The sequence below is a fragment of the Phaseolus vulgaris genome, chromosome 2 (genome assembly GCF_000499845.2).
Source record: "Phaseolus vulgaris cultivar G19833 chromosome 2, P. vulgaris v2.0, whole genome shotgun sequence".
NCBI classification, from domain to species: domain Eukaryota; kingdom Viridiplantae; phylum Streptophyta; class Magnoliopsida; order Fabales; family Fabaceae; genus Phaseolus; species Phaseolus vulgaris.
The window spans coordinates 31,712,870-31,857,048 of NC_023758.2; the positions used below are offsets into that span (position 1 = coordinate 31,712,870).

The 144,179-nt window shown below is 30.9% G+C and overlaps 15 protein-coding genes across 22 annotated transcripts in view; 7 read left to right on the forward strand and 8 right to left on the reverse strand.

Moving 5' to 3' along the window:
- Positions 1-6,756: 6,756 nt before the first annotated feature.
- On the forward strand, positions 6,757-8,712 carry LOC137811467 (ethylene-responsive transcription factor CRF1-like). The gene has a single exon (XM_068613239.1). The coding sequence runs from the start codon at positions 7,529-7,531 to the stop codon at positions 8,468-8,470; it is 942 nt and encodes a 313-aa protein (XP_068469340.1). The 5' UTR covers positions 6,757-7,528; the 3' UTR covers positions 8,471-8,712.
- Positions 8,713-22,354: 13,642 nt separating this feature from the next.
- On the forward strand, positions 22,355-26,755 carry LOC137811468 (uncharacterized). Of its 2 annotated transcripts, XM_068613241.1 has the most exons (3): positions 22,355-22,781; positions 23,132-25,119; positions 25,437-26,755. In XM_068613241.1, exons 2-3 carry the CDS (start codon positions 23,157-23,159, stop codon positions 26,066-26,068), a joined length of 2,595 nt encoding a protein of 864 aa, XP_068469342.1. In that variant the 5' UTR covers positions 22,355-22,781; positions 23,132-23,156; the 3' UTR covers positions 26,069-26,755. The 2 variants fall into 2 exon arrangements, with proteins under 2 accessions (XP_068469342.1, XP_068469341.1); XM_068613240.1 differs by having other exon boundaries at positions 22,370-25,119.
- Positions 26,756-27,383: 628 nt separating this feature from the next.
- On the reverse strand, positions 27,384-37,731 carry LOC137811469 (protein SPA1-RELATED 2-like). 2 transcript variants are annotated; one of them, XM_068613242.1, is made up of 8 exons: positions 37,489-37,731; positions 35,341-37,088; positions 34,754-34,911; positions 32,728-33,565; positions 31,238-31,384; positions 29,077-29,394; positions 28,722-28,781; positions 27,384-28,365 (listed from the first exon to the last, which is right to left on the reverse strand). In XM_068613242.1, exons 2-8 carry the CDS (start codon positions 37,042-37,044, stop codon positions 28,174-28,176), a joined length of 3,417 nt encoding a protein of 1,138 aa, XP_068469343.1. In that variant the 5' UTR covers positions 37,045-37,088; positions 37,489-37,731; the 3' UTR covers positions 27,384-28,173. The 2 variants fall into 2 exon arrangements, with proteins under 2 accessions (XP_068469343.1, XP_068469344.1); XM_068613243.1 differs by having other exon boundaries at positions 35,341-37,143; positions 37,489-37,629.
- Positions 37,732-48,853: 11,122 nt separating this feature from the next.
- On the forward strand, positions 48,854-55,484 carry LOC137811471 (uncharacterized). 2 transcript variants are annotated; one of them, XM_068613244.1, is made up of 7 exons: positions 48,854-50,195; positions 50,295-50,360; positions 51,289-51,433; positions 51,516-51,734; positions 54,633-54,825; positions 54,942-55,137; positions 55,251-55,484. In XM_068613244.1, the coding sequence occupies exons 1-7, from the start codon at positions 49,039-49,041 to the stop codon at positions 55,360-55,362; spliced, it is 2,088 nt and encodes a 695-aa protein (XP_068469345.1). In that variant the 5' UTR covers positions 48,854-49,038; the 3' UTR covers positions 55,363-55,484. The 2 variants fall into 2 exon arrangements, with proteins under 2 accessions (XP_068469345.1, XP_068469346.1); XM_068613245.1 differs by lacking the exons at positions 54,633-54,825; positions 54,942-55,137; positions 55,251-55,484 and adding an exon at positions 52,599-53,758 and having other exon boundaries at positions 48,874-50,195; positions 51,516-51,864.
- A 4,384-nt stretch (positions 55,485-59,868) lies between these two features.
- On the forward strand, positions 59,869-61,541 carry LOC137809700 (COP1-interactive protein 1-like). Its single transcript, XM_068610794.1, has one exon. It carries the CDS (start codon positions 59,869-59,871, stop codon positions 61,531-61,533), a length of 1,665 nt encoding a protein of 554 aa, XP_068466895.1. The 3' UTR covers positions 61,534-61,541.
- A 1,228-nt stretch (positions 61,542-62,769) lies between these two features.
- LOC137811472 (mitochondrial adenine nucleotide transporter ADNT1-like) lies at positions 62,770-66,768 on the reverse strand. Of its 2 annotated transcripts, none has more exons than XM_068613248.1 (8): positions 66,546-66,768; positions 65,536-65,584; positions 65,282-65,445; positions 65,141-65,178; positions 63,811-63,920; positions 63,599-63,712; positions 63,181-63,519; positions 62,770-63,063 (listed from the first exon to the last, which is right to left on the reverse strand). In XM_068613248.1, the coding sequence occupies exons 1-8, from the start codon at positions 66,647-66,649 to the stop codon at positions 62,980-62,982; spliced, it is 1,002 nt and encodes a 333-aa protein (XP_068469349.1). In that variant the 5' UTR covers positions 66,650-66,768; the 3' UTR covers positions 62,770-62,979. The 2 variants fall into 2 exon arrangements, with proteins under 2 accessions (XP_068469349.1, XP_068469347.1); XM_068613246.1 differs by having other exon boundaries at positions 63,811-63,923.
- A 5,063-nt stretch (positions 66,769-71,831) lies between these two features.
- Positions 71,832-76,657, reverse strand: LOC137809368 (uncharacterized). Its single transcript, XM_068610491.1, has 7 exons — positions 75,473-76,657; positions 75,022-75,421; positions 74,520-74,662; positions 73,681-74,076; positions 72,385-72,480; positions 72,094-72,294; positions 71,832-71,867 (listed from the first exon to the last, which is right to left on the reverse strand). Exons 1-7 carry the CDS (start codon positions 76,655-76,657, stop codon positions 71,832-71,834), a joined length of 2,457 nt encoding a protein of 818 aa, XP_068466592.1.
- A 3,427-nt stretch (positions 76,658-80,084) lies between these two features.
- LOC137809369 (uncharacterized) lies at positions 80,085-80,489 on the forward strand. Its single transcript, XM_068610492.1, has one exon. It carries the CDS (start codon positions 80,085-80,087, stop codon positions 80,487-80,489), a length of 405 nt encoding a protein of 134 aa, XP_068466593.1.
- Positions 80,490-83,717: 3,228 nt separating this feature from the next.
- LOC137811473 (protein SEH1) lies at positions 83,718-86,589 on the forward strand. Of its 2 annotated transcripts, XM_068613250.1 has the most exons (9): positions 83,725-83,969; positions 84,222-84,333; positions 84,641-84,741; positions 84,924-85,001; positions 85,099-85,254; positions 85,506-85,618; positions 85,889-86,015; positions 86,143-86,313; positions 86,350-86,589. In XM_068613250.1, exons 1-8 carry the CDS (start codon positions 83,808-83,810, stop codon positions 86,272-86,274), a joined length of 981 nt encoding a protein of 326 aa, XP_068469351.1. In that variant the 5' UTR covers positions 83,725-83,807; the 3' UTR covers positions 86,275-86,313; positions 86,350-86,589. The 2 variants fall into 2 exon arrangements, with proteins under 2 accessions (XP_068469350.1, XP_068469351.1); XM_068613249.1 differs by having other exon boundaries at positions 83,718-83,969; positions 86,143-86,589.
- Positions 86,590-89,034: 2,445 nt separating this feature from the next.
- On the reverse strand, positions 89,035-90,740 carry LOC137809370 (probable WRKY transcription factor 41). Its single transcript, XM_068610493.1, has 3 exons — positions 90,288-90,740; positions 90,049-90,177; positions 89,035-89,650 (listed from the first exon to the last, which is right to left on the reverse strand). The coding sequence occupies exons 1-3, from the start codon at positions 90,581-90,583 to the stop codon at positions 89,035-89,037; spliced, it is 1,041 nt and encodes a 346-aa protein (XP_068466594.1). The 5' UTR covers positions 90,584-90,740.
- Positions 90,741-98,214: 7,474 nt separating this feature from the next.
- Positions 98,215-100,678, reverse strand: LOC137809701 (MYB-like transcription factor ETC3). 2 transcript variants are annotated; one of them, XM_068610795.1, is made up of 3 exons: positions 100,566-100,678; positions 100,327-100,414; positions 98,215-98,783 (listed from the first exon to the last, which is right to left on the reverse strand). In XM_068610795.1, exons 1-3 carry the CDS (start codon positions 100,597-100,599, stop codon positions 98,660-98,662), a joined length of 246 nt encoding a protein of 81 aa, XP_068466896.1. In that variant the 5' UTR covers positions 100,600-100,678; the 3' UTR covers positions 98,215-98,659. The 2 variants fall into 2 exon arrangements, with proteins under 2 accessions (XP_068466896.1, XP_068466897.1); XM_068610796.1 differs by having other exon boundaries at positions 100,327-100,411; positions 100,566-100,665.
- Positions 100,679-114,938: 14,260 nt separating this feature from the next.
- On the forward strand, positions 114,939-115,891 carry LOC137809703 (uncharacterized). Its single transcript, XM_068610798.1, has 2 exons — positions 114,939-115,664; positions 115,753-115,891. Exon 1 carries the CDS (start codon positions 115,063-115,065, stop codon positions 115,582-115,584), a length of 522 nt encoding a protein of 173 aa, XP_068466899.1. The 5' UTR covers positions 114,939-115,062; the 3' UTR covers positions 115,585-115,664; positions 115,753-115,891.
- Positions 115,892-119,078: 3,187 nt separating this feature from the next.
- On the reverse strand, positions 119,079-120,821 carry LOC137811474 (ethylene-responsive transcription factor ERF061). The gene has a single exon (XM_068613251.1). The coding sequence runs from the start codon at positions 120,416-120,418 to the stop codon at positions 119,450-119,452; it is 969 nt and encodes a 322-aa protein (XP_068469352.1). The 5' UTR covers positions 120,419-120,821; the 3' UTR covers positions 119,079-119,449.
- Positions 120,822-133,826: 13,005 nt separating this feature from the next.
- LOC137811475 (probable protein phosphatase 2C 8) lies at positions 133,827-137,692 on the reverse strand. Of its 2 annotated transcripts, none has more exons than XM_068613253.1 (3): positions 136,946-137,692; positions 136,698-136,803; positions 133,827-134,741 (listed from the first exon to the last, which is right to left on the reverse strand). In XM_068613253.1, exons 1-3 carry the CDS (start codon positions 137,579-137,581, stop codon positions 134,632-134,634), a joined length of 852 nt encoding a protein of 283 aa, XP_068469354.1. In that variant the 5' UTR covers positions 137,582-137,692; the 3' UTR covers positions 133,827-134,631. The 2 variants fall into 2 exon arrangements, with proteins under 2 accessions (XP_068469354.1, XP_068469353.1); XM_068613252.1 differs by lacking the exon at positions 133,827-134,741 and adding an exon at positions 135,995-136,463.
- A 1,179-nt stretch (positions 137,693-138,871) lies between these two features.
- The window catches only part of LOC137811486 (long chain acyl-CoA synthetase 4-like), a 9,729-nt gene continuing 4,421 nt past the window's right edge, over positions 138,872-144,179 (reverse strand). Inside the window, exons 8-19 of the mRNA XM_068613268.1 lie at positions 144,078-144,172; positions 143,529-143,696; positions 143,294-143,404; positions 143,108-143,195; positions 142,821-142,887; positions 142,478-142,553; positions 142,275-142,392; positions 141,424-141,669; positions 141,185-141,324; positions 140,379-140,561; positions 139,934-140,053; positions 138,872-139,142 (exon numbers count right to left, since the gene is read on the reverse strand). Of these exons, the coding sequence (XP_068469369.1) occupies positions 139,107-139,142; positions 139,934-140,053; positions 140,379-140,561; positions 141,185-141,324; positions 141,424-141,669; positions 142,275-142,392; positions 142,478-142,553; positions 142,821-142,887; positions 143,108-143,195; positions 143,294-143,404; positions 143,529-143,696; positions 144,078-144,172 (1,448 nt within the window). The 3' untranslated portion in view covers positions 138,872-139,106. The remainder of the gene's footprint in view (positions 139,143-139,933; positions 140,054-140,378; positions 140,562-141,184; positions 141,325-141,423; positions 141,670-142,274; positions 142,393-142,477; positions 142,554-142,820; positions 142,888-143,107; positions 143,196-143,293; positions 143,405-143,528; positions 143,697-144,077; positions 144,173-144,179) is intronic.

Genomic DNA, 144,179 nt, shown 5'->3' on the forward strand with positions numbered 1-144,179 from the left:
GTCTAGTACATGAACATATGTTTTTAATATTTGACAGTGGCATGAAAAGAAAAAGGAAGAAGGAATTTAATAAGTAAGATCTTGTCCATTAATAGAGCAACAAGAAAATAATAATTAAAGAACTAAGTTGAAAGTTCCAACCTTGGGTCTGAAATAACTTTGAAGTAAAATAGTACAAAGAAACACTAAAATTATTGTGGTGAGGTGGAGACAAAGTGAGAGGCGGTGAGAACGAGTGGCATTCAAAAACATTGTAACCGATTCGCCACATGTTCCTCAGATTGCTACACAACAATGTGTGCTCTCGCATGCATTTAGGTGAATTTCAATTTCATTAAAAAAAACTAGTTTCAAATATGAATTATAAAAGTACATTAATTTTAGGCCAAATTCTTCCTTCACTTTACAATTTTGTTTCGCATCTCTTTATCTTTTTTAATTTCAACAACGTCCTTTCATGAAAGAGAAGTTTATTTTCAACTGGTAAGATTATTGTAGTGACTTCTATTATTAATAATATGGTTAAAGTAAGTTTTATGATATTTTTAATTATATTTTTGTTTTTATTATATCATTTCAAAGTCATAAAATTTAAGAAAAAAAAAACTAAAGATATGCAAAAGTAGAATTTAAAACAAAAAAAAAAATATCTTCACATGAACTACAACAGTAACTATTTTCTTCTGCAATGTTTTACATGAAGTAAAACTTTTAACTATAAAAGAGCCAAATCATTATGTAAATATGAATTTATTTTATAAAAGAAATTAAAGTATATGAAATAATGTAATTGTTTTCTCGAATATTGCAATTGTGAATTATAAAAGAAAAATGTATGAGGTGCCGAATGTATCTAAAATTATTTTTAAAAAAATTATTTTGTAAAATTATTATTAAAACTGACTTTTTACCATTAATACAAATTCATATAAAAGTGCCAAAAAAAGGAAGAAGATATTAAAGTGGAAGGAGAATTTGCCCTTTAGTGCCAACTTTTGTACACATACATAACTAAATGGACCAATTTACTCGTATACCTATTAAACTAAGCATTTTTTTATTATTATTACTGATAAAAAATAAATAATTAATATTTGATTGGTCTTAAAATCATATAATTTTTATTTATTTATTTAGTTCAAGACTTGTCGGTTTTTGTACTATTTCTTACTCTATAGTAAATGTGAGACCCTCGGTTCTAGACCCATTTCTTTTCAATTCCTTCATATTTCTTATTCTGATTCTGATCGATTTCCAAAAACGCAAAACTTTGCACACGTGTTCCCTTTATTTCTCTCTAACTCTGTCTTCTCCCCCCAAATCTGTTTTTTTTCTTATCAATCAAATCATATCCGTTAGAAGGTAGAGAATTATGTAAAGGATCTTTCATATATGAAACTTTAAATAAGTAAGCTCGTTTTTGCTTTATAATATATTTGATTTTCAAACTTTTCTTAAATTGTAAAAACTTTGATGTAAATTGCTTAATTTTTCACATGTGTTTTGATTTAAAAAGTTTGTAAATGTTTAGTGTACTTGTACTAAATATATGAAGAAGAGTGTATTTAGTTCACTTCGTTTTTTCTGGTTCCTTCTTTTCTCTGTTTGTCTCTTTTCTCTCTGTTACTTGTGTTTTGTAATAATTTTTCAGTCTCTTAGTATGTGAGGTAGTACCTGCAGGAACATTCTGAAGATTAAGTCAGTATTTGTGTTAATTTACTCATAGAAAAGCTAAAAAATTAAACTAAACATTCTATCTATTTATATTACTTCTAATGGATCTATTGTGTTTGTCATATTATTTTAATCTTTTTGCTTATATCTTATTAATTGACTTTTATAGTTAATTTTTCTTTAATGCATGTTCCTTATTAATATTGACACTTGTGTTCTTTTTGACGTAATATTTCTACTAACTTTCACACTCATCTTTATCTTCTTTCGATCTCTCAACCTCTCGACATACATACTTTCTATCTGACCAACTTTAACTTTTTAGTCTCTTTCTTTTTCTTTAAATTGAATTAATTTAAGGTAAGACTCCACGTGAAAATCGTATCACACTAATATAATTTTAATAATTTCGCTAAACAAAAATTATATCACACATTAACAATTTTTAAAAATTAATTTTAAGGTGAAGTCATATATATAGTATAAAATAATACGATTGAAGTAATATTTTTTTTGTAAAAAAAAAACTCCTTTTACCTAAAATGATAATTTGTGGGGGAAAATTAGACTAGTAAAAAACCAGAGTTTTATATGTAAGTTAAAAATGGAAAGAATGAGTGAGTATATATAATATTGGAAAATGGGTGAATGGGAGTGGTTGCATTAGAATAGGGAGTGAGAAAGATGAAGTTATGATGGTGTAATGATAATAAGTAAAAAGAAAGCACATATTGGCCACAGTGCCCATATGAGTGTGGTTAAACTCCAAAATGACAACAAGTACCAAAGCTTCTCTGCATTTTGTGGCTCAATGCATGCATCAAACTATCAACTTCCTAGGGCTATGAGCTCAACCCACTGCCTATCTCTAACGGTAATACGTACTCATTTCATTTCCCAACCACCATTGCTGCTAACACAAACTCCACCAATAAAATACTCATTCTAACTTTTCACACTATTTGGGACTAATAATATTAATTACTCACCAGTTTTTGTTTTCACTTGTCTTATAAATTAAGATAATCAAAAACAAAAACACTTTTTTCCATTTGTTTAACAACTGCACACACATATTAATGTTACGTCTTTCCATCATTTTTATCTCAACAGTTCTCATACAGTGGCTATGGAAGTAGCTATCAAATCACAAACTCATCTAGCAATATACTTCTTTTCGTTTCAACTCAATATATTGCTTAATCTTTTCTTAATCAGATTCAAATATTTACAACTTTTAAAATATATCTTTATTATTATACTAATCTTTTTTTTCTTTTTTTTTCTCAAATAACACGGTTTTAATTCTCCAATCAACACTTTTTTTAATATCTATCACTTTTTTTTCATGTTGAGAAATAAAAAAAAAGTGTTAAATAGAAAAGTAAAAAGAAAATATTATAACTAGGGAATTAAAAGTGGAAAACGTGTTATTTGAAGAAAACAAATCCCTCCTTTATAAGGTTAAATATTTTTGAAAAATCACGTCACTTCAAAAATAATTTCATAATTATTCACGTATTGAATTGAGAAAAAATATTATATTTTTAAATGATTTTCATATCTTAATTTGATAATCTAGATAGTTGGGAATGTCACCTGTAAAAATAAAAAGTGAATATTTAAAGTAATAATTTTTATGGAAAATATATATTTGATTATATAATAATCATTTATACAGTCTCATGCATTAATAAATTTTATCGTAAAGAAATAATTAGAGATTTAATATCGAAATGATAAAAACTTTTATAATATATATAAATGAATTTTAAAATTATTTTAGTTTTTTTATTATAAATTTAAGTTAAATTTTAAAGTTTATTTCTTAATATATTTTTAAAAAATTATATATTATTTTTTTAATTTTTTTTTACCTATTCTTCTTAAGAGTAAAACTCAAAGACATGTGTTTCATACTCTTTATTCATGTAATCACGCAACTACAAATTAGCATTCTGGCATTCCATCTCCAAGTAGATTTTTTATGCGTAAAAAAACTTCTCAAAAGCTTTTTTTATCATGTATTAATATTAACTTTTTTTTATTAATTCTTCCTTATTTGATGAGGGTATTCTTCATTTAAGTCAGATTTTCTTTTTAATAGAATTCTTTTATATCTATATTTTGTGATGTTAGGAAACATATATCGATAAATATTAGTTTTTTACTTTTAGAGTCCACCTAATTGTCATTCCTAATATACACATAATTACCAATATATTAATTAAAAAAATTGTTAAGTATATATTAATTATGTCAAAATTTATTAATCTATTATAAATTAAATATGAAAACTTGTGAAATTAATTTTATTGTCTATTTTAAATCATTTAAACCCGTCAATGCTGTCTTTAACAGCGTTTGATCTCGTCTATAATATAGTTTATTATTTCAATTTTTCATTATTTTGATTATTTGTTTAGTAGATTCGCAAGAAAATATGTAATACATAAGAAAAACAAGATATATTAAATATTTAATTTAAGCTTTAAAAAATTATATGGTTTATTTGGATTGCTGACTAATCCGCGGCTTTTGCAAATTTAATTAATTTAACCTCTAAGACATTAAAACCTGAAAATAAAAAACATCTATAATAAAATTTCAAAGTTAAAAGTTCATATTGGCATAGAGTTATAAAGTACTCCACATCTTAAAATCCAAATATTCACCTCTAACAACTATTAGATAGTTTATGGCAAAGACGTAAAGAACAAGATTATGAGGTTAAACACAAATGACCCAGGTCTTGGTTTGATAACCTTTTTTAATAACATTGTTGGAGTACGGTTATAAGTTTATGTGTTCTCTACTTAGATTTAATATAGCATTTTTTATTTTTTTTTATGATAAATTGAAAGGACATGATTTAAGTTTAGATGGTTAGATGTATTATTGAAGTGTTTTTCATGCGGATATAGTTATGTTACCATTCACATTTGGTACGAGTGATTGACGTTGAAATGAGAGGAAAGAAATAAGAGGGGGTGGGGAAGAAACACCCATCTAAAACGAGAAGAAAAACATTACATGCATGGTGGATTTACACTTTTGTACTTCCGAGGTTATGGTCAGTGTACGTTCATGATAAAAAATTTGGTTTCCTGAAAGTGAAGAATGCATAGTGTAAGGCTTCAACATTGCTAGTAACATATTCTAGTGGGACTATAGTCGACTATGCATGAGGGGGCATAATCGATTATGCCCGAGCATGTAATCAGTTATACATGCAAGCCTAATTGATTACTTGTTGAACCATAATCGATTATGCTCTCATACATAATTGGTTATAACCCATTTGACACATGTTATCTTGATAACAAAGGCCAGGTGCGTAGACTCTATAGAGTCTTGGTCACAAGAGGAGTTGTAGAATCTATAGTAGAATTAGATGTAAAAAATGATCCTTGAAAGAATAGTGTGAATGTTGGTCTAGTAGGTGTTATCAGGGGCATAATCTTCACATTTTGTGATGCAAACAATGTATGGATATTTTGGCTTTGTATTAGCTTGAGACGTGAGAGTAAAAAGTAGAAAAAGGAAGGAAATATTTTTGAGAGAGATCATGATTTAATGAGATGTTGTGATGTTATAATGTTGATGTGTGGTTCATTTGCATTCATCGTCATTAAAGTGAACTTGACATCCATTTTAATGTTTAACTAGATTGTGATGATAACATCTTCTAAAACTTTGATAATAATAATTTATAATTGACTGAAATTAAAAAACAATTATATTGAAAGTTTATTTTTTATTATCAAGGTATATTTATGAACATTAAATAAGTATTTTTCCTCATTTAAAATTTAATATTCTAAGATAATTAAAATTTTAAGAGTAAAACGATAGGTAGCCTTTTATTACAAGGGGTAAATATATATTAAAAAAATATATATAAGGTGATCGAATATTGAAGTTCAATTTTCTTATAATCATTGACAAAATGTTTTCTTGAATTTTTAATATTATTTTTAACTTTTCAAAATTCCAAAGTAAATAATATATTTTTATACACATCATAATTTTGGGACTTCTTCCATAAATATATTGATAAAAAGTTCGATTTACTTTTTAATATTATTTTTCACTTTTAAAAAATAAGTTAAGAATACATTATCATGTTTATTTTCATATTTTCATGTTTATTATAAATAGAAATATATAACATTAACAATTTTAAAACAAGGATGTTTTCGTAAATCACTAAATTATATAATTAAATCCTATTTATATTTCACATCATCTACAATTTTATTTATTTATTTTCACTTATTTTTCTACATTCAAATTATTTTTTATTCTTTTTCTCCCTGTTTCCTTACTTTTCAACTTTACTTTTATCAGCACAAAGTCTAATGTTCGGTTTGAATAAAAGGATGATATCACCAAGATATTTGATCTTTCCTTCAAATTAATGTGGCTTTTTTTTTTCCCATTAATGTGAGCAGGGATATAAAATCCAGTCATATACGCAAGTTTCTCTCTGTAATTTTTCTGAATAAAAAATACTAAAAACCGTAATTCTTAAAATTTTAAAAAAATCTAACCATTTTAATAATAAACGTGGAAAATTACTTTAGTTTGAAAAAAAAAACACTTAAAATATTATACAGTGCATTAAAATAGTATGATAAGTCGCTGCTCCTTATTTTATGTCCGTCAAAGGGGGACTGGCAAGGTTTCAAAGTGTCTCATCTCACGTGATTGGACTGCCTTTTGTCCTGCTCCACGTGTCCTTTTTAAATTGCCTCAGTCGTATCTCAAACAGTTACAGTACACAAAACCACTTCTTTTTAAATGCTAATTATTTTTTTCAATTAAGGTTACCTCTAATGACTTTTTTTTATGTTTTGCTTTTGGTTTTCACGATTTCGAGGTACGGTGATTTTTTTTTTTTAATAAACAGATTTTGATAATAAGTTAGTTCGAGTACAGGTGAATAGAGAGAAAAAAATTATCAAATTATCTATGGCACTTGGATTCTTCTGTACCTTTCGGATAAGTCTTCCTATGGATTCATCTAATTGTATCTTAACCACTATTTATAAAATTATGTATATTTGAGTGAATAGGTATTGGATGCTATAAAATAGGTTTGGGTAAGAAAAAGGAGAGTACTTAGAGAGGTTATCCTTGTATGGAGTACTGGTGTTTTTCTTTCCTTTCATTTCCCTGATTTCATTATTTCATCTTTGTGTACAAGAGTACAGAACTTGGTGTGATTTTGCTGCAACCATCAGGGTTCCGTTAGTTTACTATTTGAAACCCATACAACACAAGGTACGCCAACCACAGGGACATGCTGAACAGAGCAGAGCAGAGCCGTGCAGAGCATAAGTCGCAATTCGGGCAACTGCAACACAGCGCCGCCTGCACCCGCCCTTTTTGTTTTCCGGAGAAGACAGTGTTTAAGATTTAAAATGAAGCTTTATTTTTAATGTTTATGTTTTTGTTTAGCCCCACACTGTTCACAGCCTCATATGCCTCCTCCACCTTTTTCGTACCTTCTGTCTCCTTCCCTCACCTCACCTCCTTCACCCAACTTCTTCTGCATAAACCTCTTTCTTAATTTCACTCTTTTTTAACGTAACATTTCCTTCAAATTACTACACTCCCCCTTCAATTACTCTCTCTCAACCATATCTATTCAACCATTAATTCACCTACATTTCTCATTCACTCTTCCAAAACTTTTTTCTCTCTTCTTTCCCTTTATTTATTCTCTTCTCCCTCCTAGTGTCAAAGGAATATCTCTTCTCTCTTCCCTTTTTCCCTTTTTCCCTTTCTCCTCTCTCCATTTTCCACCGTCAATGCTTTGCTACCCCCAACAATCTACCACTTCCCCACCATGACTACGCCACCCACCAAGTACACACACCACACCAAACTACTCACACTCTCACACCACCCTCCCCAAAACCCATATCCCAGACTCGTCAGAATAACCGTCACGGACGCCGACGCCACCGACTCCTCCAGCGACGAAGAACAAACCTTCCACTCCTCCAAGCGCCTCCGACAACGCCACAGGAAATTCATCAACGAGATTTCCATCGAGCCCTGCGCCGGTAACAACAATGGCGTCTTTTCCAGGAAGAGAGTTCGAAGCAGGAGCGTGGTGGGGAAAGACAGAGTTGCAGAGACGCCGCGCGCGTCGACGGTTAAGAAATTCCGCGGAGTGAGACAAAGGCCGTGGGGAAAATGGGCGGCGGAGATACGCGACCCGTCGCGACGCGTGAGGCTATGGTTGGGTACCTACGACACTGCCGAGGAAGCCGCCTTAGTGTACGACAACGCGGCTATTAAGCTGCGTGGACCCGACGCGCTCACCAATTTCATAACGCCACCCGCCACGTGGCACAACGAAGACCCGACGCCGGCGCCCAACGGTTACGCCTCCGCCGAGGAAACTCAGAACAAAACCCTGTTTTCTCCCACTTCCGTTCTTCACTCTTGCTCTTTGTCTGAGGAAGCTGAATCCATAGCAGGCAAAGACGATGACTACTCCTCCGTGCCCGAGAGTTCCAAGGCCAAAGCTGAGTCACTGTTTCCGATTCCGAGCGAACTGAAATTTGACTTCCAAGACTGTTTGGCGGCGCCGGAGATGTTCGGCGAGTTGGACAGCGCTGCGGCGGCTGAGAGCGTGTTGTTCTCCGACGACGATTGGCCTGGTGTGTTTCTCACTGCTTGTGAGGATTTGGGTTTGAAAAGTTGGCATACAGACAGAAATCAGGAGTTTTTCCAAGATATCGACGATTTATTTGTCTCCGATCCTCTTCTTGCTCTCTGATTTCATCACTTTTATAACACACTGATTCTCCTCCTTCTCTTGCCCCCCAAATCGGCAAATTTTGTAACGGCGGAAAATCGTAGCAATGTAATCACTAATAGTTTTTTTTTTCTCACTTTTTTTCTGTTATTCTCCTTGTCTCCCTTTTCTGAATCTGTAACAGTGATGTAGTAGTGACTGTGTTCCATCATTCAAAGGTTGGAGCTTTTCAGTTTATTATATTAATTAATTAATTTTAACTATCAGTTTTTTTAATTTTTAGAGGATTTTTATTTTAATTTAATCTTTAATTATGAAGAAAAGTAAGTTAGAAATGATATTGTTTTTATTTATAAGAGAGGTTTAAAATAGTTTGAAAAGAAGGTGACAGAGTGAGTATTAGTTGTTTTATGGTTTTCTATTATTGGAGTAATCCCCACGTGAGCCCCGACCACAAGTTGCACAAATAATTTAATTCTAATTTCCCTTCCTACAAATATCTAACTACAGGTGTATCTGTAAGTACCAAAACTATTTTCAGTAAATGTTATTTATTAATAAAACATTATTTTAGTATAAATTTTCAAATATTTTTCAAAACCAATTCAAGTGATTTACATAATTTTTCAAAAATTTTAAAATTCCTTGTTTGCGGAACTTATATTAAAATTATGTATTTATTGATATTTTCTTTAATAAATTATTATTTTCCTAAATTCCCATCAGTGTCTTTGTTTGTTTAAATAAATGAATTTGACTGAGGATAAGGGAATAAGTGAGAAAAGCGATATTATTTGAATTAAAATAAAGATAAGTATAAAAAATAGGAGAAAGTTTTTGAACGATTTAATTGATGTTATAGTTAAAAATTATTTTTTCAATTCATGAATTTGTAATTCTATTATTTTATCCTTGTGTTGCCCTACTACCTACGTTTAATAGGGTGAACTTGGATGAAAAGAAAATTATGAATTATCTAATACTAACAAAACACCTCAAATGTATAAAAAAACTTAATGGTTTTATTATTATTATTTATGATTTTCTAATTAGTATTATTTATGATTTTTTAATTAGTATTATTATTATCTTGAAAATTTATTTTGATTATTATTACTATTATTAATAAACAAATTATTATTACTCTTTTCTTTTTATAGCTTTACACAATTTAAAATTAATATAAAATAATTAACTTAAATATGCTTTAAATATATATATATATATATATATATAAATATTATTAAGTATTCTATTATTTTAATATGTCTAAATATTTTTGTTATTCTTTACATATTTAACATTTTTTTTGGTTAGTTTTTATGTTTAACTATGATCAATTTAGTAAAAGAATTTCAAGATATTAATTAAAATAATTATATCACTTTGAAATGCATGTTTCAATGAGGTAGTATGCTCGATATTTTTATAAATAAAATATAATTTCATTTTTAATAAATTATCAACCTTATTATTATATTTTTTTAAAGAAGTGATTTAATTTTTATTTACAAAATATTAGTAAAATTAAAATATTATACATAATTTTACTTTATAATTATAAGTTTACCATTTTATACATTTAGGATGATTAGATAAAAAAATCAATATATAACGAAAAAAATTATTTTATATTATATTTAAATTATAAAAAGAAAAAAATTATGATTTTTTTTAATGTTACATACAGTTTTAATATATTTTCTTGGTAAACTTTAAACGTATATTGCTACATTTATATTTAGAGATAACCTTGTTATCATATATTAGAAAATATGTGATTTTGATAATTTAAAATAAAAAACTTAGAAGTAAATTATAATTATTTTAACAAAAAATTATTGATTGAAAACTTAAAATTACATAAATAGTTATCTCATTTATATGAAATAATTTTTTTACTCGATTAAATTATTTATTGAAAAAATAAAAATATATTTGATTTAATGATATTAACTAATAATTTTCATTTTTAGGTTTAAACTAATAGAAAATGAGTACATAAAGGGGTTTGGTTATGTTAGGAATTGAAGATTTACAAATATTAAAAGCAGATGAAACTTATTAAAACTATTATTTCTTTAGCCAACGTGCGGTGAAGCCAATTCTGCATTGCTTTCAGAACTTACAAGAAAATGTTGAGTGGATTAATTGATTTCAAAGACCACTCTAAATTTTACCATTTTCATTTTCAATGTTTTTATTTTTAATATTTTTGTTTTTTAAAAAATGGTAAGTTTATATCGGTAAATAATTAGACATATCGGAGAGGAACTGAATTATTACCTGTTGGGCTCGCATCAAAACTTTCTTCTATTATTACGTGGATTCACACTAATGGATGAAAAATACAAATATTATGATAAACTATTAAATCTGTTAAATGAAAACCCAAAAATCAATGTAAAGTATCACTTCCTGATATTTTTATAATTTTTTTTCATAAATATTACATCAATTATCCTTGTAATCGATATAATATATTTAAAATCATGTCATTATATATTAAACTTATAAACTGTGTTAATTTTGTAATTTATGTAATAGATATTATATCGTTTATACAAATATTATATAATTTTGTAATTTTGTACAACCCATATAATAAGCACATATAATATAATTGGATTATGGAACTAATATTATATTTGTTGTTTTTAAAATTTTAACTTTCGTGTTTTGCGTTAACTTTTCTCTCGTACATTTGTTTTTTTTTTTTTTTTTTTTCATTGCGTTACATACTCTTCACGATTCTTTGTATTTTCATTTTTGTTTGGTTTTTTGGATTTTCAGTTAATGTTGGATGTAATAGTGGGTCGTGTGAGACAATCACCGCTTCTTCTCATTTGTTGCATTGTGTACAGTTCTTAGTTGTCACGTTTTTCATTCTCATTTTTTGGGTTGGGTTCTTTGGAGAACCAGTGATATTGGTCATAGTGGTGGGTAGTGCCAGAGTTTCGTCGTGGTTGGTTGGGGTTTAGTCTTTTTCTTCTTTTGGTGTTTTCTCTCACCGTGTTGCACTATAGTTTATACTGTCGCGTTGTATTTTTTTTTTCATTTGTTGGGTTTAGTTTATTAGATTGAAGGAGACTTGCATTTTCTTTGTCGCTATTGATTACTCTCTCCATTACCTCATTATTTCAGGTTGTCGGTTTACCTTTTTGGATTGTAAAATTCTTTAGTGTAGGATTGTGTTGTTGGGTTTGGTTCCGCTCTCACTTGTAGAGGTGCTTTGGTGTCTAGAATGAGTTGAGTTAATTCTTCATTTTTAATTGTCTCCACCGATTTTTTTTGGGTTGCTTCAACCCCGTGTAAGTTACATTTTTTTTACTCTTATTATTTGTTATATTAATAGCTAATAATTTTGTTGATAATGTATACGTCTAAATATTTATAATTTAATTTTAAATATGTTAGTTTTTAAGATTATTTTTTTTGTTATGTTTCAATTTTAAAAATACTATTTAGATTAAGATAAATACGTTAGGTATTTAGCAAGTGTATATGGAGAGAATTTGTATTTGATTTTTTATAACATTTTTGTTTTATTAAATATATATATATATATATATGATGAATATTAAAATTAAAATTCTTTTTTTATTGATATTATATTTTTATTGATAATATTTCTTGTAATTTGTTACTGTTACTCATATCTAGTATGTTTTTTAAAATTATTGATTAAGAAAATAAATAAATAAAAAACTGAAAAAAATATTACATATTTCATCAGTTAAAATTTCAACTTATATGTAAAAATAAATATATTACATCGGTTCTAAACAAAATATTATTACATCGGTTATAAAATCGATGTAAAATGTAATGAATTTTCTACACATCAACAATCTAATAAGTCTTTTAAAATCAATGCAAAATATATTATGGTTTCAAATAAGAAAGAACAAGAAAAAATAGTATTATATCTAAGTGTTAAATAGATTTTCTTAATTATATAAATACTGAAAATAACTCATTTTATCAACACGGCTAACGCATTGGGTAAAGTTTCTTTTGCTCACACTAGTTGTAATGTGAATCGCTTGTGATTTATTTCTTCTGTTGACCAATGATATATGAATAGTATTATAAATTAGTGCCGAAAAAATTGTGAAATGAATTGAATTGGGTGTGTTTTGTGAGTTTTGCAGAGAAAGAAATTAAGAGAAAAGATGAAGACTTTTGGCCCCGCTGAAAAGGCAAAAACGCAAGTTGGTTTTGTGTTGGGAACTTGCCAATAAAAGCAAAAGAAAAAATAAGAGAGGATCTGTAAGATGCTGAGTGGCACATAAAATGAGAGTTGTGAATGAAGGCAACATGAAAATGCGTTTTGGCCTTTGGATTGAACGCAATATCTGACACAAGCAGAGGGGTGCAAGTGGCACAATACTAATTCCATACTTTTCATGCCACTAAACCTCATATTCTTACCCATTGCATTTGGACCACGTTAGACCAGTACTTCCTCCCAATTTTCATGCTTTTTCCCCTTCTTTTACACAACATTATCCACAATTTTTATTATTTTTAATCACCTTGTTTCGATTTCAAAATCAATAGATAGGATAGTTAAGATTAATCATTTATTTTAGAAGTCAATTATCACAGTTTTGGTTTTAAAAGATTAATTGTACGAGTATATAAATTATTTTTAACTCGATTCTTAAGTGATGTTAGACTATATTAATTATATTAAAATTTATTTACTCCTTTATTTCCGTGAGTATTGATGGGCTTTGTAAGTTCAGCCATATAGCAGAAAGCCAGAAAATGGTAGACCATATTGGAGCATGATGAAGAAGTTAAAACTTAGAAGGAAATGGTTTAAAAGTCAAGGTGACAAACATGCTCTTCATAGTGTTGAAGGAACGTCTCTTTCGTATTTATTTATTAATGTAAGGTTTGATGAATGGTGATGTGCAAAGTTATGATATTATTTAATGAGGGTGTTGAAATAAGTGGGAGGAAGATGTGTGTGAAAGATGGGAGAGGTAATTTAAATTTATATAAAGCATAGACAAAGATAAAGACCGCAATATTTGTCTAGCGTGTTTTATTACGGTTTTATTTTTAAAATATATTTTGGTGAAGTGAAAAAAAAAATAGATATAAATATAAATCGTTATTAACTTCAACTCCTAAATAATATCATATTATATTTATTATATTGAAATATTTAATAATTGCATTTTGAATTATCATTATCATCATATGATTTTGCTGGGGACAAAAGTGATGGGTTATTGATTTGTTTTTAAAAGAAGGAGCAGAAGATAACGTCCAACAAAGCCAAAAGCTCTTCCCCGAATGGAGTCACGATTGAGAATGAGAAAAAACAGAGCGTATCTCCCATGTTATTCTGCGGCCCCTACACCCTCAATCTCAGCCTTACACGTAATCAATCGAACGGCTTTTGGGCTCCTTTTCTGCAACTGCACGTGCATCAGGGGATCATTTGGTCCCTAAGTTGAATGGTCCCCGCATCAGACGTCTCGTCAACTTCAATCACTCTTGTTTCCTCACCACCTCATTCTCTTCTCTACTCATCAATCTTTCTCTACTCAATGCTTCTTATTACTTCAACTATAAATTCAAATCATAAATTCTCCCCTCATGCTTCCTTGCTTCCCATTAGTTAAGCATCTAAGAGGTAGGAGGTACTCTTCTATATATATCACCGACACTGATATGATATAGATACGAAACACTGAGTTATATAATATTTCTAAATTATAGAAAAGAAAAAATATATATAAAAATTTTAAATTGATGAGAGAAAACACGTATATATGGATTATATAACTATGAATTATATACAAAATTGAGAATAAAGATTTATATGCACAAATATCTTTCAATTTTTTTTTTAATAAAAACATGTTTTGTATGGTCGGTTCAAAATGATTTGTTTTTTTATTTTTGTAATCATAATAAAAATTGATACAACAAGTTTGAGTTTTTTAAAAAATAATGTATTTCTTCTTTTTAAAATTGTGTAAAAACCATGTTAGAATTGTTAAAAATTCTTTTTTTTAATTTGATACTTAACCAATATGTGTCATATAAGTATCCTACGAATGTTGGTGTTCAATGCGTGTGTCCGACACCATTTAAGAGACGTGTCTGAACCTCATATTATAAATTAATTTTGAATAATTTTTATACTTTTGTTAATATGATTAAAGTTAATTTCAATTAAACATTTAATATAACAATTTTATTTATTTTTCTTTATTATTATAATAATTAAAATAACGGTAATTAATATTGAATAAATAATTAATATTTAATATTAACAAAAATAGAAAAAACATGATCAAATAAAAAAAAAAAAAAAAGATGGAAAGAAGATGTAAAACATAAAAGGGAGACACATAATTGAAAAAATACATAACAAAAGCTCTCTACATATTTCTGTGTGTTTTTTTTTACTAAAACTTAATATTCTAGTTGAAATCCATTTTTCTTGATTAGAACATAAATAAATGCGAAATTTATTTCAGATGTATTAAAATTAATTTTTTACTTTTTCCCTTAATTTTATCCCTCTCTCTCTCTGACACACACACATTTGAAAGAGGAAGAGGACATCCACTCTCACATTTGAAGTTCTTCCTTCTAGTCTTCTCAAAATTAAAAGAAGACATAAAATAAAGACGAGGCCCAAGCCCAAAGCCCAAGCCCAAGCCCAAGAAGGCCAAAGCCCAAAGAGCCCAAGTCCATCCCATGAGGGGCAAGGCCAAGCTTTGAAATACTCTTGTATAGTTTTAGGAGGTGTGGTTATTAAATAAAGGAGTGTGAAAATGTAAAATAAAGTCACATTACCCATGTGACTTAGGAGAGTGGTGTAGGTGTAGTTTTTGGGAGGTGTCATAGTAGAAAAAGGTCACACCTCCCATGTGACTTGTTTTTGGTGGGAATTTCAAATGAGTTTATTTGAAATTTCCCACCTATTTTTCAGCACCTTAGGCTATAAATAGAGGTGCTTCCTTTGTAAAATTCATATTGGAATTAATCTAAGAAAACTCTACTCAAATTTTGAGTGAACTTTGGAGAGCTTTTGGAGCCTTCTTCTCTAGTCTTATCTTGATGGATCAATGGAGTCCTCAAGTGGCGGCATCACTCTTATCTAGGAGCATTCCACACTTCTAGTGGCGAGATCATCCAACATTCTTCCATCTTCATGAGCACTCTCTTCTCCTTCCTTTCTTCTCTTTCAATTGTTCATGTTGTTTTGTGTTCTTGAGTTTTTTGGTTCGGTTTTTCTGTTTTTCCAACACCTATGTTCTGTTCTTGCCTTTTAATTTCAATTCTGTTCGGTTCCTTTTAGTTTCTCCTCTTTTTTGGTTCAATTTGACTAAAATTGGTTCATCCAAATGAGTTTGGGAATTGGTACTAGTTTTTGGTGAGTTCTTGTCTTAGAACAAATGATCCAACTCTAAGAAAAGTGTCTCTATAATGTCCAACTCAAGGTGATTCCTAAGAAGGTCAAGAACCTTTCTCTATATGGCTAGTGGAATCACATCACACACACATATATATATATATAATTACCATTTTACCATACATTTTATTTCTCATACATATATAAATAAATATATTATCATTTTATCACACACTCATGTACATTATATTTACTGTACTGATAAACATTTTATCAACTTGTCACTGAATCTCTTCACTTAAAATAAAAGTAGATCTTATGTAAATGGTGATAATTGAAAAACCTACAAAATTTGCATAATAATTCCTTACAATTATTTAAGTTTGCAATTGGTCTTGAATGATAGTTAAGGACTGAATATAGAGAATCATAAAAAAATCTTACAAGCATTTCTACCTTTATCAATAAGATAATAAACCAAAATTTCAAATTTTATGGAGTTGCAGTTTGAGAAATGTGGGGGTACAGAAAGCAAGACACTAATCGTTGAAGTTGTTTTTTTTTTGGGCCCTATTCAATTTTTGACGCCTGATTCCCCATCGCCTGCAAAGTCCGTCAACGATGGACCATAGTGTGGGCTTCTATATATCAGGCCTCATTGTTTTTTAATGGATTTAATTTTTGTATTTTGCTATAGTAAATTAATTTATATTTTTCAACTGATTAAAAAATATTTGTATCATTTTAAAGACTGAGTTCACGAGTTTTCTAAATCTTTATAAACTTTCCTCAGTAGAAATCAAACTCAATAATACCCTTTAGATCTTCGCATGAAGCAAATATGAAGTTGGTACACATGCAACTGAGAAAATTGAAAATAAAAAAAAACTAATAAAACCTTAACCAATTGATTGAGATGCACATTTGGAGATGTTCGTGAAATCAATATTTGCTTTGATATTCGTGAAATCTATGTTCTTCACCAGATATTGAATATTTTCCCTCTAAACTTTTCTCATAACACTTTTCTTAAACTGTACTTTTAATCCATTTTTCAACTTATATATGATTGAATAACAATAATAATACAAATTTATAATGGCAATAGCAAAAGGAAATATCTGGAAACGATACTATTTTTTTATCTTAATAATGTAAGAAGGTATATCCTTAATTTGAATTTACAAATTACAATTATATATCAATTAAGTTTTACAAAACTGTATAGATATTTATATTTATACTTGTTTCTCCCTTATCAGGCGGATTATTATAATACTAACAAAAAACACACAAGCTGCAGCACATGTATGTTTACATTTCTTATTAAATTAAAATATATACAATTTTGTAAAAAATAATATTAAAAACTATATAACCATTACTTTTTTAAAAAGAAAATATTTAATTATTTTAAAATAAAAAACTATTCAATTATTTATTTTGTTAAATAAATAAATAATGTTATATTTATTAAAAAATAAAATTATTAATTAAAAAATATACAATTTATGTAGTATAAATAGAGACAGAGACGCCACATGTGTAAAACACATATTTATATGAATTATATAAATTAGTAATAAATATTTATTTTCACAAATATATTTCAGTTTTGATAATAGAAATGTTTCTCAAGACAAATTAATATATTTTTTATTTTTAAAATTACATTATAATCATGATAATATTATCAGAAATTCAACAATATATAAATTTTGAATTAGATATTTCAGATATACATAATTTTTATGGGTTTGCATACTTAATATTTTTCCATGAAGTTAATATTTTTCAGCAATTGAAATGGTTAAAAAAAAGTATTAGCATACATTAAAAAACCTCTTCACATCCAGATTTTAACGAAAGGCCAGTGAAGAGAATCCAGACTGGTAAATCAAACGACCTAATGTCTTCAAAAGGAGATGAACAATGGCAGCACTAGATAAACAGAATATAACACTGAGTAGCAACAAGAAAACACCGATACAGAGAAAACCCTAAAAAAACAAGGTTGAATTGGCGTAGGGGAATTTTTCCCTGTCATAGTCGGTTTGTGAATAACGTTGTCAATTAATCATATCATATCCTAATGTTAATGCTAATAGCTGTATCCATAATAAATATAACAACACCTTGCTTCAGTTGCAGTGAAACACCATTGATGCTTTGGTGGCAAATATTCAGAAGACGGAAGAGGAATGAATGAGATAAGTGAGCGCCAAAGCCAACATCATCAACACATACGCAACCCCTTGATCTATAGACGTCCCTGAACAATGTATGTCAAAAAGCCACAAAAACGAATCGATAAGTAACGCAAGCACATTTTCAGATCCAGCGAAAATAAACAAGTAACTTCTATTGAATTTTGGAAGCAGATCTGAAAAAAAGAACAGTTACCGTCGCTGGTGGGAGGAGGTGCCGGAGGCAGGGATTGCGCATGGGCGGAGAGAGGAACGTAAAGAGTGAAGATGAGAGAGAGAAGCAGAGCCAGCAATCCGAAACCAAACGAAAACCTGAAAATGGCCATGTTTATGGTTTCGGCACACACGCTGTTTCTCTCTCAAGTTTGTAAGGTGCGGTGATGGGAGCAAGAGACGGCGCACGGATTTTAACAGGCTAAGGCCGTTACCTTTCGAAGGGGAGAAAAAAGAATAGCGGAGAGAGGCAACCGGTGAAGCCGGTATAACATAGCAGTGGTGGGGCCCACCCGCATGTTATGAGCTTGCTAAGCCCATGTGATTGCCGATTTCGGTTTGGATTTCAACCAGTCACACCGCTGACACTCTGTTACCTTTTGGCGCCATATGCTTTTTTTTTTCTTCTAACTTTCCTTTTCAAATCCATCGAATTTTATTTTTAGAATCTTAATAATTTGTTAAATCAAAAAAAGTATCTCACTTTATATTATAATTTAATTAAATTCCTTTTTTTTGTAGTATGGGGATATGGTGTTGCCTTAAACGGCTATTTTACCTTATTTATTTATTTTTATCTTTGAATTAGGAATTACTAACGTCCGATAACTTAATATTTTTGTTGACTTTTTTAGTATATAATTTAAATTTTGATTTAAATACAGAGAATAATTAGTATATTTATAACTTTGAAAGACTGTGTAATGAATGACGCGTTTGTTTCAAGAAAAGTTGATAAATTATGAAGGTCCACCTTAGAATTTTGTGCATGGTTATTAGCATCTACAATAATTACTGTAATGATATGAAAATTTAAAGCATTAAACAGTTTACAAATTATACACGAGAAAGGAAATTTATGGATTATCAAAACTGTATCATAGGATTTAACCTTCCATATACATCATTCTTTGGAATAAATGTACATTTTGAGAGAAAAAAAAGTTAGTGTATATTTAAAAGAAATGAAAAAACTATGCTAAGAATGAAATGAATGTTATATGAAATTAGAGTGATGTGTCTGATATAAAAGTATTTCTAATAGAAGAAAATAAAAAAATATACAATGTTGAAAGTTATAATTATGTTATGTATAAATTAATTTTTAATTAGTTGTCTATGTATAATCTAATTTTAATTTATATAAAAATATATTATTATTTTTTAAACGTTTATAAATCATTAATAAAATTTGAAGATTGTATAATATCCCAACAAATTTAGTTAATCACTTTGGCTGATATTTTGAAGGTTTGACTAAATGTAAAAAAATTGTTTCACCTTTTCTTTTTGATGTTTGGTACAATAACTTTCAAGCAGTAATTAAACATAGTCAAACCATTATAAATAGCCAAATAGAAAAGAAAAAAAAAGTGTTACTGTTGTGGTTAAAACTTAAAACGCAAAAATCAAGTGAATACATTTGTTAAACAGTTTACATTTTAAAAAGCTGATCTTAAATATTTAGGAGTCAGTCTAGCTAATTATAAATCACAAAAAAATCTCACATCTATTAGACGATTATATATATAGAAAAATTATCATTTAATATATTATTTTTCCTTATTTTTACTTTACAACTTCTTTTAGTAATAAAATAAATATATTTTTTTTAAAAAGAATATTTTTATTGTTAAACGAAAGTAAGAAAAATTATAGTGTGAAACTATCATTATATATAACAAAATGAAGAAATTGGAGTTAAATTTTACCAAACCATTCCAAACAAAATACTATACAAAAATTATTAAATAATAATTAAATTTAAAATTTAAAATTTTAAAATAATTAGTTATTATATTAACTAAATTAAATATTAATTTAAAAATTAAAAAAAATTATTAGTATGTAAAGTAGTTTGTATTATTAATAAAGATTTATAAAATAATTTTTAAATTAATATCTAAATTAAATTTAAAAGACTAATAGAAATTAATTTAAAATAATAATTAATTAAATTTTAATAATTAAAGTTAAATATTAATTTAAAAATTAATTTATTAAATTTTATTAAAAAAATATTTTATATATTAATAATTATTTTAATTTATAAAAATATTTATAATTTAATTAAATAGTAATTAATTATTTTAGTTTTTAAAATTTGTTTTATTTAATAATTTTTTTTGTGAAACCTTTGTTCTAACAGTTATTTTATTTTAAGAGCATTTTAATGCTCAAGTTAAGAAATAGAAGAAGTAAACAAAAACGTTTCTATATATTTTTTTTTTGAAAGGTAGGCGTTGTTTGTGTGCACTCTCCTTTGAATAAAAACAAGGTGTCAGATTATATTTTTTGGACTGACCCGCGGGTTAAGTTAATATTTTTAATCTCTTACTCTGTTTTCGGTCGTTCTGTTTTTTTTTTAAATTAAAACTTAAAATTAAAATAGTTTACAAAATTAATTATATTATTTAAAAAGATTAAAAAAATATAACATTACTACAAATTAATATTATCAATTATAATAAAGTAATTTAATATATAAAACTTATTATTATTTTTTAATTATGAGTAGTAATTAATAAATTAGAAAATTAAAAAAATATTTATATAATTAAATATTTGAATATATATATGTCATATATTTGTAAGTTTTGCTAAAAATAATTAATATAAATGACTATTTTTATATTCATTATAATTAATCAAAATTGTCATATAGAATAAGAAGTTCGAGATTGAAGCATAATTTATTCATTTACACTTTAAAGTTTTAATCGTTATTTTTTTACTCTAATTAGGAATAAATTAACTGTTGTAAAATTCATTTAATTAAATTTATTTTAATCTTGACGGTTGTATTTGTTAATTTTATATTTTAGTGGTAGTAGATCATTTAATATTTTTCAAAATAGATGGTATCGTTGTAGTATCTAACTAGATAGTTTGATGGAGCAGTTACCGATACGAGTGAGTTGAATCACGTGAAAGTATAAGTTGTTTTTCGGAATCAAAATAAGAAATGAAATTCAAGTAGAAGAATTGTCTTAAAAACATAGCTGAAAGCAAAACCTTTTCAAAATACGAAGAAACAGAGTTAACAGTAGTACTAAAAACAAACAAGAATTTTAAAAAGTTAAAAACTAGAACAATATATAAATAAAAATATTTTTTTTAATATCCGTATAGCAGAACAACTTATAAAAAGAGATAAGTCGTTGACTTGGTTAAAAAAACAAGATTCTAATGGTGTACTTGTCTTTTTTTATTGGGTCCAAAGCCCATCTTCTTGTATTATTATGATAGCAAAATATTGATCGTCAAGTGGTTTGAAAGGTTGGTCTTATGTTCCTTCTGTTTGGTCCGGCAGGTGTGCCTTCTATTTCTTGCTCATGCTTTGGTTTGGTTTTCTTGTTTGAGAGACACATTTCTTCTTTGATGTGGTTTTTTGTTTTGCATGACGCTATTTCGTGAGATTAGGAATTTTTTGTGTTTTATTTTGAAGGTTTGCTTTTATTCAGATTCTTTTTTATATAAGAGTTAGAATACCTTTTATCTTTTGTTTATATTTATATTTATTTATTGTTTATATTTATATTTATTTATTGTTTGCTGATTAAAAAAAACTATAAACATTAAAGATAAATGATCAAATTTTATAGGAACATTTATTAGAGTTTTCTTAATTTTTCTCCTCGTTTACCTTGACATGGAAGACTAAAGTGTGACTAATTTTCTTGTTATTTGATGATGAATTATGACTTTGAATTAGTTAACCAAATACTTTATCCTTCCAAATGAATCTCTTTATATAATTATTGAAAAAAAATAAAAGTATATTGATAGTATTATTTAAAGAGACAATTATTCAATAACGAAGGACTATGAAAAAACATATTTGTCGTGAAATTATAATTTTTCTACATTATTATAGTAAAATTGTTAAGGGGTATAGTTTTATAGGTTGTGAAAATACGAATATTTATAGGGTAATGAAATTTTCACATTCATCCAATAAAAAAACTCACTTCACAGCTCAAAATAATATTTTATTTTTCAATTTAAAATTCTAATATACAATTTCTCTATTATTAAAGTGGATATAATTTTTTTAAGGAGTGTAAAAGGTTTTATTTTCCATATTTATACGATGGTGAAGGTGGGGAAGATAGAATGCAAAAAGAGTGGTGAATGATAATGATGGCCGTTGCAAGACCAAACTCCGCCAACATCGGAGACATGCAGCGCCCATTTGCGTTCTGCGAACATCATAATCAAAATCTTAGGTTATTCAGGAACAACGTTAACGCCACAAAAACACTCCTACTTCAACCCCTCACTGCACCAACATTCATTACTCACATTTCCCGTTTTCAACCTCCCTTGCACATTCCGTTTCTTCTTCTCTTCATCTTCTCCGTTACTTTTTCTTTCTTCTGTTCCCACCTTCAGTATTGCTTAATTCATCAAACCACCACCACCATCATCACACCACCCTGCAAACAAATTCCTAACCTCCTCCCCCCCCAAAAAAAAACCTTCTCTCCCGTGTCAGTGTGCTTGGTTTTGCGCCTTGCCAAGCGTATGATTTTGTCATCTTTTGAATTAGTATTCTACGATTTCGTTATCTCTTTTGTTCATACATAAATCACACTTTTGACCGGATCCTTTACATTGTAAACAATTAGCAGATGCGGCCATAATGGCGGTTGCGGTGACCGTAAAAATTTGTAACGCTGTGGCTGAAACCGCGATCAAACATACCAATTTTCAAAAACATTTTGTCGAAATGATATTGGTTCCCTGTCTGATGGTGTTGTAATTTTCAATTAGGCTATACGAAATCACACTGTGCATGGATTAATTTTTCGCATTACGTTACGTTCTTCCCAATTCCTATTGTTTCAACGTTACGTTACGTTGTTTTTGTAGATTTTGATCAATTGAAGGTGCCGGAATGGAACAGTTCCGGCATATCGGAGAGGTGTTAGGGAGTCTGAAAGCGCTTATGGTTCTGCGCGACGAAATCCAAATCAACCAACGGCAATGCTGTTTGATCCTGGAAATATTCAGTTTGGCGATGGACACGATCGCGGAGGAGATACGGCAGAACCTGAAGCTGGAAGAGAGGAACAGCAAATGGAAGGTTCTGGAATTTCCTCTGAGTGAGTTGTGCAGGGTTTTCAAGGAGGGAGAGCATTACATAAAGCAGTGTTTGGATTCCAAAGGTTGGTTGGGGAAAGCCGTCACCCTCTCTCACCACCGAGACTGCGTGGAGTTCCACATCCACAACCTCCTCTGCTATTTCCCGGCGGTGATCGAGGCCATCGAGATTGCAGGGGAGGTTTCAGGTTTGCACCCGGAGGAGAAGGCAAAGAAGAAGGTGATACTGGATCGGAAGTACGACGTGGAGTGGAACGACCCGGAGCTGTTCCAATGGAGGTTCGGGAAGCAGTACCTGGTCCCGCGCGGCATTTGCAAGAAGTTGGAGAACGCGTGGAGGGAGGACAGGTGGAGGCTCATCGAGGCCATCAGGGACAAGACTCCGAAGGAGGGTGGTTCTGCTGCGTTCAGGAAGAGCGAACGTGGCCTCGCTAATATGCTCCTCAAGAAGCTTCTTAACGGGTCGGAGATCAGCCCGATTGCGGTGCTTGTCGGGTCCAAAGATTACCAGGTGAGACGCCGGTTGGCCCACCTGAGGGACTTCAAGGAAATTCAATGGCTGGGGCAGAGTTTCGCGTTGAGGAACTTTCAAGGGGAGAGAGAAGCGCACCAGGGTGAGGTCTCTTCTCTGCTCTCGCTTTCGCACCCCAACATAGTGCAATACCTTTGCGGGTTTTACGACGAGGTGAAGCAAGAGTTCTCTCTTGTGATGGAGTTGATGAAGAAGGATTTGTGGACTTACATGAGAGAGAATTGTGGTCCCAGGAGGCAGATTCTGTTCTCTGTCCCTGTTGTGGTGGATCTCATGCTTCAGATGGCCAGAGGCATGGAGTACCTTCATTCCCAAAACATTTCTCATGGACAACTTAACCCATTGAATATTCACCTCAAGTCAAGGAACTCCCAAGAGGGTTATTTTCAGGCAAAGGTTGCAGGCTTTGCCTTGTCTTCTGTCAACAATGGTAGTGCTGACACTGGTGCCATTCATGACTTTAGCCCTTTCACTTGGTATGCTCCTGAAGTTCTAACCCGGTTGGAACAAACGCAGAATGTCCTCTGTTCTTCTACAGAGAAAGCCGATGCCTACAGCTTTGGGATGATATGCTTCGAGTTGTTGACAGGGAAAGTGCCTTTTGAAGAAAACCATTTTCAAGGAGACAGAATGGTCCAAAACATCGAAGTCGGTGAGAGACCTTTGTTTCCTTACCATTCCCCGAAATACCTTGTGAGTTTGATCAAGAAGTGCTGGCAAACTGACCCTGCTCAGCGTCCCAGCTTCTCCTCCATCTGTAGGATTTTGCGGTACACCAAAAAGTTCCTTACCATGAACTCAGAGTCCCAAGTCACCAACCCTGAGCTCAACGTTCTTGAGGCTCCTCCTGTTGATTGCTGCGAGATAGAGACAATGTTCCTTAAGAGCTTTTCCACCGAGAGGTCGTCTTGTGTCTCCGCTGTGTCGCAGATACCCTATGAAATGTTTGCTTATAAGGTTGTGGAGAAAGAGAAAATGAATCCCAAAAACAGCGGTACTAAAGATGAGTGCTGCGAGCACCACCGAAAGGATGGGTATAGGAGTGAAAGTGATGAGCCAAGAACACTCTGTGAAGATGATAACGCATTCATAGTGGAAGATCCTCTCCCTCGAACAACCTACCCCACATCAGTTTGTGACGCACGAACTGTTTCCTTTCAAGTGCCCTACAAGAAAACTGTTAGAATAAAGAAGCAAACACATCTAAAGGAAAAAAAGGACCAAGGTCAGTTCACTTATATATATGTATATCGTTTCCAAGGGGTTTTATTCTAAGTGTTCATCACGGTTTCTTTCTAGTGCTCTTGAGAATGAACTTTCATCTTCTTTACGTTAAAAGATCATTCATGCACACCTTGTGTTAAAATATACCAACAAGAGAAAGAAAAGAGAGAAATGTGAATGTGGTAGGTAATATAATACAATATGACAAACACAAAAGAGGCAAAATGAAAGGTGTTCATAGCATGTTTGCTAGCATAATACATATTTTGCTGAATTTGATTGCAAGAAACTAAATGCATATGAAACTGGTTTAAACAGGAACGCCAAAATTGCGGCCGACAAAATCATTACCATCTACATCGAGTCGAGTTTCAAGGACGAGAAAGGTGAATACACCATCACCGGTTCCAAGCAGTTTGAGCCCCAGTAGAAGACGATTTACCCTGGGGTCTGAATCGGATCGCAGCTCTAAAGGGAATCGATCACCATCACCGGCTCAAACGAGGTTGAGCCCCAGTAAAAGACGGCTTACCCTGGGGTCTGAATCGGATCGCAGCTCCAAAGGGAACCGATCACCATCACCATTGCCCATTCCTTCAAGGAAAAAACACGAGGGTAATTTGTCGGATCATAAGGGCAGTTTAAGGTCGAAGAAAGTGGATCAGTCAGCATTAACTAGATATGGTAGGATGACAGATAGTTCAAGGATGAAGTTGAACAAATCTTTGAGCCCGGGAAGAATGAGACGTGCCAACACTGAGACCAATTTGAAGGGGCTCACGCCACCCCGTCCATTGAGCAATGCAGGAACATCCACAAGGAGCAGAAAAAGTGATAATGTCTCAGTTTCGGACAACGGTTCAAGGATGTCAACAGGTAGGTTTTCGCCGTTGGCAGTCACTCCCCCAAGCCCCTTTGAGAAGAAAACAGACAAGCGGTCATCTTTCTGACTCCGAAAGCAGTTTTGTGAAGAAAAGAGGAAGCATGTCACCGTTTGCATCGATCCCTTTGTTATACAACTTGTGGCCATGTCTCAGATTATGGCCCTTTTCACTTTCACGATGACTTGTGGTGGAAGATTCTCACGTGTTTTAGATTATTTGACAAGCCCTTTAGGTAAGGGGTACACTCCCTTAGACGTCGGTTCTTGTTCCTGTTCCATATCACTTAGAAGTGTAGTGAATTTAAAAACTTTCTTCTTATTCAATTTCTGAGAGATGATTTTAAAGATAAAACCGTGACCGAACATCAATACTATCTTTCGAATTTGAGGTAAAACACTCATCAACCTATCTTTCTTAGTTTGCACAGTTCTAGTCCTTTGACTGTTTTGCGTCATTCGAATCTTCCCCACCTTTATATGTTCCTGCTTAAAACGGGCATATCTTATGAGGAAAGTATGGAAGCTCAAAATGTAGCTTGTTAAGGGAAGGTTAGAAGCATAGTTGTATATTGGCAATCTTTTGGAGGTTTCTTGTGTTTTAGGAGAAGAGTTTTTGCATCTCAACTGTTGGTGGAGGGAGATATTTGTATGTATAAATTAGGTTATACTTTCACATCCCTTTAGAAGAAAAATGGTTGGATGTGAAATTATCATGATACTATGAAATTATTGGAGGTTGCCTCTCCAATTCTCTATCCTTTTTATTTCGATCTTCTCAAAATCAAATTAGGATTTCAAATATCTCGATAAAATGATTTATTTTATTAAACAATTTTATTTATAAAATTAGAACAACATTCACTTAAACAAATAAGTATTTATGAAGTTATTATATTAATTCATTTTTAAGCTCTTTGATTTAAGTTTTATTCTATTTATAAAATTGGGACAAACACATGTCTTTATATTTAATCTTATTATTTTTTTGGTTTGACACCATATTTAATCTCTATGAAGGGAAAATTTGTATGAGTTGAATTTTATGTTTAATGCAATTAATATTGAACTTAAAATTATTGGGTTTAATTATTTTGATTTTGTACTGATTTCTTTTTTATAATTATCATATTTTTGGAAGTTTAAGCTTAATCCGATTATGATCTGATGTGGACTTAACCTAAAATATCCTATAAATGATTAAAGATTAAATGTTCTTTTAAATAATAAATAACCTCAATTAAATACGTGTTACGAAATTTTATATAAAAAAAAACATGCAGATTTTGTTTAATTTAAAACTTAATGAATAAATATAAAAGTATTAATGTAGCGTGTTCCCAACTTCCCAATAAAAGTGAAGAAAAAAGAAAGAAAGAAAAGAGTGCATAAACCTGAAGTTATATGCTTTCCATTCATGGCAAAGGATTGATTCATCTTATGATAAACAATCAGTTTTCCTATAAACCCTACAGTTGCTAGTCCTTCATAAATAAATAAAATCTGAAAAGGACAGCAATACAATTTACATTGGCACGGTTAACCTTTGCATAGATACAGGGTACATTCTTCAGCTAATAACCAACTTAGCACCAATGATTTCAACTCTAAAATCTTTAGCCCAATTTAGACAATTTTATGAATAAGTACAGATTCGAATCAAATTTCTACCGAAAGTTAAAATTAAATTACGCACATCAGTTTTAAAAATATTAAATGAGGAAACCGATGCACGTAAATTGATTTTAACTAATAGGAGAAATTTGATTTGTTTTTCTTCTCCAATTAATGTTTGTTGAGAAGTTTCTCTAAAGTGGACCTTAATTAGTATCGAATTCAATCTGCTTCTCGGATTGATCCCAGCGATATTTAAGTATAACAAGCCTTTTCTACATATGACAATGTGAAATTGTGGTTTGGAGTCCGAGTTGCACATGATGATGAATCCAACTACCAAAAAAGATGAGGATTTAGATTGCAGATGTATTTCTCCATTCAATTATGGCTGACATTGAAGCCCTTCTTCTACTTCAAATTATAAAGCCATAGCTGAAGATGTCAAAAGAATTTTTATACGCTCCCAAGGGGTTCATGGGATTGGGCAGAGTGCCTGAGTGACAAGGACAAACTCCAGGAACTCGCAAAACTGTAATTCAGCCATGGGGAGCCTTTTCTTTAAACCATCTGCAACACTTTCACACATCCACTTGAATTGGCTGCAATAAGCATGTCGGATTTCCCTCTCCAGCACACACTTGAAACAAACTGTCCATTGTCATCCTCTGTGTCTTTACCAGAAATGGGATCAATGGACCCAAATTTGTGCGAAGTGATTGGCATGGGAAGCGATCTATAGTAGGAATAAACCTGCAAGAAAACATAATTGTGATGCCTGCACACGCACACAACTTTCTGCTCGATATTTAAAAATTCTGGCCTATTCGCTTTTTTATATTAGTCATTAAATAAATTTTGAATGCAATAAATTACACTGACATTGTAAAATTTCCCGAGGACACAGTTCTTTAGTTTTTCTTTTCTTGCCACTATAGAAACTTCTTTTATCAGAAGACATTATACAATATTTTCAAACATTTAAAAGAGTCCGTGTAATATATACTGTTTTTAAAACAATTAAGGAAGATTAATGTGGGGGTAAGAAAAAAGGAAGGGCGTCATGAGAATTTTGATGAAATCTCAAGGAGAGTTAAGGAAATATATACCTCATTTGTTTCTGAACCACACGCTATATATCCATCAGCCACTGACAGACCCACAAAATTCTGTCAAGAGGGGGGCAGAAGATTTCAGCTAACCAATTTGGAAAACATAAACATGGGCCAGTTCAATGACAAAAACAGATATAATTCCTCAACAGTGAACAAATCATTTTGGTCAAAACCAATATGGATCTCATATAATTGATTTTGATATTCAGATCATCAACCATAATCTAAGTCTCCATTTAACCCCCAAAAAAGTGAAATTTTAAAAGGAATTTGAAAGAGTAACAAACAAGCTTTGCAGACTCTTCATAAACATAGATTCCGCCCAGTGCTATTAAATTTAAAACCAAACCTTTTCGTTGGTGTGTCCTGACAGGGTTAGGCTGCAAGCATTAATGGATGCACCCACAGGAGAGGTTTTATTGAGATCCCAGATCTTCAATGTATTGTCAGTAGAAGCAGAAACAAGTGTTTCAGAGTCCAAGAATTTGACATAGCTAACGGCCTTACGATGGCCAGCCAATACACACCAGGGACTTCTAAGATTGCGAAGATCATAGCAATATGTTGAGTAATCCGCAGATCCAAAGGCCAGTAAATGGGAGGAATGAGAAGAGAATTGAACACAGCAGACATTAGCAACATTCCTGATTGTGCCTAAACAGTTCCTCTGGGAAAAAAAATTATACTGCATAAGCTCTTGATTAATTATTGGGAAGAAATTATCATTCACTCTTTTACAGCATCCTATACTTTTGAAAAGACAATGTGAAGCAAAATGTATCCATTATGAACAACAGGTCTCCACTACAACATTATTTATTTTGAAAAATAAAGATATAAGTGTTGAATATGATTTTAGTCCCAAAAAAAATAACCGCCTCCTTTTGGTCTCTTGTCTATGATAATAAGGGCACATATTACCATATATGATGCACTGATACTTCAATTTGTTTCATGTATCCATATCCGATACTGATACTCTAGTTTACTTCACCAATGCGTATCTATGAAGAACCCAAACCCATGAACAAATATTTTTATGATGATAATGATTTACAGTTTTTTATTTTTATTTTGACAATGTCCAAGAAATGTAATTCGAATTTAAATCTGCACAATTGCAATTATATATTTATTATGTTCTAAATTTTTTTATACATTTTGAACAAAGCATATGTCAAGCAGAACATCCTCTACTTTTAAAATAAGCATATCGTCATATCGCATACGCCTTGCATTGTATCCGATCTGCGTTTCATATTTGTGCATCATAGATTACCATAAATGAGGAACCAAAAAGAAATGATTATATCTAGTTACTAAAATCAAACATAAATGAGGAACCAAAAAGAAATGATTATATCTAGTTACTAAAATCAAACATGGCCTTATTTGTAAGGACTAAAATTACATTTAACACAACATAAAACAATTTAACAGAAACCTTTCTTCATACAAAAAATCTTACATTCATCTTCTTGATACGAGTACAGAAAGCTGTGATCAAGGTCTTTTACTTTAAGGGGGAAATTTGCAGATGTGAGCATGGGTCAGGTTTGAGGAAATTTTGGACCCAAACCAAGGGTATCAAATTAATATTCAGATAAAAATAGTCAGGCTAATTTTTGAATCACGAACCATAATTTATAATAATCAAATAATAGGCTTTGAAGACAATGAAAAATAAATTAAAATATATCATATAGCCAATATATGGAGTTCAATGTAACAACTTAAAATTAAATTAACCATAAAACAAAACAATTAGTTTATCTAAGCTTGTAAAGTCTCTATTTTGAAAGAATGAAAACAAAGAAATGAAACAGACAAAGAGAGTGCGTGCAGTGAATGAATAAGTCGCCGAGGAATTATAAAATAGGATAAGTTCATAAGTACTCTTTCAATTCCTCTTCATTTAACCATTTAAGCTTATATGACTTTACAATTTTTTTCATGAGAATTGGTAAAAGAAAGTATAAAAGAAGAAATAATGAGTTGCTAAATTGTATACTTCTTACTAAATATTGATGAAACGAAATTGCACCAACTCATTCATAGACCATGACATTCAAAGTCATTCGAGATTTATCTTATGATATGAATAGGTAGCTAGCCGAATTGCACATAATCTTACAATTCTAACAACATTGATTCAAACTTTTTTGAAAAGGTTCGGTTCAGGTCAGGTTTGAAATTTCCAAACCTACTACTCAACCCTATTACTACGAGTTTATCTATTTTCAAACGCATGAACCCAACCCTAGCTGAAATTTTTAACACGGGTGGGTCAGCCAGTCCAGGATCAACCCAAATGAACAGTGAATATAAAAAATTACAATATTCATGCTATGTTACAAGAAAAGCTAAAAAAGAAACAAAAATTCAAATACATTGTAACTCTAGTTTCTTTCTTCCTTACCAATTTGAAATCAAGCAAAATCTGCACACCCACATGCTTACATGCATATGTACTGTATATGTGTGTGTTTGCACATGAAAAGGAGGTTTACCTCACTGATGCTCCACAGCTTGACAGTACAATCATCACTTCCACTGGCAAACTTCGTAGGGCATACAACAGAGAAGTCAACAGACCAAGCCCTCTTCTCGTGTTCAGTGAATTGAGAAAATTCTTGGCCTGTACTTGCATCCCATAACTGAAAATGCATCAAATTACAAAATGCCCTGACTAATGCAGGAAGTAAAAGCATGTGCAGCTGTCAAAAAATTGGTTACACTCTCTCAGAACCCAACCCCCCGCCCCCTAAAAAAATCATTTCCCAGTGATAATGGGCCCAGGTGTTTACAATCAAGTGAATGAATGCCATTCTATATTTAAGTAAATGGTGATCACCAGTCTCTATGTAATGCTATATAATATGTTATGCACAAACCACATGTATTTCGGCAAAAGTGCATACATTCCACGTAATGAGTATGATTCAGGTAGTGCTGCAACAGTAGCACAAAGTCGCGGCAGAAAATGACATTATTTGAGAATATCATAGAAGAAAAGATCGAGGACAGCCATCAAGAAAACTATTTATTCTTTCATTTCTTTTTAAAAATCCACAAATGTAAAGTCTTAGTATCTATGTTTTTGCTAGTGCATGAATGAAAACTTTATAAGGATAAAGGTATCAGCATGTGCACAACCACACATGATTTTACCTTCAAATTATAACTTTCTATGAATGCATAGTATTTAATAATAAAACAAAAGTATCCCAAGTATTCTAAATTGTTCTATCCATGTATACGTATTATAAATACTCATCTCTAGATTCCAATTTCACAAGGTAAAACTTTTAGGAGTTATGAACCCAGATCACTTGGAAAAAGACATCCCTAGAAACTTCAGATTTAAATCATAACTGTATATGCAAGTTAAAAAGTCAGGGAAACAGCTATGATAAAATCAAGGCATTAACACGTCACTAATTAAATTGCTAGAGATACAATATGAAGCTGTTCATGTCTTTACCTAACAGATTATGCTTTAAGGACAATTAGTTAATCACAAGGCATTAGAGTCTATATGACAAAGTGGTCTAGAGTCTGATCCTTGTCTCACCGCTTTTTTTAATAAAAATTGAATTTCAGCACAAGGTAGGGGAGCTTGTGCGTTATCTATGATTTAAGCCCAAAGGACTCTGGATAAGTGGGTTTGTTTGAGAAATAAATGTTATATAAAATCATTCATTAGTCTTCTGCTACTAGCACAAACTTTAGGGATAAGTTGTTTTAGTCATGACACAACTGATTAAAAAACTAGATGTTAGATTCCAAACAAGACCACCAATTTGAGAAAATAATTATCTATTGGGCAGAGATTTAGCCAGAATATTCTAGGGGAAAAAGTGAGTAGACCTTCTAAGGCAAACTATTTCAGTTTGAACCAAAAAAAACATCAATTCCGTAGAAGTAATGGATGAATATAGCAAAGAACATCTTCCAATAATCAAATAATGGTTCAAAGAGTGTCTTATGCAAAACATACCTTGACTATACCATCATAATCTGTAGACGCAAGATAGTTTTTAATATAGTTATTCCAGCAAACACAGCTGAGTTTTGATCTGTTTGACATCTCAACCACGGGGTAATGGATATCAACAGAGTCATTGCAAAGTGCACTAAACTCAAATATTTTTATTTTCTTAGATATCCCAGCTGAGGCAAAGTAATCTGCATCCCGATCAAAGCTTAAAGAGCAAATGACATTTGCAGGATTGTTAAAATCAGCATTTCTTAGTACACCCAGCACTTCAAACTTGCAATAACGTGCATACTTGCACAAACCATCAAAGAATGTCCCTAAAGTATCTTTCCTTTTAGGTTGTTCCTCACTTTTTTGGGCCACGTGCCAGTTCTCACGATTTCTTAGTACATCTTTATCAGGGTGACTTGAGGCATCTGTTTCAGAAAGCTGAAGTTTGGATCTCATGGAAAAATAAGCACTTTCAAGATGGCATATATTTCTCATCAATCTCACTTCATTTGACTTAGAGATGGGGGATATTGAGGGCAGCATTTCTAAACTTAAAGAGTCCTTCTTAAGAGGCATAATCTCTTTCTGAGAAGAGTAGTCATTCTGCAAGCCAGAGGACACCAAGGAATTTCTTGAGTCGTGTCTCCTGTCCACCTCTCCTATATCTGATTCCAAGCACTTGATTTCTTCTGCCAATTTGAAAGCACTGTTCTGCTTCTGCTCTTTTAACAAAACAAGGAAATGCAATAACAATTCTGATTCTGCATCTTCTTGGTCAATACTTGATGAAAGTTCCTCACTAAAAAACTCTTGCAATCCATTAATCAATTCAGACTGAAGGATTTCCCTGTTATGCAACAGAAGTTATAACTTTAGGGAATCATATCAATAGAGTATAACTCCGGGTTTGAAGTCCATATTTTAAGAACTAAAAGCATATTAACCAAAACACTAATAAATATGTACTCAAGGACAGAAAGAGAAGAATATCAAATTTAAAAATTCTCTGAATGATTTTGATGAGTACAAAACTAGTCACTCATAAATGCAACATGCATTGAATATTGCAGAGGGCAAAAATTAACAGTGGAACACTGGAATATATCTAAAACACAGAAAAAGAAAATTACTCTAAAAGAAAGAAATTATAGCATCGCTCAGAGAGCTTAGGACACAAACAAGATGCTAAAAATTCCTTCTAGATTATGATTCCCTTACCCTGGTTCCCTTCCTAATAAATCAGAAGTTCCTCTCTCCCTCCTTCACCTCACGCATAACTACCAACCATATACCTTCTCAAAAAACATGTCCCTCTTCCTCCTGCAATAAATTTTCCAAATGCATTTTGTGTGACTAAAATGATCAAAAGATTAGATCATTTATTCCCCTTAGCCTTGTAACATTCAATGCAACCTCCTATGTTTCAAATTTTTCAATGCAGATGCAATTTAAAAACAAACATGTTTATTAAGTTTGTAGTTAGTAATATTGAAGGGATAGAGAAGAAATATCAGAGAACAAATATTTCAAGTCTATCTATAATACTTCAGAGACAATTTTTTATAAATAATATGAGAAAAATGTGGCTGCCATTGCCTAGTCATATGGGAATTATGTTTTTATTATTGAGTTATAAAGTAAGTTTCTTCACGGCTTTCATCTTGTTAGTTAAGTCAAACACTTAGTTAATAAGGCCTATACATAATACAACATCCAAATTAACCCACCGGTGGGGGAGAGGAGATTTGAGCAAAGATCTTATGATGAGTGATAACACAGATAATCACATGAGAGTTGATTCATGAGCCTAACAATGACAAATGTTATGCATATGCTTATACCTCTTTGAACAACAACATAAACGGCATGCCATGGTTTCATTACACAATATACATTCTTCCATCTACAACATTCATCCAAAAAAGCAATGAAAAAAAGTGAGATACGTATATCAGATGTTTGTGAAATCCTTTTTTCATATAATGATTTAATTTAATCAGATATTAACAATGATAGACAATATTTCCAGTACTACCTTGTTGTTGGACGTGAGGACGATTCTGGATGGAGCAGCCAAAGACAAAAGCCAGCTTCCTTAGGGTTTTCTGATAGGAAAATTGGAGGAAGAATCCTATGTCGAAGATCAGACATTGCTGCAATATGTGTTCTTTCAGAGTCAAAATGACCAAGTAACTGAAAAATTGACCCAAGTAAAATCAGCAGCTGAACTTGCTATGCATCAAATTGCTTCCAGTTATACCAATTATTTAATTTTAGTGACCGGAAAGAATTTCACTAAACTCCCGCACTAGTTTTTTATTCAGCCTGAAATGAGGCAGCCACTTTGCAAAGAAATGTACTTTAATATCTGGGTTTGAGCCTTGCTAAGAAGATATCAGTAAAGTGAAGAAAAAAAAAAGAGAGAAAAACTAATAAGTTTCCAAATCAACACTAATACTAAAAAGCCAAGTTGAGCTGATGTATACAGACCAAAGCTTATTTCAATGTGTACTTCACAAGTTCATACCATAGAAACATGTTTCAATTTTGAGGAATAAACACTATAAAAGAATGCATGAAAATTGCATTATAAATGGAAGCATCATGAACTTGTCTACACACCTCAAAAAGGAGGACACCAAGACAGTAGATATTTGATGATGTTGTGTAACCTCCCTCAGGACTTGTGTACCATTTATTTTCAAATTTTTCACATGATGTCAATGGAATTTGACCTGCATTAGATACATGAGGGATGCTAGACATTCTTCCAATGTTATATTTAGAAAATTGGGGATCTTCCTCATATTCATTGTAAAAATCTTGTGGTCCGCTATGAAGTTTCCTATCACTTGCAGTTTCAAGACCCAAGTCACCACCGGTAACTCTCAAATTCTCATTAAGCCGTTGCTTCTTTGACCCTAAATCATGAGAGGGATATGTTACTTGCTCTGACAGTCTTTTTCTAACAACAGAACTATCTACGTGGACAACTTCAGAATTTACAACACCATCCACCATTCGTTTTTGAACAGGTAAACCAAGGTACATGACTTGGTTTGATGGTGACAATTTAATATAAGATGGACACAGGTTATGCAATGCAACTCCCTGAGAGTGAGAGTTGTCCACCAAATCCACAATCTTCCTAAATATATTCAAACTTTCCACTTTGCTAGTTTTGTGGTGCCCATGTTTCAGCCATTCTCTCAAAGTCACACCATTACATTCAGACCTGCCAGATCTAGGCATAGCACCACATTGAGAAGAAAAATTTGTAGTTTTGGAACCATAGCCCACAGATTGATTAGAGTTCAAGTGAGTAACAATACCAGTCTTCATCTGTTTCTGATCAGTACCAGTGTTATTCTTCATCTGATTCTGATCTGTGCCAATGCTAATCTTCATCGGATTCTGATCTGTGCCAATGCCAATCTTCATCTGATTCTGATCTGTGCCAATGCCAATCTTCATCTGATTCTGATCTGTGCCAATGCTGGTCCTAGTTTGATTCTGATCAGTGCCAATGCTGGTCCTCGTCTGATTCTGCAGTGTGCCAATGCTGGTTCTCATCTGATTCTGTTCTGTGGCAATGTTAGTCTTCATCCGGTTTTGCTCTCTAGACTGAACACAGAAGGCATCATACGACGGACCTTTATAGACAATACCCTTACCCTTCAGTGTATTTTTTATGAAAAACTCTGCAAATCCTGATTGGGATATAATTTTTGTCCGTATTCCTTGACGAACATCACCTGCACCCTCTTTATTTTCAGCGGCTGCCAAGTGCTCCATGACATTGCTCTGGCCATCACTGAGAGATTTTCTGGCCAGCATCTCTGGGAAAGATGAGGATCCAATATCCTCCCGAGCACTGGATGTGGCCTGAACACTGTTTCTAGTTCCAATATCACTTAGTGAATTTCCAACTCCTGAATTACTTGCTCCCTGATAAAAATTCTGCCAATGGTTCAGCCGATTAAACATTTGCCCTCGGTTGTTTGATGTACCAATATCCAAACTTGAGCCATTGTAACTTTTTACTGTTAATTCTTCGACCATAGCATCACCATCATCCATAAAAAGGCTTACACCAGGATGCTGTGATGTATCTGCATGGTCAATACCTTCAACTACATTTTTACCATGTAGAACATCATCATATTCCCGAGGTGGTAAGTGCGAGTAGTCCTGCTTAACAGGGATACGGGCTTCTTGGGATTGCAAGATTTTTCGGCATTCCGTGTGAGGTAAATCTTTGTTCTGGCGCTGCGAATCCTCAGCAACCTCCAATTGTGTTGCCTCATCGACCAATTCTTCATCCATGCTGTAGCTTTAAGTTCAACAATCACATATCCACAGCAGCAAATCTATCAATCAAAACAAAACACAAACAAAAACTGCTTACAAACAACATCGACCAATCTGCCAAATAAATTTAAAAAACGCGTCATTAAATATTCATTAATTACCATTTATAGTTACAATCAGAATAGAATAAAAAGAAATACATGCTATGCAATTTGCAGATTCGGAAAGTGAAATTCCAAAAAATAAAGAGAACAATGGACATGATTATTATAACCTCGCAGGTGAATCTCATTTCAATTACAGAAAATAAAAAAGCATAATAAACAATTAAACATGCGAAAACGATGAAGGTGGAAGAGATAAGCATGTAAGTAATGGAATTAAATTGAGGAGCAGAAAAAAGCGCGAGAAAGGAAAAGTTAGGTGGAAGCTAAGGGAGTGGCAGAGAAGAGAACTTACAGAAAAGCGATTCTGTGGTGAGAGGTAAAGTCGGTGATACCAAACTATAGAGGGAAAGAAGAAGGAAATAAAAGTAGAAGTTGTGTTCTGACAATACAGACCCAGTGGTATTGGCTAATAACAATGGAATCATGAAGAATGAATGAACAAGTGAATTCAAGATAACGGTGCAAGCCTTCATTATTGAATCCGCCCGTACTCACTCGACCCGACCCGACCCGACTACCTGTTCATCTTTCCATCGTTATTAAATAATATCATACATAAAATTTAAATATATTTTAACTAATCTCTTGTTATGAATTAAAAAAAATTAATTTTGTATCAAGTATTCAAAGTGAAAGTTATACTGGTTATTTGGTGATTTTAGTTTTAAGTTCAAAATTATAATAATTGATTGTTTTCTAAACAAAACTGTTTATTCTATGTTTTTAATATAATATTAATTCATAAAATTTAAGAATTATTTGGTTTGAGACAAATATTTTCTATTTTTTTAATTCCAAAAATATATACCTTTTGTTTCTTATTTTAAAATTTTCAGAACAAATAGTACAAATATTTTAAAATTTAAAATAAAAAATAACACTCATTTCTCTATTCACTTTTTCTACTTTTTATTTATTTTCTTATTGGTCATATTTATTCCCGTGTCTTTTTTTTTTGTAAGAAAAATTCGCAGTTTATTGAAATAGATATCTCTATAACGATTACACTTTTTTATGTACTATTTAGTTACTTTATTAATCAAAATATCACAATATTATATTTTATTATATTTTCTAATCAGCTTTGGCTACTTGCAATGCTTGCAATAAATTTCCAGAATCCTTATATTTATTCTATCATTGTAAAAAAAAATTACATTAATCAATTAAAAATCACTTTAAATATTATTATTATGACAATTTATAATTGAATACGAGTGTAAAAAAACAGAAGCGCGTTGTAATCAATTTCTCTATATATTATATAAATCAGTTTTATATCGTAACGGTGTAAAATAAACTTGTAATATTATTTTATAATAGCTCTCACTTTATTAGATAAATTTAACAATTAAAAAAATGTTGAATTTCTTTATTACGTAATAAAATGATTCTTACTAAAATTATAATTGAAAAAAAATTATAGCTAATTTTTTTTTTGTCTTTTAATCAATCATTGTTTTTTTTAAGTGTTATTCCTATTTTGAACTCAAATTAAAAAATAGTATTGTTAGGGTCAATCATTTTATTTAAAATATTGTTTGTATTATTTGTTTTAAAAATTGATACACAGTTTATTTTTAAAATGCACATCAATGGATTGGAGAAGATTTGGAGAGGAAAGAGTAATATAAATTATAATTGATTTCGACTTGTAAACAACTAGGTACTAAAAATTATATTTTTTAAATAATATGTTTTTAATATTTTAAAAGACCTTTTTCATAAATACAATTTTCGGTTGATTTGACTATTAAATGAATTATTTATTTCTACAAACAAAATTAGCATAAAATATCAAATCGAATTCACATCTTGATTTTGCGTTCCCCACTTTAGAAAAAAAACGACAAATGGCAATGGATGTTCCACGTAGATTCACTTTAGAGTGCTACAGGCCCAAAACAGAAGGCAAGCATCGTCGTCCACTAATCTGTGATATTTTCTGTTTTAAGGTTCCAATTTTTCTGTCATTGTCAAGAACATGTTTGCAAGGGTTTTCTATAAACGGTAACACCATTGTACGGAAAGTAATAGCACCAACCCAATACCACAGTTAATGTCCACAATACTTTATATTAAAAGTTAAAATGTTCTAGGTTAAGGTTATATTTGTTTGGTTCTTTTTACAGAGTAATTTGTTTCTTTTGGAAAAGGAAACAGGAAGCACGTAAAAATTATATTAAAGCTATTTGATAATGAAAAATTAAAAAATATTTTTTTTTCATATAAATTAGTAAGAAAGAGGTATACCTTTCAGAAAACAAAAAAAATGGATGATTTGTAGTAATGATGTTAAGAAAAAAATTAGTAATTTATAATATGTTATATTGCTGATGTATGTGTTGTTTTTGTAAACATGGATACTTTAAGTGGGGTATTATACTACTAAAATGAGATAAAAATATTTTTTAGTAACTGTAAATATTATCTTATGAATCAATTTTATAAGATGAAATTATACTTAAATTATACTTTTTTAATAGGTACCATAACCATATAGAATTTATTCTATCAAAATTTTGTTGGATTATGTGACTGCTACCAACTCGACTTCTATGTGAGAAACGGGTCAAACGCAAATTTTTGTCAAGGATTTTACCTTACAAGAATGTGGGATTTCATGGAGGGATTAGTGTAGAGTCGGTTAACAAAGGCGACAACGGATATCTTATTGTTCAATTGTTGAATTTATACCAAACTTCTTAAAAATGGTTCAAGTAGCACTTTAGTGACTCGTCTTCCTTCTACTTAATGTTGAAGAGATATTTAATCAGTAATTACTTTTGTTAACAAACAAAAGTCACTTAGAAATGTGTTGAATATATAAATCGATTTTGTAAGATTTTTTAAATTTAAAGTTTTTTCTTACGCTTTTATATAAAAATATTAATTTTAAAATATAAATAAATATAAAATATATTATTATAAGTAATATATATATATATACTCCATTAAAGCAAGAGGTAGGTTAGAAGAAAAAAGTTAATTTAGTTTTTTTTTATTATAACTTCCCTTCCAACCTTTTAAGAAAAAATATTATTATTTTCTCATACAATCACTTTTATTATACAAATCATAGAGAGAAAATTACTGTCTCTGTATTTTTCAAGGTTCATCTTATTTTTTCTCATATGAAAAAAAAATAACAAAAGCACCACCTACAACAATTTTAAGGAGAATTGTTTGATGGGAAGGGATAAGTTTATTGTCAAACAACAAAGGTGGGAAAGTTGTCTACAATCAATATTAATTAGGAAATGTATTTTTATGATTTTTTCTATAGATGAAAAATATTTTTTAAGATAGAATATATATTAATATGTGTGTGTTTCTTTATTTAGACTATCCAGTCTTAAAAAATTCCACTTATGAATATGTTATAATTTTGATATATAAAATACAAATACAATAATTAAACTTGTATAATTTCAACATTAAAATCAAACTCGAAATTAAGTGTGGAAGATAAACAAAAGAAAAATACAAGAAAATAAAATTTTGTAAAGTATATATAGTTTTTTAAAAGTTCATATTTTCTTCAAGCTATATTGTTTTTTAATCTAATGTGTTTTTAACATGGTTTTATTTTACAATAAAAAATATTTATTTATACTATAAGTTTGTTATGCTTCTCAAAATAGTGTGTAATTTGTGTCATTTTAACTTTTTTCTGTTCAAAACAAACTTATTGTTTACAAGTTTTTAATAATTTTGTCTCTTCAAAATCCACTAATGCACCCTTCGACATCCAGACTTTCAAGAAGAGGCGTGTCAATAAATTTGAAACGTACACTCCTTTCAATATTATTGAAATAATAAGTTTTCAATCTCAAGCTAGTCTGAGAGTCCAGCCCACGCCTTGCCCTCTATGCGTTGATCTCATTAAGAGGTGTTAGTGTGGTTTAGGGTTTAGCGTTTATGATTATAAAGGTTTTGAAAGGCGATTGGTGTGGTTTTCTCTAATGCAAGCTCTCCAACCTTTGTAGGAAATTCCTTGTAAAATCAAAGTCTTTTTCCATAATATATGTATGATAAATAGATGAAGTAAGATAAACGAATAACAAAACTTGACACAAAAGATTTTGTAAACCTTACCCATGAATAAGGCACGAGAATCCTCAACTAAAGGCACGTTCAAGTGGCTTTTGCTGCTAATAAGGTGAGGAGGTTCTTAATTATTTTTTATTTATCATTTTTAGGAAAAAAAAGGTACTCGACTATGGACTTAAAATTGTTCGTTCGTTGCCAATATATGGGGATTTTTGGTGTAAAGTTTGGATAAAAGAAAATGTATTTCTGGGTGTCTTGAAGTGAACATTTCAATTTGAAAAAATAAATGTTTTTGAAGAAGGAGCTGTGAATGGTGAATAGAGGACCATGTTGGGCTTTGTTCAACGAAACCCAACGAACCTCTAAATCATGTTTCAACTGATAAAAATACATAAAGATATTTGTGGTATACCTAATGTGAAAATGATGATAAAGTATTTGAAAGACTTTTAGAAAAGCCTAACTATTTGGGTGCAATTGGCTCGGTGCCACATTAATGACGATGAACACTCAATACTTAAACGGTGACAGTGGAAATAACTTGTCAAGTTATTTAAAGAAGAACTTGTATACAAATTTAAAGTGTTCATTGTTCTAAAATGGTTTTGTGAAAACACGATAAGACTTACCACATGGTTTAACCGCTATAAATTCGCCCATAAGTTTCAAGCAAATGATAAATGAGGATACAAACTCCCCGACCTTTTCCCTCGAGGTTAAGTCAGGGGGATAAGAGGCAAATTCATTAAGCACCCATGAGTACTTGGGAACAAAGATAAGAGGAAACTTATCCTCTCTCTTCATCTTGGCTAAACTTAGCCCAAAGGTCTCTGCTTCCATGATAACTTGAGAGGAGACTTTTCATTTTCTCAAAGGAACAACAATGACCTTATTTTTTCCTTGACATGATAGAAACTGACGCGTCAACAATCAGATTGGGAGGAGCAACTTCCTTCACGGAGTCCCCTTCAATTGAAAATGAGTCTATACGACTCTTTGAGTAGTCATTTTCGATGGAAGCAACCTCTTTGCTTACTAGAGAGTTATTCCTTTTAGAGCAATCAAAATGTGAAGACAAAGAAGAAGTCAATAAAGATACGTACTTAGAGAGAATGGAAGCAAAGGAGAAGGACGAATGAAATGCTCGAGCAAGTACCAACAAGAATCAAGGAGCAAAATATGCAAGAAATGAAAATACTTTGACTTTTATACATGTTTGAAGATGTTTCACTTTCTCGCGCAAGGATAAGTCTAGCGCAAAACGCAGTTTTGAAACATCATGTCCTTCTAGGATAACGTGGCAAGATTTGGGTGAAATGCAATCACTTGACTAACGTAATACCTCGAGAGTATAAAAACTCATAATTACATATAAAAATCATCATTAATGCTTTTGGGAATTCATACTGTTTCACAATAATTATTTAATTATACTAAGCTATAACCATCAAGCTATATGTATGGTCACAAAATTCGACCTAATGCTAGTCATGAAAATATTATCACAACTTAAAAATTCAAAATAAAAACTTCGTTTGTTGTAAAACCAGGTTCTTGAGCTTAGAGGCTTTATACTACCCAATACTAGAAATATGTTTGTCAAGTGATAACAATATATACTTAGATCATTGTTATTCTCTTGTTCACCGAGAGTTTGATTGTTAACTAGGTTCTAATTCCTATGAAAGTCATTAGAAGACTAAATAACACTTTGAACAACTTGTTCTTTTGTCACAAACACTTATACATAAGAGGAAGACTTCATGTGATATATTGTAATAATAAAGAACACAAAATTTGCTATATAGAACCACCCAACTTCATTAAGAAGCCTACCATGATCTTTGTGAAGGATATACTTAAATTATTTCGAGAATTTTTGGTAATTGTTAAAGTCCTCATTAGATAGAGAGAAAGTCTAAAGTTATCTTATAGTTTTTATTTTCACACAAACCAAACACATGAATTTGTTTTGTTGATATTTCTCTTTAACTTGTTGTTTTCAATTTGTTATTCGTGCTAGTGAATCTTGATCCCGTTAATATCTTTTAAAACTAAAATAAAATAAAATAAAAAGTGTTTTAAAAGATTATTTTTTTATATTATGTTATTTGATTTGAAGAATGTAAATATAAAACAGTATTATAACTTAAATAATTAATACCTCCAGATCTAAACCTTAAACCTTAACTATAGTTATTAATTATAATAAATTAATTTATATATGTAAAAGTAATAAACAATTTTAATGTATCCAATTAAAAAATTCATATAATTAACTATATTTAAAAAAAAGACACACACGTATATAAATTAAAAAATAAAGTTTGTGGGTTTAGCAAATCTCGAGTACGAAGCTTTCTTAAAAAAATAATGACATTACTTAATAGGAATTTCAATCGACTTAGTGATATTCTTTTTGTTTATATCAAACGTAAATATTTATTAAATATCTAATTTGAATATTTTATATTTTAAATGATATTTTTTGTTTATGCATAATCAGATGTCCTATTACACGTGACATTCTCATTATTGGGTATTCAGATTTTCATTCTTCACTGTAGGACTATATTTTTATATTTAAGTCATTTATCGTATAAGTAAATGATATATTTGTAGGAAGTTAAAATTTTATTATATTTATAATGAGGGTATTGAATATTTACTTGTATAAATAATTAAGTTACATCCATGTAAATCCAGATGTCTTGTTTATTATTTAAGATTTGTTAATTACATTATTAAGACATTGATCTTAAGAATTAATAATCCATCCATGTTCAGAAAAACATTTTAATTGATGTCACAAGACTTCCGCATGTAAATAATACTTTGAAAAGTATTATGGCTAAAATAGATTAAAACATATTTTGTTAAAAAACAATAATAAAAAAACATATATTGTTTTAGTACGAACAATGAATATTTGTCTTTTAATATAATTTCGTACATATTTAAAATAACGTTATAAACAATTAGACGGTGAACTGTTAAAAGATATAAATGGCTACAACATGTCCACCAATTATGTATAAAAACATATTTATATGTTAGTTTAATTTATATATTTTTAATCAATATTGAGTCACATTATTATTTTTTAAATATTCTTTCCAGAATAAAATGGTTAAAGGTTACATTGTTGAAAAATATATTTAAAAACATTTATAGTTTTTAACACATATTTTTCTCTTTATATGATTTATTCCATATGTTTAATTTATATTATATTATACTAGCAGCAGGTAGCAGTTACACAGGTGCAACTGCATTGTTCTCTTTTATTTAACTTTGTACATATAGAAATAATTTTAGAATGAGTTGAAATTAAAAAGAAAAAATAACGTGTAAAAGAAAAATAATGAATTGATAAATAATTTTTTTTTTTATCTGGTTTGAGTCTTTTTTTTCAAGTTTTTTCTCTTCTTCCATTAGTAAATTTGAGAACGGAGAATGTGATGATGTTCAATTAAGGTTATGATTGACTTGATGGTAGATACAAAAGAATAATGACTTTACCAAATAATATAATTGCTTGAAATGGAGTGATTAAAAATAAATATTACTTTATTTAATATGTGAGATTTGATGTGGGAATGTGTGAGAGTATGCTCTCTCTTACTTTGTTGTCTTAAAACAAAGAATTAAATGAAGAACTAAAAGTTAATTTGCATTATAAAACAGTACATTAATATTAATTTAATTTTTTTTTAAATATATTTTTTAAGTAATTCATATGAATTGATAAAATATTCTATTATACTAATAAAATGAAATATATTAAATAAATGTAGAATTAGAAAAAAATTGTATATAAAAAAAGTATTATAAAGTGAAATTTTCTTTATATATAGGATAAATATAAATATAGATAATTGTATAGTAATAATCTATATCTATATATATATATAATCTATATCTATATATCTATATATATATATAATCTATATCTATATATCTATATATATAATCTATATCTATATATCTATATAATCTATATCTATATATTTATATATATCATATATAAAGGGAATTCCCCACTTTAACTGCTCTCAAATTTTATCCTATTTTATTCTTAAATTAATATTTAATTTTATTTCATTATTTTTGGTATTCCATCATTTTCTTCTTTTTAAAAATATTTGGAATAAATGTAGGAGCGGTTTTGAATTAAAAGAGATGGTTTATTTTGGAAATCAATTGCTTAAAGAGAGAGTGTCTCTTCAAATCATGAGAGAGTAAAAAAAAATTAGGAAACGTAAGTAAGTAGTGGCCAAACACAACCATTTACAATAACCAACTATTATAAAAAATCTAAAGTAAGCGTCCAACGTCCACAACATCCATTTCGCCTTTTCATCAGCCTCCACTCTTTCTCAGTGCTATCTCATGAGAGTATAAAAGAAACACGAAAGAAACCTATATAATTTTGATTATTTAATTATTGGAAGAGCAAGTGGAGGCGGAAGAAGTAAAAAATGGAGAAGCTGATATAGGTGAAGGAGAATCAACTGTTCTCCCCAACCTTTCGCGACCCCTTTCACTTATCTCAACCACATTGATTCTGACCTCGCTTGCTTAAACCTTCCCGGAGGTTTCACTTTTATTCTTTTTTTTCTCATTCTACTATATTCATTCATCTTCACCCCCATTAATTTGGGAAAAATGATTATTAACGTAACACTGATTTGTTTGTTTGCTTATTCATGTGTTTTGTTTGAGTTTTGGCAGGAAGTTATTTTTTTCCCGTGTATGTAAGGTAAAACAATTATTTCAATATTTAGCTTTTTTTGGATGAGTTATATATGTAATCACTTTTGTTGTCATATTAAATCATTATCTTATTTTATATTTAGTACATTACTGCTTCTCAGTTATGATAGTTAGCAAGTTACATGGAAGAGAAGACAATTGGACCTTGGTTTCTAATTAGTATCTTTTGTCTTCCAAGTGTTAGGCATGATGATTGATATGTTCGAAGGAGATTAGGTGGTGACTCCTTATATTAAAGTTGATCCAGCTGTTGGTGTTGATGCTCAACCCAACAATGATCTAGTAGAGTCTGAAACATCTAAAACACTGACTACTAATGATGAAGCATCTGAAGAACCGGTGATTGACCATTTTGACAATGAGGCACCGCCAACCACGATTGACTAATGTATTTCCATATTCGTGAAATGTTTGGTCTGATTTGTTAGGGTGATGAGTGGAGAGGATTAAATATAGTATAAAAGTATTCCACAATATTATTTTTTTTCTTTTAATTCTCATGATTTTTAATTTCATACTTTTTTTTTAATATTGGAAAAATGTTGAATTCCCATTTCATGTTATTTTAAAGTTTGCATGCCTGCATATTACTGATGATAATTAAGTTTCTATTCCTACTATATTTCTTATATTTTTTCTTAAACTCTCTTACTTAAGTATAAAGTACTGGAAAGAAAAATTATTGTTGGCTAACTATATCTCATTGGTTATTTCGTCATTTTATAATTACTTAAATTTAAAACTTAAAAAAATAGTTAATATTAAATTTGAAAGAAGTTTACTACATTTATTATTCCTAATTACTCACCACTATTGTAGTAGTTTTAAAATTTATTTAAGAAACCGTTTTTATGATTTTCCACTACACATAAACTACTTACCATACTTTCCACTTTTTCCCTCTTTCCTTTCCACATTCTTTTTACCATACTTCCCACATTTTGTGAAAAATTGATATATTATAGAAAAAATAATAAAATTAATAAGAAAAAAAGAGAAAACTGGAGAGATGAATAAAGATTAAGAATAAACTAATAGTATGTTTTTCATGTTTTATTAATAGTTATAAATTTTTAATTTTGAGTGTGTTGTAATATGTGAGTTTTTAAAGACAACAATAGTCTTATCAAATTAATTAAAAAAAAGTATTTTATAATGTTATCATTTGCATTTAAAATTGATCAATTTCATTTTTAGATAAATTAATACTGTTAACAAATATAAAATTTACTTGAAATTAATATATCAATACCCTTTTATCTTATTATTTATTAACTTACTTTTCTTTACTTTTATAAAAAAAATAGTATTAAAAAGTTATATAATATTATTTAAAAAAATTATTTACAATTTCTAAATTATCTAATTAAAAGTAAATATAAATATTTTATTTTTATAATTTTTAAGATGTTTTAGCTACTCTAGCCATGGTGGATATGCCGTCTCGGACGCTGATTTGCAACCTTGCCTTGATTGTGCAAAAGGGAGAAAGACCACCTTTCTATTTTTTATGGATCTAACGGCATAAGAAGAAGGTTTCTGTGCTACTCAAACATGCAAAGAATAATATTTATATAATTATTAAAGAGTGTATTTATGATTGTAAAATGTGAAAAAAATGAATGATAACACATATATAATAATTTAAAGGAAAATTATATAAGTAATCGTAATTAATTTATTTTACATTCATTGTTTTTTAATTTTTAAAATATTAATGTGCTATAAACATTCAAAATCTTAAAATGAAAGATGGAAAATATATAAGAAAAAAAAATTCCTAAAATTAGTTAATAGTTTTACAATTTTAATATATATTTTTAAAGCAATTATTATAAACTTAAGCAATTTTAATTTGTAATAATTTATTATTCAATATCAGTATATTTTATTTTTAGTGTTATTTATATCTTAACATCTTATGTTTCCCACTTGAAATTATTATATAAATATAGTTTATCTTATTATTAATTAACTTAATTTATTTACTGTAATTTTATTAAAAAATAGTATTAAAATATTATATAACCTTATTTACAAAATAAATTATTTAGTTATCTACCAATCAATATTTTATTTTATTAATTTATTTTAGTTATCTATACTATATATCTATATACAGAGGAAATTTTTTATTATAATTGTTTTGGTTGTATAAATTTATTTTCCTATTTTATCTTTATATCAATATTTTATTTTATTATTTTGATTATTTTGTTATTTTATAATCACTTAAATTTAAAATTAAAAAAATAATTAATATTAAATTTGAAAGAATTGTTTCAACCTTCACTATTATAGCAATTTTAAAATTTATTTAAGAAACCATTGGTACGATTCTCCGTTACACATAAACTAATTTTCCTACTTCTCACTCTCTATTTTTCCTTTCACTTACTTACTTTCCAATATTTTCCATGTAAAAAACTGATATATTATAAAAAAATTAATAAGAAAAAAAGAGAAAACTGTAGAGAGAATAATAATTTTGCATGATAATGATATTTTTTATTTATAATGACTATAAAATTATATTATTAATATAAATGTATGAATAATAATATTATTTATTTGATATTTAATATTAAATATAAATATATATAAAAATAGAAATAAAAAATACGCATATCTTTATCTCGCGTCTGTGTAGCCATAGTATATATAATAAAGGAGGATGGTGACGGAAAAGTTAAAAAATCATAAGATTTAATCTTAAAATGTTATATATATTTTTTAAATTATTGAATAAGTTGATAATAGAAAAGGAAAGATTTAATCTTATCTCTACAACTTTTTTTTGAAGTACTATAAAAAATTAATATAAAAATGTTATAGAGAGGGAATGTACGAATAAACCCTAATCGTAAGTTGCAAATAGTGGTTAAATCAAGGTAAATTGGAAAAACGCAATAGAGAGCGTTCTTCCCCATCTGGTTAGGGTTCTTCCTCATCTGGTTAGGGTTCACGCACAGAGCTACATTGCACCCTGAGAAATTGCTAATAACCTGCAACGATGTCTTCATCGAAGGAGGCGGACCCAACCCTGGGTTACCTCACTCGGAAGGACACGGAGGTGAAGCTTCCGCGTCCAACCAGGGTCAAGAATAAAACCCCTGCTCCTATCCAAATCACCGCCGAGCAAATTCTCCGGGAGGCTCGGGAGCGTCAAGAGGCGGAGATCCGCCCTCCTAAGCAGAAAATCACCGACTCCACCGAGCTCGGCGAATACCGGCTTCGCAAGCGCAAGGAGTTCGAGGACCTTATCCGCCGCGTTCGATGGAACATTGGCGTGTGGATCAAGTACGCGCAATGGGAGGAATCGCAGAAGGATTTCAAACGCGCGCGTTCCGTTTGGGAGAGGGCGCTGGAGGTGGATTACAAGAACCACACGCTCTGGCTCAAGTACGCGGAGGTCGAGATGAAGAACAAGTTCATAAACCACGCCCGCAACGTGTGGGATCGCGCCGTCACGCTTCTTCCGAGGGTGGATCAGTTGTGGTACAAGTACATTCACATGGAGGAGATGTTAGGCAATGTCGCCGGCGCGAGGCAGGTTTTCGAGAGGTGGATGAAGTGGACTCCGGACCAGCAGGGATGGCTGTCGTACTTAAAATTTGAGCTTAGGTACAATGAAATTGAACGCGCCAGAGGGATTTTTGAGCGATTTGTCGAGTGCCACCCTCGGGTTGGTGCTTGGATACGCTATGCTAAGTTTGAGATGAAGAGTGGCGAGGTTGGGAAGGCTAGGACCGTGTACGAGAGAGCTGTGGATAAGCTATCTGATGACGAGGAAGCAGAGCAGTTATTTGTTGCTTTTGCTGAGTTTGAGGAAAGGTGTAAGGAGACTGAGCGTGCAAGAGCTATCTATAAGTTTGCTCTTGATCATATTCCCAAGGGAAGGGCGGAAGATTTGTATAGAAAATTTGTGGCATTTGAGAAGCAGTATGGGGACAGAGAAGGAATCGAAGATGCCATCGTTGGGAAGAGAAGGTTTCAGTATGAGGACGAAGTGAAGAAGAGTCCGTTGAATTATGATTCCTGGTTTGACTACATAAGGTTGGAGGAAAGTGTGGGGGATAAGGAAAGGATCAGGGAGGTTTATGAGAGAGCTATAGCCAATGTTCCCCCGGCGGAGGAGAAGCGCTACTGGCAGCGCTATATTTATTTGTGGTATGTTTGATTTAGATTTCATTGTTCCTGTCTTATTTGTTTATTCACTGTTTTGACATTTTTTACCTAATGTTTGTTAATCGTGTATGTGCAACGTAGGATTAATTATGCACTCTATGAAGAGCTCGATGCTGGGGATGCGGAGCGAACAAGGGACGTATACAGGTATGCATCTGTTTATGAACTTAAATTTTGGATCTAACTGTATTGATTTCTATTTCTATCATGTTTAGATTTCTATTTTTGTTCATCAACTCATAGTTATGAGAATAATATAATTCACCATTCGAATGTTAGGATTCATTATTCAAATTCTCTGGATTTGTATCTTAAATGAATACTACGATTCATGTTTTTACTTTTTCACCAATTTTCTTGAAAAAATTGATAATTTACGTAAGTTTAAATTTTTAAGTGAAGAAATTTGAAAGAACACTTGTAAACTTATTCTATTCCATTATTCCACCTTTTATTTGTAATTCATTAAATGCACATACTTTGTTTAGTTATTTTATTGCTTCGTTTCTATTCTTCTAAAATAAGTTCTTCACAATCTCATGTATAACTAGTATTCTTGTTTTACATGATTTCTTCAAAAGTTGTTTTTTTATCTATTTCTATTTTAAATAGTTTACAGTAAACACTAAATATCATACGCGATGATTTATCTCCAGTATTTTTTTGTTGTATTTCAATCTTATGATTCGATACAAGTTGCGATACTAGTGCTTATTAACCCTCACTGTGTGACATACGAGGAACACTGGAATTACAGTTATGCCTCAGTTTATATCAAATACAATTACTTTTCCAACTTCAGTAATCTTCTATGTATCAACCATTATTTATGAATAATTACTTCCAAACGTTAAAAATTATGTAAGTCATTATCCTTAGCATTGTATTGTCAAGCATAATTTCTACTGGAATCTACAATCACATTTGACTTGAATTTCAGGAGAATCTTGTGTATTATCTTCCTTTACTAATTCACTTAAAAGACAATTTCATTGTAGTATTGGTATCATAGATTTACTGTACTGCTATTGAGTCTTGATCATACTGACGTTCTTTGTTACTTCCACTTCTTTAGGGAGTGCCTCAACCAGATACCTCACCAGAAGTTCTCGTTTGCAAAATTATGGCTTCTAGCAGCACAGTTTGAAATACGTCAGCTGAATCTCAAGGCTGCTCGTCAAATATTAGGAAATGCCATTGGAAAGGCTCCTAAAGATAAGGTAATATATCCATGGACACAAACACAACTTCTTTTACTGCAATCTGGTTGACTTTTCACCCAATGTTACTCTTTGACAACAGATTTTTAAGAAGTATATAGAGATAGAACTGCAGCTTGGTAATATAGACCGGTGCAGAAAACTATATGAAAAATATCTGGAGTGGTCTCCAGAAAATTGTTATGCTTGGAGCAAGTATGCTGAGTTGGAGAGATCATTATCTGAGACGGATCGAGCTCGAGGAATTTTTGAGCTTGCAATTGCCCAACCAGCATTGGACATGCCTGAACTCTTGTGGAAGGTACACAATTTGTTTCTCGTGAAAGAAAATGTCTGGACACTCGCATTTAATTGTTTAGCATCATTCTTGATCCGGCACAGGGATTTATTTAAATTTTGGACTTGGATGGAAAGGGAAATTATGAAAATAGGTGGATAGCCTTTTTACTTAAACATAATACAAAGATCACTTTTAGGAGCCTTATACTAAAACCACTGAAAAAGTAGGTAAAGACAACTTGTAAATGACAAATTTGTCTCACTAGTGATTAGGGCTATAGTATTAAAATATCTACCGAGTATGAAGATGTCTATAACTTTAATGTTTACTGGCTTATTATTTGAAAGAGGATTTGTTATTAGCAATGCATCCAATACTTCGTTTATTTTCCACATGGATGTTTATACAGTAGATTTTGACTTGATTCGGAGGAGATCAATGCTAGCATAGTTAAACATTGTATTTGCTACCTTCACTTCTGTAAAATGTCGACCATCAGGATTTGGCATGTAATCCTTTTACCCCATCTGAGGCTGCATTGGTGCTACCTCTTTGGGCAAGTGGGGATTTGAACCTTTTAGGTTCATGTAGAGATGAGGGTCGTCCACTTTAAGTTCCAACCATGGAAATCCTTGGTTCTTTTGTATGGTTTGTCTAGCAAACATCAAAGAAAGCTCTGCACCAGTTGTATTGTATCTTGGTTTAGGATTGATCTTGTGGCTTTCTTAGGTTGTTTTACTGGATGAAAGGCGTTTATTGGTGTTGTTGGAATGGGTTTGGTTGCAGAAGCTTGTATGGCAAGGAATCTCCAACTTGTTTTAGGATGGATTATGGTGGTTTCTTGTCACTTATGGATGGCAACATGGACGGAAATTATGAAAATAGGTGGGTAGCCTTTTTACTTAAACATAATACAAAGATCACTTTTAGGAGCCTTATACTAAAACCACTGAAAAAGTAGGTAAAGACAACTTGTAAATGACAAATTTGTCTCACTAGTGATTAGGGCTATAGTATTAAAATATCTACCGAGTATGAAGATGCCTATAACTTTAATGTTTACTGGCTTATTATTTGAAAGAGGATTTGTTATTATCAATGCATCCAATACTTCGTTTATTTTCCACATGGATGCTTATACAGTAGATTTTGACTTGATTCGGAGGAGAGATCAATGCTAGCATAGTTAAACATTGTATTTGCTACTTTCACTTCTGTAAAATGTCGACCACCAGGATTTGGCATGTAATCCTTTTACCCCATCTGAGGCTGCATTGCTGCTACCTCTTTGTGCAAGTGGGGATATAAACCTTTTAGGTTCATGGAGAGATGAGGGTCGTCCACTTTAAGTTCCAACCATGGAAACCCTTGGTTCTTTTGTATGGTTTGTCTAGCAAGCATCAAAGAAAGCTCTGCACCAGTTGTATTGTATCTTGGTTTAGGATTAATCTTGTGGCTTTCTTAGGTTGTTTTACTGAATGAAAGGCGTTTATTGGTGTTGTTGGAATGGGTTTTGGTTGCAGAAGCTTGTATGGCAAGGAATCTCCAACTTGTTGTTTTAGGATGGATTAGGGTGGTTTCTTGTCACTTATGGATGGCAACATGGACGGAAATGTTGGTGGTAGATTTGGGTGGTGTTTGAAGGTGGTTTATGGCTGTTTGGGTGGTCAAGGCGCATGTTTAGGTTGCATTGCAACTTGTTGTGCAAGGTAGGTCCAAGGGCCTAGCTAAGGATGGTTTCTTTGAAGGTTCTTTCTGTGGGGTTGTTTCACTCTTGGCTACCAAAGGTCATGGTGACCGTCTTGTGGATGGTTTGAGTGGTGGTTGTAAAGTGTGTGGGTAGCCTAGGTATGACCAAGAAGAACCAAGAAGGAAAGCAGAAGAAATGCACAAAAAAAAGGAAATAATTAGAAGAAGTAAGAAAGACGACTAGGAGAAGAAATTTACCTTTGGAATGATATCTTCTCTTGGAAACTAGCCATGAACATGACTCAAGAACTAAAGGAGGAAAGGTTCCTCTTGCACCACTAACTCTTGAGCTAACCAAGAGAGGAAATTGAAACTCAAATTCTTCTTCGAGATAAGAGTTTCTGAAAGAGAAGTGTTCACAGCCCTCAAAAGCCCAACCATGTCTTAAAAGCAATACTTTTCATTCACTCCCAAACTTGTGGCCAATGTACAGAGGTGCTTTCTCTTTAGAGGTTAGGCGCATGGAAGGAGTGGCCAAACACTTTCTTTCCCTCCTTGTGTCCAAACAAAGCTACAAGCTAAATTACTAAAAGAATAGTCAAAGGAACTATAGGCTATCCTTATGTCCAAGGACGGATTTATTACATGAAGACCTATTTTCTACTTTATTCACGAACTTGCCATCTTTACTTATAGTTAATCTCCCTCTAGTAACTTCTTGAAGTGACTCCTCCTTCCTGTCCATGATCACATGGTTTGATGAGATGTGGCAACTTCATTATAACCCTGATTGAGGTGCCCACAGCTGTTGGTGGAAGATTGGGTAGCAATCAAATTTTGGATGGTCTGATTGGTTTAGGTTGATGGTGGTTCAATTTGAACATAGGACAGCAATGAAGGGCAAGGTGGCAAGCTTGCCGGTTGAATGATGTAGCAGATAGAACAGAGGAGATGAAAAGTGCTTTGCGTTCAACAAAATTTAATTGAAAATCTCTTAAACGTTCATTAATTTAAAACTGATTTAAAAATGGAAAATTTGTGTTTTTCAACTGAAAAAGTTGAGTGAGTGGGTGTATGTTGCCACACTCACTTATATATGGTTATGCTCTGATGTGACAGCTTCCTTTTTCATCATTCCTTATTTGACTTCTATTGTTTGTCTTATATTGTATACCTTGATAGCTATATTCACATTAGTCATAATGTAACTGAATTTGTTGATACAAGCAGGCATTCATTGACTTTGAGACTGCTGAGGGTGAATTTGATAGAGCAAGAGCACTTTATGAAAGGCTTCTTGACCGAACAAAGCACTTGAAGGTATGGATAAGCTATGCGGAATTTGAGGCAACAGCTATGGACGTGGACAATGTAGACGTAACAGAAAACGAACAAAAGAAGCAATGCATTGAGCGTGCTAGAAGTATGTGATCCAGTGCTATATGGCTCTTATGCTGTTAATTGGTTGTTTTCAGTTAGTTTGAACATAAGTGGGATAATTTTCTGAATCTCTTCATATCTTGTTTATGCCTGTATTAGGGGTGTTTGAGAAGGCTCTCAACTACTTCAGATCATCAGCTCCAGATTTGAAAGAAGAAAGGGCAATGTTATTGGAAAAATGGCTTAACATGGAGACTACATTTGGAGATCTGGGTGATGTTAGCTTAGTCCAGTCTAAGCTGCCCAAAAAGCTCAAGAAGAGAAGACATGTTACCACTGAAGATGGTTCTACCAGGTATGTAACTAACTCGGTGTATGTTAATTTTATACCTATGAAATATTTTTGCTGTTATACTTTTGTAAGTCTTCTTTTTTTCTGACATCATTCCTGTTAATTTAATTTTGCAGAATTGAAGATTTCATCGACTTTTTGTTTCCTGAAGAAAGTCAGACAACAAATCTCAAGATCTTGGAAGCTGCTTACAAATGGAAGAAGCAAAAACTGTCTTTGGATGATTAATAATAACTTGTAGTTCTATTTTTAGTGTGTATATATTGGGGAAGATTTAATTGTCGTGTAACTAGCAAATGCAGGACGTGATATACCTGCACATTATAAAATTCTTGGACCATTGTCTTTAAGTTGAAACGTCATTTTTATTAGATGTGGAAATAGATATCTCAAAACCAGTAGCATCTGCAGGAGCTAATGCAATATTTTGAGCTTTCCAAGTTTTGACTTGTAAACGCATTTGAGGAGCATGTAAAGGAGTTAACGAAGTTTATATATTGTGAAATTGTTGACAAACTTGTTTAAAACTATGATTATTGCAAGTTGCTACTCATTTTTGAATTTAGGAATCAAAGTAATTTTTGAATTTAGGAATCAAAGCAATCGATTACGCTTAAAGATATGTTAGATTTCTAAATCTGTTGATGCTATTACAAGTTAAGAAAATTATAATTAAGTTTTAAAATATTTTTCTTTCCTTAAAAAAGTCTTTTATTATGTAAATTTTTTAATTGAATTCTTAGATTCAGTTCCATTAGTTTATGAGAAGTTACATGATTTTTAGTGGTGGGCGAGGTTATGCAGGGAATACGGTTGATCTACGGATAACCAGAATAAAAAAGTAAAATTTGTCTAATATTAATAAAATACAAAATTATTTATTGTATGTTGTGAAAATAATTTATTGTCGAGTCTATACTATTATTTCAACTATTTTTTTTAAATATATATTATCATATAATCGTCTAAAATTCAACTTTCATCTAATTTTTAAGTGTAGTTCTTTTTACTATATTTATAATTAAAAAACATCTTCTCTAATTATTGTGGTTGAAAGAAAATAAGGTAATCATTTTATACACCAAAATATAAAAGAATTTTGTTTTAAAATTATTTACTTACGTTCACAATTTAAGATGTCAAAGGAAATAAAATCTTATCATGTTTTAGATAAAATTTTATCTTTTTCTTTTAACACAGGGTAACATTTTTTGTTAAATAAATTTTGATAGAATAATTGATTTAATCACTAACATTTATACTAGATATATAATTTTTTAAAAATTAAACAACTCATTATCATATGTTTTTATAAATTATAAATATCTTAGAAAATGATTTCGTACTTTATCAAGAACTCGATAATCTTATTTTACCTATCTTTATTACCACATTTTATAAAGATTGCCTGCTCATAATTTTTGTGTTCCTATTACGGAGTAGATTGTGAAAAGAATTTGTTTGATAATCTTTATTTTATACTATCTTTTGTGTTCCTATAATCTTTTGTATACTATCTTTATCTTATAATTAAGTAGTTTTATAACTTATTCACTGGTTTATTAATAAAACATGTAAAATTTATCTTTATTACTTTTTTTTATTATAATTTCATATATTTTTTTTATGTTATTACTCTGTACATTTATAATTTATTTACTCATTTATCCTTACTAAGTGAAAACAAGTATTAAAAATCGATTATTTCAAGCTACAGCCCATAAAATTTAAAATTATACCTCACAAACTTATACAATTAATTGATATATATTTTTTTTTTGGTTTTAATAAGTTCATATATATTTTTTAAACACCCTCCCATTGATTTGTAAGATGATGTTCCACTAATTTAATTTTATGTAATTTTTAATTTTTTATAGGAAGAAAATACAAAGATATCCACCACAACAGGTAGACAGAAAGGACTAAGGAATTCCTTTTATGGAAAACTACGGGAACACAGCGCGTTAGTTTTTTTTTTTACTATTATTATTATATATATATATATATTATTTATTTAAATATAAATTCATGTGTATTGATATGTATTGATATGTATGAGATATATATGTTATTGGATTTTAAGAGATTTGAGGAAGGAGAGAAAAAATTAAAAAACTAATTTACATTCAAAAACTAAAATGATTTTGATAACGTGTTTTAAAGAGGATAATTAATTTCTTCACTCTTCTGCTAGTTAAGTGATAGGTGACAAAAAATAAAAATTAGCCTATCAATCTCTTCACACTTCTGTCAGTTAAGTGAGAATAAATAAAATAAAAATTTTAAATTAAAAAACTGTTTTCTTAACTTCTAAAATTATAAAATATCTAAACAACCAAATAAATTAATAAAATAAAATATTAAACAATGATAAAAAAGAAAACAATTTAAAACAGTTAAAGTGGGAAATCCCATATATAAATAAGTATATAAATATAGATGAAAAAAGATTTGATAATATTCATCCTCAAATACAATTGTAATAGTATCATATAAGATGAAAATAATAGTCATCTATAATAATATACTTTTATTTAATGTATATTTGGTCTTTCAATAAATATTAATATTATAATTACTAATCTTTTACTATCAATTATTAATAAAATTAAATATTTTGAATATAATAAAACTGTTAACACATTTTTACAAATAAAAAAAAGATAATGATAAGAGTAACAATAATAATATTTTTATAATATTTCCACATTTTCCTTTTATATTAACAAAATGAATAGCTCCTCTCTTTTTTTAATTATTCCCAAAACCATTGAATTTATTTATCGTTATAGAACTACTTTGCCTTGGATTATTTCCATTCAATATTTCTTAATCCCTTCTGTTTGGTGGAAGTCGAGTTCCATTCCCAGGTAACAGTTTTCTTCTTTCATCTTTACTAAGGAAAAATTAGATTTTACAATATATGTTTCATTCCCAGATTTGTAATTTGAATCTGGAATAATCAATGCATCAATAGTCTGAGAAAACATTCAGTGCATGGGATTTTGAAAAATAATGAATACACCAAAAACTTGGATTTTATCATTGTTTCCTTCCTTCTAAAAGCTGATCAGAAACAATAATGTAATATTATATGATTGATTGTAAATTAAAAAGGAAATTATAAATGTGTGGGGACTTAATTTGTGGATCTGTGTTACTGTATTTATCTTTCAATCCATGAATGTAGAACTTATACATGTATCTTCTGGATTCTATGATTGTGCTATCTGTTCATGTTCTTTCTCCATACAAAAGGTTTGATAAAACAATGACAAACTCAAGAAAAATTGGATTTCAACTAAATCAATCGGCACTTTCAGTTAAATATTATTTTTCAATGCATTTTCTTTTAAACTTGGTGGAATTGTGTTCTTGAGCAAATCTAAACTGCTCCAGAAAACTAAATTCTTAGCTCTTCAAGCTTCTGGGAGAACAAGTTTCTCTTCCTCATACAATTTCTTTGCTTTCTTGCCTAAATATCATGATTAATATATAATAAATGGGTACTGTAAACTATGTTCGCCATATAGATAAAATTTGTGTAAACATAATGTTTTCTGAGATATTATGGTTAGATCAAATATTACCAATTTTAGAATTTCTTAATTCAGTTACGATTTTTTATATATCGATGAATTAAGGGAGAAAAGTGTATTTAAATTATTTTGATCTCAATTCTTAAACGAGACTATATTGAATGTGAGAGTATATTAAATGTGTGAATTGTGTAAACTAAATTCATGTTTTGCTTGTTGAGAAATATTGGTCTCTTTTTCTTGGCACATCAAACACTTTCAAATATTGCAATCAATAACTGCTACTGTTGCTAATTTTCTGTTGACCATGGTTTATTCATATTAATGAATATGCATACATTGACATTTAGAATGGCCTCTTAATTTCTGATGCCTGTGTTCACTTTTCAGTTTCAGGGTTCCTATTCATTTTCCGAGGAAGAAAATGGATAGTTCCTTGCAAGAAATTTCCTTCTAAATTTAACAAAAGGATGTTCAAACACCGTCTAGGGGGATTCTCCAAGTCCTTCCGGAGCCAAATTGATCCTGAAAAATCCGAAGCACTCAGAAGAACAAAAACAGGTGCAGATCATGTATTTGTGTTTTTGTATCTTCTGCATGATACTAAAATCTGTTAAATGAAAAATGACGATTATCATAATGAAATTCTAATTCTGATAAAAGAACAATACCAGAAACACTTTTGGAATTGTATTTTAGTTTCATTGTTGCTAGCGACATATTTTTCAACATGTTCTTCACCAATGTTAGTTAATTTTTCTAAACTATAAAATCAAGAGTTGAAATCGTTACAAAAAGAACTGAGAACTGCAAAATTTCATGATTAGTCTTCACCAATCTTACGTAGTTTGCAATGTCAACTTTCATCAAATGGAGTATAGATACTAACACTATAAGACACGGATAATATGGAGATAAGTATAATCTCTAAAATATAAGATAAAAGAATAGGAATATATGTATATTATATAATTATGAATGATATAAATTGATAACAAAAATTTATATGCACTAAATATATTTCAATTTTAGTATAAAAATATTTATCATGACTGGTTCAAAAGAATTTGTTCCTTATTTTTATAATTATAATAAAAGTTTATAAAAAAATTATGTTAGAGACAGGTTAGAATTGTCAGAAAAACGAACAAATATTTTTTTGAATTATACATTTTACTGTAACCATCTCTCTATGTTGTTGACAGATATGGAAACCGACCTGAGTAGAATCGCAAAGCTTATTAAAAACGAAGATGGAACCTCGAAGAAAGAGAAAGAGAAAGAGCTTGGGTGGCTGGTGGAGGATTTCTACACTCAGTACCAGTCACTGTACTCATTGTATGGTCGTCTCACCGGAGAGTACGTGAAATCAGGTCATAGGATGTCCTCAGTGTCTTCTTCCTCCAGCTCGGAGTCTGAGTACTTTTCCTCCGAGGAAGCAGATGCTAATTCAGACATCAACGATTCAAACCAAAAACCTTTCCCCAGAGAAACGGAACGTTCTCTCGAACTACTTCTCAAGACTCAGGCATCCAACGAGTTTGAGGAACAGTTCAAAAGGAATCCAGAACTTCAAGTTGAAAGCCAAGCACGTGAAGATAAACAAAACGCTTATTTGCAGAGACGAGTTTTGCAGCTTGAACTGTTTCTGAAAGAGAGCAAAGGAACAGTGTCTGTGTTGCAAGCAAAACTCAAAACCAACGAGGATCATGCAGCGTCCAAAATTTCTGAACTGATGGCACGGATACACAAGCTCGAGCAAGAGGCAAAGTCTCTTCGGACGCAGAAAGGGAAAAAGAAAGAGAAGGTTAGACGCAAGAAGAAGGACTTCGATGACCAGATTAATGCCATGCAACAGATGTTGGATTCCTTGAGCAATCGTAACAAAGAGTTGGAAGAACAATTGGAAAGAACAAGAGCAGAAGTTTCGCAATTATGCTCTGCTCGGGTTGAAATTCTTGAGGAGGATTTGGCTGAAGAAAAGGAGGGTTTTCTTGCAAGGATAAAGGACCTGGAACTGGAAGTGGAATCTCGATATAGGAAACAGAGGGAATTGGAGGATAGAAACAATGAACTAGAAAGAGCAGTGGCAGAAATAGGTGCAGAACACAAACGAGCCGAAATTGGGTCCAAGAATATGAAGTTGTGTCAGCAACTATCAGAAAGGAAAATGGAAAGAACAATTCAAATGTTGAACCATAGAATCCATGAGGCAGAACAGCTGAAGAATGAAAACAAAGAGAGTCACAAAAGGGCAGAGCAAAGATACGAGGAAGAGAAGAGAATCCTTAGGGAGAGAATTGCTAGGTACGAAGAGGAACTAAGAGTGAGGGCAAGCACAGCGTCGGCACCAATAGAGGTTGATATAAAGGGGTTGGAATTGGGTGCAGAAGCACTAGATTTGGCTGCAGGGAAGCTTGAGGAGCACAGAGAGCGTGTGGCTAAAATGGTGGGGGAAGTTGAGTTTGCTAAGGATTGGATAAGACAAAGAAATGGTGAAGTGAAAGAGGTGAAAGAGAAGGTAGAAGGGCTTAAGGTGTTGTTGAGTGAGAAAGAAGAGAAAGAGTTGAAATTGAAAGAGATGTTGTGGAAGTTGGAAGCGATGGTGAGCAAAGAAGGAGGGGAGAAGCTGAATCTGATGAAATCAGTGAGGCAGCTTGAAAGGAAAGTGGAAAAGTTGGAAAGGGTTGTGAAAGAGAAAGATGGTGAGTTGGTTGGGCTTGGGGAGAAGAAGAGGGAAGCAATAAGGCAACTTTGTTTGCTGGTTGAGTTTCATCGCAATCGCTACCTCTATCTAAAGGATTGTCAAAGAGAAAGAAGATTTGGTAGCAGGAAACCATTCTCTATTTTTCTTTAAATTCTTAACTAGTTGATGCGACTTCAAGTCAAAAAAATAGTATCACTTACAATCAATTACATGGTATTCAAAGTATTATCTACTTTAAAGATCGGTATTTTGTCACGATTTTGTCTTTGAAAGATATCTGGGTCAGTTGGAACAAAAAGAGTATATAAATTGTCATTCACTTTGACTCCTGAATGATGTGAGACTATATTGTGAGTACCGGAACACTGTTGCCAGTACCAGAACACTAGATATGGAACACACTTTCTTAAAACGTGTGCTTTCTAAGAGAATGCCATTTCTGATAAGTTTTAGGTACAAGCTTGTAATCAACAACCGATCACACTATACCTATTAGCTGCTACAGCCACCAATCATGGCAACAAATTCCTTCTACCAAGATTATGTTCCTACGTGCCTATGTTCGATTAGATAAATTGTTAGAAAATTTTGGTCTGTCCATTTTCTTCCATTATCTATGGGAAATAATTAACTTCTTTTTCCTATCATTTCACTTCAACGTGTTTTGTCAACTTATTTTTGGATCCTCATCAAGTACACAGGTTTCACGACCCAAGTATAAATAATGTAGGTGCTTTAGGAGGAAATTCATAATATTTTTTATTCACGTTTCTTCCACAAGTCCCGAATGTTAACCTTATATTGCAATTGCAGTATCACTAGTGAAAATATAAGAATCCATGACTTATTGAGGGATGTAGCTACCTTTATAAAAAGGGATGTGGTGCATGTTTTTTATAAACACCAAATTTTTTAGGTCACTAAAATAAGAAATGATATAATAACAACTTATTATGTTGGGTTTTTCTTATCATCATAATAATATAATATGCTATTTAGTAAGTCAATTTTAATTAAATTGTCATAATAAATGAGATTACGTCTTTTTCTTAAAAAATTGAATATTCAAAAACATTGTAGGTTCTTCTCCAACTAATATTAGAATCAATCATAGAAGGTGTCCTATAAATCAGAAGGTGCGTTTAACTTGAATCCCTTACTTCAAGGGGACAACTTTCTCGTGAAATCGGTGGAATCCTAATATGATTGTGTTCTCCCGTGAAACTTATTCTGATTTTGTGTTAAAATTTGGTGCTTAAATTTCGTGAACAATTCATACTCTTCCGATTGGAATTAGTCTAGATTTGACCCTTTTTTATAGGAAAAATCTTCTCGTGCATCTTAGATATCATCAACATTAGACCTATATGGCCAAATAGAATAATAGAATAATAAACTGTAAAAGAAAACTATAATCGTTATTATCATGTTCAGAATCATCCACTCAACTTACAATGCACAAAATGTACAAAATCTTGCACTGTATATGCTGAGAAAGAATGGTATGTGGAAATTTATTTTCAGAAAATGAAATGAACTTCTAATACTGTAACTTTTTACAAATTCAAATAAAAGCCTAAAGAAATTGTTAATTCTTCAATGTGAGATTCTCACTTCTACTCCAAGAATGTCCTTGACCATCTCGTATGACACAAAAGCAATAGCTATGGAAGGGACCACCTGAAATAAAGAAAGGAATGTAACCAAAATGTTTTTATAATTTCCATGTGATTCAAAATATAGAACATTATTAATATGACAAGGAAGTTGGGGAAGTGGGTGAATGAATTAACTGACCTTCACCGAATTGGGAACTAAGCCCTTGTATAATGCTCCAAATCCCTCGTGATGCACAGTTTTCCTGAATGCATCAACCATGCCACTATACTCCATTATGCTCTTCCCCTCACCAGCGACAACTGGTGCAGCATCTTTCCATCCCACCATTTGCATTCTTCGGCGAATCACATCAAGAGGGTAAGCCACAGTTTGGCCAACAGTACCAGCAGCAGCCCCACATGCAAGCCTTGTTGTTACACTTAGCTCAGAGTCTTGACCCATTCCAAATGGTTTAGATCGAATCAACCAGTCTTTGAGAGACTCATATAGGGCAAAATTAAGACCCACATATGGTATCTGCAGACACACAGCTTAATATGTTCATGCAAAAATGAAATGCCAATATCTTTTGAAGTATCGAATGTTGTTTACTTACAACTCCTATAACTGAAGGTAGCCAGCCTTTATACAAAGCTCGAGGACCTTCTTCCCTGAAGACTGTTGAAAGAGCATGGTAAATTCCCCTGTATTGACGTGGAGATGCTTCTGTCTACAGGATCATTGAAAAATTAAGTTATGGCCAACGGAGCAAGCGATTCAATGAAGCATCTTTATCTTTCCACAAACAGCACTTCCAAAACAAAATACCTGGACGGTTAGCCTTCCTCGCACCATGTCCATTGGATAAGTGGCAGACATGGCAATGATTCCCGCACAAGCTCCAGCTCCAAGACGCAAAATGGGAGTGAGCTGAGCTTCTTCTGCGAAAAAGATGGTATGAGGAATGGAATTCAAGCATCAACCACAAAGAACTATCGAATGATGATGATAAGTCTTAGAAAGGTAGGAAAACACATTAATTATGAATCACATGTCTCAGACAAAACATACATCGATCTTATTCTCAATACTGCCAGATGGGGGTTGATTCCTTTGTTCATATTTGTTGTAAAACAAGAACCTAATATAACAAAATAAAAACGGAAAACAGAGTGTGTGAAATGAAAACAGAGTAAGTGGTATGAGGAATGGAATTCAAGCATCAACCACAAAGAACTATCGAATGATGATGATAAGTCTTAGAAGGGTAGGAAAACACATTAATTATGAATCACATGTCTCAGACAAAACATACATCGATCTTATTCTCAATATGGGGGTTGATTCCTTTGTTCATATTTGTTGTAAAACAAGAACCTAATATAGCAAAATAAAAACGGAAAACAGAGTGTGTGAAATAAAAACAGAGTAAGTGGTAAAACCCTAGATTTCTTCACACAACTCTCACTCAGGATCCTCTTGAAACCGTCGTGCTTCTTCTCCTTCTTCTCCATTCTTCACATTTTTTTTTCTTTCTCTTATTACGAAGTGGACTTTAAGCCTAACTCAACCCCATAAAACCGGCTCATAAGGTTGAGGTCTGCACCCATTTATATATTATGAAATGTCCTTATCTCTAGTCGATGTGGGATCTCCAACATCTCTCTCTTCAATATTTTATTATTATAATAATTCTGGGTTTGATTTGAGTATTACTTAAATAAAGATAAACTTGCTAGTTCTGATCCTCAAAAATATCCAAAAAGTTCCTGTTGTATCCTGGGAGACTTGTACAATACATCGCGGATAAGTCCTTACGGACAGTTATTACTCACTCGGAAAACTATTTTTTTTTGTTAGTTTTAAAGCCTATATTACTAGAATATTTCCTTCCAAAACAATGGCATTGTAGCGAAGGACTTACGTGCAGTATACAAACTGACGTGCCAGTAATGCAGCTACTTTATTTCTTCTGTACTATCTATTCCTCCTTTTTCACAATTTCTTTATTAAAAAGTTATATTTTACTCTACAAAACACCCATTTTTAATATTGTGATTGCATTGATAAAAATAAAAATGCAGATTGACACGCACATGCTTATAGTTCGAATACCGATAGAAATCTGTATTCAAATAAGAATTGTTTTTGGTCGTACCATTTCCCGGTTGCTGCTGGTAGAACCATAAAATACCCCTGCACTAGTATTGGCACAATTAGAGGGAGGCTGATATCTAATTAACAAATGTACAAGAGAATAATGAAATAGATTTCAGAAAACAAATGTGGAGAAACGTACTTCAAAGCTTGCTCATAGCTGAAGAACTTCACTGCTGAATTGGGGACAATACGTGCACAGTTAGTTCCGTTTCCTTTAAACAATCCTCTAAAACCCTCAGTTTTCCATATATATTTTAAGCCTTGACTTGTTCCGTTGTATTTTATATTTTGACTATTTTGAACCTGCATTCTCAAAGGGCAATTTGTTTCTAAGCAACAGAATATATCATGAGCACATTCTTCCTCCTGCAACATTTATTTAATGGGAACTACCTGCAGCAGAATCTTCAACCTCTCCAGTGGAGCCACAGCACTTCGTGACCTACAACATAGGTTAGATATATAATGTTCGATGAGAAATGATAATTTGACAACATAAGACATAATTGATTTAAATATAAATATATGTAATAAATGTATAGAAAAATATTAAAATAATAGTATTAAGGACGGTAATGTATTGTATAAAAAGTCAAAACCCATTTGATACATGACTCTTGGTACAAGGCAAAATTATTTGATTATTTTGAATATTAAAATAATTAACGTTGAACACAACGTTCCATTTCCATATACTTGTCTTTATTTTTTATTTATATTTTCTACCGATATACGCATTTTAAAATTTTATCAAAATTAAAAGAAACGTTTTCTTATTGTGTCAGATTTTATTATTTTCTAAGGTAAAATCTAACGCAGTTTATGCCTGCGTTGCTTGTTTTGTTATTCTCTTCAGATATAGTCAAAATCCCTAATAAATTTAGAAGAGTACTTTTAACAAACATATTCGTATGTCGACAAATAGACTTTACCCCACTAGATTTGACAGTCAAAGAGCTTATCTTCACTGCATAGAAAATCATATCATTTATGCATTTAACTTAACAATGGAAAAAAAACACTACAGAAATATCTTTTTTTAGATTTAAATTATTTATCTATATTAAGGTATTTAATATTTCACTCCATTTCATTTATCTTTATCATTAAACATTTATTTAATACGTTTCCCTTTCTTTGATGTCTTTTTATCTCTATCTTCTATTTTTCCTGACGTATTGAAATGTCAAACAAACCTATCGAGCTCCAATGACTAATAGTCCAGAAAATAACATTCAAGAAAGAATGAAAGACAAGAAAATTCAGATTGAATGATCAGAGCGTAACGATTTCAAGCTTTTGAAAATGCATAATAAAGAAGTAAAGAGGCTTCAATGGTCTAAAAAATAATCGCAAGAAGAATGAAAAAGAAAATAAAAGAATTAATGCAGAGTGAAACTCACACTCCTCCGGCAACTCCACCGGCGACGAGAGACTTGCAGATGCTGAGAAACTCGTGAGTACGAGGTTTGGCAGCCTCACCGGCAGGCTTTGCTTCGGAGGCCATTGCTTCGGAGTAGGTAGTTTTGGTGAGAGATCGATTCTGCGGAGAATGAGAAGAGAAAGGAATGTAAACGGTATAACAGAATCGTTACGAAAATTTTCTAGTCGAAAGAATTTCGCTTTGGAAAATCAACTATTATATTATATTATATTATTTTATAATTATTTAAATTAAAACTAAAAAAATAATATTAAATTTGGACAAAATTATTTACGTAACGATCTATTTTAATTTATATAATTAATTATTAGTTTTACTTTTATTACCACTAACAGAAATATAATTTATAAATTATTTACGTGGACCTCTATATATATATATATATGCGTAGAGATAACGTGTGATCTGTGAGTTCCCGCTTGGTATTCCCGTAATTCTCATGCACAAGAAAGCATTTATATTTTTATTTATTTATTTATTTATTTTAGGTTTTAAGACAGTTTCGTTAAGCAAAGAACAACCCAACGGAACGCATGATCCATTTTATACCTATCGGTTCAGATGCTTTGCTGTTTACAAATGAAGGCGCATTGCATCTATTGAATAAAAGGTTGTTTAAATAAAATTGTAAGCATTTATTAATGGAAAAAGATGGTTTCAGACCACTATTTTCATTTGACATTCTTATTACAACTATAAATAATAATAACAATAATAATATATTAAATTAATAAATTTTAATAAAATATAAATTAAGACATGAAATATAAAAATAATCAAATGAGTTGTGCTATAGGAGATAGTATAGTATTTTCTAACCTCAGAGAAGAGAAAATGTGTATTGATGATCGGTTTTTGTTATCTTCTATGTCAGATTGTTTTTTTCTTCTATTTTTTAGTCGTATTAAGTTATAATAAGTCAATTACTATGATTTCCATCTTATCATTCATAAATATTATGATCGAGAATGATTTGACTATAAGTATTATCGGACTTGACCCATAACCATACAATTCCTAAGTAAGTGGCGCAAGTTAACGAGATTTAAAAGTTTCTCAAAATTCAAATTATTACATTGTCTAGATCGATCCTAATATGATCGAGAATGATTCAATCATAAATATTTACTACCGGATTCAATCCATGATCATACAACCCTCAAATACGCAAATTAAAATTATTATAACTTAATACAACTAGAAAATATAAAGTAACGACCTAAACAAAATAAATACCTATAATCAATAGACAATATTCTCTATATGGTTCCTTTCTATTTCCTACTCTTTACAATTTTTCATTTTCTTTATATGTGATGTTATTTCTGTTTTGTCTGTACTTTTTACTTTTATTTTTTTCTCTCCTATAGCTGAAAGTTGTCAATCTGTCTCTTTCTACAACTTTATTCTAAAATGACATTATCAGCATATTGATGTTTCACGTGATTATAATAAATGAGGGTTTTCTTTCGTAGCGATCAAAACTTCAGATTTTTTTTCCAGAAATTACACGACACTTCTGCAATTTATTATGTTGATTTAAAAGAAGAAAAATGTTATCCTTACTCTTAAAATGGATAAGATTTATGAGGTGTATATTATGAAATAAATCGTTTTACCAAAATAAAACATTCAAGCATATCTATATAATCTAGTATTTGTGATATGAAAATGGGTTTTGACTTTGGAAAGTTCGTCTGACCAAAACTAGTTTTTTCATTACAAAAGATGTGAATCCAAAATTGGAAAACGTGTTTTTCCCGCTTGTAGTAAAAGTACTTTTACTTTTTAATTTAATTTTTGATAAAAAAATATATATGATCAGCTAATTAAACCTATTAACTATTAGTAAAGAAGCGAGTTAACGTTGAATAAATCTATTAATAAAAAATGTATACTTTTACATTTATTGTTGATACGATTCTTTCGGTATAAACATCAATGCATTTAGGAAAAAAATGGTAACAACTCAATACTCACACTCTTAGGTATATTAATTTTTATCAGTATCTTTATCACTGTCAAGAATATAATAGAACTTACGAAAGTTCTTTTTATTAAATAAGAAATACTATTCACAATTTTCCGAATTTATAATAAAATTTATTCAAAAATATAAAGTGTGTGATAAAAAACAATATGCTAACAAATATGTTTCTAACATTTTGTTATAATTTTGTTCTAGAATTAAATATATTTAAAATCTTTATAAATATTATTTTTTTATTGATTTTAGTTCTTAAAAATATTATTGTCAATTTTACATATTGATAAGTATGATAATAACTTGTTTTACCATACTACCTTTTAATTTGTCATTGTTTTTGCATCATATACTTTTGTTGATTTCATTCCAAATTTAGTTGTTTTGACAATTTCTTTTGCAAGATTAAAAGTGATTAAATTTTTTTTATAAATTTTGTAGGGAAATGGAAGCTTGAAGAGATGAGAAAGCCAGTTCAAAATCTTTATACCCAATGATCAAAGATAAAAGTAGTGTACTCGTCAAACAAGAAAAACACTCACCTAACTAAAAATACAACATTCTCATCAAAATCACATTTCTCCGATAAATCAGATAAAACAAACACTATTTAAAAAGTTGTATCTCATTGAACGAGTATTTATGATTGACCAACAAGAAATCACTTTTTTGATATTTATGATTGACCAACAAGAAGCCACTCTTTTGGAATGATGGTTGAAAAGACCAAATAAGAAGGAAAAAATAAAAAAATTTGGGCAAAGAAAAAAAAATTGGAAGTTGCTACTACATGAAAGAGACCAAAAATTGGAAGCGGCTACTTCCACTTCAATCTTGTCATTATTTTTGCTTTGTGATTCTAATATATAGGAGTAACTAAATCTTCTTTATATTAGGTTGAATTTAATAAATCTTCTTTACATTAAGTTTGGATGTAATAAATCTCAACTAAATCTTCTTTACATTGAGGTTGGATGTGATAAATCTCAATTTATTGTAGTTATCTTCTTGTAATAGAATTTTTTTTTTTAAATAAAAATTTTCATGTTATGCATCACTATGTCACTTAAGATCTCAGCGAGGCTGACACCTTAAGTAACAACAATCATTTACCATCACATGAAAAAAGTATTATTAAACAAAAGAAAAAAGAAAGAAAATACAAAAATACGGGGGGACTAGACCAAACCCATATGTTAACAAAAACGATACATAGGTAGACTATACCTATTCATAAAGAATTCTAAGAACAGACAAGGTGGAAGCCTATTATACCAAAGAAAAGATTCTCTATGAAAAAATTCTAAATTAGCCAAATTATCAGCACACGCATTTCCTTCACGAAAAATATGAGTAACCATAAACCTAATTTTCCCACAATAATTAAGACAAGCATTCCATCGATTATGAAGCATCCAAGGAACATTTGTCCTAGCAGTAAACGCATCACAAACCAAAGCAGAATCACATTCTAGCCAGACATTAGTAAGCCCTATCTTTTGAGCTTCCTCCATAGCATGTATAACCCCATAAAACTCAGCAACCAGAGCAGTCTGAACTTCAAGAAACGCAGAAAAAACTCCAATAAATTCCCCCATACTCCCACGAAAAATACCTCCGCAAGTAGCAAGACCAGGATATCCCCAGCAGCCCCATCAGTGTTAATTTTAACCTAGCCTGGTGAAGGAAACTCTCATCTAACAGGAAGAGGACGTAGAACTTGACCAGTACGAGTGTTAATACCAAAAAACTTTAGCACATTGAAATCAAACATATCATTCTTCATTGAAGCCTTAGACGAATTACCCACTAGACAAGTTAAGTCTTTAATAACCAAAATAGTCCTAGAAACCTCAATCTTATCCTGAAAACGAGAATAATTCCTCATACGCCATATCATCCAAATAAAAAAAGTTATCACAGCTAGCTTAATTAATTTAACCAACGGACTACCATCACTCTTAATAAAAGAAAAAAGATAATCCTTATTAGAGAAATGATAAGTAGGAAAAATGTGTTGAACCCGACTCCAAATACGCAAAGCATTAGCACATTCAAAAAATAAATGTTGAATAGATTCCTTGTGCTTTTCACAAAGCGTACACATAGAACAAATATGCAAACCTTTATTTTGAATATGATGATCTGTAGGCGGAATATATGAAGACCAAATAAATTTACCCCAACCACAGGAAACCCCTGGATCCAAGAAAAAAGTCCTAACTGATTTAAGAGTGAGACGACCAGACTCATCTAGAATCCAATTAGGAATATCCTGTACCGCCCTAACCATGATATGACTAAAAAGATGAGGCATCTGCTGTAAAGACAATGGAATATTCCAATCACCACCTGTCCAAAATTGAGAGACTGTATCCGGAATACTAGCACCATCAGATAATCCTGCAATATTTGCTAAAGAAGTAGTAGCACACCATTTATCATTCCAAAAATTAATAAGAGAACATGTACCAACAGTCCAAGAAGTATAATCAAGTATAGTAGAATAAAACTGCTTAATTCCAAGCTAAAGAGATGACGATCTATAAACCATTCGAAACTCGTATTTTGATTTAAGGACCCTAGCTTTCAAGAGCAAAGACCAAGGCTTGTTGCTATAAGCAAAGTTCCAAGCAAGCTTAAGAAGATATGCATTATTTTCATGGTGAAGGTTAATAATTTTCAAACCTTCATTCTCAAGGGGAGAACAAATCGTATCCCAATTAACAGTAGCTATACCTTTTTTCAGAATATCACCAGTCCAAATAAAATTTCGACGCCACTGTTCAACTTGCTTAAGAAGAGAAACAGGCCATTTATACAAATTAAAACTATAAGCTAGAAGACCCGTAATCACCGTATTGACCAACTGAACTCGACCCATCATGCTAAGAGATTTACCTTTCCAAGAAGCTAGCTTCAATTTGACTTTATCTGCCAAAGGTTGAAGAAAACGACCCCTTGGAGCACCAACAAAGATAGGCACTCTTAAATAAGTGAAAGGCAAACAACCATGACTACAAGAAAGAATACGCTGAATTTTGGTGACAAATCTTGTAGAATTATCCATGGTGAAAAAACTACTCTTAGAATTATTAACATATTTACTAGAGAAATCACCATATGTTTTAAGAAAATTTCTCAAATTTCTAAGAGACTTAGTATCCGCCCTACAGAAAATAAAAATGTCATCCGCATATAAAATATGAGAGGGAGTGAGAAAACCTTGTGGATTAACCATATGTAGAATCTTCTTATCATTCACAAGCTTTGAGAGACCTCTACTAAGAACTTCCTCTACAAGACAAAAAAGCATAGGAGACAAAGGATCACCTTGTCTAACACCTCTACTACAAGGAAAAAAACCCACCAAACTACCATTTATTATGATAGAAAGCATAGCTGAACCGACAAACGAGGGGTGAAAACCAAAGCGTGACAAAATTGATAGTAAAAACTTCCAACTTAGAGTGTCAAAAGCTTTGTGAATATCAATTTTGTAAGCCACATTGCCTCTGCGAACCTTTTTAGAAAGCAAGTTAATAGCTTCAGAAGCAATAATAATACAATCTTGAATCTGTCTGCCCTGCACAAACCCATACTGATTAGGAGAAATAATTATGGCAGCCACAAGAGCAAGCCGATCTGCCAAAATCTTGGAAATAATCTTAAATTTAAAATTAGCAACAACAATCGGCCTGTAATCTTTAATAGATTTAGCACCCTGAATCTTAGGAATAAGAGATACCACATTACTGTTCATTCTAGGGAGAACCCAGTTTTGTTTAAAAAACTGTTAGACTGCATTACAAACATCTGTCCCAATAATATCCCAACAAGAATGATAAAAAACACCACCAAAGTCATCAGGACCAGGAGCACTATTACCATTAAGGTTAAAAACAACATTCTTGATTTCCAAAAAATCAGGACACTTAAGCAGCATCATATTCTCCTCAGAGGAAACCAGCTCAGGAATATAAGTACTGTTCCGTCCGGTTGACCTGGGACGTCTTCGTGCGCAACCTCAACCGTCACCTAGGGACTCCTTCCCACTGGTTACCTGTGGATTCCTGCAAAGAAGGACAAAAGGGCGCCCTAGCGACTGTTTGCACTCCAACGCTCAAGTCAGTCAGCAAGAAATACCAAAAACTATGCACCTCCGTATCGGAGCACCGCATATGGCACTCTGAAGGTGGTAAAAAGGAAACTGTGTCTAGTGTGTATTTTCTCCCTCTGGCAAAGATCTTTTCCTAGTCCCTTGTGCGTAACCCCAAGGCTCGAGCAAGCAACTAGAGAGTTTCTGGAAAATTTGTCGAAAGTTCGAACCCCGTTCCCAACATTCCTGACGCTATTTAAACTATCCTAGCATTTAAAGCGCCTTAAAGCGCTTTTAATTGTAAAACGTAGCGCATTTAATTAGCGCATTTAATTATAAAACGTAGCGCATTTAATTAGCGCATTTAATTATAAAACGTAGCGCATTTAAGACGTTAAAAACGTTTGAGAGCCTTTATAGTACCTTAAACGCTTGAAACGGAAACTGTATTAAATGACTTTAATTACCTGGTACCTGACAAAATGACGTTTCAATACTGACCTGACTGTTGTACACGTGGAGGGCCTCACAGCGCCATGACCCCGTTTGGGGGCGTTTCTTCGTGTGAGTCCTCCTGCTTGGGAGTGCTACTGCGCAAGGGGTGACTTTGTGGGTGCCAACTCATGCCTCCAATCATCTAGTCACTCACTTTGGGAGCGTATCTGCCTTTCTCTCGTACCCTGCGCCCGGCTGCCCTGGGCGTGACCCTCCTCTTGAGTCGTATCTGTCCCAAAGGCGTCTCTGGGGCGGCAGGGGTACTTCACGAATTAGGCTGCCCTACACTGGTGCTATCACTATGGCCTTGAAGCCACATTTGTCTTCTCTTTATTACTTCCCGGTTCATCGGGATTTGAGGCCCTCCCCCGGCGTCGCTCCCTCCGTGGTCTTTCCTACCCATGGGTATCGGGGAGCCACACTATGATCGCCTCGCCTCTGTGACATTTGACCTTGGCGACGCTTCCTCTTGGCGACGCTGGCACTTGGCGTCCCTTCACCTGGGCGACGACTTACGTTGACTTTGACCTTGACTTTGTCTACGCCCGGATACGGGACGGTACAAGTACCAATAAAATCTTCCATATTGTTTGCATCCTGATCATGAGAAATAGACTCGGCATAAAGAGTTTTATAAAAGTGCAAAATATGTTCCTCAGTAACAACATTATCAATTCGTAGACGATGAATCCCACTAGAATTATTCCTCCTCTTGACCACAGTATGGAAAAAAACAGTATTTCTATCCCCATCTTTAAACCAAAGCATTTTAGCCCTTTCTTTCCAAAACAAATATTGACAGTGAAGAGCCTGATCAAGCTCCTCCTTAGCGATCCTTTCTTGACAGAGAAGCCCATCAATATCAGACATACTAACAGTCTCTAAGGTTTGTTGAATACCAAGCAGAAGACCCTGTTTAAGAAGAACTGCATTGTGAACATTACCAAAAGAATTTTTATTCCAGTCACGTAGCTCAACTTTCAACCTTTTTAACTTATGATGTAAAATAAACATAGGACAACCAACAACCTTATTAGCCCAAGAATCAGGAATAAGCTTCATACATGAAGCGTCTTGAAGCCACATAGAAAAGAATTGCTAACCTTCCTCAAAGAATTACTAGCAAGACTAGTAAGAATAGGGGAATGATCAGATCAATTTTTAACAAGAACCTGATAAGTACAAGAATCCCATTCATCCAAACACACTTCGTTACATAACGCCCTATCCAATTTTCTATGAAAAATTCTATGGAGCCCTCTCCTTTCATTACACCAAGTATAGCAAGTGCCAGTAAAAGGCATATAAGAAAGATCATTAGTATTAATCTAATCAAGGAATTCATTGCAAGAAACTTGATTAGGAGCCACCCCTCCTTTACAGTCATCTGCCGAGAGCACAACACTAAAATCACCCATAATACACCAAGGCCCTATGAAGGAACTAAGATCCCTCCACAAAACCCGTCTAGCCACGTATGTGGTAGCACCATAAACACCTGCAAAACTAAAACATTTATCATGCAAATGACAAGTTACAGAAATAAATTATTCATTTACCAAGAAATTTCGAACCAAATTAGGAACCGACAAACACCAAAGCTTAGCAGCTTTATTAACAATAGGAGACGTAGCCACCAAATGCATATTAACAGATTTGAAAATGACTTCAAAAGCATCAGTGTACGACACCATAGGTTCAGCAAGAAAAACCAAAAGAGGTTTGTGTAGTTTGAGTAAACTAATCAACGTCTCCACAGTTTTGTGGTTTCCCAATCCTCTAACATTCCAGAAAAATGAAGAGACTTTCATTGCGACGTTGTGGAGAGAATTGCCTTAGCAGTTTTTTTAGATATACCATTCTTCTTAGGTGGTCTCCCTAGTTTTCTTTTAGTGCAAACTATTTCCTCCCCAGTATCACTGTCATCCTCCTCCATCTCGTTGGGATCAACCCAAAATTTTGAAAGAACATTTGTATTTTCCAAACCATCAAGAGAGGAAAAGTGATTTTGCAGGACCAAGGATAGTGCTTTAACATCCGCAGAAGATTTAGCCTTTTGAGGTTCAACAATGGCACTAGACGTACCAATATAAGGATCACTTCCCACATCAGTAGTGTCTAAACCATCAAGAGAGGAGAAGTGATTTTTTAACACCAACGACGGGGATGGTACAGTCACAATAGCAGAGACCTCCTCATGATGACCATCAATTGGAGTATTGGATATGATTGTAATATGAACAGGTGATTTAACCCGCTAAGGAGAGATGGGACGTAACTGAGGTGATACCACCACAAGAGTCAAGACCTCCACATGATTGGAGCCCTTGGCTTGCATAAGGGCAGGTGAATTCCTTAGCGTCCCCGTTTCTGGGAAATCTGAAGTGTGAGTGGGCAATCCCTGCCTGGATTCATGATCCGAGGCATCTTCAAGAGAAGGCATATCAGCAAAATCGTCCTCCACTCCACCTGGTTTATCAAGAGCAATATAACCCAAGAGTGACCCTCCTTTAGCTCCGACAGAAGCATTAATGGTCAATTTATCAGTGTAACCTTCCACGTGCTTCGGCTGCGAATCTTTTTTACGATACTCTTTACGTTGTTTTGGGACCTCAGTCATCCCCTGATCTCGTTCATCATAAATTATCTTATGAGAAGATTTATGTTGAGACCTAGGAGCACGACCCTGATCATGAATCACTCGGCACTGAGCAAGCTCATGGCCTATCACCTTACAGTGAGAACAAAAAGGAGGGAGCCATTCATATTCCACACCAGCTACAAAGGTAAAGTCTGAGCGTTCAACCCAGAGATGATCAGGAAGAGGAGACAACATATCAATATCCACCAGCACTCTAGCAAACATACCCATTTTCTTTCTCATAGTATTCTCATCCAAAACCAAAGGAGTACCAAGACATTTTATGATTGAAAAAATCACATGTGGCCTCCAATACTCCAAAGGCAAACTATAGATAACCCAAGCCTGAGTTTTTGTACTCTTCATGGTAGTTGGAACAAAATCTTTTGTCCAGGCAAAAAGTCTCAAGAAACCCGGAGATAACTTCAAGGAACCCATCCCGAGAACCCACCGCATGTCTTTTAAAGAAGCGAACTCAAACTCATAAAAACCCTTCCCAAGAGGAATTTCTTTCCACGGTCCAAGAGCCTTCCACACCGGCTGCAACTTTTTAGTTAAGTTTAGGTGTGTGAAAAGTTTATCTCCCTTAGAAAGAATAACCCGACCATGTAAATGAGTCTTGCAATCCTCAAGGCCAGCCAAGTATTCTGTTTCATCGATCCGGACCACAATCATGTCTCCCTTAATATAAGGAGTGGGTAACTTGGACGAAGGAATATCACATGTAGTTCCCAAAGCCTTAGCAAAAGTTTTCTTTTGTCCAGACTTAACATATACAGTCTTCGCAGGAGATACTTCCCTATCCTTCAAACACTTCCATGGGATGATGAAACCATTAGAACCCTCCGCCATTTCAAAAGCCACTACTGACCGCACAACCGCCCCCACACCACCACTGCGCACAGACCCGGTTGCGCGCCACCCCCGCAGCCCTTGGTTGTCGTCGCCCGCTGCACCTGGTGGAAAGGTTCGCGCAAAACGCGATCGAAGCCGCTGCGCTGGTGGAAAACGTGAACGCATGTCCGCCGCCCCTGATCGTCGCTCCTCACTGGTCCGATGGAACGGTGTCACGCCTCCGCAAACCCTAAACACGCCTCCGCAAAAAAAGACAAAAAAAAGACACTCTTATGTTATATCTAAATAAGAAACATTAAGAATGTTTCAAGTAAAAAAAATAAAAATTACAAATTACAAATTATTACATCTCAGCTAGACAGATGAAACCAACAAAATATTTCTAAACCATTATATAATTATGTTTTGCTTAACATTAGAGAATTTAATTAAAATATACTGGAAGATGTTTTAGATTTGCATTCAAATAGGAAGTGTTTATTTATTTTTAAATATTTTAAAAAGGTATATTTGAAATATTTTGTACATTTTATTTGTATTTTTACCCCTACTTAAATTAGTGAGTTTAATTTCAACAACGAGTTCTCAGTAATGTGACACTTGAAAACGAGATTAAAAATTATTTGAAATATATGTTTATATTTTTTCAAATTTATAATAAGTTTATTTTCTGTCTTCCAAATATAAATAATTTAAAAGTTGTTTTGTTTTAGGGTTTTTTTTTATCTCAAATATCGTTAAATATTTCACTTGTATAGCTATAAATTATAAATTATTCACATGGCAACTTCCTTAGATGCTTATTTTTATCATCAAATATAAAAATCACATGCTTATTTTCCGTTCAAAATGTGGATTTTAACATTTAGATATAAGATTTTTTTTTCAGCAACATTTTTAGATATAAATGTCTCGACTGAAAAGTTAAAATATTTCTTTTTAACTTTTAGTAACTAAAAAAGATCAAGTTTATAAATGTAACTTGCTTAAAAGACTAAAAAGTATGTTTAAGGTCAAAATAATACAAATACCTCTAATTAAAATAAATGAGTGATTTATTAACAAACTTTAAAATAAAATAAAATTATAATATTGCTATAGACTATTCATTCTCATCATGTTTGATTCCGCATCCAAAACGACATTATTAATAACTACAGCTTGTTAATCAATGTCAAAAAATATGCATGACAAAAATATTTTTTTAAATTATACAAAATTAAGTTAAATATATTATATAAACCAAATTAACCACTTGTAATAAAAAAAAATACACTTATCTCCTTTCAAATCATAAAAATCTCATTCATGCTCTCGGTTTTATATTCATATTGTAAGTTTTTTTACCATCATGGAATTATTTTTTTAGTTTTTTACCAAAACGAGGTCCGTTTAAAAAAAATTACAAATTTAGACAAGTCGTGCCAATTCGGCACGATTTCATATGCACAAATCATTCCAATTAGACATGACTATGTCATGTCATACTGAAGTCGTGTCAACTTGGCACGACTTTTGCCTTGTCATATTGAAGTCGTGTCAAGTTGGCACGGCTTCTGCCCTGTCATACTGAAGTCGTGCCAAGTTGGCACGACTACTGCCACGTCATAATTTTTTTTTTGTTTTTTAATTTTATTGTTTATATATTGGGTAATAAGTTATGTAATGTTAAAAATTAATTTGATACATAATTTTCTAAAAGTATTAGTTTTAAGGAACAAAAAATTGGATAATCATGTATGGATCATGTTTGAATTAAATGAATAAATACATAGATAAAGAAAATGAATGTTCTAAGAGTGTTATGAATAAATACATAGATAAAGAAAATGAACATTCTCCTTCGAGTACTTTTTCCACTCCACCAAATATATTTAGAACTTCGGCATTCACCCCTCTTTCTGCATATAATCCAACATCATCCATGCATTATCGACCCACAATGCCCTCACCAGCATCTCATAATGAAACCAATAACAACGATGATGAACATGTCTTTGATGATCCTTTTCCACGAAGACCTCGATGACAAATACGAAGACCACATTATGGCACGTCTTCCCATAAATAATTCACTTCTAGTTCAACTTTATATTTTTATTTTATATCTTGTAATGAATCTTACTAATTTGTTTAGTTCTAATTAATCTCTTCTCATCATTACGTGTTCTGTAAAATCATTACTTCTCAAGCTATTTATTTTGCAAATTCACAACAATAATTCTCTATTTATTTTCCAAATACAATAATTTTTCATTTATCTATTTATTTCCAAATTCAATAACAATTTTCTTCATTTTTTAATTAATCAAATAATCAAGTTATTGTATTACATTACCGTCAAACATGATTCATACACGATTATCCAATTTTTTGTTCCTTAAAACTAACATCCTTAGAAAATTATGTATCAAATTAATTTTTAACATTACATAATTTACTACCCAATATATAAAAAATAAAATAAAAAAATTATGACATGGCAGAAGTCGTGCCAAGTTGACACGACTTCAGTATGACAGGACAGAAGTCGTGCCAAGTTGACACGACTTCAGTATGACATGGCAGAGTTGTGTCTAATTGGGACGATTTGTGCATATGAAGTCGTGCCAAATTGACACGACTTGCCTAAATTTGTAATTTTTTTAAACGGATCCTATTTTGGTAAAAAGAAAAAAAAATAACCCCATCATGATAAAAACCCCATATTGTATCTAATTCTAAAAAAGATATTTACTCCTTTTTATATTTCTAATAAAGTACACTCACTTTTTAATAAACAATACTCATTTCTCTTATTTTATTTAAAAATATTGCATTGACTGAAAATTAAAAATTAATTTCAAAATATAAAATTAAATATTTGTTTATAAATAAAAAGTTAATTTAATTTTTTATGAGATAAAACAATGAAGTAAGCGTCATACAAAATATGTAAAAACTGAATGTTAATTATTAATTAAAAATATAATTCAAATGTATAATTATTTAGAAAGTGTAAATGTTATTTTTAACAAAATAGAATTTTGAATTAAATGGGACGTGAGTATTATTGAATAATGGATGTAGTTTTTGTTTATGATATTTATGATATAAATACAATTGTGACCTTTCAAGAGTCCACCATCGCTTTCTCCACCTGTTATTTTTTATTTTTATATATTATATATATAGCTTTCTTATGGTATCATATATCATACACATACACCATTGAAGAATAGTGCAAGCAATATGATCTGTAATAGCGTTTAGAAAATTAATGCATGGAAAGCTACTTAATGGATTATATACAACATTACATGGTCCATGTAAGGGGAACACGTGAAAAGGCTTATAAGGAGGGTAACCGTTACATCTTTCACCAACCATTAAAAATTTAATTTGATTTTTGCGATAGCACACACAGACTCATAGGATTCTTGATATGGCTCAAACAATAAACAAGGTTCCCGTTAGGGAGAAACATTTAGCGACAAAATCGTCATCCTCGTATCGTACCAATCTTTGGGACTGTGGCAGCACGCTCTATGACTCGTTTGAGCTCAACTCCTTCCAACGCCAACTCCACTCCGCTATAGTTAATTCCTCCATAACAAGAACCCTTTCCATGCCTCACTTACCGGAGCGTTCACTTCACGCGCCGCCACACCAGCCTCCTCCACCTTCCATCGCCATGTCACGAAAGTCCTTCAACTTCTCCCGCTCCTTTCACAGACTCATTCGTTCCGTTTTCAAGTCCAACAATAAATCCACCACCACCACCACCACTGGTTTTGAGTTTCCAAGTGCCGGAGAAATACTCCAAAAAGAGCTTCTACGTGGTTTATGATGAGTCTGGACCCGTTCTCTCCACCATCGCCGAAGTTCCAGAGTTTGAGATCGATGCACTCTCGCCGAAGATCTCTTCCCTCGTCAGAAGGTCAGCTTCGGAACGTGTAATTACCACAAATCGCTTAGTTTTAGATCTTAATTAGTTTTTTTTTTCTCTGGCTGGGACATTTGGCTGGGACATTGATTCATTTTCAGGATTTGATTCAACTGAATGTCAATGTCCTTGGCTAAGCTGTTTTTGTTAATTAACCTTAACATGGCGTCGTATTGTATTTGTTTTAATGTATGAAGTAGCATATGTGAAATCAGCGCTTCAATGATTTCTGTTGCAAATATTTTATTCTGTTCCAATGGTTGGCGAGAGGCAAGTTTTGTTTGAATTATGATGTTTCAACTCCTCTCAGTTTTTGTTTTATTTTTATTTAGAAGCCATCAATGGCCTATGTGTGATATTTTGTAAAAGAATAATTATACTCTACCAACATCTTTATAACAATTTTATCATTATATAAGAGAGATAATATATACATATATATATATATATGTTATTTTCTAATTAAGTTTGAAGTGTATTTTAATAATTTATATTTTATTAAATATATTGTACAATAATTGGAAAATAATATCAAATATCTAAGTTTTTTCCATAAAAAATAAGAGGAGACAAAATTTAGCTATATATTTTTTTAAATTTACATTTATACGTTATTATAAAAATTGACAATGTGTTTACTATTAAAGTGTTGAATAAAATAATTGAAGATAACTTTACATAGGCTTCATCCATTTTATACTTAAAAAATATTATTTTATTATAATATAATATTTTATTTCAAAAAATAGTTGTTAAATAATTATCTGAATGATTATTTTTTATTAAACTGATAAATAAACTTTATTCAACATAGATAATAATATTTGAAAAAAGTTTCATCTACTTCACATCCAAACAAATTATTGTTTTATTATAATATAATATTTTATTTTAATAAACAATTATTAAATATTTTATTATTATTAAAAGTCTCAAATAAATTTTATTCAACATATATGCTCTAGCTGTGGTTGACGTCAGGATTTGAAATTTGAATAAATAAGTTTAAAAAAAACCTAACGTACGAAAATCAGTATCTCAACATTCTGATATATGAATAGAACAATAATTGAATAAATTATGAAAATTTGAAAATAATAGAGAGAAAGACTCTTATTTTGATTGCTCCACAGGGCTCTCGAACACCAACAGATGAATCAGAAAAAATAAATGTTACGAAAATATTTTTACTTTTTCAATGATGTTATGAATAAATTACTTTTTACAATAATATATGTTTCTTTTTATTGCTAAATAAAATGATTAAATACTTTTTAATTTCCAATATTTTTTTTTTAATTTACTTTTAATTATGTTTGTGCATAACTTTTGAAATTTGTGAGAAAATGATAAAATAAGATGTAATAATATATATATTGAGAATTAATTAACTGGAACAGGGAGGGCCATGATAATTGAGAGTAGGTTGGTTATAAATTGAGTGGCAGTGACTATCTCTGCCTTGTAACATTCATGTGGGACCAGCTTAACATTTTCAATCAATTTTTTTTCTATGTACAGTACACGTTTAAGATTTCTCTATCAAAATTAAAGATAACATTTAATTATTATACTTTTAATACAATTTTAAATAAATCATTTATTGTTTTTTTTTCTTTAAATTTAATTTTAAACAATTTTCAATGTATAATAAAAATGAAAGAAAAAATATAATTAAAGAGAAAAATTATATCATCTTAAAGTTTTAAATATATATATATATATATAAAGTAAATCAATTTTTTTTAAAAGATAAAAATTATAAAGAAACAAGTGAAAAGAAGGAGTATGGGAGAAAAATATTTTAATGTAATTGACATTATTTGGTTAACTAAAAAACATATTAATAAAATATCATTCAAGATCTTGAAAATGTAATAGATTTTGATATTAATTTTGGAAGCAGTAAATCTTTTAAATAAATATATATAGTATAAAATAAGTTGGTAAATGTAATTAAATATTATTTTAGAATTTGAATATGAATTTTTTTACTACTTAGGCCTATTTGTAAAAATATAATTTTCAAAATGCGTAAATCAGCGATATGTTGACCAATTTTCTTGAGAAAATCTTTCTCCAATTACATAGTCAATCTTCTTCGTCTCTTCTAATTACGGGTAGTAAAATTTGTCTCTTCTAATTATGGGTAGTAAAGCCTAACGAACTCTTCATTGTTTATTTTAACCCGCTACATTGTTTATTTCAACTTGCTTGTCTATTTAGGTTCGTTTTCCATAACTCGTAGTTCATATCAATTAAGTGTGAGGCGGGATGGGCTGACCTGCATAACTTAAAAGTCTGTAAAAAAAATTTCTATACCTCCATATTTTCTTCATATAGCTTAATATTTCACATTCCAAAAATTTTACTCACATCTTATTACTCACGTACCATAAAAATAATATTATGAAATCACTTACCTAATACATCTAAATAAAAAATAATTAAATCTATTTAAAAAAAATAATTTATTTTTATTAATTTCTTATATGGATTGATCCGCGCAGATTAATCCTTATGTGGGACGAGTTAGTAAAATCACTTTACATATTTTATAATTATTCTGATTTTTAATATATACAAACCTCAAAATAAAATGAATATATATAAATAACTTTTTTATTATTTAATGTAAGAAAATAATTTAATATATAATATTTTTATTTAATTAACTATAAATTATGTAAACGATATAAGTATGTTTCATTTTTTTTGTCAAAAGATATTTTTTATAGATGACTAAAAAAATTTATTCCATTTATTATTTTTAAAATTATATTAGAATCAAGTTAAATTTTTAAAAAATTTAATAAATATATTTTGAATGGGAGATTTCACATTATTCTATCCCTATCTAAAACATTACACCATGAGGCATCTCCGATATTTCATAATTTATAAGGTTTTTTTACATATTACATTGATGTTACGAATATAACGTATAAAATAGAGAAATTTCAAGCAACAATTATCCAATTATCGTAGCAGACTTTTATATTATTTTCTTTAAAATTTGGAAAGATGATATTGGAAGATAACAAAATTTACAAATAAAAAATAGTATTTAATGAATATCATTTTACAAAATAAAAATTAAAACATGTTATACTAAAACATGTTATAAAAATTGAGAAAAGAAGTCCTTAGTATTATAAACCCTGGAAACAGGTTTTTAGGTTTGAGCAGGCAGTTTCAGAGCACTTCTTCACTGAAAGAGACATGGCGAAGGAACTGTTGACTCTTGATAATGCCACAACCTGCACATCTTGGAACCTTTCCGGTACCAGGCTTGCTGCTGCTTCCGCTGATGGCACTCTTTCAATCTTCGATTCCCGCGATCCATCTTCTTCTTCCTCCCTCCGCTCTACTTTCAAATCTAGGGTTCGTCATTTCTTCCCTGCTTTTCCTTTTCCATTATTAATTCTGTAACTTGGACTAGATTCAGTTTTATTAAAACGCGAATGAATGAATAAATAAATTGTAAGTTTTATGTGTATAGTTTGTTATATACTTACTAAGGTCATGTACAAACAGGAGTTATAGGGTAATTGTTCATTTTAGCTGGGTCATTTCTCATTCTCCTCTCTATGGTTTCTACTTTGTATGTATTTACTTTTCCCTTAAACTGTGAAGGTTCTCGAAGGAAACATCGTGAAGATTGTTTGGATTCCGCCAGAGTACGGTGATGCAGTTGCGTGTATTTCTGCCGATGGAATTGTGTCACTGTGGGAGGAGGTTGCAGAAGGTATCATTAATTGTTTTTTTTTTGTTAGAATTGAATTAATTCTTATGGCAAGCATTCAATGGCTTGAGCTTTGGAACAGAGTTGCTCACTAGCTATTAATTTTTTCTTTTGGTAAAAGGAATCTGGCTTGGTGTTGCAATTTTTGACTGTGTTTATTATTTTGTGGGTAGTTTTGCATATTCTTTACTTTTTTTCAAATCCACGGTTTTAGTTTTCGTGTGATTCCGTTAACATCAATGTGCTACTTTATGAAATCTTATTCAGTTGATGCTGAAATTCTGAAAATTATAGTTACGTCGTTATGTAGATTCCCAGTCTCTTCAGTGGAAAATGTGCAAAAGCTTTGGAAACAGTTCAAGCAAAGTCCTTGATGTTCAATTTGGAATCTCTTTGACTAGTTTGAAAATGGTTAGTTATATGCCTAGTATAATGTCATTGATATTTATTTTGGAACTATGCTTTATCTATTTCTGCTGACTAAGTCGTGTCTGCATTATTATTTAAATGAAATCCCTTGCGCGTGTCATAGCTAATTCAGTAATTATTTCCTCATTGATTAATTAATTAATATTATTCTATGAACATTTTAGGTTGCAGCATATTCAGATGGCAATGTAAGAGTTTTTGAGCTCCTGAACCCCTTAGAACTGAGAAACTGGCAGCTTCAGGTGAAACTGAATATTCAAATATAATATAACTATACCTTCCCTCCGAGTCATGAAATAAGGTACTAAATATTCTTTTATTTTTGTTCTCACATATTAGGCTGAATTTCAAAATGCTATTGAGTCAGTTTCTGCATTTGGAAAGGCTTCGTGCCTCTCTGCTTCCATATCTTGGAATCTGCAAAAGGGTGAAAGCCAGGAATCAAGCTTCCTTATAGGTTTTAATTCAAATACATCAGAGCTTAATTCTTCCAAGGTAACTATAGTCTAATTTTGCCCTGTTATTTTAATGATTTCAGCTGTGGTATCTATACTTGTGCATGTTATGATTATTGCACTCTAGAATTTTCCTCTCCACTTCTCTAAACTGTGCATAACCTTGCCATAGATGCAACTGTGACAATGGGTAAGAGTTCAGTATTTCGGCAGAAAAACATTCCACATCTTTCTTCTATTGGGTTTTGGGGGATGTTTATGTCTTTGACTTAACATTTTTATTTCCCACAGGTATGGGAATTTGATCAGGCTCATCAAAGATGGCTTCCGGTAGCAGAATTGGCAATGCCTGAAGACAAGGGTGATCAGGTTTATGCTGTTGCATGGGCACCAAATATTGGCAGGTAATATGTGCAAAAGTTTAGAAAAATGTCAGTCACATTTATTGGCTGGGACTTCCTCATATAGCCTGGTTGGCAACAACCGGTGGGATAGGTTAATAGCCATGAATCCATGATCTCATGTTCGTCATGAGGAAGTTTGTTATTCTACTAGGCTCGGGATGTGCTTATGTCTAACACCGTTGTCTTTGGGTTGTCAAAGAAATGTGAAAGAACCTGTTCTGTTAGATATTTTATATGCATGCATCAGTAACTGGTATGATTCTTATGTAGACCGTATGAGATCATAGCGGTTGCAACTCACAAGGGACTTGCAATATGGCATCTTGGATTGAATCCTGATCATAATGGAAGACTCCCAGTAGAGAGAGTTGCACTACTCTCAGGTCACGAGGGCATGGTATATGAATGACTTTAAATTTGCCTCTATTTTATATGTTCCCTTCTACTTTTCAATTTGTTTTTACGAGATGATACGGATGTTGAACTTAGCCTCTGATAGCTTTATATGGCAAGTTGTTGCTTAGGTGTGGCAAATGGAGTGGGATATGGGTGGAATGACTTTGGCTACTACAGGTCAAGATGGAATGGTCCGATTATGGCAGTCTAATCTCAATGGCGTTTGGCATCAGCAAGCTGCATTTGAACCCACTTCGTAGCCACGAGCAGTTAAATGCAGCCGATTTATGTGAAAATGAATCTCATATTTTGTTCCCTGTAGAGAAGGTTAAAAGATCTCAGTCTGCTTTTGAATGATGACCGATAATATAAACCACATTCAGTTTGTGAAGTTGTAGCTGGCATGTGTTCTCTAATTTTTTTTTGGCACCCCCAGAGTCAACTATTAAATATGGTAACTTGTATTCTGTTGTAATTTAGGTGGACGACATTTATCCTATTAGATGAAAGATCTCTCACCTAATTATGCTGCTGTTTGTACAAATCACACTTTTGCTTTCTAGTGATTTCTTTTTGATCGTCCGTTTGGGTGGAATGCAACAGAATGTAAAAACGTTCTTTATCGAATTTAGACAAAGTTAAGGGTTGTGGAATGTAATAACCCTCAGAGGTGTAGAGATGATAATTTTAAATTTGGTAAAAAAAAAAGATGTTGCTCCAATTGCAGTTATATGGACCTTACATCACCCAGGCCTACACCTATCGTTATTTTAGGCCCATAAACACAAATAGTTCCTGGGTTCAATTATGGGAAACCTTGACAACAAAAACATGGCTCTTGCTTCCTACACCTAATGTTTAAACCTGTACCCTATGACTTATCTGAGATTATCAAAATGCCCTTAATATGTTTCAAATAAACTCAAGGTTTGGCGGTTCCCCTTATGCGTGAGTGTGGAAACTGTTCAGGTTTCAGTGCGATATATGCCTGTTTTCAGTGGTTGCAATTTTTTTTATCGTTTGTGTGATTTTTTAGTTTTTTGGCAATGTTTTCCGGTGTGGTTTGTGGTGCTTCCTTTGAGTGTTTTCTGATGTGCGTTTGTGGTGGTTGTTCGGTGTTTTTCAGAGTTCCTTGGAGAAGAAAAGAGAGAACTTTGTGGTTTGTTTTTCTTTGGATTTCGAAATTTAGAATAGTTGAAGAAATTGGATTCCGGAATAGAAGGAGAGGGGTGCTGGTGTTGTATTCTAGGTTTGGGATTCTGGAATCGTATTCCAGAAAAGCAATTCTGGAAAGTTGTTCCAAAAAGTATTATATGGAAGTGTGTTTATTTTTTTGTTTTGCAAGAGTTGTTGTATTTGGCTGTTTTATATTAATTGTATTCATGTATATGCACAGGAAGATGGTCAAAATTAGAGGACCAAAATTTCTAAGACTGATCATGTCCGACTAAGTGCATAAGTTAGAAGAAGATGAAGGTAAAGATAATGTTCAACATGTAAGGATGAAGGTTATTTTGGAGGATTAGTGAACAAGTCATTGCTAATTAATCATTACTAATTAGTTATTGCTAATTAATTATGAAAACCATGTGATGAGGCAAATATGGAATGGTGTGATAATAAATGTTGTTGTTATACGATAAGATAATTTAGTGTGTTATTTATAAGATTTGAAATATGAAATTAGATTGGTTATTATAGGGTGAACTTAAATTGAAAATATTAAAATAATAATATTAGAAATTGTAATTATATAAAAAATATGAATTCTCAATATATCACTACTTCAACTAGAAAAACACACCAAACACCGTACTTTAAAGGATGCATGTTAAAAAACATCGGTGGTAGGATTCACTTGCCCAAAAACATATGGAGAAGAATATCTTAACATTTGATAAGTGTCAATTATTATGTTGCTGCTTCCTCTGATTCTATGAATCTGTTGTTACGTAAATTATTTAAATTATTTGTTTTTTAAGGTAAATAATACACATGTTTTTAAAAAAACGAATTCATTATATTGATTTATGGTAAAACCATTTTGTTTACTAAAATTAATAATAAGTTTATTTACTGGGAGTATTATTATTATTTCAAACAAAAATCTCCGACGATCTTAAATTTAAAATATTCAGTGTGATAAATATTCAGTCTGATAAAAAATAAGTTTTCTCTTATCTCTTGGATTAAATCTGTCTCTTTTTATACATTCTCTAATATATATGCTGTACTAATTGAATAATTAAGACTAATTAATCAAAATTACTTAATTTATATTGATATAACATTATTTTTAAATATAAAAAACGGCTAGCAACCTATTATTGTATACCATGTACATAACCTTACAATTATAAAATAGTCACTGGTGTTTTTTATATTCTAAAATAACAAATAATCCGAGGCAAACATTTTTAAAATGACAAATTGAATCACAGAAGAAGGGAAGTACTTTGTTAACCATTCAGGGTAAGCCTTAAATTTTTCTGGGTCATCCCGATTCTGCAATATGTAGTTACAGAAAAAAATGCGATTTTCCGTTGGTTAATCTTCCGGGTGCATCAGAATTCAGACATCTTCCGTTTGATGTTCTAAAGAAGTTTTGTTTACAGAAATTCGTCACTAATTCACTTTGAAAACAATATTTTGAATGAGAAGGTTGGCCCCAGCATTTTAAGCGGTCCTTTCACACTACAAAATCGCTTCTCTGAATACTAACATGGTTATTTTAGAATGAACAAAAAACACACCGGCATTTATTTATGTTGTCTGGAGTCTAATACATCATCATGCGGTTTCTTTCTCGTTTCTTCAAATGCAAACCATAATTTCTACAAAAGGAGGATATATTGCCAATTTATTCCACTATACAAACTGTAATTGATGATATAAACAAAGATACAAACTCTAATATAAACAAAGAGTATTTTTGTATGTGTAAATAAAGAAGATTATGTATTGAAAAAAGGTTGTAATGTATATTTTTTTTTTTTACAAACACTACGAAATTCATTCTCTCAATTGCACTTACGATTGAAGGGAAAAATTGCACCAATTCCCAGTGCATCGAGTGAGAAATTAAAGTAAAAAATTGTAGAATTGGTGGTTGATGCATCAGCTAAAACGATCCCAGCAGCATCAGAATCAGGGCACGGCTTGTCAAAGACCCTGTCGAATTCATCATGTAGGGTGAAAGACGGAGACACAAAGTAATTTGATTCAGGAGTGTTCGGAGATAACAAGGATGTTTGAGCAATGGTGCTGAAAAAGGGATCATTCTCTGGTTCCAAGGAAGGAAAAAAGGTGTGGTGGTTGTTATCTTGTGTCATGCATTCAAAAGAAGGGAATAGATGTGGCGTTATGTTATCCGTTTCTGCAGACAACGTGTTTGTGTAGTTTGTGAGCCTTTCTTGCGATGACTGTGCAAAATGAAACTGAACGTCACTATCACAACCTTGCTGTTCCTCTTCCATTTCTGCTGATTTTGGTGATGGAACGGCACCATTTCCCTTATAACAGATGTGGCTTCCTCGGTAACTGATGTCAAAGACATTGGGGTCTTCTTCTGATCTCTGCACTTGCTTCTTCGCCCAGCAGCCCGTAGTTTTGCTAAATGTGCACCTATAGTAGCTTCTGCAAATGTAACAATCCATTGTTAATTGCTGTTGTGAGTTCATGAGCCAAGCCCGATCCCGATCATGTTGTGAAATGGTTTTAATGTCGATTTATTCAAATAATGGTTATGAACTTATCAGTCTCATTGGTTTATAACTGAAAAACTGTGAGGTTATAGATCGAAACTGATCATGTGTATAAATAGATTGACTACCGATACTTATAGTTAAAAGATATTAATCTGATATCAGCACAAATCAAGAAATCTAAAAAAAAAGGAAAGAAAATACTATTATATATAAGAAAAAGAAAACAAATCACAGTAGATACAATACTTAGAATTAGAATCACTCTTTTTTGTTTAACTATATGCCCTAGTAAGGTTTTTTTTAGTGACAAACTTTGAAAAAATTCACCTGGGATGTTTTGCAGTGAGGATCTTTTTCTGTCCGTATTTTCTCCAGCTGTAACCATCGTGGAGAGGCTCTTCAACCCCATCTTGGATCTTCACTCTAACCTGTTCCGTCCATTTGGACATACTCTTTCTGAATCGAAATCTTCATGACTGTTAGTTAGTACGAATAGATATATATATATAACATAACCAATGTTAAATTATCAATGATGTGTCTTGTGGGCCTATAAAAATCTCTACCTTTTCTTTGCATTTTGATTTAGTTCTTGATCATCCTTGCGGGCACCTTCATAGTCCTCATGATCAAGACTTTGAGTTAGTTGCTGCATGGCTTCTTCTGAGTTTGAATTTGGTGCATTCTGTGTTAGAATAAGCAAAGCCTTGTCAAAAGAAGACAATATCCTCTGCAGTAGTGAGTCCCTAGTCTCAACCGAAGAGGGTATATTCAAGTATTCATTCAACTTTGTTGCCAACTCCAACCCCTGAATTAGCTCACCCATCAGTGCTTTCTGCTCACAACTTTTTCCACTCTCCATTCTTATTGTGATTCAGCAATATGGTGATTGATCTTGTGCACTAAGTTTTGAAGTTTAAACTGATTTGTTAGGACAGAAAATTGAAGTGGCAAAAGCTTAGTGAGAGGAGGGTTTATGGTAAATGATGAAGGAAAGGAAGAGCATGTATTCAATGGTTAAATGCAAGTAATGGAGAAGTGAGTTTTTGAGGTGAGACTGGTGTTTTGTCAGTGTGCAAAACAATGCTGACCAAGTCCACAAGCCAGCTTCATGAGTTAGTGATGGTGATAAATGATTTCTCCTTTAGGAAAATATACTTTTAGAAACTTTTAGATATATACCATTCTTATCTATTCATTTAAAAATAAATATATATAATAAAAAACAAATTTAAAATTAAATAATATGAAAAAATATTAAAATAATAATATTAAAAATTATAATCTAATTGTATAAAAAATATAAGTTCTCAATATATCATTATCTTTTTTTATTAATATGATAAATTTAAAGATGGAGTAAAAAAAGATAAGGATACGTTAACAACTCATATCTTTTATACAATATTTTAATATTTTTTATATTATTTAATTTTAAATTTATATTTTATTATAAATATTTATTTTTAAACTCAAAAGCAATGAATAACATTTCTCTCGACTAAGAATACACAGAGGAGAGAATTTTCAAAATTGAATCTGAGTTTTTCCACCTCTCATTCTTCTTCTCTTGTCTTATATCATTTTCTTCTAGAAGTTAAAGGCCCATATGAAAAGGAAAGAACAAGAATCATTTCACTTTCTTGTTTCTTATTTTTTTTTTTTGATAAAAAAAAAATTCACTTTCTTGTTGTATAACTTGATCAAGGGTTAGGATTTTTTAGCGTGAAAGAAATAATTTCAGACTGTAGTTTGTTTCCGTGCAGTTTTTTTTACTAAAAAATACTTTTATTTCATTTTTTATCTGACTTCTAGAACAATATATTGTTTTCTTTATGTGTCTTCTTTTAACTATTGATAACATTTCTATTTATGATTTAAACGTATTATACACTTGCCATTAGTGTGAAAACAACACCATTGAGGTTACCGAATAATTAAAAAAAATAAAAATTGAGGAGTATGATTTTTTTATCAACTAGCAAATTTCCTCCTCCTTTTATCAAATTGGAGTTACTTCAAATAAATTATGAATACAAGTAAATTTAACCATTTTTGTTATGTCACATAACTTTTGTTATTCTAAATTCAAGTCTAAATATGATACTATTTTTTATTGAAAATAAAGTTGTATTTATATGATATAACTTCAGTTTAAAACAATTTTTGCTGATTTTTTTTAAAGAAATTGTAAAATAAATAATTAAATTATTTAAAAAAATAAAAATTATACGAAAAAAAGCTTTTAAATGATCATAAATTTTGATGAAAGAAAACTTATTAAAATTTTTAAGAATGAAAGTTATTCAAAATCACATAGAATGCCAATGACCAGTTCTTATTAAGGATTGGAAATACCAAAATTATAAAATATCAACCATTTATTAATATTTTTATTTGTTTAGTATTTTTTAGGAATTTTGTGTGTGTATATTTTAAACTTTTAGTTTACGTTTTCAACATCATTTTTAATTAATTTTTCAACTAAAAATAACTAAATATTTCTTTCTTAATTTTATTAATTTTATTAAATTAATAATTCAATTCATTATTCTATTTTTTTAAAATAAATAAACTTATTTTTTTTATAAAAAAAACGTAAAGTTCGTTTCATCCTTACATGATTTTATTATGACTTGCTTTGAATTAAAGTTGTGTCCCTTAAATGTTACTTTATTTAAAAAAAAGTATTGATCAAAATCATGTTAAAGTTATTTCAATTTGATACGATTTTACTTTCATAAAAAATATAATATAACTTTTTTACAATAAAATCGTGTTATATTAACACGATTTACCAATATTCATATCCCAAATTTAATAAATAATTAAAATGTTGATAAAAATTTGGGAGTGAACATAAAATTTCTTTTTTTTTAAAACATTGGGAGAAAATTCAGATTTAATTGACGGATACTAAATAAGACTAAGTTCAATCCTAAGAAAATGTAATGCAAATAATTTTCAAAGTGGATATTAACACCACAAATAGTAGAAAACACTCACTTCACAAACTAATAAAATTATATTTTAATTATATTTAATTTATTTTTTAATTTTAAATATTATTATATTATTATAATATAGTGTCAAATACATATTTTTACTGTGTGGTGTAACAAAAAAGAATTCCTAATTTTCACGTGCTTTTGAATTAAAGCCCTTATATTTGTAAAGCCTTTCGGTTCCATTACTTCATCTTTTATTTTCTTCTTCTGTCGCTGTTCTTGCAATTTCTTTTACAATTTCTCTCTCAGTATTTATCTTTATTTTTTTTTCAGTATGCTTTTATTTATTTTGGTTTTATCAATCCTATTTATAGTTAAATATTTTTTGGAACTTGTATTTTTTTTCCAATGTTAAGAGCATCTCTGATTTTTCTTTCTTGATTGTTTGCTCTTTTTCACTTTATTAATATTTACTAGATTTTACTTCAAACTTGTTTCAGATTATTTATTTTATTTGAGCTTGATTGTGATAAAAAAAATTATATTTATACGCAGTAAATAAATTCTAAATTATTTATTGATATTTGTATATAATTAGTCTTAAGTGATAAGATTTATTTAGGTACATCATATTATACTTATTATACAATCCCTCATTCTAGAAATATATGACTTATTTAGAAAACATGGGAATATCACATATCACTACACAATTCTTCAATTTTGAGGGATAAGACTTCTTTAGAATAAGTTGAAATTGGTGAAAACATGTTAAAAAACACAATGTTGAAAATATAAAATTATTAGAAAAAAATATGTTTACATATATATATATATATATATATATATATTAAACTAAATGTCAAATTTATTTTTTTAAATGAAAATAAACCTAATATATAGAACACTATTAGAAAATAGAAAACATCATTTTTAATTAATTTTTCAATAAAAAATAACTAAATATTTCTTTCTTAATTTTATAAAATTTATTAAATTAATAATTCAATTTTTTTTAAAATAAACAAACTTATTTAAGAAAAAAAGAGAGAAAAGTTAAGTTCTATCATCTTACATGATTTTATTATGACTTTGAATTAAAGTTGTGTCACTTGTTTTGTAACACTACTTTCACTACAAGAAAATCATGAAATATAAACCAATTTTTAGAAACTAAAATAATTAATTGTAATAGTAAAAAAATTAGAGACCATTTTAGAAACTAAAAAAAAAATAGTTTTTATTATTGTTAAATAGTTTCTAAATTGGTATTTAATTAGTAATCAAGGTTTTAATTACCAATTATTTAGTTTCTAAATTTGGTAGCAAAAACTTTGGTGGTTAATTAGATACCAATTTAGAAACTATTTAACAATAATATAAATTAATTTAGAAACCATTTTTTTTTAAGTTTTTATAATGATTTCTAATTTAGTTACTATTGCAACTTATTTCTATTTCATAATTTTTTTTATTGTTTACTTAAAATAATTATTGATCAAAATCATGTTAAATTTTAATTTGATACGATTTGACTTTCATAAAAATTATATTAATATAATATAACTTTTTCACTATAAAATCGTGTCGTATTAACACAATTTATCTATATTCATAACTCAAATTTAATAAAAAATTAACGTTTTGATATATAGTTGGGAGTGTGTATAAAATTTATAAATATGGGTATAAAATTTCTAAATGTGGGACTTGCTTTGTTGAAAGAATTGAGAGAAAATTCAGATTTGATTGATGGATATGCTAACAGACACCAATAAAGACTAGGTTCAATCCTAAGCAAATGCAATTCAAATAATTTTCGGAGTAGTAATATATTAACACTAGAAACTAGAAACAGTAGAAAACATTCATTTCACAAATTAATTAAATAATATTTTAATTATATTTAATTTATTTATACAACTTCTTGACAATAAAATCGTTTCATATTACCACAATTTATCTATATTCATAATTCAAATTTAATAAAAAAATTAAAATGTTGATAAAAAATTGGGAATGGATATAAAATTTCTTGCATTTTTGAAAACATGGAAGAAAATTCAGATTTAATTGAAGGACACTAAGACTAAGTCCAATCCTAAGCAAATGTAATGCAAATAATTTTCAAAGTGGTGATATGTTAACACCACAAATAGTAGAAAACATTACTTCACAAACTAATAAAATAATATTTTAATTTTAAATATTATTATATTATTATAATATAGTGTCAAATACATATTTTAAATGTGTGGTGTGAAAGAAATTTTTTCCTAATTTTCACGTGCTTTTGAATTAAAGGACTCCATCCTATTTTTTGAACTTGAATTTTTTTTCCAATGTTAAGAGCATCTCTGATTTTTCTTTCATGATTGTTTGCTCTTTTTCACTTTATTAATATTTACTAGATTTTACATCAAACTAGTTTCAGATTATTTGTTTTATTTGAGTTTCATTGTGATAAAATAAATTATATTTATACAAAGTAAATAAATTCCAATTTATTTGTTGATATTTGTATATAATTAGTCTTAAGTGATATACCTATTATACAACCCCTCATTCTAGAGAGATATGACTTATTTAGGACAGATCGAAATATTACATATCATTACACAACTCTTCAATTTTGAGCAATAAAATTTCTTTAGAATAAGTTGAAATTGGTAAAAATATGTTAAAAAAATCATGTTAGAAATATAAAATTATTAGAAAAAAATATGTTTACATATATAGTAAACCAAATGTCAAATTTATTTATTTTAAATGAAAATAAATCTAATATATAGAACACTGTTAGAAAATATAAAACATGTAAATAAATATATCTATAAAAAGATTAATATGAGGACAATTTAGTTTCTAGAAGGATAACAATTTAGTACTATATCACCAAATATATCAATACATGTTAAAGTAGCACATAGACATAGAAATAGAAAATAAAATCACATACCTCTTTCACCATGAGGAATCGCAACTGCTACTTTATCTATTATTGATCTTATTTATAGTCAAGTATTTTCTTCGACTTATAATTCTTTTCCCAAGGTTAATGTGTGCATCTTGACTTATGTTCATTTTATTAATTATCTTCTTAATTTAACAATTATTTGGTTTTGATTATACTTGTATTAATATTTATTACATTGTCAGTTATTGGTCAAAATTACTTGTACTAATAGTTATTATATTGTCCTTTAAATTTGTTAAAGATAATGTATTTTATTTTATCTTGATTGTGATAAAGTCACTCTATAATTATACGATATAAATATACTCCAACTTGTTTATTGGTATTTATATATTAATCCCAATTAGTCTTAAGAAAATAAGACTTACAAATAAAAATTAAATTTAGATATAAAAAATTATTAGTCATTATACTAACTAAATTAGATATTAATTTAGAGACTAACAAATTAATTGTATTTAAAGTGATTTATATTATTAATAAAAATTTATAAAATGATTTATAAATTGATATATAAATTAGCTACCCAAGTTTTAACTACTAATAATTTAGATTTTAAATTAGTTTTTAGAAGACTAATAAAGACTAATTTATAATATAAAGCAGTAAGTAACTAAAAATCTTGGTAGTTAATGGTCAGAAATTTAGAAACTATTTTATAAATTTTTACTAATAATATAAACTAGTTTGGATACAAATGATTTTTAGTTTATAAAATGGTCTCTAATTTAGTTAAATAGTAATTAATTATTTTAGTATCTAAAATTAGTTTATGATTAATAACAATTCTACCTATCATTATAATTCTCAAAATCATATCATAAAGTATATAATGTAATGATCTTTTTCTTTATTGTTTATTGCTAAAGAAAAAATAAAATAGAGTTTTGACTTTTGTCCTTTAATTTTCTCATTCAAATAAATGTAGTGTTATGGTTTATTGTAATGTTGTAAAAATATAAATGAATATTGAAATGATTATGAATGATATACAAATTCAATTGATGTTACAGAGTTAAGGGTAATTGATGTTTGTGATTAAGAAAGGTATCGTTTTTCCATATTATTTAGTCATTCACGTGCAAGGGAAGAATGGTTCACGTTGTTTGCACAGGGAAGAAAAATTTGTCTACACTAACTTCCTACAAATTGACATTAATAACTTTGCATCAAGATCCGTCCCTCTACATTGTACCTTTCAAATTACCCTAATTTATAAAATCAAAATTTAAATACAAGAGATTCTTATAATAAACCACATTATACTCACTCATAGTACATAATATGTTTCTTTGAAAAAATATTAATATATATTTTCTGTTGTTTTTTTATCGTATAGATTTATGCGTTGTTTATGTATTTTAGTAATGACTTCAGTAATTTAAAATTATTTATAATCAGACATACCCTAAAAAAATCATGAAATAAAAATCAATTTTAGAAATAAAAAATAATTAGTTGTTATAGGGATTAAATTAGAGATCATTTTAGAGATTAAAAAAAAATTGGTTTATAAATTAGTTTTTATGGTTGTTGAATGGTTTCTAATTAGCAACCAGGTTTTTGCTACCAAAATTTAGAATCTAAATAATTAGTAGTTAAAACCTTGGTAGCTAATTAGATATCAATTTAAAAACGATTTAACAATAATAAAAACTAATTTTTTTTAATTTATAAAATGATGTCTAATTTAGTTACAATTACAACTAATTATTAATTTTTTTTTAAAATTAGTTTCTATTTTATGATTTTCTAATATGAGGATTTATAAATTATATTTAATATGAGTAAATATATTTACATATAAACCTTGAAATTAAAATAATAAATTTTGCTATCGTTTCCAATGAATGTATAAAATTTATGAGTAATTTTAAAATCCTTTATAAATTACTGATACAGTAATAAAATGTATAAAGTTAATAGTTATTTGGAGGTGATACTAAAAATTAAATAAGAAAAATACAATATTGTTTTTTTAATTCAAAATCAATTTGGCAAAACCATACACGCAACATATAAAGGTTCAGATGAGACATCTTTTACTCGCGTATGCATTTCATTCCATCATAATGTATAAATGGTGCTGTGAAGTGAATATCATTTTGTGTTCATCTTATTTCTTCTATTTTTATTTGGAAATATCATATTTTTGTGTCGATTTTTTTAAAAAAAATCCTATAATTTTCTTCGTTAAGTCTTTCTCATTTAGTAATGGTACCGTATCTATTTTAACATTTTATTTAATGATTTATAATTCACTACTATTTATTTATTTATTTGGAATGTGCTGATAAAAAACAAATTATTTGGAATGTACTTTGCTTATAAACCGTGGTGCAACTCCACACATATCCTATTATTAAATTCCTTATAATCGTTCTTTCCAAAGTGTTTTTTTTTATTCTAGGTTTTTTTTTTCGTTCTAAAATATATTTGGAACATATTTTTAGTAAAATATTTTCTATTTATTTAGATTTTTTTTCTGTAAAGGTTCTTTTTAGTTCTTTTCTACTTTATATTGTAATATAGTGTGTGTATTAAAATAAAATAAAATAAAAACACAAATTGAAATAAATCACTCAAATTAAAGCAGTCTAATACACACTTTTTTTATACAAAATAAAATGCAAACTTTTCCTATGAGACTCATGACCGATTACAATGGGCGATAACTTCAAAAATGTCAGAACAAATTTTATACCATTAAATATATTTTTAAGGTTCTTATAAAATTTCAGATTTTTAATTTTATTTTATGTAGTCCATGTGGACTTCTATTATATTTTTAGTCTTTTATTAGGTTTTTCATCATCAATATCAGTCCTTGAAAGAGATAAAAAAATTTAACAAAGAATATATATAAATTGTAACCCTTAGAAACTGATATTGATAACAAAAAATGAATAAAGGGCTAAAAATATACAAAATATTTGAAAATCTGAAATGAAAAACATATTTAAGTATATTTTTATGAGAATTATGGCCATGAGAGATTGTTGAGGAGAGAAAATCAAGAGTGTTTGGCTTTACTTTGATTTGTTGTAACAGAAAAAGCATGAGTGTGTCTCATAATCCAGAATCTCTCTATCTCTTCTGCTTTCCGACCCGGAATCCGACCCGCTATCAAATTCCACCTATTCAATTGCAAACTCTAGTAAACATAAATTTATATACCACAGTAACTTTCATGAATCATTTTCACTCTAATTATGATTTTCAAAATTAACAAAAAAATATTTACACTTAAGGGATATGAATTATGGAAGTGATGATGTATCTAAGGAGAGAATCCAAGTCCTAAACCATGAATGAGGATAATAAAAGAATGTTCACACAAAATGTTTGACATTAATAAGGGCCAAAAATATTACTCATTTGAATTTCTTTATTATAAAATTCTAGAATTTCTGTTGTGATAGTTCATGAAAGATGTGGAACTTCTTATATAACTAGCCTTATAACATAAATGATTTGTGAAAGACCACTTTGGGAGAAGTGATACTTGCACTCTTAGAACTAAAACAATAAATAAATAAAAAGTATATATATATATATATATATATATATATAATTTTCAAAAGTTCGAATGAGAAGTAAGAATTTCACCTCATATTAACAAGGGAAGGAGATAAAAAATCAAAGCTCTCTAATTGAGAAAATAAAGAAAATATAATAATTCTTATTGTTTCTTGAAATTAATATTTTTCTCTTCCAATGTGCATACACGTTAATCTCACCGTAAGTGTGAAACAAGCATCCTATACTGAACAATTTTTTAACTTTTATTCTATTTCTGTTCTTAGAAAAGAAGTTAAAAATATTAAATCACTAGAGAAATAAATTGAAAATTTAATTATCTGATAGACCATAAATGAGTAAAGGGACGAACAGAAAATATTTTAAAAATTGTATAACTAGATTAATTATTTTGATTAAAAAAAAGTACAAAAATAAATAAATGAAAACAACAAGACAATGTCTCTATTTTCATTTATTATTCATTTTGTCCTTTAAGCAAAAACAAATAAAATGAATTACGATTCTCCATCTTTTCCCATCTTGTAAAGCAAACAAATGGTTAAGGACAGGAGTAAGAATCTGCAGTGTGGTTAATAGGTTGAGAAGGTAATTAATTGTCGGTCATTTGGTACAACAAATTACTCATTACTACCAAATAGTCAATGCCAGCCACGTATGGCCAAAAGGTTAATCTATGGTTAAAATTCTATCTACCTGCATTCTACAATCCAAGAACAGTCCAAAAAAACCAGTTACACAAGTGTTACTTGAAACTTGAGTATTAAAAACTGGAATTTAGGAATACGAATGCCCAGATAAATCTTATAATTTAAGATTTATTTATAAAAAATCATTTTATTGATATAATAAATTTTTATTTATTATGAATAGATATAGTCTATTTATGATTTTTGTTAACTTATAAATTTTAGTATAATATTTTTTTTTATGTGATTGTTGTTATTTTATCAGTTTAGTTAATATGTAAAGTTGGATAATAATAACAGCCTCATAAAATCAGAATTTATAAAATGAAGTTTAGATTCTCCTAATATCAAGTTAATCTAGGATTTTGAAACATTTAGATCGATTGAATTAATGCAGAAACCGAAATCGTGTGAAAGAAAATGCATTATAATACAAATGATGGAAGCTTACTTGTCTCCGACTAGCTTGTACATCCTGTGAATGAGATCCTCCTCTTGCTCGCTCATGTGTATCACTTTCCACTCTTTGCTGCTAACTTCTGCATCGTGCGTTACCCTTTATCAGAAATTGTGACCATTTTTTCTATGCATGATGCGCGTTTAGTTATTCTATGTAAGTAGCCAAGTTCAGATATAAACAAATGAATGAAAACTCCAACAGCAGAAGAAAATTAATCGATCAAAAAGAACCTTCTGATGTTGTTGAAGTTGCGGTGGTGGACATCTTTGCTGATACAAACGCCGGAGGGAAGAACTCAGAGAGACTACTGCTCAGAGGAATTCAATAATTCTGTTCTTAAAGTGAGGGAACTTATAGATACACGCTGCTTCTATATATATAATAATAATAATTATTATTATTTTAAAAAAGTAAACTAAATGATGCAATAGAGCTGAGAGATAAAAGGTATAATAAAAATACAAATGAATAATATTACTATTTATTTATTAATTAGCCTGTTTCTGGGTGTGGGTCAGTCAAACTAATGTTAATTTATATAACCTTCTAGAAGAGATATACAAACTGTATTTTTATATTACAGTTATATAGTATTATTCGTTACCGTTCCTCATATTAATATTTCACGATTTCCAGCATCACTAGATAGTCCATTTTTTTAAGATTTTCAACGGAAGTGTCAGATCCACGTAAAGTAAAAATATAGATTGGTCACACACAACAGTGCACGTGTGAACATGAAACAGGAGAACAAAATTTTGAATGACTTAATTTTTTTTTTCAAATTTAGGGTTTAAGATTTAAATATTTTTTTCTAAATACTGAAACGTCTTTTAAAAATAAAGCTTAAAGTTTATTACGTTATAATATTTTTTTATTATATATATATTTAGTTATTTTATGTGTGTATATCTAACAGTTGGCATGACCGTACAAGACTAGAGAGAGAGACTATGATTGATTTACCTCGGTAAACGGAAAATGGATTGTGAAGAATTTCACTGACAACGAACGAACTTTCCAATTGTCCTATCTTTGTAGGAAGAGATTGATGTTTTTTAATGTTTTTGATGACAGAGGTTGAAAAGGCCAAACAAAGTATGGTAAAAAAAATGACTGCTTGGTGGATACATCACATGCTAGGAATGGCTGGTACAAAACCATCAATCTCAGTCTATAAAATCATGAGTTTGACTAGTAGATGTCTGTTTTTGTGTTCAATAAATTAAAGGATAACATTATTGACCCATGAATAATTGGAATTTCAATTTTCGTAACCAAAATATTTTTTAAATATACACAACTCTTATCAATAACAATACAACGAGGATATGTTCTTTCCGTATGATTTCTTTTAATGAATATGTCTTCGTGATAGAGTTTTAAGATTATTATTTTTTGTTTTGTCTTTTCTTCAATTTCAATTCTTTCATTCCTTTTTCTTTTGAAAGTGTTTACTCATGTTTTCGCTATGAAGACTAGAATATGATTTTTGTGTGTTCATATTGCTTACTTTTTCTTATTGAAAAATGTATCTTCATGATACTTGAGTTATTTTTTTGTTATAGAAATTATATTTACATGAAGTGTGGATTAAAAGAAGTGTAGGCTATTTTAAAAGAATTTATTAACATTTTTTTAAACATTTTTTATGAACAAGTAAAAAATTAATAAATGAATTTTTTTCAAAAATACTATAATTCTATTACAAATCATTTGTCATCCTACACCTACTATATATGGTATTATCTCCATCATATAGTATAACTCTTTTTTATAATGATAATATTGAACGTGTTTATGCGAAATACCTTTTTTTTTATCATGAATATATAATACAACTTTTTGTATAGCCTTTCCTGCTCAATTTCTCCGTAAACTTTTTTGTTGATAAGAGTTTTGAACTAATGTAAATTACTCACTATAAAGTAAAACATGTGTATTTTGAGGAGGTTTCTTCGTCTATATATGCTTTTATTAAAAATGTTTTAATCATGAGTGTTGTTAGAATAAATATAAAAAATATGTATTTTGTCCCGACATAAATTAAATCTCATAAAAAGAATAAGTTACTTCAAAATATATTTGTTAACGTCATGTTCAAAAGTTCAATTGAAGCAAAATACTATGTTTTGGTTTTGGTTGCACCTATTTGTGAACGGTAATGAATCACTTATCATCTTTTTTTTTTGACAATTTTTATGTCTTATATATTAGATTTGTCATTCTTTACTATGTCAATCAATTTGGGATACATATAGTCTTGAATCAAATTTTTTATAAAAGAATAAATCATGTCGAAATAGATTGTCATATTATGCGAGAGAAACTTATCAATGATTTGCTTATGTTTTTTCTTATCGCCTCGTCTCTTTAAGCAACAAACATATACACTAAAATGCTTCCTCCCATTATGTTTAAAAGCTTATGTTCCAAGAAAAAAATAATGAATATATATTTTCAGCTTGAAGAAATAGAAAATTGATAAATTTTTCTATTTTCTATTATCCAACATTAAGTCATTCCTTATTTAGTTTAGCATTGATTGGTTCACTAATGTTTTTCATTTCCATTTGTTTATGTTCTTTTTACTCCTTCTTCATTATATATTTAAAAAGAGACATAAACAAGGACTACACGATATTTTTAAATTAGTAGTATTTTAATTTATATATGAAATTTTATTTTTATATAATTAAAAATTAAACAAGGAATATATCTAAATATACAAAATGGATTTTAGATGTATAATTAATATTATAAATGTGACATAATATTATACCCCATATGTTCTTATACAATAATCATTTTAAGTTTTTCATCTGAATAAAATAAAAAAATGTAATTATTATATTCACTATATAATTTTAAATGAGTTATTTATTATATTTTTTCAGTTTTATTTCTTCAAATAATTTCCAGTGAATAATAGAAATACAGATAAGGGTATAATTTTTAAAAGAAGTTAAAATTAAAAAGAAAAAAGAAGTATTGTTCTATATTAGACGGGATAACAGTTAACGAAAGAATAAAATTAATTGAAGAATGAATATTTGAAATATAATTTTTCATAATGAATTTGACTTTTAAATCTGGAGAGTTGGACAACTTGTATATATATTATATAATAAGTGAGTCGCGTTATCGATGACGTAATATAGAAAAGATGCGTCCAATTAGGGTGAATGGTTGATTAAGTGATTCTAGAAACTTGTTTTAAAATGGAATCTGATAAAAATATGTTATGTTGTTGGTCCTTTCTTGTCTTCATAGATTCTAGAAACTCATGCTTAGACTAGACTTGTCTCCTATCAACATTTTCTTACCCAAAATATACTTATTATTATAACCTTGCTTCATCATAAAAAGAGTCAATAATAATCTTAAATTCTAATATTTTTGCCATAACTTATATGCACAGCACTATTCACACGTTCGTTAAATATCATAGCACCAGTCAAATTTCACTACTTTATTGCAAAATGCATTAATTAAAAATGTTTAATATTCTAAAATGTTAAAGAGTCACATTAATTAGATAATAGAAAAATAAAAAATTTCATTACTATATATCGATGCAAATTTAACTTTATAAATCAATTTTATATAATTAAGTTAAAGTTCACTTTCTATTTCTATTGTAAAAGTAAATATACAAATATCTAATATACTCGAACATTATTCATTTTTCTGAAAAATATTTAACAGAAACTAAAACAAATTATCTAAATATTATGGAGAATTAAAAATAAATACATTAGAAGGACTAAAATAAAACAGAAAATCTAAATAGATTCTTTTACCGTGAATAAAAGTTGAATAATATTGGTTTAGATTGAAGTAATTAACAAAAAAATAATCAGTTACTATATTAACTAAATTAGAAACTATTTTAGAGTAAAATAACTATTTTAGAGTAAAAAAATTATTTATTTTAAAATTAGTTTCTATTATTGATAAATAATTTTTAAATTGGTATTTAGTTAACTATCCATTTTTTTCTATCTTGATAGTTAAATAATTGATAGTTAAAACTTTGGTAGCTAATTAAATATAAATTTGTAAACTATTTATTAATGATAAAAACAAAATTAGAAACGAATAATTTTTTTAGTACCTAAAATATTCTCTAATCAAGTATGAAAACGTATTTACATCTAAATTATTTGCAATAATGTATATAATTAAGAAAAAAGTAATTAAACATTAAAATTTTATATTTGATAAAGGAAGAAGACCGGAACACTCAAATATGAGAAAGACTTAGTATAACGTTTTGGATTTTGTTTTATTTACCCTATAAACAAAAACTACTTTACTTAATAACATTATCATTATCAAATCTAATTTACTTAATAACATTATCATTATCACATCTAATTTACTTAATAATAATTTGCATTTATAGACTTTACTCAGTCTCCGGCGGACAAAGAAAGATAATTTGCATTGATGGAAATAAATACACAAAAAAGATAATAAAAACAGATATAATTTAATAAATAAATAATATAATATTATTATAATTGTAAAAAATGAAACAAAAAAGAGAATAACACTAGTTAATTATGTAATGAGCACAATTAATTAAACATTTAAAAATAAACCTAATTAAAAAATATATAATATACTTAACCTAATAAGTTATATTTTTCCTCTTATAAATATATAAAAAAGTTTGAATCATAAAATCTCCTCATTTGTCACACTTTTTTATCATTTTAATTTTCTAAATGAGTCTCTTTCTTTTGTGTTCCTTTCTTTCATTCCTCCCTCCCTTTCAACTACAACTAACAAATGGAAGTAAAAGGAAAGTGTCATCATCACCTCAGTTCAGAGTATGCCTAACATTTTAATTTTATCAACAAATCACGTTGAATTTCCGTGCAGCTATCATTTTAGGACTCAACTTTGCTTAGCTAATGGTCCTCCTACACTTTACAAATGTTTAATTTAAGCTTCTTTAATGGAATAATTACGAAATACTATCAGAAAGACCAATTCCAAAATAAACAGAAAATTACTTGCTTAGAAAAACATTATTCAACAACATAATAAATGGATTGTGCAGTTATATGAATCGAACCCGATGTTGCGTGCTAATTACTAATGGATCGTTTTGTCGAATTCGTTTTTAAGGTTTCGATTCCATATCAGCATAAATTATGTGAATATTAAATAATCAGCCTATAAATAAAGGACAATGTTTGTTATAGAAGAATGCTAATAAAAAGGTCAAGTACCACAAAAATAGAAAAGGAGACATATACAAAAGAGATGACATATTACACACTAACTAAGAGTACATTTATTATTGACTACACTTAATGTTATAAATTTGAGATTACTAATACTCTTGTTTGGAACACATTGATACATGGACATAATGATAGAGTAAATTGAATAGATATAAAAATAATTCAAAATAAATAAGTTGTTACAAATTTTATTTTATAAAATTGAGTTATATTTAAAATATACTTTTTAATGTAATTGTATAAGAGTTATTTACAACTTATATTAGCGAAACTTTGTTAAACTTATTATGTTATATTATCAAATTTTTAGTATGTAAATAATTCAAATCTTAATCTTTATATAAACTTATTATCATATTATATTATCTATTATTAAACTTTTGAATACTTTTAATAGTATATATGTGATACAAATTTAGACTTTTTTAAGAAAAGTTTGTCTGAAAATATTGTTGTGATAAAGGAGAGAAAACATAAAGGTGAAAAGGCATTTTTGTAGAAGAAAGACGAAGCCAAGCCTGGTAGATTCTACGTTTGAACAGTTATTTTGGTGGGGAACAAAAACTGGCTAACTTTTTAACGGTGCCATGTTGAATTCTAATGAAATGATCAAACGAAGTTTCAACGCGGAAAGTGGTTCCCTTGCCTAGATACGTACCAAACCTTTTATTTTTCACTCAATCAATCAAAAGGAGATTCTATTCTATTCTACCAACCAAACACTTCCAAATTGCCTCTTTCCTTTTCCCATTTTTCTCTGCTTCTTATAATATTCCTTTTCCTTCTACAAAATCATTTATGTAATAAAATACTTCTACACTATTCAAATCCAAATTCAACAAACTTTTTATTTATTATAGAAAAGGTAGAATTTGAGAAGTTTATTGTAAGACTATTTAGAGAGATTGTATTCTTATTTGAAAAATAGCAGTGAAATAAAATTTATATTCTCTGTTCACAAATATCTAGCTCTGTTTTATTCCTTCAACACCAACAAGTGGTATCAAAGCTATTTTCTTGAGGGATCTGTGAGGTTAGTAGAGTGCACCAATGGAAGGAGGATCAAATTTTTCAGTAATGGCACCACTTGTCTTTGATGGAGACAATTATCAAATGTGGGTTGTTCATATGCAGACCTACCTAGAAGCATTGGGATTATGGGAAGCTGTAGAAGAGGACTATGAAATTCAGTCCCTTCCAGAAAATCCTACGGTGGCACAAATAAAATCACAGAAGGAAAAAAAGATGAAGAAATCAAAGGCAAAAGCATGCCTATTTGCAGCTGTATCTCCTATGGTATTCATAAGGATAATGTCCTTGAAGTCAACAAAAAAAATCTGGGATTACCTCAAGGCAGAATATGAAGGTGATGAAAGGATTCGTGGAATGCAAACTCTGAATCTAATCAGAGAGTTTGAATTGCAAAGAATGAAGGAGTCGGAATCCGTAAAAGAGTACTCGGACAGACTTCTAAGCATTGCCAACAAAGTGAGGTTGCTTGGATCTGTGTTAAAAGATTTAAGAATTGTAGAAAAACTGCTTGTAACAGTTCCAGAGAGGTTTGAAGCCACCATAACAACCCTGGAGAACACAAAGGACTTATCAAAGATTTCTCTTGCAGAGCTCTTAAATGCTTTACAAGCACAAGAACAAAGGAGAGTCATGAGACAATATGAAGCAGTAGAAGGAGCCTTACTAGTCAAACATGAAGGTGGTTGGAGAAACAAAGGTAGAAATTATCCTCCTTGTAAGCATTGCAACAAGTTAGGTCATCCACTGTTTAAGTGTTGGAGAAAACTTGATGTTAAGTGCAACAAGTGCAATCAACTTGGGCATGAAGCAATCATTTGTAGAAACCAAAGTGAGCAACAAGATGTAGATGCTCAAATTGCAAATGTGGAGGAGGATGTACTTTTCGTTGCAACTAGTTTTTGCAGCAATATTTCAAGTGCATCTTGGCTAATTGACAATGGTTGCACCAACCACATGACACATGACAAGGAACTCTTCAAGGAATTGAGAACTACTGATATTAAAAGGGTGAGGATTGGAAATGGTGAACACCTTGCAGTAAAAGGAAAAGACACAATAGCTATCATAAGCTATAAAGGTATAAAAATCATTACAAATGTTCTTTTTGTGCCAGAGATTGATCAAAATCTTTTGAGTGTTGGTCAATTGTTGGAAAAAGGCTATAGAGTGATGTTTGAAAATAAACATTGCTTAATCAAAGATGTTGATGGCAGAGATTTGTTTAAAGTTGAAATGAAGGGAAAAAGTTTTGCTCTCAATCCAATGGAGGAGGAGCACATGGCCTTTAAATCCAAAGAAAATGTCACAGAAATTTATGTACCTGACTTGAAGAGTAATATTCTCAGTATGGGACAATTATGGGAGAGTGTTGAAGCAAAATTTGATAACCTGGAAAAAAGGTTTACAAAATTGGAAGAAAAATATGTTGATATGGAGAAAGACAAGGAAAGTAGAGTCAATCAAGTTGAAGAACTCCATTTGTTGCTTTTGGCACAAAAAGAAAAGGTGAATGAATTACAATTCAAATTAGAAGTCCCTTTTGGTTCATGTGTTTTACTTGAAAATAGTGGTTTTGATTTAGGAGAAGACCATAAATGGAATGGTGTTGAGACGTCATCTGAAAGGGAAATACGCTATAATCATTATCTTCAAAACTCATTGAATTCAAAGTCTTTCTTAAATCCTTTTAATTCAAAGGGTGAAAGTGGAGAAGATTTTGTTTGGAAAATTAAAAGTAATTCAATTCAAAATTCTGCACGGATTGGTGCAATGAAGAAAATTGAAGTTGCTTCTAATCAAGGATAGTATGGTGACTACTGGAAAAATATAATATTGGAAGCAGTTGGGGTAAGGAAAAATATAAAATTGGAAGTGTGAGTGATAACAATCTGAATGAAAAATATGAAAGGTTTGAGTTTAAGGGAGAATTTGTTAGCATTAAACTCAAAGTCGTCAGTCGTCATCAATTTTATTTTAGCATTTGAATAACCAATAATTATTATATTTAATTCTAATTTTGAATGTCATTTATACTATGATTTAAATGTAAATTATAGTATAGGTTTTATGATAGAAAAGGTAGAATTTGAGAAGTCTATTGTAAGACTATTTAGAGAGATTGTATTGTTATTTGAAAAGTAGCAGTGAAATAAAATTTATATTCTCTGTTCACAAATATCTAGCTCTGTTTTATTCCCTCAACACCAACACTTACTATGATATCAGAGTCATTTCGAGTAGTCTATCCTCACGATTGTTTGTTAGACTTATTAGATCACCTGTTATCAGTCGTTATCGAACCACTCATAATATATAGTTACACAAACAAGTTGGTAGTGCAAACCTGATGAGAATCAAAAAGATGTTGTTAATAGGAAGAATGAACAAGGGCCAAATCATTTAAAGTTCTTCTTATTAGTCTTTCAAAAGATGAGGCTTAACCCCACCTTATAAGTTCGTTTGATAAGATTAAGTTAAACTTAAAGTTTACTTCTTATCAAAAGACGAAGAGATATTAAATTCTGCATGAATTTTATATTAATTAAATTATGTGATAAAAGGACAAGATAAGTACAAGTTTCCAGTTTACTATGTTTAACGCAAATGTTATTTCGTGTCGTATTAAGATTTTTTACTAAATATCTTGAATGTATATTATTTATTATTTTCAATGTATATCTAATGTAAGATTTGATAGAAGTGTTTTATTTTAGTTTTTTAACCAATGCTTTTGGTTACTGGTTGATATGATCATATTTTCAATCATTAATAATATCAAATAAATAAATTAGACCACGATCAACATTAATTTGCATATTACAATTTATTTCTATCTTTGGATGAGTTGCAAAAGGAGCTCCACATCAAACTTTTTGTAAGATGGTTTTAGCATGAAATTAAAGTTTAAGAGATTTATTTTTAATATAATTTAATGTTTTCGTCATTATATGTATTATTAAATAATTTATATTAATATAGAAATAAATATATTATTTTATACAAAATTTATAATTTTTATTTACTAACTAACTATGATAGGACACAATATCTTATAATTAGATAAAAATAGGTTTTTGTTTTATTTTTTTCTATTTAACGAGTAAATAAGTATATAACAACACATTTGACAACTTTTAGAAAAAAACTTTTAGTCATAAATAGTAATTAAAAATATGGTTTAAACTTTTGTTAGAAATCAATGAATTTAAACATATTTACAACCTTATAAAATAAAAAAAACAAACACTCATACTTAAAATTTTGGTAACTATAAGTTTTTCTTTTGCTTGAAATAAAATTTACATTTATTTTTGTAAATTTTAATGCACATTTAATGTTGGAGTGTTTGAGAATCTACTTGCGGAGTTTACACTTTCTAAAGCATTCAGATAGGAAGCAAATTTCGGCATATAATGTGTTTAGTTTTAATATGCTAAATTAGTTTTTTGATATGATAGGTTTTACAATGATTATTATTTGTATTTTAAAATATGTTTTTGCGTGGCCTCAAACATATTTTGATAATTTTCCTTAAAGGTAAATAAAATGATTTTGGTAAAAGTGATAAAGAGAGAAATGAATGGAGGAGCGTGAGTGTTATGAGTGTCTGACAAAGAACTGTTAAATTCAACCAACTCCCAACAAGATGCATTTTCGCCGAATGAATGGGTTGGTGATTATGAATTGCAGTGCATTTGAATTTGAATTTGCATTTGCATGGGTAGTTGTTACCAGCATTACAGGTTGTAAAATGTACCTTTAAAATATAGATGTATAAGTTTAATATTACTTTATGTGTTTTTCAATTTTTAATATATCAATTTCTACACTTTCTCTTTTTTTACTTCCTCGTAATAATAAATCATTAAATCCAAATATCTTACAAAATCTGTTAGTAGTAAACTTGTTATAGTTACTAACCTCTTTTTATCACTAACTTATATATTTCACTTCTTTTATTATAAAATGTTCCGCACAATATTATTAACGATTTAGTGTTGTTAAAGATATGTGAATTCTTAATCAGTGTATGATTTGTCTTTCCTTCTTGTGTGTTATCTGATATATACTAGAATTTTCACTCTATCGGTTAGTATCACGGACCAATCTCAGTCCCTACTGCCCGAGGTAAAGGACATAAATGTACAACAATTATGATGACGATAAATGAGTCAACTCATACTCCAAAATATACGAAAAATATCTCTAACATAACATATAAAACTGATTAAACTGAAAGATACACCTCATATATTAAGGAACCGTTATTGCATGTCAGTTAATCGTTGATATTCCGCCATAAGGGTCAAGACACATAAACCAAGCACTATAAATACAACATTATGTGAAGAACTGAGGTACGTTTTTACATTCTGCTAGAATACACCTAAATCAGAACGCTGACTTGAGTGTCGGAATGCAATCGCATGTACCCCTCCCCCCGCCTGACCAAACATCAACATTGAAGGAAGGAAACTTGAAAGAATTTGGAGATCATCGACACGTCAACAATTGTACATCCAATCACAAGTACTATCTTGGCCCCTCAGTCTATACAGGTACAATTAACGCCCACTGTGGGGCCGAGATAGTATTCAATCTTCAACAACCGGCTACAATGGTGTCAACGAGGAATAATGCTAATAACGATCGTATGGAAGACGAGCAGATAACTATGACCTAGGCCCTCCAAGCACAAATGGAGGAGCTACGACAAAAAGGCATTGTGGATCAATTGAAGAATGAAGAGGATTGACGTTGACATGAAGAGGAGATTTCCCTTCTAAAAGAACAAAATAAAATCCTACTGTAGCGACTTGAGGGGCCTAACCGGGAAGAGCAATCCCGAGCACCACCAACCCCTCAAACTCACCAATCTAGAGCACCACTACCAACTCCTCAAACCCACCAAACCCCTTACACTCTTCAAACTCACCAGACTCACCAAAACTCTAGAAACAATCCTATCCCGAATGATGAAGAGGACTCGAGAGGACACCCGTTCACATATGAGATAATCGACACACCACTTCTTTCCAAGTGGAAAAGATTAACTATCAAACTCTACGATGGTTCCACCGACCCGAACGAGCACCTAAATGTCATCAAGACACAAATGACCTTATACACAACCAACAAGGCAGTATGATGTAAGGTCTTTCCAACTTCCCTCCAAGAAGGACCACTCGGTTGGTTCACTGGACTCCCTCCCAACGTTGTGAGAAACTTCAAAGTCCTGACAACGAAGTTCATTACACAATAATTTGACTGCATCATACCTTATTTGTGTCTCTCAACGTAAAGCAAGAAAAAGGAGAATCCTTGAGAGCATTTATGGATAGATTCAGCAAAAGTTTGCATGGGTATCAAAAACTTGATGCCCGAGATAGCCATGCATCACCTCGTCTTGGCAATCCGACCAAGCTGATTCACTAAAAGCTTAATCAAGAGACCGACTAAAAACATGGATGAATTGAGAAACTGTACTACCAAATTCATGTAGATAGAAGAACACATTGGCTATCATAGGCGTAAGCAATTTCAAGGTGTCGATAAAGGGAAAGAGAAAGAAAAAGACAGAAGCAATCGACCTACACCAAGTCAGTCCGATCGTTTGAGAGAAAATTGGGGACCTTGATTTCTTAGTTACACACCACTGACTGTTCTAAGGGGAAGAGTTCTGGACGAAGCACTGCAGGCCGAGTTAATCCCGCCATTGAAGCAATCACAAACTCCAAGGAATGTGAATACATCTAAACATTGTTAGTATCATCGTAACTACGACCATACGATCGAAGACTGCCAAACATTGAAAGATAAGATAAAAGAACTTATTTAAGCTGGCCACTTTCGCAAATTTATTAAGACTGACACCAACACCTACCGATCTCCTCAAAGGGATCGGTATCCGTCCAGAGAACAAAAAGAACAATACGATCGTCCGGGACGAGGAGATTCACGTCGACCCGATGATAACCAATGTTCGATGGGACAAAGACGAAGTGAGAGACCAATAAGAAGGACTCGACCACGAAGTGAAAGTCCTGAAAGGAACAATCGGACCAGACGTAGGGTCCAAGAGGTTATTAACACTATTGTTGGACCGGTATCACTTGGCGTACCTGGACGAGAAGTCAACACAATAGTCGAAGGTTTTGCAGGAGGTGGATGTTCTAGTTCAGCTAGAAAGAAGCATCTTCGGGCCATCCAGTCGGCCCATTCCATGTCCACCCGGAACCGACCGAGGATGCCCCCAATTACCTTTACCGACAATGATTTCACTACAATAGACCCAACACAGGATGATCCCATGGTAATTACCGTGGAAATAGACAAGTTTGCAGTCACCAAGGTCCTAGACGATCAAGGTAGCTCAGTGGATATCCTTTACTAGAAGACTTTTAAGAAAATAAGGATTCCTAAAACAGAAATCCAGCCTTATAACGAACAAATTGTTAGATTCTCAGGCAAACGAGTGGATACTAGAGGATTTATCAACTTATATACTACATTCAGAGAAGAGGGGCATTTGAGTAAAACCATAAAGATAAGGTATTTATTGGTTAATGTAAATACCTCCTATAACATACTGCTCGAGCGGTCGTCCATATATAAATTGTCTGAAGGCGATATCCTCCACCCCTCACCTAGCTATGAAGTTTCCATCAATGCCCGGAGATATCGTCACGATCTATGTAGATCAGAAATTTGCTCGCGAATGTTATGTCGCAAGTCTAAAGGTTGAACCTACCATACGACTATATAGAACATCACCACGTGGTCGGTCTCGTAAAAGAGCAAGACGGTCAACTAAAAGGCGCTCTCATGACAGAAGAACAAGAGAACATTTGGTTGCACTTTTGTCCCTTGCCCCTTGCCTCTTTGAGATTATGACCATAAGACACACATTGGAACGTCCTTGAAACCAAACGATAGCAAGTTAGTAAGTCAAACTTTGATTGATAATACTGACTTATTTGCATGGACAACTGCTGATATGCGCGAGGTGAGCCCAAATATCATTACACACCGCCTCTCCATTTACAAAGATGCCAGACCGATAGCTATGGGCGAAGAAAAGCGCAATGCCGCACGAAAAGAAACTGAGCAATTAACGAAAGTTGGTTTCATTAGAAAAGCACACTATACAACATGGTTGACCAACGTCGTTGTGGTCAAGAAATCAAATGAAAAGTGGAGAATGTGTGTAGATTACACTGATCTTAATAAAAACATGCCCTAAAGACTCTTATCTCTTGTCGAGCATTGATCCGCTCGTAGATGGAGCAACAGGTATCTACCATGCATTTAATGCTCCCAAAACGGTCATATCTCACCTCGGGAACCCCAATGGTAATCTCCGGCTCTTCAGAAATTAATTTCTTCAAGCTTGGAGGGGCAAGTGTACCGGTCGATACCGGACATACCAGTCTCAGTCCCTATGACCGACTGCTTGAGTCAAAGGACATAAATGTACCACAATTATGATAGCGTTGAATGAGTCAACTCACACTATAAATAGAACTTTCTATGAATAAGTGAAGCACGTTTTTACATTCTATTAGAATACACCTAAATCAGAACACTAAGTTAGACGTCTGAGTGCAATCGTAGGTACCCCTCCCCCCCCCCCCGCCTGACCGGGCATCAACATTGAAGGAAGGAAGCTTGAAAGAATTTGGAGATCATCGACACGTAAGCAATTGTACATCCAACCATAGGTACTATCTGGGTTCCTTAGTCTATACTGGTACATCCACCATATGCTTTCTGTATCTGGTCTTGTTACTGGCCTAATTAAATAATAAACACTACCCCCTTTTAAAGGTTGATTATCCGGAATTTCTTGATTTAGGTTGATACGACATTGATGTTTTTAAATATAAACATCGATATTTGATCATTTACACGCAATATCAGGTTCGACTCATGATGTTATAGTTTCCTAACCTCGACCATAAGCCAATGAGACTAAAAAGTCAAATTTATTTTGACAATCCTAAACCTATCTAAATATCTTTTACTATCAAACTTGACCCATAACAATATATAAATCAAATTAATTATTTACTTTCTAAATTCCCTAACGGAGAAGGCTAACTTTGTCAATGCCATTGTGTTATATGAGAAACAATCGTTATTATTGTGAGTTCAAAATTATTATAAAGGATGTTTTTTAGTACATTACATATTATTTATTTGTCACATTCAGAAAATAACCCTACTGAAAAAATGTTTTAAAAAATTGTGAATATGAAGAGATTAATTTTGACATTATGATTAATACTATGATTTAATGAAGATAGATAGAAGTTGATCCAGTCACGTGGTTGGCTTCGCAATTAACCCTCTCATCCTTTCCCTTTTCCTCTGTTTCTCTATATCTCCAATTCCTCAAACTCAATCTTCATTTTTTATCACTTAACCATCAATCGCCATGAGTGCACCCTTTGCCTCCTCCACTGCCATTTTCTTCTGCTTCCTTTCTTCCTTCTTCTTCTTCACCTTCGCTTCTGCTCGTGTTCCCTTCCAGGTTCACTTTCACCGCACCAACTCCAATTCACTCGCCAACACTCCAAACCAAAACCCAAACCCAAACCCAAACCAAAACCAGTGGAAGCCCAAACGTCAACCCCTCCGTTCAACCACCCGTCCATCCAAACCTCTTCCCTTCCCAGTTTTCCGGTTGGACCATTCTGTTCCCCGACATCCTCTGCCGCTGTCCTCGCGCCTCGACTCCTGGAAGCCGCGCCCACGCGCCCACGGCTTTGACCCACTGCCACGCGCCGGAGTGAGACACGTGGCACGCGGCTGGACCAGATTTGGGGTTGTCGAACCCACCTTGTTTCGCCGTCGTGGCATGGGCCGGGACAGAAGGCTCTCTCACCCTGACCAACACATGAGCCACGCTCCCACTGGGTTCGTCAGAAGGATCCGCAAGTTCTTGAATCGCTTCTAGTTTTTATTCATCGTACATACGTACATTCTAAATACCTACTTCTACACGATCAACGCGTATTTAGTAATGTATTTATCTACGTATGTATTTCATTTCTTCTCTTCTCCATAACGCTTATATATAACACACACCATTACCTCCTCCTCATCGCATTTTTATGCTTTGCAGATTCAGGTTTGGTTTGCCATGGCTTCTACACATACCGTTTTGGAATGCTTCTTTCACGAATTCCATTGTCTAAACTATCAATTTTGTTCTCTCCACTAAATAATCCTTGAGATAATAAAACTATTTAATACTTTTCTCATCATTCAATATTCGTTAATTTAGTGAGGCGTTCCAGAAAGTTCAAAATCCAAAACTTGTTTTAATATTTGTAGCGTTATGGACTCAATCAATCTGATTTAGAGATATGTAAGTTGAAATGAGATTGTAAGAATCAGTTTACTTTTATCCTAATTGGCTTATGTAAAAGGTTAGGAGTTGTAGAGTCATTGGTCCAATCAGAAATTATGTATAATCAGATTGTCTATTAATTTTTATATTTAAAGATGTTAATGTCGTATCAGTATAACCCATGAAACTTGTAAGGATAGGATTAGTGACCATCTTAAAGTTTAATCGACTTCAATTACATGTTCTAGTTGAGAAACATTCATCAATACAAAAAAGATTACCGTTCCATGCGAGAAAAAATAGATAAGTGAAAAAAAAAAAAAAAAAAAAAAATCCTAATGTGAAGCTTGATCCAATTTTTTCTTTGTTTAAGGATAATTGATATGATAGATATATTCTATTGTAGTATACACGTCTTCAAAATATGGAATTGATTTTTATATAATTAATTATTAAATAATTAAATATATTGTTTTAAATCACATAGTATCGGTTATTTAATATTTAAAACATGAAATTGATAAAAAAGAAAAAGGACTGACACCTAATTTTTTTTATGAATCCAACTTCACGATTGAGGATTAAATTAAAACTTAAAAGTGATAGAGAGAATGTATAATGATTTTAGTGAATAGAACATACTGGTTGATGATTTAAGTAAATTGAATCGAATTCAACTCATTTATATTATTTCAACTGTCTGAATTATTTAAATTATTATCTGTGAAATAATTTACATTTGCCAATTTATGTATCAAATAAAGATTCCAGTTATAATTATTAGAAGAACAATTAGATAAAACAATTATTTACAGGTTTGGGCTGAAAAACTTTGAAACCAATATAACATGCAATTTAATGTTTTGGGCCATCAGCTAGTGCAAATGCAAGTAATGGGGCACTCAATGCCCATTCTATTGAGGCAGTTTCTTCCTGCACCACTATATTTTTCTCCCTGCACCCCTAAAATGTTATGCAAAGACTAAACTGTCTATATTATTTTTTAAAATCCGAAAATTCACTTGAACTGTATTTATTTTTTTGCATTCTGGATTATAGAATCCATAAAATTTTGGATCCACCATTCCGTAATTCAAAATATGCATTTCACATTTAAAAATCCATCATTCAGAAAAGTATTATGGATCCACCAATCCGAAATATTCATTCCGTATTCAGAAATCCATAATTAAAAAAAAACATTCAAGATCCACCAATCTGTAACAGAATTGGGCTTTCGGATTCAACAATCTGGAAATTAATAATTTATGCAAAATTTGCTTCTAAAACACCCCTCATTCGAAAAAAAAATGATTCAGTTCTGCATTGATGAATCCATAGCACACTCCCAAATCCTGATTTTCAGTAACCACAGTGCCCTTTTTCAAATAAGAGATCAAGACCAGTTTTGTGATTTAAAATTTTGTAGGAGTGCAGGAAGAAAAACGTAAGGGTGTAGGAAGAAGAAGCCTTCTATTGAACCCGTTGAAAATGATAGCCGAAATATGAGAACAAGACCTAAAGGTCCACTCAGTGAACTTAATTAAAAACGAACCCAAAAGTATTTGAACTTAAATTCTTAAAGTCAAAAATAAAAAAGCTCACAAGTTTAGTCCACCCCATTCAATAAATAATAATCTTTCTTATTCGGCTGATTCTCCCACCACACCAGATCAATTCAGATCTGCACCCAACACATACATATGAAAAGTTCTTTTTATCTTTAATGATTTAAAACACTATTTAGGATTTATTGAGACACATCACTAAGCATGGTGGCGGTGGTGAGAAAGAGTTGATGATGAAAAAAAGTGTGCATCGAATAAGGTAATGTTGGTGGATTGTGATACACAATGTTCACTGTGAGTTTTTTGTAAAACTGATGAATTTTGGATCTCTATATTCAGAGGTGTTTTTCTAATCTAAAATAGAAATTTTCTGAGTGATGTGTCCAGAAACTTAAAAGAAGAGTTGATTGTTTTTTTATTTGGATTTTCATAAGTATTCCGAATATGAAAATCTAGAAGGCAATCATATTACAAATGCGTAAATCCAAAAGTCAGAATGTATTTTTTTTTTCATTAGATGCAATTTTTTGAAAATAAAAATGACGATGGCACTTTCGAATATTTTTTTATGTCGGGTGCATATAAGAATTGATATGGGTAGGGTGAAACAACCTTTATGTTATTGTCGAGCGGCTTTTTTTATATATGTCCAATTAAAATATCATACAATTAGGTGTCTTCTTGCCTTAGTGGTGAAAAAAAATCATGTCACTAATTGACCATGTCCACAAATACGAAGAGCTTAAATTTGTAATAGTTTTATATTTGAAGTAATTAATTGTTTTAAATAAAAGTAAGTCTAATAAATTTTAATTCTAAACGTTGAAATTTTGTGTAGTGGAGAATTTTGTTATAAAAGTAACCTCAAACTTTAAACTTTCTACATCACAATTCGTAAATATAATTGAATTAAAATAAAAAGTTATTATTCAAAGAAAAAATAGAAAACATTTCCAGATTCGGTTTAGGGTTTAGAATGAGCAAATTCCTGAACAAAAGTTTTGTTGTCAGAAAATACAAAAAAAATATTAATTCTAAAAAAAACAAAAACATGAGCTTAGCCTTTGGTCGCATTCCAATATTTGTAACTTTACGCTATAAACACTCTTGTTTGTTCCTTGTATCCTGCTGTCGCAAACTGATAGCCAATTCTGTTGCTACGATTCTATCAGAAAATAAAAAATGGTTAATGATGAAAGTTCCACAAGAAAAGATTCATTACTTCTTTTGATAGAAATTAAATGTCTATAGAATTATTGCATATTTTACCGATGAATGTTACAGAAGTAAAGTTTGTGCAATAGAAGTAATCCCCACGATAATTTTGTATAGAATTTGCTCTTGGAAGATAAGTATGATAGAATAAAACACCGCCACAAACTCTTTGTTAGGAAAGGCTTTTAGTTAATTTTTTGACCCAAGAAGTATAAACTGTCCATAATCTAATCGATATTGAAATATATTGGTGAAACGGAAACAATTAACTAGTATTACAAACATTTTATATGATTAACCAGCAAGCAATTAATGTTATGAAATCAGTAAAATATGTTATTCTGATACAGGTTTAACATTGATCAGAACTGAAGTGGAATGGTACAGTATTAATCATGGATGGTGAAGAACAGAACAGGGTAACATTTGCAGTTGCTGAAACAAGGAGTGCTATGAATAGGAAAATTTATAATCACAGCAACTGCAAAAGAAAAACTCCTCAACCGAGCCTTCAGCAAAAATTCAAGGCTCAAACCACAGCCATAGAAGTTCTACTCAAAACGCTAAGAAAGAAACCTCTCTTTCACCATTCCATCAGACAAAACAAAACAAAACAAAACCACACAACACTAATATTTTGGTTTTCATATATTATACACATCACTGCTAACCTAAGAAAGACTCTATCAAATGGCAAGAACTTCCCAAATCAACTCGGGATCGAAAGAAGGCAACCTCGCCAGGGAACAACCTTCGAACTCTGTGTCGTCCGTTACCATCGTTGGACATTCCATGGAAACCGACGCCGGCGAGTTCTCCCCCTTCCAAATCCCGTCCTCCGAAACGCTGGGCGAAAACAACTCGTTCGCCCAATTATCGCAAAAAATCGACGACGGCGACAGCGGCAGCGAGGAGGAGGAGGAGGAGGCGGAAGAATTGATCTTCTCGCTCTGCTTGCGGGTGGCGTGAGCGGTGGCCGAACTGAGCTTCTTGGCGGCGATCTTTTTGGCTCTCTCCCTTTTCACCTTTTGGCATATGGCTTGGATTTTGGCGTCGACGGAGCTCTTCAAGGCGTTCAATCTGGCGGAATCTCCGAACCCCAACTTGGTGGGGTCCTTCAAATTGGGGAAATTCAAGCGCGCGTACTCTCCACGTAGCTTATAGGCGGCGCGGTCGTAGGCATAGGCGGCGGCTTCGGCGGTGTCGTAGGTGCCCAACCACACTCTCATCCTGTTCTGGGGCAGTCTAATTTCCGCGACCCATTTGCCCCTGTGTCTCTGTCTCACTCCCCTGTAGAGCTTTTTCTTGCAAGGGTTGGTCAAAGAAGAAGTCAACGAACTAGTGTAAACAGAGTTCATAGAAGGATTCGCCAAGGAAGTGGGAAGAAAAGACCCATTCCCCCTGTTTTCTTGGTAGAACTTTTGGAGGATGTCCCTCTGGCGAAGGTAGACGGAAGAGCCCAAAGGCTCAAACCCCGAACACCCAAATGGTTCCAAATGATCCAACACGGAGTTGCTACTGCTGGCGTTTGTTGGGGGGCAGCAATTCGAGAAGATTGAGTCCAGGGCGTTTGAACCACCTGTTAATATCAGGTTCGATAAGGAAGAACCAATATCGGTTCCAAGCTCTGAGTTTCTTTCTTGCATTCCGTCCATGGTTATGGCGAAACCTTAATCTCCAGTGTCTTTTTACCCAAACACTGGCAAACCAAAAGAGGGGGGTTCTGTAACAAAGAAAGAACAATGTATAAGAAGAAGGTCACTCGAAAAAACTGGTCCCTCTTCCTAACTATACAGGAAACAAAAAATAGTTCTTGCAATTTGTGAAGGAAGTGTTGCTGAGAAAAAGGAAGAGAAGGATGAAAGAAGAGGAAGAGGAAGATGATAATGGGTTGCGGTGGGGTTTGGAACAGTATGCTATGGTGGGAGTGTTGGTAATTACCATGGGCAGGGATTATTTATAGAAACAGGAAGCACTTTCCTACAGATTTTTCACACCAATCCCCGTTCACACAACGTCATCGTTTCATTCCTTCCAAATTGTCTCCATCACCTATATAGCATAAACTCCCTCGGATAATACGAACATATATATAATTTTCTTTTATCTATGACACATTCATATATTTTATAATTATAAATTATATAAATTAATAATAAAAATTTATACATATAAATAAATATGTTTCAGTTTTTTTTAAATAAAAAAATATTTTTTATTACGGATTCAAAATGATTTGTTCAATATTTTTATAATCATACTAAAAGTTTATACAATAAATTTAAGTTTTTAAAAAATTATTATATATTTTTTTTTTAAATTATTAAAATTATCATAAATCTAACAAATAACTTTTAAATTAAATTTTTTATAGATATATATTTTATGAATATATGTTTTATGAATGTGATACGAATTTCTCTAGTAGGAATATACCATTTAAGAAAATGTCTGAAACTCGTAAGTCACCTCCTTCCTCTCTTGCACACCAAAATTACTTCACTGCCCTCGCTTAGCTACTGTATCCCTACATAATTAAGCATTGATTTGGATAATTATTGCATGTCAGTAGTGCAAACTTCAAATTCAAAACCTAGTACCATCGTTTGAGAAAAAAGTACATGAGATGCTTTTTTCCCCAAAGTTTTGGGAAAATCTCAAGCACATTTTACAATTTTTTTATTTTTGCCTTCTTAGATTTATTTTTACAAGCTATACGATATAATTGGAAAAAAAATACGATGAATGTTAACTAAGTTTAACAAAACCTAGGATTTAGACACTACAAGAAAATCATGAAATATAAACTAATTTTTAGAGACCAAAATAATTAGTTGTAATAGTAACTAAATTATAAACCATTTTAGAAACTAAACAAAAAATTGGTTTATAAATTAGTTTCTATTATTGTTAAATAGTTTCTAAATTGGTATCTAATTAGCAACCAAGGTTTTAGAGATCAAATTTAGAAACTAAATATTTGGTAGTTAAAACCTTAGTTGTTAATTAGATACCAATTTAGAAACTATTTAACAATAATAGAAAATAATAAAAACTAATTTAGAAACCAATTTTTTGTTTAGTTTCTAAAATGGTATCTAATTTAGTTATTATTGCAACTAATTATTTTGGTCTCTAAATATTGGTTTCTATTTCATAATTTTCTTGTAGTGAGGGTTATATATATGAAAAATCATTTAAATACGTCTAGTTTACAATCAAAAGAAAATAAGTGTTTTACTTAATAAATCTATATATATATATATATATATATATATATATTAAAAGAAAAAAAAGTCTAAGAATTACATAAGTTACGAAATATTTATAGAAAAAATTTGTAGAATATTTTTAAAGCGTAAATGTAAGTCATCTTTTTTTTATTGAGTTAAGTTTGTGAGACTCGGACAGGTCTCTTAAATGGTGTGTCTGTATCAGACACACACGTATCAATTGAAACATACTTGTGTATATAAATCTTTATTATCAAATTATCATAGTTTTATAATATATAAATCTATATTCCTGTGTACATTTTAAAAATTATACATATCTTTGTATCTGTATCCATGTCATATTTTGTAGTAGTGTAATTTTTTCATTTAAATAAAATTACGTATTTATAGTCCTAAATTAAAAATATATAACGCCAATTCAACCAATGGCATGATTTGTTAATGGCATATTCCTTATACCTTACATAGCACATATCTTTAGAAATAGCTAATTAATTTTTTTTTACAACAATATTTGACACTTAAAAAATTATTATTTTATTTTAAAAAAAACGATTAGAATGTTAAATGAGTTAATTGTTTTTGCACAGTGATTGTTATTTTTTGATTGAGAGGGGGAAATGAGAAAAAGGAAAGAGGGAGCATGTTGGCAAAAAGTCAAAGGCAATAAAGAGAGGAGGGATAGTAGAAGCAAGATTGGTGATTATTTAATTTAATGAAATAGATGTATTAAAGGGTTGAAGAATTGCACTTGATGATGAGGAAAAGGGAATTTGGTGAAAAAGAAGAGGGTGCAAGAATTTTGATTGTATGGTTTATTAGGGATTAAGATTTGACAGCTTTGTGGTCACAACAGAGGGTCCATATCGATGACCTCTTCACTGCATCACCCAACGAGAAAACCCTACTTTTGCAATTTATTGCAGCCATATATCAGAACGTGATGAGAGAGGTCAGAAGGTGTCATTCCAAAAAGGTCCTTTTCTCCCTCAGAACCACGCGTTTCCTACACTAACACGTATCATTGCCCTTCTCTTACCAGTAACATTTAATTCCCTCTAAATAAATCAAACTAACCCTTTTTCTTTTATCTTTCTACTTTCTACAAAATAAATATCATTATAAAATAAATATATTTATTTTAGAAATATCTGACGATTCTTCGATCAACATTTCATAGTTTATAAATGATTGTAAATTTTATCTTATAAATGAATATTATAAGTGTAGTATTATGGATTGAGTTCGATGTGATACGTTGAAAAATCATTTGTAGATTTTGTCTTGAAGGATTTTTGTTCGTACCAAGCATAGAAATCCTAAAAAATCAACATGTAAGTGGAGAAGAACATTTATTATCGAAGAGGGTCAAAAATAAGGCCAAAGGTAGAGAAGGAAGAATAATATATATACCAGAGAAATCACAAGGGAGAAACAGATAACACACTCGGCTAAGAGTACACTTTACACTATATGGTATATATTTAAAATTGTCAATTATATTTAAAATTGTCAATTATATTTAAAATTTACTTCTTAATATGGTATCAAAGTCATTTATAATGTATATTATTTAGAATAAATATTAACTCGAATATTGAAAAAGGAGGGTGTGGGGGATGGGACGAGGAAGAATAAGAAATAGTAGAGTGATGCATGGTGATGTTTCTTGTTGGGTGGGTTTTAGCATCCACTTGACACATGTCAAAGAAAAGCATTGAGCTAAAAACGAAGAGGCATTGAGAATGGTTTGTTTTGTTTGAAGAAGTGTTCATATTTCGTATGGTGTGATAAAGCATTGATACGGGATGAACGCTGGGTATTGTTGTGTTGACTTTCAAAGGTGGCAGAGATAACAGCAACGTGTCTATGCCACCTATCTTGAAATGGAACCGTAGCATTGAATGTGACAGCGATACTTTTTAAGCTATTTCCTGTTGAAGACATACCAAGTGAATTAGTGAATAGTGACAAAATATTTTCCCACAAAAAGGAAAAAGAAGCAATCATGTATTTGTACAAGTAGTGGTATATAGAGGGTTTGTGCAAGACAGACATGGGGAATGAAGGCATTATTATAGTGATGGGTGTGAGAGTTATTAATCATGTGTAAGAAAAACGAAACTCAAATTGTGCGCACGCAGTTTGAACCAAATGGTGAAACCAAGTTTTTGATGAGTTAGTTAGAGGAGGTGAATTGTTCAAGTGAGTGGTATGGGGAGCACATGGTGATTCCCCCCTTTTTCTTCTCATAGATGTTAGCTTTTGATCTCAACCAAGCTTTTAGACCCTAATTTTTTCATACAAAATCATCAATGTCTATATGCACCTGTCAACGTGTAGGAGTGGGCAAGAGAGCTTTATGTCATCATCTTTTGTTCAATAAAAAGGATAAAAAGTCCCTACAACACAATTTAATTATCAAGAAATTGTATTCATTTATACAATTTTAGTGTATTTGAATTGATGATACAATTAAATATTATTTCAGTTAAGAGATGTCTTTTAATTAGAGTATTTACTGAAATGATATCCTTGCAAGCTTCATTAATTGAGTATAAGAAAATAATAGTTTCTTTTACAAAAGATATTCTGATGTTTAAGCCAAATATAATAAATATAGTGTAAAATATGAGTTATTGTTCTCCTTTATGAGATCATCTTCTTTTTCTTATATACAATAATATTTTTCTTCCTTTATTTTATTTATAATTTTATTTTAAATTATATTCCTAAATAAATTACAATCTTACATATACTATCAATCTCTTTAACGTCCTCTCCTCTCCATCCTCTCCTCTCCATGAGATCCATCTCAATCCATAACTTCACAAATATAAATAAATTTAAACTAAAATTATATAAAGTAATCCTTACCCACTTTGATAATTTATAAAAATGATTTATTTTAAAAAGTAAAAGATAAAAGTAGATGAAAATAGTAAAAATTGGATGAAAATGGTAAAAATTGGTGAGAATTATGGAGCGGAAGGCACGGATTGATGATTGAATTGGAAGAGGCGTGCAGTGTGGATGATTGGTGTGATCGATGGGAAAGTGAGAAAGTGAAGGAAGAGTGGTAGGCATGAAGGTGGGGACAATGCATTAAAGGCGTAAAGGTGTTTCTGAAAAGGCATGCTATGTGAGCGACACCACTCGTGAACCCTTCTTCTTCAATTTATTTTTTTCTTCCACCACCATGTGACTCCATCCTCAACCCTTGGATCATTTTTTCAACTCATGGATCACCGTCAAAGTCTTCATTTGTGTGATGAGGAGGAGGGGCAATTGGGTAAATGGCAGAGTAGAGAAGAGAAAGAGAACGCGTGGAGATGACGATGAAAAAGGTGTGTTTTGGCAGTATACGATTATCCCTCCTTTTCCAATCTCCTTTTAATAAATGCAAAACATGGCAGTATACGGCGGAAAGTTGGGCCGCGCCGCTCCACTCCGTTTTCTCACTTCCTTTTCTTTCGCCACTTCCCTCCCTTATCTCCATCCACTCTTCCATATCCATATCCAGAAAAAACATCCTCAATTTCTTCTCAAATTATAACTTTTTCTCAACTCATCAATCACCCTTTCTAACCTTTTTGGCTCTCCTCTCTGTAACGTCTTATCCAAATAAGCCATTTAGAACCTTTTTCCCCTTTCCTCAGAAACACAAGGCGGATAGAAATCGGTGACAAATAGGATAAAGAAATAAAAAAATGTGTCCTTCTCATAAAAAAAAGTGTTAAATAATTGAAAGTGAGGATTTTTTTTTATATAAAATAAGATACTTAATAAATATTTCAATTCTTATAGAGACACTTAAAAAAAAATTCAATTCTTATTCAGAAAATGATGACAGCCTGATGAACACCTAATCTAGACAATCATCTCATTTTACAAATAAAACCCTAATTCTAAAAAAAATTAATAACACATTATCTATCTTAACACGATCTTTATAATCAATCTTTAATAAAAAAGACAAAACATCTCATAAACAATTGAAATTCCACGATAATATTTACAGAACAAATTTCCTCGCAAAAACCTACTCCAAAGTAAGTCACCTTTCTTCCAACTTAGAAAACTTATTGTGATGTATATTTGATTTAGATTAGATAAAATATTAAATGTATGATATGTTATTTTATTATTGGGAATAGTGAAGGTATTGAGTGAGTGAGAAGAATATAGTTGTGAATTGAATATGGCATGGATGGTATTAGTTAGGGAGAGGGGAAGAGAATTTCAAAGAGGTAGGTGCCGTTGGAAGCGTGGAAGCATGGCACGTAGATGTGGATAAGGAAAAAAAGAAGAAGAAGAAGAAGAAGACGACGAAGAAATAGTAGCAACTCAAATGCTACCTGATAGAGTTAGGTGACTCGGTCACAGGTCTCCACCTCCAACTCTCTTTTCCTTTTCCATATCTATTCACATCATTACTCTTTCTCCCTTCCTTTTCCACCTTTACCACTCACTACAAATATGTTCAGCCAAAAACTAACTTTCTAACATCATCAAATTATTCATACTATATTTTCTAAATTCTATGATTATTTTATTTTTTATTTATATAAATCACATATCAAATAATGTATGGTCCACATATGTGAAATTTTACATGTACTTATGGTCCATATATCATTCAAACTTTCTATCAAACAAAAAATATCAAATCAAATATGTTAAACGATATAATACTTAATAAGAGTTATATGATATAGTTTATAACTTTCTTATATATAATTCATCGTATCATTCCTCTAACTTCTCCAAATTTAGATAGGACAAAAATAATATCATTTTCATGTTTACTCTCTTAATCAAATAATTTCTTAGTATTATGAGGAAACAATTTTGTTCTATCAAAAAGAATGATCTCGACTAGACTATTCAGTTTTAGTTAATTTTAGTTAAAAATACAGGAGTTTTTTGTTTTTAGTTGAGTTCTTGTTTTTATCTTTTTTTCAATCATATGCTTCCCTTTTATTATTTAATTGTTTTTTTATTTTATCTTGATTTTAGTTTTATTTTCAATATTTAATGTTAATTACATGTTCAATGTGAATTTTTGTTATTTCAACTATTATGATAATATGAGAATGAAATAATGAGATTGATATATTGAATGTTTATTATTACTTTTTAAGATTTTATCTAGATCAACTTTAATTATATTAATAAGAATCTAAAAACTACTCGGACCCAACTTAACACTGAAATTTATAGCAGAATTTTTGTTATGTCTTTTCTCAATCATATGCGTCTCTTTTATATTTTACATGTTATCTTCATCCTTTTGTATTAAGGTATTTTTTTTCAATATTAAAAACCAATTTCCTGTACAATGATCATTTCCATTATTTCAGTTATTATGATAATATAATAAGATTATTATATTGAAAATTTATTATTATTTAAGGTTGAATCAAGTCTTTAATTCTATTTGTAAGAGTTTTTATTTAGCATATTTTGAATATAATTTATTTATTTTAACTATTATTTACTAATAAAGAGGGAAACTGACAAAAAACAATGAACGATTTGTTGACTTCTTAATTCTATTTATCTGAGCAATTTTTCTCTCATTTTGATTCTTTTATCCGTTCTATCAGTATAATTATTTTCTTTCTATCTGATTTATAATGATAATAGAAACGGTTGATGTGCACGAAAACAGTACTTGGTGTGATGTCAAATGTGTGGTTGGGCTCTGTTTACGTCCCCCAGAAGGCATGGAGATGTATATAAATATTCAAAAATTGTTTTCTAATTATTAGAGTTTTTTTTATGTGTCTATTTTTATGTTGTAGGGGTTTACACATTCATCCAAAGAAAATTAATTATATTTTTGTGTGTAATTTACGAAATAAAAATTGATCTGGTGTAAGAATTTTTGAATTCCTAATCCAGATACCAATTATCTATTTCCATTGGAATGATCTTCCTATCTTTTTATTAGTATCAATTCTCTTCTTACTCACATGGATGTATAATTTCTTACCGTGACTTCGATTCATCTTCTTTATTTTTTATTATTAGTCATTAATTTTGATGTCTAATAAATTATTAATTGATATCGTGAAGATTTATTGAGAAATATCAGTGAATCATTCATTAACATCTGTCAACTTATAAATAATATCGAATTATAAAGGGTAACACAATGATCTTCATTAATGCGTGATATTATCTAAATATTTACATTTATGAAAACTTCATAATTCTTGTTACTGTTAATTTAGGATTTAAGATTTAGTGTGTTTGTTTCAGTCAATTTACTGTTGTTGACGATGGAAAGTGAGAAACAGTTACGTTTGGATCTATTAATTTGATAAGAAATGAAAACGAGTGGGCGCATATATATGTACTATTCACATCTTTAGCAAATTACGAAGAAAGATGAGACCACGTTAGATGTTCACCATTTGATTTTGTGAAGTGAACATAAGCAAGACTGTATAGGATGGAAGCATTATCCAACAACGAGTACAGGAAATCATAGAAGAAGATACTATGAGGGAGCGTTGGAGGTCTTTCATGCTATTGGTTGTTTTCCTTTTTTAGCTGTTTGATAGTGTCAATCACTAGTGTAAGGCTTCTAGTTTGCTGTAATTATCAGCATTGCATCTTCTCCCTTTGTGGGATGTTCTGTTAAGTGTAAAAGGGTTGGGATACCCCTTTTGTATCCCTTTAATTTATATTCATTCTTTGCTGATAAAAAAAAACGAAGAAAGATGAGAGAACCAGGTCAGCTTCTAACAAAATACATTTATGTCCTTTTTATTACCATAAGTTTTAATAAAAATCATCAAATTATAATCTAAATATAAAGTATTATTAAAATAATAATCATATTTAAAATTAATTTATAAAATAATAATAAAATTATAAATAATAATATCAACTAAAATAATTTTTTTAAATAATGATAATAAATGTACATCAAATAATTTTAATAATATTATTATTATCATTAACTATTTTTATTTTGTTTTATTTATATTAAATATTATTAATGTTATTAATAATAATAAAAATAAATATAATTATTTATACATGAAACTTAATTTTTTTTAATTAACTAAAATATGCACACACAAAAAATTAATCATTATTTATTCTTCTTTTAAATACAAGGGTAAATTGGTAATCTTAAAACTTTTATTATTCAAAATAATTTATAATATTCTTACAATCATCACATGACTCACCAATCTCAATAAACTTTTCTCACATATCTCCTCTACCATACCCCAATTCAAACAACCTCAACTTTCTTTACATTTCCACTCTCCCACACTTTTAACTTTCCATTCTCCCACACCCTCTAATCTAAACAAAGCCTTAAAGTTTAGGATTTGAAATTTAGAGTTTAAAAGATATTTCCAGCATTACTGTGATCGAAGCGATCAACTAGGGCATCATTAGAACAAATCACATCCTCTAATCTTAAACTGCAAATGCAAAAATGTTTAGGTCAAAGAGATCGAGGTGACTCGAAGAGATCCAAAAGTATTTTAAAAGTTGTTGGTGGGATTAAGGTGAAGGTTGAAGTGATGATCTTAAGTGAAAATAGGAGTGAATTAACTTGAAGGATATAAGGAAGTTGGAAGGAGTGGGGCTTGGCGGTTTGACCTTTTTTCTTTGTTCCACATATCGATGCGGTTATGAGCTGTGTGTGTTTATACTCTTTTTTTCAAACTTTCTTTCAACTCTGACCCTGTCGGTTTGACAAAATAAACCCTTCTGCTTCCTTTTCTTCATGGGTTTATTTTCTTATTTATTTTAAGAAATTCAAATATTAGTTATAATTAAAGTGTGTCAACTAAGAATTAAATGAAAAAACACAGGGTTTGTTTTGGTAAGCAAAGTCAACTAGAAGAAGACCTGGTCCATATATCGCCTTTTTAATTTTAGTGCATGCAATCCAACTTTTATGGCATTGTGCTATCAAGCTATATTTCAAAAAATTACCAATAAATGCAAGAAAATATATAATCAACAGTAAATAAGGATATAAAATGTACTTAAAATAAAGATGTCACGAGTAAAAATTGAAACATTATTTTAAGCTAAACATTACTAATAAGGTACTGAATTTAAGTTTAATTTAATCTCTAAATTGAGATTTGCATACATATCAATATAAAATCTTCAATACACCTTTCAATATTAAGCATCGAAATTATCAAAATTGAAAATAATACGATAAATTTAACTAATATCAACTATAATAAACTTTTAATGATTTTTATACTAAATTAAAATAATAAAATTTAAATCTAACATTAACCTTTTAAAAATATTCACTAAGGTGAGATTTATTGAAAAAAATAGTTAAATAATAATTAAATTTATAGACAAAATAATTCATTATTATATTAATTAAGTTAAATACAATTTTATAAATTTAAAAATTATTGATATCTAAACTATCTTATATTATTAATAAAAATTTATAAATTAATTATCATTAGTTATTATTTTAGTTACTAACTATTTTAAATTATAAATTAGTAACTAAAATGATAAATATGATAAATATTTAAAACTAATTTATAAATTTTTATTAATAATAAAAATTACTTTAAATATCAATAATTTATAAAATAATATCTAATTTAATTAATATAATAATAATTTATTTATTTTTTAAAATTAATTAGTATTTGATTATTATCTTTAGTATATATTTATCTAAATATTATAATTTTATCATATATCTACATGATCTTCGATAATTATTTAAAATTTAAAAAATACTATTTTAATATATAATATTTAATAAATATATTCATTTGGATGTAATAATTATTTTTTCTTTTTAAATTAATAATATCGAGATATTAATTTTTACAGTGCGACATATCATTATTTTTGTAAATATTTCACTAAAATTATTATATGTCAATATTAATTAATTTAAAAGGTACAAAATTACTATGAAAACCAACTTCACATACTTTTAAAATATATATTGATATCATTTTTTTTTAAATTACCATAAACTTATTTGACTTAGTGCAGATGCATTGAAGATGCGAGGGCTTCTATTTAATGTTATCTGGTGGGAGTATTAATAAATAAAACAATTAAATTTAAATGATTTAATAAAAAAAATATTATATACCTATAGGCAAGTAATAAAAAATCCTACAGTTTTTTAAAATAAAAAATAATAATTTAATACAGTTTTGGTTGAGTTGTTGTGATCTGATAGAAGTTCCAAATCGAGATAAGTTGACTTTTGAAGCTTCAGGAAATCATATGGCATACGGGCAACGCCGACATCACGTGGTCTGTCCGTAAAACATTATTTTCTAACAACTTTTTTTTTCCAGCTTCGTTTTTAACAACAAAATTCGTTGAATAATTGTAAATGCATTGTTTTGCACTATAAGTTATAAGGTAAGTATAGATAAGGTTATAAGTTAACTATACTATTAAAGAAATTTTGAATAATTAATGATGATTATATTTATTATTGAAGAAAATCAATAATAAGATCACACATATAGAGAAAACTGAAAAAAAAAAATTAATATATATCAGAAAAAACATTAGAGGAAGAGACAGATTATTCACTGACTAAAAGTACAATTATTAATGTTTTAAGTATGACTCTTATCTGACTAAAAGTACACTTATTAATGTTTTAAGTATGAAAGTAATGTTTTAAGTATGAGAGTAACTTATTAATGTTTTAAGTATGACAAAAAGTAACTAATCGTAACAATGTATAAACATTTTTTGGTACATTGATAATTTTTCCCGCTTCATATTTCTAATTCAACAATTCTAAATTTTTGTACACAACTTTTTTTTTTTCTAATCAATTTTCTTACTAAAAAAACATTGAGTATTCATATTTTTTAACGTTGTTCCAAGTAAAGTTCTGTTTATAAACCTATGAATTTGGCATCTGAACCTATGAATCACGTAAGCAATAATGAGTAAGTCACTTCTCATTTTCTAATACTGCATCAATTGGTTAAATTAGTTTTTAAAACCAATAAAATTTTACTCATAGAACTATAAATCATTAATTAATTTAGTTTTTTACATTGAGATTATATAACTATTAAAAAGCCTGAATTTACACATATAACTATGAATGATGAGTGGGATCTAAAATCTTAAGTTGGGAAGACATTAGTATATAAAGCATTCCATCACACTATTTATCTTATTTATTATTTTCAAATATCTAATTTTATTAAAAAATAACAAAAATATTATAAATGAAAAACCTTATAAAGTTAGTTTTAGAATAATAAAATAAATTCAAACTCACTTCTTAATAGAAAATATAAAAAATAATTCCATACAGTTTTGCCGTTCAAATTTACACATCTAACAATATATATCTTGGGTAAATTCTGTCTACACCTCCATACTTTCTCTCTTCTATATGCACATCATATTAATTGTAAAAAGTCAGTTCTAATATTTGTAAAAAAATAAATAATTCTTAATGAAACATAACCTCACTTTCTTTAAATAACCTCAATTGCACTTAGTATTTCCATACTTTTCTTCCAACTAAGAGAACAGTTTTACCATTTAAGAACGTGTGTGAGACAATTAACAAAAAGATTCTTTTGTATTCGTTCGCAGTGCAAAGATAATTTTTTTTTAATTTTATACTTAATTTTTCACAATCATTTTTGTCCTAGGTTTTGTTGCCTTAAAAAAAAAACACAACTACCACTAGTAAAAAATCACTAAATTTACCTTTGTCACGTTCATCACTAGTCACCACAACCAACCGTCACTAATTGAAAATGTAGAAGAAATCATGTTTTCCACCGTTCTCAAAAAAATATTATTAAAATTAAAAAATATGAAGGTACATAAAAAAGATAAAGAAGAAGAAGGTAGGTGTAGAGAGATTTTGTCCATATTTATTTAGTAAATCACCTTAACTATTGATCCATTAAACACTTTTGGGCCTTTACATTGCACCCGTGAAATAAGCATGCGTCACTCAATATTGGCAAATGCTGTCTGCACCATATCAATTACAACATGTACTCAAGTATTGAAAATGAAAAAAATTCCCTTCTAACATAACGAAAGTAACCTTTTATCTAAAAATATTCCAGATTTAGATATCCGAAACACATTTTTTAATTCTGGAAATTTTATTGAAATGCATTTTTAATTTTGTGTTCTTTTTATTTTTTAAATATTTATTATTATTATGAATTTTTAAATCCAAAAATAAGGATAATTTTGGAAATTTTGAAAAATAATAGGGTGGAAGTTATAATTGATATGGTGGTGGAAGAAATTGCCCCTGAATATTTTGTGATAAAGTTTTTTTCTTTCTTACTATATGATTATGGGTGTCATCTTTATAAATGTGTAGTATAATAAGAGTCACACGTTTTACAATTGAATGATGTTATATTCGTATCTTAATTATTGTAGTTTAATTTTCTTATATTGATTAAAAATAACAATAAATACTTCAGTTCTTATAGTAATTTTATTAATAATGATTAATTTAGAGACGAAATAAAGATAAAAATAACATTTATAAGCTTTCGAAGATGGTTTGGAACTTATCATCATCCCCACTAACTTTTTTTTAACTGCTACTTCCAACTATCCACATAAAAAATACTTCTTTCTTCTCATAATCCCTTGTTAGAGACTTTTTTTTGAAAGATCAACAACACTCCCAAGTGTAACAACACTAAATCCTATAAATTTTATATTATTTTTGGCATTTTTCAATCCAAAATGTTAAAAATTACAATGGTTAACTTCTGGATTATAATTTTAAAAGTTTATGGATTCCACTTTCTAAAATTGAAAAAAAAAATGAAAGAAAGGTAATTTTAATATTTTCTGAAATATAGGGGCGCAGGAGGGAAAAATGGGGTGCATAAAGAATTTGCCTTCCTCGTGTTTGAATTTGTTGCTGCTCTTGGGTTTAATATCTGGGCTTCTTTCGCACAGTTCATGGCTGCTTCTTCCTGCACCTCCATGGGTTCTGGCGACACCCTAAACTAAATGTGAATTATCATTTTATCCTTAAGTTAAAAACTAAATAAACCCTAAAACCCTACCACCGTTTTCACCTTATTCCTTCTTCTGTTTCCTCTGAGCGCGGTGCCCCAAGCTCCCAGTCACCCCAGCAACTTCATTTCTGCTATTTGAAGGTGCTTCTTTACACAATTTTTTAGCATTTAACCGTCCTTTGTGGTTATAGGGTGAAAAATGTTAATTTCTTATATTTCACTCTTCTCTTACACTTCCTTAGATCATTTTATTTATTTATTTAAAAACATTCTACACTATATAATCTAAAATATACTTTTTTTAAAAATATTATTTATAAATCTAGAAAATCTTCTATACCATAAATTAACTCATGGATAATTAAATATTTGTGTACCTTTCAGATTAAACAATCAAGAATTTATTTCTAGATTGAAATATATTTCAAATTATATAATTCAGATTATAAATCTGCATTATGAATTAACTAATCAAAACGTTTTACCAGAAAGAATAATTTTTAGTAAATTATTTTAATTTTAAATATTTCAATTAATTATAAATTATGTATCGAAAGATTCATCATATTACGCAATTCAAAATGTACACAAAACCACACCATAACATCACAGAAAAACGAAAAATCCAATGTATAAAATTACCTCCAACCACCACGAACGTAACTCAACAGAGCAACCAACAACGTCTTTGCCAAATCTTTTCACGCACAGCACTTCTACAAACAATACAACTCCATAACTAAACCTTCAAATATTTTAAACCTTTTTATAGAAATGTATTTTTAGAATTATAAAACTTATGGTGGCGCTGCAATAACCCATGGAGTTGCAGGAAGAAGCAGCCCAGTTCATTAGTTGTAGATTGGTTTTAACATACCTATTTGCAAAAAAGAATCGGATCGAGGGAAAAAATAGTATTAAGTACAATATGATTTTTACTTTTCTTCAAAAGTGAATAATCAAATTAAGATATTATTTTAATTTTAGATTTGAACAAGTATTGTTGACGTTGTTGTATATTATTAAATCTTAGATGTAACATTATAGTATATTTAACTTAAATAATAAAATTAAACGATTATTTTAAAGTTAAAGAAACTAATTGATTAGTATGATTTTATGATTATGAGGGTAGCCACGTCGTGCGTGCGTGCTTGACTTTTTTTTTTAATCAGGAAACTCACGTTTCTATTCTTCTTACTCTTATTCAAATAGATTTCTTAAGAGAATAAGAAAAAACATACAATAATATGCATACAAAACCGGGGACACATAAGAAAAAAATCGTCGAAATAAAAAGATTAACTAGACCAAAAGAGTAATTAAAAACATATATTTAAAAATATTACATTAATTTAAACTGATAAATAAATAATTGTTTATGTTTATTAAAAAATAACCAGTTTTACAATAATATTGAACAAGCACAATGTTGTAAACTAAAAGAAGCATGGTTTAATTTCTTGTATAGAGCATTAATGCCATACAAACGCTTAAATTTTGTAAAAAGATATAGTTTCACCTTGATATTATATTATATGAAAAGTGCGTTGATCATCATGTATAGATTATTATTAATGTTTTTTTTAAATGGATCAATTTTTAAATTATTTTGACCTAATTAGACTTGTAAAGTGATGTCTCGTCTTTCAATTTTCACAATAACATTTTCCTATATCGAAATAGTTAACAGACGTGCACTTTACGTAATCAAGTATTTTAAAATTACTATAATGTTCGAGGAATGATTATCACTCTATAATCCTATTTCTTTATTGATTTTGCATGAAATAACAAAAATACTCTTAAAAATTTCATTTCTTCATATCATGTGATGAATTGTATACTGAGCAGGTTAATAAAATGTAAATAAATTCTAAACTATCTTCCCATATATGTTGTTTATTCTTTATTTGAAAACTAGTATAAAGTTAATTTGTAGAAGTTGAATTGTATATGAGAAGAAAAGGAAACTGAAAATGTGTCTGCGTTTTTTTTATAATTTTGAGTAGAAAGTATTTGTGATAACAGCGATGAAGATGTAGAGAGAAAGGAAGGTTTGAAGGTAATTAAGTGTGTTTGAGGTTGATTAATACTAAAGTAGTAGGTGGTTGAGTATTAATTATATGGAGTTGAGGATGAAGTAGTGGTGTTGAGAGGGATGACTATAACACTGATGTTGTCTTTGCTTCCACGAGCCATAGCCAACTCTGCTAACAACGATGCAGCTTCTGTTGCATAGCTTAAAACAGTGTCATCTTTTAAATTCCTTTTCATTTGGCCATGGAGGCACCCTCGTACCACCTCACAAACAAACTTGTTAGACACAACATCCCATAACCCGTCACTTGCCACTACCACAAACTCATCCAACTCTGTTCGCTCGTACACCTTCGTCTCAGGTTGAGATATCACAAAAGGTTTCATCGAGTGATCCCCTGCATAGTGTCAAACCCCCCCTGTTAAACCAACATCCCCACACCACACACTTTCAAACACAATCCCACTCTACACTTCCCTTCTAAATATACCAATGAAACATGCATGTTCTTCATTCATGAAGATAGGTGGAGATGATTCAATAAGTTATGAGACATGGCACGCAAAGACACAGTAGATATATGAAAAATGAAATAAAAATGTGTTTTAGAAGTGAAGAGTGACGAGGATACCGATGGATCTGGAAGTAGCAAGTACTCCCAAAACACGACTTCCGTTCCAATTAATCACTATCCCACCAGCCGCTTCTATCCTCTCTCTTTCATCTGGACGATCAGGCTGATTCATATATATATATATATACACACACACATTACAGACAGTTATAACAAACTCCAAAACTATTCACCAACTAAACATGCAACAACAATAACCAATAACGAATAACTAAATAATAATAATAATAATAATTAATAATCACCTTATGATCAAGCGAAAGGGGGACAGCTAAACCGCCACGGCACAACACCGCCCTGGAGTCACCACAATTTGCAACCACAATCTCCTCCTCTCCAACCACCACAACCGCCGCCGTCGAACCCATGGTGTTGCCGCCACCGTCATCGCGCGACTTATGGCCGTCACCACCAACTCCGATCTCCTTGTCCATCTTCATGAAACACGAACACATCACCTCGTACCAATCCAATCCCTTCTCCGCGTTCTTCCTCACCTCATCCGCCAACAGCAGGTGCAGCCTGTCGCGGCAAGCGTTGGCCACGAGCGTCCCGCCATGTCCGTCGTAAACCGCGAAGAAATCATAACCGCCACACCACTGCCCCGCCGCCACCAAACCGGGAACCACCATGACGGCGTCCTCCATTGCGCGACGTCTCCCGATCACGGATATGGAACCGTGTGTTGCGGAGGAGGGGGAGGGGGCGGCCTTGGATTCTTCCGTGGTGGAAACAACGGTCACTTGGCAAGGACGCTTTCTCTTCGTGGGATAGTTATCGAAACGTCGTTCAGTTTCTTTAGATTTTGTGCTCCTACTATCTGTGGAATCCATTTCACAACCGATTGATTCTACTATGGATTTGTCTTTGTAACAGTGCATGTGTTCACAGTTGTCACGTACTTATGGGCTTGTTTATGTTATCGCAATCTCGCACACTGCAACCACGGGTTTCGTTCTATTTTCTCTTTTGGATTTTTTAGTTTTCTTCCTCTTCTACGAGGAAACTACGGGTTTTGTATATGAGTCATTTTAGCATGACACGGATCAGGTCGCTCGCCAAAACTGAACACATCACAGAAAATTAAACCTGGTGCCTACACGTGTGCTTCAAAGTTGGATTATACAAGTAAAACGTGGACGGGTACGATTTCTTATGTGATCGACTCACCGTTACAAACCTTCAAGTGATAAAGTTTGTTAACATATAATTATTAGTTTTTTTATGGCTTAGCTTAAGCTTATTTGTTTATTTATTAAATATTTGTCCTTTAAACTTTAATAGATGTACAATTTTTCAAGAACTTAATATTAAAGAGTTTCCATAATTATACGTTAATTTTTTTTATGAATACTTGTATAAAAAATATCCGACACCTGAGTCGCTTTAAAATATATTATTTTTGGGGATTAGCTAGTTCATTGAACCAGCGGATGATAAGAATCATGTATGGGAATTTGGGACAAAAAGGAAATATAGATTAATTGCATAAAGACTTATAAACTGAATAGTGGAGGGAGGGGGAGAGGGTGTACTGTAGACAAAAGAAAAAGAAAAATATGGGCGCAGTAGACAGAAAGATGGTTTGTCTGTCTGGTTTAAGGGATGTGAATGTGATCCAAAAACTGGGAACTGCTTTGGAAAAAGATAAATAAAAAGATGGAGATTGAAGTTAGCATGACCGCAACGTGGCTGTTTAATCAGGTGCCACTTATTCATAGCTACAGTTTCATGGGCCTGTAAGAACCAAATCTCCAAAGTCTCGTTAGTTTCTCCAGAAGCTTCATATCTCATTTTGAGACGTTTGGTTTAGGAATTATATTACATTTTCCGAAATCAGTCATATTTTTATGACAGGAATGTTATTGTTTAATATATTGATAAAATGTTAAATTATTTATTTTATAAGATTTAATTAAGAACTAGTTAAATGTCATTCTCTCGACATATGGAGGAAGTACAGTTGCAAACAGTATTTTCCTATAAAAGAAAGTGCTGCAAAGTAAGTAATAGTCAAATCGAGCCAATAATTTGTATAAAATAGTTAAATATTTCGTGTCCAGTTGAACAAAAGCTACGCATAGCATATTATCAGCATTTGTAAATGAATCATCGTATATGTAAAGGAATAAATACATATGACTGTAAAATGAATATAGGAAAGGAAACAGTAGTGTTAACGTATCATGGTTCATATGTAAAAGGATCCATGGACACCCAAAAAAATGAAACAAGAGAGATGAATGGGTATAAAGAAATTATAACAAAGACATTTATACTGTTGAGGTATCCGTATATTAATCGTATATACAGTCACCTAAGGGAAAACAATAGATGGAAGAGAATAAGTTGCAGAAAATAAATAGTTTCGGTGACATTAACTCCCAAAGCACGTAGAGGCACGGTTTACTTTCCACTTTTGTACATGTTGTCAATAACATTCTGCATACAAAATAAAAATGCCGCAGTCAGTACTTTTATCACCCTCCCCCATTCCATCCCTGTCCCAAAATTAAATTGAAGAGCCTTATGAAGGTAAAATGTTTTGACTCTGAAACCCAAAGATTATTAGAAGGTGAGCTATAAAACTACATTTGAATGAACAGCGGTAACACAAATTCACGCTGACAACTAACTATAGGCTAAGCACTCAATTTAAATGACCTATTCAGCTATTTAAACAGACGCACAACACATTCAAAATTCCGTAGGATTCAGTTACGGTATGCTGTGTCAGATTTCACATCTGCTTCTGCATAACAACTATGAGCAAACATCTGAGTAGAAGCATTGTGAGTGTGGACATAAATTGCAAGTTAGATGAGAATATCTTAACTTCTAGAACCTGCATGTGTCATACCTTAAGTGGTTTCTCATAAATTGTGTGCATAAGATATTATTTAAGATTTTTAAATTATGACATTTAAGCATTAGTAGATAGGCTGAAGTAACATCCATCCCGACGCAGATAAACCAAAGTTTCCATTGCCAGGTTAAAAAATACTAAACAACCAAAATACCATATTGCTTTGATCACACTGACTAATAGCCCTTGCACTCAACAAAATAGGAATTCACTGAGATTTCTCAACCTTTTTTATCTGTTGTTCGGTTATGAGTAAGAAAGGAAGAGGAGGGGGGATAACCTTCAATTTATGAAGGCTGTTCCACTTTAAGACCAATTATATTCAATATGAAGTGAAATTAAATCCCGAGAATTTGAGAACTTGTACCTGATAAAATTTGAGCAACTGTGGCCTCTTCTTCTTATATGTGGGAGTGATAAGGTCACGTTCCATGTCAAATGGAATCGGGTCAAGATGAACTCCTTTTATAAACTCGAAACCTTTCAACTGCCAAATACATATTTCACCATCCAACAAAACTTCAGGACATGTACTTGTAAAAACATGTTTACACGTAAGACAAGATCATTTAAAACAAGTGCAAGACCAAACAAAATATTTCATGTTAAATATTATTAGTAAATAATTTATTACTACCCAAAAATAGTTATTTTCTTATATTTGAAAAGTATATCGCGTATGTGAATTTTAAAGAATCTCGACAGTTTAAAAAACAATTTTAGATTAATGTGAAATTTTACCATACACACAAATACTCCCAATATAACAATTTAGATGATGATAAGAAAAGTGAACTAGATAAAAAAAATACCTTCTTTGCCTTTCCAATCTTTGAGAGCTCTTCAAGTATGTAACTTTTTGCTCTAGCGTCTTCACAAAGAGAATTGAAGTCCATAGATATACCATTTTCTTGTGCCCATTGTTCAAGTGCTTCCTTTCTGGGATTAATAACAGCAACAAGGAAGGCCTCGAAACTGTTTCCATAAACCCATATCTGAAATAGAGGAGAAAAAGTTTTATATCTTCACGGAATAGAACATTTTCAGCTATTCAATGAAGCTAATTTAGAACCTTCTTTCTTTTTTGCACTGGACTAAACCTTTTGACATCATTATTCATTTATATGTCCGGATGTTAGACAAAATAGTAGTAAAGATACATGCCCCAGGAGCTGTCTTACATTGAACAAATTATCATACTGAACTACAGAATGTGGACACAAATATAGATCAACATGCACCAATACCAGGGAACATGGGACTATGGTAAACATACAAGGGTACTTGCTGATGTGAAAATTTGTTTATTTAGTGTTAAAAAAAATCTAACAGGAAGCTAATGCAATTTGAATGTGTTTAGCTATGAAAGAAAAATATCCAAGCCTGTTTCGTTTGAAAGTCATGATAAAAAATATCAAACTGAACCAGGGGGTTAGTTGGCCACGATTGTTCCCAAAGTTTTGTAATTCTATCATCAACCACCGAGGTAATCAGCTCTAGTAGTATATGAGTAACATTTGTTAATCTTCTACATATTTTTCAACTGGATATCAGCAATAAGTGCACAAAAAATTATGACAGCAAAACCATTGGAAGGAATAGGGTTCTCAGGACTTACAGATTCAATAGATGAAACTTGACCATAAATGTTCTCCAGGTTTTCGACAGCAACATATTCTCCTTGTGAAAGTTTAAATATATTCTTTTTCCTATCAATAATTTTCATGCTTCCATTAGGTTGCCACTCTCCAATATCCCCTGTTGAATTTATCATTTGTGAATAAAAGAAAAACTATAACCTAGCTAATATAAGAAAGTCTCTATAAACCTCAATTTTGAAAAACACAATAAAATAACCTGTATGGAACCATTCATCGATCAGAACCTCTTTGGTGAGGTCTTCACGTTTGTAGTACCCTGAAAACAAGGTTTTACCCTTTACACAAATTTCTCCTCTTGGTGTGCTTGCTAGGGCATCATATCCCATTTCAGGAACAGATTCCAGGCACACATCAACATTTGGTACAGGAGGGCCCACTGTTCCAAGCATTTCCATTTCATTTGGTAATGAGACAAAGGTTCCCGCGCAGGTTTCAGTCAGGCCTGTTCTCATTTTAACAGGAGCACCAAGTAAATAAACTATAGTAGAAAAACATGTTATTGACGTATTAAAAAATGCAACTTTAATATCTATTTGACAAATATAAAATGGCTATAATGTTTTGAATTGAAAGTAGTACAAATTTTTTACGTAATTTATATTCATTTAAACTAAATCTGTCAACATTTTCAAGTTAAATATCAAATGAGCTAAACGGTAAACAAGAAAAATAAGAAACTCTTCGTTTAAAAATATACAGTTAGTTTTAAACCAATTTTGGATTTTCTTTTGAATTCCCTTACTTCGCTATCAAATACCATCTGCTTTCTCAGATTTTACGTGATGACAACAAGGGAACAATTTTAAAACTGGCTCCCTTCTACCTAGTTTTATTTTGAACAGTGACAAACACTCCTTGAAATATTACAAGATATGTAATCCTCGGATAAAAATAAAATACTACTATTTTCTTTGATAAAAAATTAATTTCAGCTAAAAGACCATATGTTGTTTGTGTCACCATCGCATGGAAATCAAATAATAACATTTTTGTGTGAAAAATGATAGCACGGTATAAGTTTGATTTTCATATTTAAAAAGAACATACCGTATCCTTGTAGAACATGACAACAAGCCACCACCCGTAAGTAACCTTCCACATGTGCAGATAAAGGTGCTGCTCCAGACAAAATAAGACGAACTCTACCTCCTAAACCCTGCTTTACCTGATCAGGTAGCAAAAACATGATTAGGAATAAAAATCCTGTCATACAGAGTGGCAGGGGAGTTCAAATTTATAAATTTTACTACCTTCTCAAATACAATTTTATCACAAATAGGGGATGCCTCTCCATGTGTAAACCCTTTCTTCATGTTATTCAGCTTACTGAAATCAAATTTCGGAATTTGAATTATTAGAATATTGCAGAGCTAATTATGAAAAAAATTGAAGTGCCCACTAAGAGGCCACCAGAGATTTAAACACAACACAGTAAAAACTAATATTATTATTATTATCTAATATAGTTTTGTAAGTGAAATCAAACAAGAACAATCTTAGTTCCGTAACAATCATACAGAGAATCCACGACAGTTTTTGCATGTTCATGATTTCACCCAGACTCAAGTAATTATTTACAAAAGCAGCACTTACTATGAATAAGCACAGTTGAATAATGTCTTCTTTAAGAAGCCCCCAGAAGAAATCTTCTGTGTCAAACCTGTGTTCCAGATTGGGGTTAAGAGTCATAAACCAATTTTCTCCATGTTGGGAGGGGTAGGAAGAAAAATGGAAAAGAAAAGCAAGAAAAATTCTACTCCAATAATAAAAAATTGCATAGTAGGTTTCTCTACTGAAATAAAAATTTGACCATCAACGCTATATGATCATGGGAAGATCATCAAACTTGTCAACAATCAACAGAATTTTCAAGAGTTTACCTGAGTACACTCTATCAAGCACACGAGGAACAGCACAGAAAATAGTTGGTTTTAGTTCCCCAATATCTTCAATTAACAATTTGACATCCTACAGTAATTGTGTAAATGATGGTCAAATATTCCAAATCCAGAGTTCAATTATCATATTATCCATTCTGTAATGACAGAAATACTACATATACTCACCCCACGCCAGAAACCTATTGAAGCACCATGCCATATGAATGTTTCCTCAATGACCCTATCAAAGATATGTGCAAGAGGAAGGTATGATATGTATACATCCTTCTCACTCAACTGCAAAGAAGGAAAAAGGAAGGAGACTATGAGTCAAAGAAAGGATCGCTATGTATGCATTCAGTATCCCAAAACGTAAAATGAAATGGATGTATTTCCGAGTATAGCGCAGGAAACAACATACTTGTTCATTGACACTCTCCAACAGTCGCTTTACCCCGGCCAAGAGAGTAATAATACTCTCATTTGATATCAACACTCCCTTGGGGTCACCGGTTGTTCCACTAGTATACATTATGGTACAGATGTCACTCCTTTTCTTAATTGGAAGATCATAATTCTGATTTTGACCCTGTGGCAGATATTAAAAATTGAATTAGGAACGGGAACCACAAAATACAAAAGAGGTGAAAGACATGTTCCTACAGGCATGACTGAAATTATCTAGAAAAATAAATTTGGATGTATATGAAACTACATAAATTGACCTAACCAAATACTCCCCAAGTTTCCTTTTACAATATCATCCTTGTTTTTTCATTTCCATTCCACAAAAAGTAATATTCATTATTTTTTTTCTATAAGTAGTATGCCAATTGCAGGTGGATCAAGCTTGTGATACAATATTTTTCTGTATAGTAATTACAAATGTAATTGTAGAAGGAGTGCTTTCATTTCTATTTTACAACTTTCAGAGAAAAAAGAGTAATAGTATATGAAAACAATAACCCACCACTTGTAAAAATTCATCCCATGAATATATTGCCAACCCAAACTTCTCAACTTCTTGCTTTTGTTCAGGGGTAACCTTACCGAAGCTAACAATTGCTGTAAC

Coding starts and splice junctions, on each gene's coding strand:
- LOC137811473 (XM_068613249.1), top strand. CDS start 83,808: ATGGCGAAGGAACTGTTGACTCTTGATAATGCCACAACCTGCACATCT. Junction 85,255..85,505: donor CAGAGCTTAATTCTTCCAAG/GTAACTATAGTC, acceptor TATTTCCCACAG/GTATGGGAATTTGATCAGGC. Junction 86,016..86,142: donor TCTCAGGTCACGAGGGCATG/GTATATGAATGA, acceptor GTTGTTGCTTAG/GTGTGGCAAATGGAGTGGGA.
- LOC137811474 (XM_068613251.1), bottom strand. CDS start 120,418: ATGGACGGAATGCAAGAAAGAAACTCAGAGCTTGGAACCGATATTGGT.
- LOC137811468 (XM_068613241.1), top strand. CDS start 23,157: ATGGAACAGTTCCGGCATATCGGAGAGGTGTTAGGGAGTCTGAAAGCG. Junction 25,120..25,436: donor AAAGGAAAAAAAGGACCAAG/GTCAGTTCACTT, acceptor TGGTTTAAACAG/GAACGCCAAAATTGCGGCCG.
- LOC137811467 (XM_068613239.1), top strand. CDS start 7,529: ATGACTACGCCACCCACCAAGTACACACACCACACCAAACTACTCACA.
- LOC137809369 (XM_068610492.1), top strand. CDS start 80,085: ATGGCTCAAACAATAAACAAGGTTCCCGTTAGGGAGAAACATTTAGCG.
- LOC137809700 (XM_068610794.1), top strand. CDS start 59,869: ATGTTGTTGACAGATATGGAAACCGACCTGAGTAGAATCGCAAAGCTT.
- LOC137811475 (XM_068613252.1), bottom strand. CDS start 137,581: ATGCACTGTTACAAAGACAAATCCATAGTAGAATCAATCGGTTGTGAA. Junction 136,804..136,945: donor CCCTTTCGCTTGATCATAAG/GTGATTATTAAT, acceptor TATATGAATCAG/CCTGATCGTCCAGATGAAAG. Junction 136,464..136,697: donor TGCTACTTCCAGATCCATCG/GTATCCTCGTCA, acceptor GACACTATGCAG/GGGATCACTCGATGAAACCT.
- LOC137809368 (XM_068610491.1), bottom strand. CDS start 76,657: ATGGCGGAGGGTTCTAATGGTTTCATCATCCCATGGAAGTGTTTGAAG. Junction 74,663..75,021: donor GAGACCACCTAAGAAGAATG/GTATATCTAAAA, acceptor TTAGTTTTGCAG/GTGTTTATGGTGCTACCACA. Junction 71,868..72,093: donor TTAACTTGCTTTCTAAAAAG/GTTCGCAGAGGC, acceptor TTTGTCTTGTAG/AGGAAGTTCTTAGTAGAGGT.
- LOC137811472 (XM_068613246.1), bottom strand. CDS start 66,649: ATGGCCTCCGAAGCAAAGCCTGCCGGTGAGGCTGCCAAACCTCGTACT. Junction 65,446..65,535: donor GGTTGAAGATTCTGCTGCAG/GTAGTTCCCATT, acceptor TTGAGAATGCAG/GTTCAAAATAGTCAAAATAT. Junction 63,713..63,810: donor GAGGAAGGCTAACCGTCCAG/GTATTTTGTTTT, acceptor ATGATCCTGTAG/ACAGAAGCATCTCCACGTCA.
- LOC137809370 (XM_068610493.1), bottom strand. CDS start 90,583: ATGGAGAGTGGAAAAAGTTGTGAGCAGAAAGCACTGATGGGTGAGCTA. Junction 90,178..90,287: donor AATCAAAATGCAAAGAAAAG/GTAGAGATTTTT, acceptor ATTTCGATTCAG/AAAGAGTATGTCCAAATGGA. Junction 89,651..90,048: donor CTCACTGCAAAACATCCCAG/GTGAATTTTTTC, acceptor TTACATTTGCAG/AAGCTACTATAGGTGCACAT.
- LOC137809703 (XM_068610798.1), top strand. CDS start 115,063: ATGAGTGCACCCTTTGCCTCCTCCACTGCCATTTTCTTCTGCTTCCTT.
- LOC137809701 (XM_068610795.1), bottom strand. CDS start 100,599: ATGTCCACCACCGCAACTTCAACAACATCAGAAG. Junction 100,415..100,565: donor AACTTCAACAACATCAGAAG/GTTCTTTTTGAT, acceptor CGCACGATGCAG/AAGTTAGCAGCAAAGAGTGG. Junction 98,784..100,326: donor TACAAGCTAGTCGGAGACAA/GTAAGCTTCCAT, acceptor GCAATTGAATAG/GTGGAATTTGATAGCGGGTC.
- LOC137811469 (XM_068613242.1), bottom strand. CDS start 37,044: ATGGATGAAGAATTGGTCGATGAGGCAACACAATTGGAGGTTGCTGAG. Junction 34,912..35,340: donor TTGGTGTCCTCCTTTTTGAG/GTGTGTAGACAA, acceptor TCAATTTTTCAG/TTACTTGGTCATTTTGACTC. Junction 31,385..32,727: donor ATTATGATGGTATAGTCAAG/GTATGTTTTGCA, acceptor ATGCATTTTCAG/TTATGGGATGCAAGTACAGG.
- LOC137811471 (XM_068613244.1), top strand. CDS start 49,039: ATGTCTTCATCGAAGGAGGCGGACCCAACCCTGGGTTACCTCACTCGG. Junction 51,434..51,515: donor GAAAGGCTCCTAAAGATAAG/GTAATATATCCA, acceptor CTTTGACAACAG/ATTTTTAAGAAGTATATAGA. Junction 51,735..54,632: donor TGCCTGAACTCTTGTGGAAG/GTACACAATTTG, acceptor TGATACAAGCAG/GCATTCATTGACTTTGAGAC.